General features: G+C 39.4%; 3 protein-coding genes across 11 annotated transcripts; 2 read left to right on the top strand and 1 right to left on the bottom strand.

The window, feature by feature from the left end:
• Positions 1-21,059: 21,059 nt before the first annotated feature.
• Positions 21,060-39,040, top strand: ESCO2 (establishment of sister chromatid cohesion N-acetyltransferase 2). Of its 3 annotated transcripts, none has more exons than XM_058164724.1 (11): positions 21,060-21,160; positions 23,319-23,378; positions 24,063-25,017; positions 28,866-28,929; positions 29,422-29,467; positions 32,737-32,872; positions 33,022-33,153; positions 33,331-33,420; positions 34,028-34,063; positions 36,425-36,606; positions 37,887-39,040. In XM_058164724.1, exons 2-11 carry the CDS (start codon positions 23,335-23,337, stop codon positions 38,017-38,019), a joined length of 1,818 nt encoding a protein of 605 aa, XP_058020707.1. In that variant the 5' UTR covers positions 21,060-21,160; positions 23,319-23,334; the 3' UTR covers positions 38,020-39,040. The 3 variants fall into 3 exon arrangements, with proteins under 3 accessions (XP_058020707.1, XP_058020705.1, XP_058020706.1); XM_058164722.1 differs by having other exon boundaries at positions 33,920-34,063; positions 37,887-39,035; XM_058164723.1 differs by having other exon boundaries at positions 21,106-21,199; positions 33,920-34,063; positions 37,887-39,036.
• Positions 39,041-39,328: 288 nt separating this feature from the next.
• On the bottom strand, positions 39,329-112,620 carry PBK (PDZ binding kinase). Of its 6 annotated transcripts, none has more exons than XM_058164717.1 (10): positions 112,122-112,620; positions 106,575-106,655; positions 105,490-105,631; positions 48,975-49,049; positions 48,024-48,120; positions 47,229-47,371; positions 46,423-46,592; positions 46,175-46,304; positions 44,522-44,695; positions 39,329-40,871 (listed from the first exon to the last, which is right to left on the bottom strand). In XM_058164717.1, exons 4-10 carry the CDS (start codon positions 49,033-49,035, stop codon positions 40,666-40,668), a joined length of 981 nt encoding a protein of 326 aa, XP_058020700.1. In that variant the 5' UTR covers positions 49,036-49,049; positions 105,490-105,631; positions 106,575-106,655; positions 112,122-112,620; the 3' UTR covers positions 39,329-40,665. The 6 variants fall into 6 exon arrangements, with proteins under 6 accessions (XP_058020700.1, XP_058020701.1, XP_058020698.1 ...); XM_058164718.1 differs by having other exon boundaries at positions 105,490-105,628; XM_058164715.1 differs by lacking the exon at positions 106,575-106,655.
• SELENOI (selenoprotein I) lies at positions 52,568-98,491 on the top strand. Of its 2 annotated transcripts, none has more exons than XM_058164714.1 (10): positions 52,568-52,825; positions 73,536-73,604; positions 73,923-74,031; positions 80,885-80,959; positions 82,609-82,871; positions 85,651-85,759; positions 90,098-90,146; positions 90,405-90,585; positions 92,573-92,755; positions 94,416-94,481. In XM_058164714.1, the coding sequence occupies exons 1-10, from the start codon at positions 52,754-52,756 to the stop codon at positions 94,479-94,481; spliced, it is 1,176 nt and encodes a 391-aa protein (XP_058020697.1). In that variant the 5' UTR covers positions 52,568-52,753. The 2 variants fall into 2 exon arrangements, with proteins under 2 accessions (XP_058020697.1, XP_058020696.1); XM_058164713.1 differs by having other exon boundaries at positions 52,570-52,825; positions 94,416-98,491.
• Positions 112,621-113,843: the final 1,223 nt, after the last annotated feature.

Raw genomic sequence — 113,843 nt, 5'->3', positions numbered from 1 at the left:
GTTACAGTCATAAGTGGAAGGAGATGGGAACGATGAGAAGATTAATGGTAGTGCAGATTTATTTATTTATTTATTTATTTAGTAAATAGTTTCACAGTGTTGAGGGAATTATTTGTTTACCACAGTAAACAATTAATCAGTGGAACAACTTGCCTCCAGAAGTTGTAAATGCTCCAACACTGGAAGTTTTTAAGATGTTGGATAACCACTTGTCTGTTTCCTGCCTGAGTAGGGGGTTGGACTAGAAGACCTCCAAGGTCACTTCCAACTCTGTTATTCTGTTATATAGAAATGGATGACCTCAGGCTAGTTTAAGCGCCACTGAATGGGGCTGGATAGGTAGTTGCCTATGTGACTGTTTTCGTCCTCTCTCTACCCAGCCTTAGTGATAACCCTGCAAATGTGCATTCTTTATTTTAAACATTACAGTAGTCGTCTATGCCAGTAGGGCAGAATTTTCTGCTGGGGAGGCAGAGAGAATTAGCAGCCTTCCAGAGGCTAATGTTCACCCAATTGATTAGGAAAGTTTCTTACGAAAGAAACTTACCTTCACGATTTCAAGGAATGGATCCAGGATATGGATCTGTTTATTAAAAAGTTTCAAGAATGAAAATATAAAGCAACATGCTGGATCAGTTAAGGATTTAATGAATGGTATATCACTATCTACTATATGGATCTTTTCTTTCTGTTAATTACTTAGCTTTTGCTTTTTTAGTCTTGTTTATTTAAATCATATTTTCTAGGGTTTTTTTTACTCATCAATAATACCATTTCTCTATTTTTCTTTCTGTTGGTGCTGGCTGTTTTGTATTTTGCTATTTATTTATTTTTTAAAATCCCATTATCCCCAATAAATATGGCCAGGCTGCTTCTACAAAGCTGGAAAAAGATGATCTACATATCTAATACAATATTTTATTTACCACCTTTATTATTTTTGTAAATAATTCAGGGCAGCAAACATACTTAATACTCATTCTTCCTCCTATTTTCTGGAAAGCCAGAAATGGGACTAGAATTCATAGTCTCCGGGTTTGTGATCTAGTATCTGAACTACTAGACCAAACTGTCTTCTGTTTCTGTATTTCATAGTAATAATTGCACCGGGGAAAACCCTTGTAAATCAAAAAGCTTGCAGTTGTCTTATGAAACTTTATAGGTCTCTAATACAAGTGTCATTTGAAAATGGTTTTTAAAAAGTATTTGCTAGACCTTACTAAATAATTGGCACACATCTGTTTTATTTTCAGCTTTTAATTCTTATTTGAATTGAGTTCATGTTTACAGTGAGATGCATTAGAATTTTATAGCAAAAAAAGTGAGGTCAAAATAATGAATGAATAAACAAGCAAATGACTATAAGCAGCACTAGTGTTTATACCTAATATCTTTGCTGTTTATAAGTTGAGTGGGTTGAATATACTTCATTTTTAATGTTGTCTGTTGATCAGAGAAAAGGCTTCAGCCATGCAAAATGGGCTGCAAAAGACATTTGTGATGCAAGCATGACCTCAGATGGGAAGCCCTAAGAACTTGTAGCCTAGAGGCTGGCATAGCAGCTGCTGGGCCCCAGCACCATGCTGACAATCCTGCAGAATGTCATCTCAGACTGCTGCCACCTGCTGCTGTTTCTGCTAGTTGCCATTATATTTGTGCCTGCTACTATCTGGGCGTTCAAAAAGGTGAAAAAAATACAGGTAAGATCAAATTTTTCATTGGGAGTGGCTTAAATTTCTGATCTTCGTTCTGGTCGTGAAGAAGGGTAGAGGCTGTTACTAAATAATAGATGTGACAAGCTATTGTCATATGCTTTGTATACTTCATTTCACAAAGATCCATAATAACTTTTTAGGCTATAAGCAGACTTTTAAAGGAAAAGTGGTTCTTAAACCTCAGCTATAACTTCCCAGTTCATTTTCTATCTGACAGAAAGCAAAGACTTATTTCATGAGACTATGTACCTGTTTTATGGCTATAGTAGAATCTCTCTTCATCATGTTCATGACTGGTTCTGGAATATATTAACCAATTATTAAAAATTGTGTTATGTAAAGTTGTGGAATTATTTGGGAAGTGGTGGGAAAGAGAGAGCTTGGTTCTATTGTTTTTGTGAGTTTAGCTTTTTTTATAAATTGGGAATAATTTGACTACAATAAAAAAATCAAGAAGTGATATTTATAAAAAATCTTCTATCCCCACATTTTCCTGAGAAAAATATTTCTCTGAGAAAAACAAATCACAGGGGAAATTCATTTCATATTCCTTTGTAGAGGAAAGTACACCTTCATCTTTATTCAGATAAGGTCTTTTGTACCATCCACTCTTTGCTATTGTCCAAATGATTATTGGTATGCTTTATATCCTGCTCTTGTTTCAGCTGGACTGATGATCAGAGAATGCCAGAATGATAACTGATTAAAGCAAACCAATATAAGTTCTATCCTTGCTTCTTCCTTGCATATGAGCACCAGGCAAATCTGAGAAAGCCATTTTTATATAGTTTTCCTCATTTTTAAAAATAGTATAGGAGACTGGTTTTCCTGCAGTCATTAGAACAGTCTTCTGTAAAAAGGGATTATGGAAAATATGACTGTTTTGTCTGTTTGTTAAAATGAGTTACCTGTCTTTCAAGAATGGTGTCCAGAAGCCCAGATTTTGAAAAAGATGCCAGTTTACAACAAAATAAACCTGGGAAACTTTGGCTAAGAAGCAAACTAAGATCATGCACAAGTTTTTTTGTTTTATATTATTTTATTGGCCAGTTGGAAAGAAGGGGAATAAAAACGAATTGGCTCATAGTATTCATAATTTTGAGGTTTGCAGAAATGAATATAATTATAGGTCAAGGTTTAAACTGTTTTGTGAGGGACTTGGGAGGGAAAACGTTGGTGATGCAAAAGTAATCTCAGGTGACATATTTCTTTTTTTACCATATAATCATACAGAAAGAATGGATTCTGTAGACCAGGGGTGTCAAATTCACGTCAACACGGTGGCATCATGTGACATATTGGGATTTTTTTTTCCTTCACCAAAGCAGGTGTGGGCATGACCAGCGCATGACTCATCTGGCCCACAGGCCGGAAGTTTGACAGCCCTGCTGTAGACCATCTAATCTAGTCCCATCCACTGTTAGAACATCCAAAACAGACGGATGTCTAAGATTAATTAATTAATTTATTTTATTTACTTATTTATTTTGTCACAACAGTATATATAAGCATAAGCATGAAAATAACTATATAATATATAAGCATATCTGCTTTAAGAACATCGTGATGGAAAAAATGATTCCTTTAAATAATTGTTTTCACTATTAAAGTTCTCAAAATGGACAAAATATAAGGTTCTTTTGATGTTCAGTCAAAACCTTCTTCTCAAACTTGCTATTATTATATCTAATTGTTCCCTTTGGAACAGAAAAAAACAATTCTTCATAGTTTCCTATAGAACAATTCTTCTTACATGTGTTCCTTTTCTTCTTTTTCTTCTACAGGCTCGCAACAAAAAGCAGAGCAAGTACAGGGTACCACAATGGATAGGTAAGTGATGCACACAATTTCACTTTCTCTTTCTTTTTAGTCCCATAGCACTGGGGTACTTTGGCAATCCCAGCCAACATGCCATTTGTGAATTCTGAGGATTGACGTCTACACATTTACCACATATCAAGGGTGAGAAACATTGCTGTAGTAATTGGGAGGTTGAGTCTTGGAACAGCAACCTTTCTTCTGTATTTCTCCTACTGCAGCATCCTTGGAAAAAATAAGTGTCACAAGCACAGCTCCAGGGAGGACAAAGGGTATAAGCTCAGCCACAGAACAGAAGTAAGTAGCCCCACCTACTCAATATCTTCCTTATGAGCCATTTGTATGTTCCAAAGAATAAGATTATTGCTGCCTAGAAACAGCATCTGTTGCACAACAATTCTGCTAAAGTTGTTTGGAAGGACATCTCAGACTCAGCTCTTATCTTCATAGTATTTATGATTATCTTCATTTTATGAAAGAGAGACAATAGGAGAAGAGTTATCCAAGTTAAGCAGGAATCCCTGTTCTGATATGACAAATGCAGGGCCATTTTTATACTTTTATGGGGAATTTAATAAATTGAAAGAAATCAAAACTAAATTCTCACTTCAGGATTTGTGTACTCATCAAAGTGTCAAATGGAACAGAAACATAGTTTTCTGAATTTACATTCATTGGAGAGGAATGGCTTACAAGACAATAAATAGGTAAATAATGGGGAATACACATTGAAAAGAATGCAATACTGTCGACCGTTTGCTCAATATACTTATGACTCTCAGCCCCAAGAGCATTTGGCAAACAGTCACCATTAAGGCATTCCTTTCTATCTGTATTCCCCACTGTGTACATATTAACTCTCTTGTAATCCCTTCTTTTTCAATCTCTCTACAACACGGATGTCAAACTCTCCGCATCACGTTGATGTCACATGAAGTTTCATCATGTTTTGCCCATTTGCAGAGCTGGGGTGTGCGTGGCCTATGTATGAAGCATCTGGCCCACAGGCTGCCAGTTGACAGCCCTGCTATATAAGATGGAATGAGGGGGAGAGAGAAAAAAACGGGTCCAGCACAGGAGAAAGTATCTAAAAAGACTGCCTATTTAGTGTGCCTGACTCTTTTTTTTTCTTCATTTTTTTCTGTTCATCAGAGAGGAGAGAGATTGGATAGGTTGGGTTATGTACAAAAGGGTAAGCAAGCACACAATGGGGAATATACAGAACAGCAAAAGGAATGAGCTAGTACTGTCTGTTTACCTAGCTAGCATGCTTGCAGCTCCCAGCCCTGAAGACTCTAGGCAAACAGCTGGTACTAGCCTTTGATGTGTATTCTCCATTGAGAACCTGCTTACTCTCTTGTAATCCCTTCCTCTCCAATCTCTCCACTCCAGGGTGGGGGAAAGCAAAAAAATTCAGACACAGGACAATGTATACTGACTATAATGTTAAACACATAACTGAGACGGAAAAGGTCATAAACATGAACCTTAATTGCAAAGTTATTTTTTTCTGTGCCATCATAACTTTGAACGGTCACTGTATGAGGCAGTGAGTAAGGAAGGTCTACCTATAATTAAGAAAAGTGTAAGGTAAAAAGTCATAAAAGATACAAGGATATGCATGATAGAGTTTCATGTCCAATTTAGTTAATTTTTCCTTTGGATATGATTTGATGGTATTGCCAAAGTATGTGGCCTTTTCTTTGCTTACTTAACTGACATACTGTAGATACTTGCCTGGCACACCTCAGGAAATGTTTTATTTATGGCTTGGCCAAACATTGAATCAAAATTGTGGTGCGATATAAGGTAGCTTAAAGGGATGCTATGGCTCAATGGCTAAGCTTCTCGATCGAAAGGTTGGTAGTTCAGCGGTTCGAATCCCTAGTGTCGCATATAAAGAAGTGTTAATACCACTTTATAATGCCTTGGTAAGGCCACACTTGGAATATTGCATTCAGTTTTGGTTGCCATGATATAAAAAAGATGTTGAGACTCTAGAAAGAGTGCAGAGAAGAGTAACAAAGATGATTAGGGGACTGGAGGCTAGAATATATGAAGAACGGTTGCAGGAACTCGGGATGTCTAGTTTAATGAAAAGAAGGACTAGGGGAGACATGATAGCAGAGAAGAGGGCAGATAGCAAAGAAGAGGAATTCAAACTATTCTCCAAAGCACCTGAGGGTAGAACAAGAAGCAATGGGTGGAAACTAATCAAGGAGAGAAGCAACTTAGAACTAAGGAGAAATTTCCTGACAGTTAGAACAATTAGTAAGTGGAACAACTTGCCTGCAGAAGTTGTGAATGCTCCAACACTGGAAATTTTTAAGAAAATGTTGGATAGCCATTTGTCTGAAATGGTGTAGGGTCTCCTGCCTTGGCAGGGGGTTGTACTAGAAGGCCTCCAAGGTCCCTTCCACCTCTGTTATTATTATAATGGGGTAAGCTCCCATTACTTGTCCCAGCTTCTGCCAACCTAGCAGTTCGAAAGCACATAAAAAAATGCAAGTAGAAAAATAGGGACTACCTTTGATGAGAAGGTAACAACGTTCCGTACGCCTTTGGCGTTTAGTCATGCCAACCACATGACCATGAAGTCGTCTTCAGACAGCGCTGGCTCTTAGTCTTTGAAACGGAGATGAGAACTGCCCACTAGAGTTGGGAATAACTAGCACATATGTGCGAGGGGAACTTTTACCTTGCCATAAGGTATCTTAAACAGTGAGACTTCAGGGGAGCACAGAGGAAAGGGAAAGGCCAAGGTGTCAAGAGGAATTATATTTGAGAGATTTTTTTTCACACTGAGGAAACATTGTAATACATTTTTTGATTTTTTTCAGATATGCAGCCTTCCATGTTTTATTAATTCTGGGAAGGAAACAGCAATTACAGAATAACAGGGGGGTAAAGGAAAAGATAGCTGTAAAATAATTGTAATGAAGGGAAGCAAAATGAACTTTCTGAAAAAGATAAAGGCTATTTATAAAAACAAATAAAAAATAAAATATCATAAGGATGCCCTATTGCTATCTTAGCTCGCCTCCCCACCCAAAAAAAAAACAGGGAAAGCCAACAAGAAGGCATTAGTTATAAGCATGTGATAGATTATTCCAGAGGTGAAAACCAGCAGGTTTTGACAGGTTCTGGAGAACTGGCAGCGGAAATTTTGAGTAGTTTGGAGAACTGGTAAATACCACCTCTGGCTGGCCCCAGAGTGGGGTGGGAATGGGGATTTTGCAGTATCCTTCCCCTGCCATGCCCACCACACCCACCAAGCCATGCCCACAAAATCGATAGTAAAAAAAATTGGATTTCACCACTGGATTATTCTCCAATGTACATATGCCTCTCTCCCATTTTTGTCAGGTCCTGCAACAATTTGAGCCTCTATCAAACTCTGTGTGTTTTGGACAAGAAAATTGAGTACCTCACCTGGCAAATGCAACGTATCAGTAAACCGTAAGACCCTGATAGAACTTCTTGAAAGCAAAGACCGATGCAGGGAGGGGGTTAGGGTTACTGTATACACTTTCTACTAAGCAATGGAGTGTTTTTTAAATATAAAAGTAAGCTAAAGCTTTCTAAGTGAGTAAGTAGATGGTGATGGAAAAAGTCGGAACAAGTAGCTGCATATGTATCTCTTTCTGGTTCAAGAAATTTGAAGTTCTGGAGTGCATAACATTAGTAAAAAATCACCTTGCTTGAGGCTCTCTTTTCAGCAGATAATGCTGTAGTCTTTTTAGCAGGCATATTCACGTTCTCTTTCCTTTTCTTCTGCTTTTGATACTTATTAACATTTGGTACTGTGATAAAAAAAAGCAAACACACACTTTTACAGCCAATCATAAAAAAAGGCTTTCAGATATGTTAATTTAATGTAAACCTTAATAAAATATGTTAAGATACTGTAGCTCTTCCTTCAAAGAGTTAATCAAAAATCAGAATAAAACAACATGTCCAATAAAAGTGTCCTATAAAGCTACAAACTTTCCTAAAATATAGTTTACGAGGTAAATTCAAACAATATGAGAAGCCTACTTCAGCTGAAACTAGAGCTATGCCTCATACCAACAATTTGTACAACAGACTTCTACAGTATATCAAGTGGACGCCACTCCTAAATTTACCAATGAACAATACTGTATTCACTCTGTTGGAAGAAATGTCCATCTGGGTTCAGTTCCAAGTGGGGAGAGACACTGGAAATATAGAGGCTGCTTGGAAGGATGGTTTAATGGTGAAGCAGAACCACCAAGCACATGTGATTCTGGGTAGCTGACTACATGGAGTGGAGAGTGAGATATATTTATAGCCTCTCTTGGGCCTTACCATAGAACTTTCTATTCCTGTGCAAGAAATGTATATTATTGGTTATCAGACTCCCAGGGGGCTATGCGGGGGTCCAGCTGAGGTTGTCTTAATTAAGGTTGGTTGAACCTTGCTGGGTGATGTAATGTAGGGGCTTGTGTTCTGAAAGGGTGTTGGGCAATTCCTATTATGGCTTAATGGTTTTGTTTATTTATTTATTTATTTTTGTCACAACATTATATACAAGCACATATAATGAAAGAAAAACAATAGGACAGGAACGGTAGGCACTTTTGTACACTTATGCACGCCCCTTATAGTCCTCTTAGGAATGGGGTGAGGTCAATGGTAGACAGTTTTTGGTTAAAACTTTTGGGAGCTTGGGAAGAGACCACAGAGTCAGGTAGTGTGTTCCAAGCGTTAACAACTCTGTTACAAAAGTCATATTTTCTGCAATCAAGATTGAAGCGGTTAACATTAAGTTTGAATCTATTGTTTGCTCTTGTGTTATTGCGATTGAAGCTGAAGTAGTCTTTAACAGGAAGGACATTGCAATAGATGATTTTGTGTGTTAAACACAGGTCATGTCGGATTCGGCGGAGTTCTAAGTTTTCTAATCCCAGGATTATATGGTGGTATAAGGTATTTTGTTGTTTATAGAGGAGCGGAGAACTCTTCTTGTGAAATATTTCTGGACTCGTTCAATTGTATTAATGTCAGAGATGTGGTATGGGTTCCAGACAGGTGAGCTGTATTCAAGAATGGGTCTTGCAAATGTTTTGTATGCTCTGGTTAGTAGTGTAGTATTTTTGGAAAAGAAGCTACGCAAAATTAGGTTTACAACTCTTAGAGCCTTTTTTGCTATGTAGTTGCAATGGGCTTTGGCACCTAGATCATTTGATATGAAAACTCCAAGGTCTTTTACAGGGTGGGGGTCACCAGTAAGGTAATGTCCATCAAGCTTGTTCTTAGTATTTGGGTTCTTTTTTCCAGTATGTAAGACTGAGCATTTGCTGGTTGAGATTTGGAGTTGCCAAATTTTAGACCAATCGGATACAAAATCAAGGTCTTTTTGAAGGGTAGTAGTATTGTTGGTGATGTTAAATAGTTTGACATCGTCAACAAAGAGAACACAATAACTTGCGATATGGTCACAGAGATCATTTATGTATAGTATGAAGAGTGTTGGTCCAAGAACGCTGCCTTGAGGAACGCCACTATTAACAGGAACAGGATTTGATAGAGCATTGCCAATTTTGACCACTTGTTGTCTGTTTGATAGGAAAGCAGTTATTCAATTGTGAAGAGATCCTGAAATGCCGTAGGATTTTAGTTTTAGGAGGAGTTTATCGTGTACTACTGAGTCAAAAGCTTTGCAGAAGTCTACGTAGATTGCATTTATTGCTTTGCCTTGATCAAGATTAGTAGTCCATATGTTTTTGCAGTGGAGAAGTTGTAAGTTACATGATAATTTTTTCCTGAAACCAAATTGTTTATTAGAGAGTAGGTTGTTTGTTTCAAGGTGGAGGGTAATGGATTGGTTGATGATAGATTCCATTACTTTGCAGGTGATGCAGCACAGAGAGATTGGTCTGTAGTTTTCAACTAGGCTGAGATCTCCTTTTTTGAAGATAGGGATGACTATGGCTAGAGACCAAAGTTTGGGAAGGGAACTAGTCGTGAAAGCTTTATCAAAGATTATGCTTAGGGCTTCTGCTATATTAGTGGAGAGTTTTTTTAAGAAGTATGCACATAGTCCATCAGGCCCAATAGATAAAGATGGTTTCAGTTTGCGAAGAGCTTTTTCAACATTATCTTCTGTGAAGTCTATATGTGTTAAGTCATTGTAATCATTGTTGGTACAATTGGGGAATGTTGGATATGTACCATCACTGTTAACGAAGACTGAGCCAAAGAATGTGTTAAAGAGGTTTGCTTTAACTGTTTCATCGGGGGGGTTTTGTTGTTTTTTTATTTGCATTTATATCCCGCCCTTCTCCGAAGACTCAGGGCGGCTTAAACTATTTCAAGCAATATTCTTCATCCATTTGTGTATTATATACAAAGTCAACTTATTGCCCCCAACAATCTGGGTCCTCATTTTACCTACCTTATAAAGGATGGAAGGCTGAGTCAACCTTGGGCCTGGTGGGACTTGAACCTGCAGTAATTGCAAGCAGCTGCTGTTAATAACAGACTGTCTTAGCAGTCTGAGCCACTCAGACTCATTCTTTGCCGTTAGATTCTTTTAGTGGTAGGATGGATCTTGTATCTTTAAGTTTATTGTTCAGAAAATTATAAAAAGCACGACTGGAATTTGTACGGAGAAGGTCCTCTTCTTGCTTTGTGTGGTAAATGGTGCATTCAGTTTTTATTTGGTTGCAAATATTTCTGTAGCGGTTTTTGAAGTTTGCTACATGGCCTTTTTTGTTTTTTCTCCAGAGGGATTTTTTTTTGGATTGAAGTTTTTTTATTGATATGGGTAATTTGTTTTTTTTTATTTTGGTGGTGATTTGTGGTACGTATAGTTTGATGATTCTATTGATTTCAAGTAGGAAAACTCTGTAGTGGTCTTCGGCAGTGATAGAGGTTGAGAATAGATTTTGCCAGTCAAGAGATGAGTTTTCTCTTTTTTTATTTTTTTATTTTTTTTATTTTTTAGATGTCCTAGTTTGGATCTTGAATGAGAGCTAATCCTATCACCCTGGGGCTGAAGGCATCCAGGGAGGTATAATATTCTGCCTTTTTAATATTTCCTAAAATATTTCATTCTTCTAGGATGGGGGTGGGTGCTAAGTTTCTACAACTCATGTCAGTGACTGCCTCACTTCTTGGATGGTATTGAGCCACTGTTGATGGTGTGCTATTAGGCTTCCTTCCTCCCAATTTTACATATATTTCTCCCTCAAAGCATGGGAAAAAGAGACTATAGCTAAACAAATCTCATTTTTGTGACCATTATACCCTATGTCTACACCAGTATTTCTCTACTTTAAGATCAACTAGCATGCTGGCTCGGTGAATTCTAGGAATTGAAGTCCATTTACTTAAAATTTCTTAGGTTGGGAAATACTGCCCACAGGTTAGAATAGTGATGGTGAACGTTTTCAGCATTGAAAAGGGAGCACTTTGCACATGCGCGCGCTCATCTGGGCCATGACCAGGAAGAGGAATTACCCAGGGGTCATGCGTGTGCTGTAAAATGTGCTTACAATTTCCGGCGTGCACATGCACACCGATCAGCTGGCCAGCATGGATGCTCATGCCAGAAAATGGAAAATCGGCACTGGCACATGCACAAAGGCCAGCTGATTGTCGCATACGCATGTGCACCAGAAACCTGAAAGAGGAACGGGTGACGCCGTGCATGCCAGGCAACTTGGCTCCGCATGTCACTTCGGGCACGTGTGCCATAGGTTCGCTATCACGGGTTAGGTGTAATCTCACATACTGAAAGGAATGTTTAATTGAATGGTTGTCACTTTAGGCCAATTTATCCTCTTTTTATGTGTAAATTTCCATGTCCTGAGGGCTTTTTTTATAGTTTTGATTGAGTTGCTGATATTTACCTATTTTCTAATGAGAGATGCATTTAGCCAGTTCAGCCCAAGTGTCAATATGGGCAGAAAAGGTTCTGGTTCTTTATTTGTGACCTGGGGTTTACTGAGATCAGATATGGCCAAGGCTAGTGTGTGATGTGTATGACATGAATGACAGTCATAGGTCGGAATAAGTCATGAGTGATATGGAAATCACTTTCTTCCCATATTAGATATGAGCAGCAAACATGAGGTCTATTTGTAACTGATTTTAGTACCCATCCATAGTATATTCAAGGACTGGGAATGAAGCAAACAATAATTTTAATTATGGAAGTCCAAAAACTGAAGTACAACAACTGAAAAAAATGCTCCCCTGGGTAGCTTTACCCACCTCTCCCCATTTTCCAGTTTTTAAAGCAATACTGTATCACATAGATTACAGGCAGGGGTTCTGCAGGGAGAATTTAAAATGTCAAAATGGTGGCCACAACCATGTGATCAAAGCTCCACCCCTTTTTTAAAAAAAATATCCCACCTTTTCATATACAACTCAAGGCGGCAAGCATGCTTAATGCTCTTTCCTCTTTGTATTTTCCCCACAAGACCCTTATGAGGGAAATTGGGCTGGGGGAGAGTGACTGGCCCAAAGTCACCCAGCCATTTTTCACGTGTCAGATAGAGCAGGGGTCTCCAACCTTGGCAACTTTAAGACTTGTGGACTTCAACTCCCAGAGTTCCTCAGCCAGCAAAGCTGAGAGTTAAAGTCCACAAGATTTAAAGTTGCCAAGGTTGGAGACCCCTGAGCTAGAGGACCTTCAGCCTGTAATTATTTGTATATTCTGTTAATTGAGGTTCTCTGGACTTAAGATCACTATTGAATGCCTAGCTTTTGTGGTCTGAGGCAACTGCTTTCATCTACATAAGTCAGGGGCTGATCCTGACAGAGGAAGAGAATAGCATTTGGCCTGTAAGTCCTATGCCCTCCCAATGACCCCTCTTCAATGTGCCCTGCCAAAAGTAGGGGATACAGTACACTTTAGCTGGAAGCAATATGTGTCTTTTCAATGTGGGAATGGTACCTATCAGCTTCACACCTCTCCATTCTCCCCAATGCCGGGGATATTGGAAGCTAAGCTGGTTAATTTACAGCTGAATATGTTCACCATCTTGAGTTATTTATAAAAACGTTAAGGCAGGATACAAATAAAATAAATAAATAAATAATAAAATAAATACGTTGCAAGGGATGAGATGCTATATAATTAAGCTTCATGGGAAATGGCTGCTCTGACTATTTTTCTTTGTTTTCCTGCCTCCCATCCCATTTTTAGAATCTCACGCTCTGCATCAAACACCACTTTGAATTCCATCACCTCTCTGTACAGCTGGGCCCATTCATCTACGAGAGATGTCTGCCATAGCCGGTCTAGAACTCCTCCCTTCCCAGTCCCCATTGCTTCACAAGAAATTCCAGTGTGGCAGGGGCATGTCACCAGACCTTACAAGACTGGTTTCCAGAAGTCGCACCAAAGATCGTCTTCTTATCCCCCAATGGACTTCCAGAGGCACCAGAAGCCAAAGCAGCGGAGAAGAAGTACTCCAACATCTGGATCTCTGACCAAACAGACGCCAAGGATTCCTTCAACAGTCAGAAGCAGCCCTGTCCACAGTCAGAGACTTGGAGGCAGGATTTATTTTCTGGACTACAAGGAGCAGGAGCTGCTTGACTGGCACATCCACAAGAAACATCGGCAGAAGGAAGCACCACCATTACCCTGGCAAAAAGAAGCACCACCATTACATTGGGAGAAAGAAGCACCACCATATTATTTGGAGAAAGAAGCACCACCATCATGTTGGCAGAAGGAAGCACCACCATTACACTGGCAGAAGGAAGCACCACCATTCTATTGGCAGAAGGAAGCACCGCCATTACAGTGGCAGAAAGAAGCACCGCCATTATATTGGCAGAAGGAAGCATCGCCATTACAGTGGCAGAAGGAAGCACCACCATTACAGTGGCAGAAGGAAGCACCACCATTTTCTCAGGTACCCAGCAGAGAGACCAATGTGCAGGTTGGCATCACCCCACAAAATGAGATGGTAGAATGGGTAAGTCAGCAGGTCTCCATTGGTCAAAGGTCACGTAGCCACACTCCTCCTTCAACTAGCCCCAAACGTCGTCAAACTCCCCACAAGCCTCCACCTGTCAGGGCAAGAAGCCCCGGACTCCGCACTCAGACTCCTGTAACTTCTTCCAAAGATTTGCTGCCTCCCCCATTCATTATCTGTCAGACTACTAGCCACAGCAATCTCAAGGCACCAACCAATGTGCAGATTGGCATCACCCCACAAAATGAGGTGGTGCATTGGGTAAGTCAGCAGCGCTCCATTGGTCAAAGGTCACGTAGCCGCACACCTCCTTCAACTAGCCCCAAAGGTCGTCAAACTCCACCCAAACCTCCACCTGTCAGGGCAAGAAGCCCCGGACTCCGCACTCAGACTCCTGTATCTTCTTCCAAAGATTTGCTGCCTCCCCCATTCATCATCTGTCAGACTCCTAGCCACAGCAGTCTCAAGGCACCGACAGATGTAAATCTGAGTAGTATGACCCCGGAGGAGGAGTTAACAGAGGTACTTAACCTGTTAGCACAAAACCAGAGCCTTTTGACAAAGCAGCCTGGAAGACCCAGAACTCCCAAGAAAAAGGAAAAAGACGTTCATAGCAAAAAACCAAGTACCTCCAAGGAAAGTGCAGGAAGATCAGGCAGTCCCAAGGGCAAGCCAGCAGAGACTCAGATCAGCCTGATGCTTGACCGAAAGACACACCGATTGAGCTGGGCTGATGACATGACAGAAGCCCCCAAAGAGAGTGGAGACTTTCCTAGCTTTGCTCGGACATCATTCTTAGACCCTACTTTCATGTGCCAGAACCAACTGGAATTGCCTTGCGTTCACAAAGCACAAATAGAACTGCATCAGGAAAGTTTCAAACTTGCAAAGAGCCCCCCCAGGTCTCAGTGTCTGGCCCATGCCATTGTGGAATCATTGGATACAGAGCAAGCTACACGGGATCTACACATGTGCCTGGCTAAAGGTCTGGAGAATGGGCGTAGCCAGCCAAGTGTAGAATATCCTGTTTGCTTATTATGTGGCCGCTGCGCTCCTTATTGCCCACATCCCCATCCACAGCACGGCCCTTGCCTCCTTGTCTATCCACGGCTAAGTGTACAGGACGGGGAGGTTTACATGAACTTGGGCTTCCTCCTTAAGATCAAGAGGCATGAGGCCAGCAAATGGGGTCTGGTGCAAGGAAAGGATGCATCAAAGTTGCAACACCGTAAAGAACATCCCTCCAAGCAAGAGAGGAGTCAAAGCAGGAGCCGGAGCAGGAGCCGGAGCAGGAGCTGGAATGCCCATGAAGCAGCACCTCTATCATGGGCCCCAGAGAAGCCATCTCACCTAGCCAGGCAGCGATCTACAGAGGCAATTGACCTGAGAGCGAGACGGCACAGGGTTGGTTCCAGGCCATCCAGAGCAACAACACCCAGATCCTCTCCACGGTCACCTAAAATGGAATCCCAGCCACGAATTCGAAAGCCAGCCCTAGAGGCAAACCAACCCAAGTCCCCACAGAAGCCTCCCAACATCCTGAAAAGGTTCTTGTTATGCATCAGGAAAGTTTGGGCGAAGGTGCGGAGGAGGAAAGCACCCCCTTCCACAAAGCGGAGCTCTAGGGCATCCCTCCAGAAATCAGCTTCTTCTCAGACTCTTGTGGTTCCTTCAGCTACTTCTGGTTTTCAAGCCAACGGCATTTTGCACCATAAGCAAGACTCTCTTCCTAAAGATGCACACTCAAAACAAGGACACCCCTATGGTCATAGAAAAGTATCCATGAAAGTCTCTGAACATGAAACATTTCACCCCCACAAGAAGGTTGATAGCTACCGTGCAAAATCAGCTTCTTCTGGGGCACCAAAAAAACATTCCAGACATTCTCCCCCAAAGCAGTTACAAAGGAGCTCCCCCAGAGATAACATGTATTGAGGTCTCAATAAAGATGTGGCTTGTTGCCAGTCTCTGGGGTCCCTCTCCAACAAGAATCTTCTTGTCACTCATCTCAACGCTTAACACGGCAGGTCTGTGTAGTTTTTTTCCAGGCTGCAAATAAACTGGCTGGGCTTTTATGTATTTCTCTATTTTGAGATGCCACCTTTGCTCAATTCATGTGGGTTTCTCTGAGAAATTGCAGGGAAACGTAAAAATGCATCTAGCTAATTGTCCATCACCACAGATAGCACTATTCCAGAAAAAAAACTGCTAGTTTTATGGATTTTAATTGTTGGTTTGGGAATCATGTGCTTGCCACAGCCAGGCAGAGAGGAAATTGGGGTCTAGGGAGCACAGAGTGGAAGCATGTGGGACGAGAACATTGGTGGGGCAGATGGCAACATGATCAATGTTGCAGCCTTGGATCAAATTAAAAACTGGATGGACCAGTAAGTCACATTATTGGAGGAAACTATTTTGGCTAATTACTCATGCTTAGTTTGCCTGGAATACTGTATATGCAGAAAATTAAAGGGAGATAATAAATCCACAAAAAGACAAGAGCGCAAGTCAATTTTGAATGCATTTGATATTGGAATCAGAAGAAAAAAATGGCAGTTATTTGTAAGCATCCTTAGAACAAATTGTATCCCAGTAGTTCTCTCTCTATCCCATCATCTTTCTCTTATGTCTTCTACTAGCATTAAACATTATGATTCCCCCATTCTGGCTATGAGGCTTTAGTATTAACTGCTTTGATTCACAATGCTTTGCACCCAATTTATGCCTTTACCCTTGCAGCTTATGGCTGTGTTGGTTACTTATTTAATTATCAAATTTATACAACTGATTCTTGACGTACAACTGATCATGTCCTGGATTCAAAATTCTGATTTCTCCCCCTTCCAACTATATTTTGGGTGCTCAGCAACATGCCTACATTTACAGCCATTTTTAGGGCCCTGCAATCACAACTGCAATTTACAAACCAGCTGCAAACCAGTTTTTACTTCCAATCTCGGGCAAAACTCGGCCCTTGATGAACAATAAGTTTGTTTAATGACTGCAAAAAAGGTTGTAAAATTGGATTGGTCACATAGTGACCTGTGTTATGACCATTACAACCTTTGACAGAAATTTTGGCTTAATTATGGTCATGTTGGAAGAAATTTCCCTGGTTCGGTCCCAGCTGGGACACACCACAGACGCTGAGAAGAAATGGATGCAGAAGCCAGCTGCCAGAAAGTGGAATTCTTTTAATGTAGGAAGGCAAGAAGGAAAAAGTGACAGCTGAAGAGTTCCTGGCTTGCAAGCAGCTTGGAAGTGTGAATCTGAGCCCTTTATGTTTAACTCCCCTTTGAAGCTCCTGCAGCTTGATGAGTTTCTGATTGCCCCGGGGTTTTGTTTTACTGGGTTAATCTTGGTCCCAGATCTTTTGTTTTCCCTGGCCTTGGGGTTTAATCCTGTCAGGGGCAGGAAAAGGGAAATTTAGGTTTACCTTGGAGAGTTTACTTTTAGCCTGATCCCCTTATTTTAATGGCTCTACTTAAGTGGTCAGCCTTTAACAGTCTTCAGCAGGCTGCTCAGTTTTCCTTTCAACTGGTGTTTCTTGGTTTTCTTAAAGGGGGAAAGGCTGGCTTGAGTCTTTTGGCACTATTTTCTGAGGTATCTGGTGCTGTGAGGTTTCTGGCACTGTCCTTTTGGGGTGTACTTCACATAGCCACATATTGAGGACTACCTATATATACTGTAGTGAGTGCCCATCATGAAGAATGACTTTGGGCAGCATACAATAGTCAATAAAAAAGATTACACATGGATTTTACAGAAGACTTACAGAATAACAGTTGGAAGAGACCTTGTAGATCATCTAGTCCAGTGATGGCGAACCTTTTCAGCACCAAGTGCCCAAACCGGAAGGCGCGTGTGCATGTGTGTGTGCCAGAGCACCGGAAACCCAAAGATCAGCTGGCTGGCGCGTGCATGCCTGTTTTTTGGCCATTTTTGGGGCCATTTCAGGGCTGTTTCAGGCCGTTTTTCGGGCCTATTTCAGACCATTTTCTGGCTGGTTTGGGGGACTATTTCAGGCCATTTTCAGGCTGTTTTTCAGGCCTATTTCAGACCATTTTCAGGCATTTTTTGGGCCATGAAACGGCCTGAAAATGCCCCCCAAATGGCCTGAAAATGGCCCCAAACGGCCTGAAAGTGGCCCCAGAAATAGTCTGTTTGACTGTTTTTAGGCCATTTTCCAGGGGCCGCAAAGACCAGCTGGCTGGCGCACGTGCCCACAGAGAGGGCTCTGCGTGCTATAGGTTTGCCATCACAGATCTAGTCCAACCCTCTGCTCAAGGAGACCCTATACCATTTCTCACAAGTGATTGTCCAGTCTCTTCTTGAATGCTTCCAGCGATGAAGCACCAACAACTTTATTTTATTTATTTTGTCAAGCATGTATTTTATGACAGATACAAGTCTAAACATAATTATAAATACATGTAAAGGATACAAATAAAAGAAAACATTAGGACAGGGACGGCAAGCACGCTGGTGCGCTTATGCATGCCCCTTACAGACCTCTTAGGAATGAGGTGAGGTCTACAGTAGACAGTCTAAGGTTAAAGTTTTAGGGATTTGGGGAAGAAACCACAGAGTCAGGTAGTGCATTCCAGGTGTTGACAACTCTGTTACTGAAGTCGTATTTTCTGCAGTATAGTTTGGATCGGTTTACCATGAGTTTGTATCTATTGTGTGCTCTTGTATTGTTTTGGGTGAAGCTGAAATAGTCATTGGCTGGTAGGACATTGTAGCAGATGATTTTATGTACTATGCTTAGGTCAGACCGAAGACAGTGAAGTTCTAAGTTGTCTAAGCCCAAAATTTTGCGTCTGGTGGCATAAGGTATTTTGTTGCGAGCAGAGGAGTGGAGGACTCTTCTTGTGAAATATCTCTGGACTTGTTCAATTGTATTAATGTCTGATATGCAGTGTGGGTTCCAGACAGATGAGCTGTATTTAAGAATTAGTCTACAAACTTTTTTGTATGCCCTAGCTTGCAGTTCAACATTACCGGAGAAGAAGCTATGCAAGATTAGGTTACTTCTGAACTACTTTACTTTTACTTTTACTTTACCTTTACCTTTACCTTTACCTTTCCTTTCTTTTCTTTTCTTTAGGCAAAGCTGTCCCATTGGTTGATTGTTCTCACTATCAGAAAATTTCTCCTTATTTCTATGTTGTATCTTTCCTTGATCAGTTTCCAACCATTGTTCCTTGTCCGGCCTTCCAGTGCTTTGGAAAATAGGTTGACCCTCTTCTGTCTATCTATATACTATTCACATTATTTCATCAGCCAAAGAAATAAGGAATAATTCTTCCCTAGTGAAGTTCTAGTGCTTCTTTTGACTTTCCTCAGGCTCTGCTCACCACTTTTCCTGGAGCGAGGGGTAAATATTAAACACCAATAATTTGATACCTTTCTATATTAAATGAACTTCTATAGAAGAGGCTTGTCCCAAATGTACCCATCCTCATTGCCTAATAAAGAGGTTTATTGCAACCACTTACTGAAGCCGAATATTTTCAACCAGTTTCTTTCCATTAGCTAACACAGGGATAGTCAACCTTTTTATACCTGCCACCCACTTTTGTATCTCTGTTAGTAGTAAAATTCTCTAACTGCCCACCGGTTCCACAGTAATGGTGATTTATAAAGAGTATCGTTGTCTGCGCATGCCTCTCACGCATCGTGGATTGGGTTTGGGGGGGCACCAGCTACCAGCTCTGCTTGTCTGTTACAGCTGGGTGGTGTGGGGGGAGATGCACGAGCTATTCTGGGACGAGGTTCTTTTGTTTGTGGTCCCACTATAGCGCCATTTAGTTTCACTTACGTAACATGAACTAAACTTATCTGCGGGTGATACAAATAGTATATTTTCAGAAATTTAAATTGTCATGGGGAATTTTATGAAAACCTAATGAAAACGTTTTTAAATAATGCTATGAAAATTTTTTAAAAAGTCAATTAAATTTAAAAAAAGGAAAGTGCTTCAGTATCGGACAAAACCCCTACCGCCCAACATGAAAGCTGGAACACCCACTAGTGGGCGGTAGGGACCAGGTTGACTACCACTGAGCTAACAAATACATTTCTTCATGGCCTGACTTTCTATTAGGATTGCAACCTTCTTTACAAAAAGGCGGTCTTATATTCCATCGTGTTTTTCTTATCACTGTATTTTATCCAACACTCTTTTCTAATGACATTTTATTAGCACTACCAATGCAGGTAATACAGGCAGTCCTCGACCTACGACCACAATTGAACCCAAAATTTCTGTTGCTGAGTGGTTAAAGAACTTTTCCCCCTTTTTCTTGTCCCAGTTGTTAAATGAATCACTGCAGCTCTTAAGTTAGTAACACAGTTAAGTAAATCTGACTTTCCCATTGATTTACTTGTCAGAAGAATACAAAAGGTGATCACCTGACCTCGGATCACTGCAACCATCATAAATATGAGTCAGTTGCCAAGCATCTGAATTTTGATCACATGACCACAATATCCTGCAACAGTATCTGTCAAAAATGGTCCTATGTCACTTTTTTTCAGTGCTGTTGTAACTTCAAACAGTCACTAAACAAACTGTTATAAGTCAAGGTTTACCTGTTGCTGGAAGAAAAATCAAGGTCCAGTTCCAAGCCAGGAATAAAATGGAGGCTGATTGGAAAGAAAGATTGTTTATTGATGAACTGAGACAGCTGACCAAATGGAGTTAAGAGTGGGTGGGTTTTTATACCTTCTTGATTCCTATGGGGTTATGTAGGGGTCATGGCTGGCTCTATAGGCAAAGGGGGAAATGCAAATCTTAGGTATTTGAGCTAATCTTGTCAACTTTTGACAAGCATTTCATTGCTTATCTGGAGTCTCTGTCTGACCCAGTCTTTCTTAATGGATTACCAAATCTGCATATCTAAAAGCTGGCCACCTCAGTTTCTGCTTGGGGCAGGGAGACTGGGACTTTTTTTTCTGCATTTCTCCTTTAGGGAAAATATTCTATCCTGCCTTTTTAATATTCCCCCAAAAATATTTCATTCTGTAGGATGGTGGGTGGGTGCTAAGTTAAACACGAGGTAAGTATGAATATTTGGTGAGTCACTATTTAACCAATACACACTGGAAATGGACTTGCTAGGAAGCAAGTAAGTAATAAAAAAGCATTTCTGTTTTCTTAATGTCTGCCAAATCAGCTAAGAGCGCCGACTGCCGCTAAGTGTAATGTGGTAAGCCAATTGACTGGCTTGATCCATATTCAGTTAGTTTGTTGCCATTCACCACAGCTACCACACACTGAAGTAGTACACAAGGCTATAGACAACTGATTTCGGAATTACTTATGCAACTGAATTTGAAGATGGAAAGCTAATATCCAAAATATATTTTACTGTTCTTATTACTATAACTACAGCACAGGGCTCCATTCAGCTTTAATAGGCTGAGGAAGAACGCGCGAAAGCCGAACTGTTCACCTCTCCTCTGGGTGTGTTTGCATAGGCATTGGCTAGCAGTTTAGCCAATTATCATTAAGGAACGGAAGAACCGACCAATAGGAAATAAAAGGAGCTAAGGCGCGCGCGGGAGCAAATTCGAACGGCGTCAGTCAGTGTCTGAAGTCGATCGGAGTCCTTTCACGGTGGGATATTTCTTTTTCCTCGCCGCTCTCTCCTGACTGAGGTAATCTACGGAGGGATGATCAAGAGATCGGCTTTTTAGGTATCGGGGAAAGGGAGACGGGGATTGGAGCACGGGAAACGGGCAGGGGAAGAGAAATGCTGAAAATGACTTCGGAGCATGTACTACTTCCTTGTGTTTCCATGAGGCTTGTAAGGCGATCGGGGCTGCAAAAAAATCCGGATGATCGCTGGGTGGGAACGAAGAACCGCTCTGTCATTTTATGACTCTGTAATGGCCGTCCGGATTTTTGCAGCCCTGAAAAATCTCCTTGGAAAAATGTGAGAAGGTATCTCGGGATTTCTGAACCCCAGTCAGAATCCAGATTGCGGGTTTCGTCAAAAAAATCTTCACGTTCCTTGCTTTTTCCGCCTCGCTTTAATTTTGCTTCCTAGAAAAGGTCAGGAAAGGAAATTTCGGTCTTGTTCAGTAAACCAACCTCCCTCCCTTAAAAAAATGAGGCTGTGAGGTGGAGGTGGGGAAATATAGGCTGGACAGAGGCCTAGGCAGGGTGGTGAAGATACTTTGACATCCTAAATTAGGCCCTAAGCACCTCTCACCTGCAATCTTATTCTTTATTATTGATTTTTTTTGTCACAACAGTATATATAATCATCAACATAAACAATAATTCATCATGAGAGAAAAAGTATATAAAAGTAAAAGTATGCATATAATACTATAATGAAGAGAACAATAGGACAGGAACCGTAGGCACTTTTGTGCTCTTATGCACGCCCCTTGTAGTCCTCTTAGGAATGGGGTGAGGTCAATAGTAGACAGTTTTTGCAGCATGACATGAATATATACTGAACTCTGATTTTGTTTAGTATATATGAATGGGTATATTAAGTGAGTGGGTAGTAGCCTGGAAAAAATATAGGACTTTCCAGGTTTTCATGAGAATTCTGATTTCTTGGTCCTTCTCACCCACCAATGCCTTTAGATGTTTTCAATTCTTGCTGCTCCCACTGTCCTCAGCCACAGCTAGGACAGCTGGGAAATACAGTGTTGTTGTCCAAGGTTCAAAATACTCATGGAATAGTGCTTTCTTACTGATCCTCGAAGCTTACAGACAGATGTCACATTCAAACCTATCTTGAATGTTTAAAGACAGTGCTCTGCCAAAAAGCTACAGTTCAATATATATTGAATGGAAGAATGTCTATAATGTTTCAAGTTGTTTTTTTTAATTGAAAAAGTTTTAAAAAACAAAAACATTTTCCCCCTTTCCCGCCCCTCCCCCTTCACAGCCCCCTTCACACACACACCCTTCCTGGGTCAATCACAAGGTATTGTTATACATATACAAAACACAGAGTAAGATTTTCCCTTCTAATCCAGTTAGCCTCATCGGAGTCTTTTCATTTCCTGACCTCCCCCATTACATTCTAAAATAATACATCCTAATTATTCAAAGGCAATCTGATATCTCTTAATTTGATATCTGTTTTGTAAATAATCAATCCATTTTTTTCCATTCAATTAAATATCTTTCCTGCGTATTGTCTTTCAAAAAGGCTGAGATTTTTGCCATCTCAGCCAAGTTAATAACTTTCAATATCCATTCTTCTATTGTAGGTAATTCTTTTTTCTTTCAATATTGTCCAATCAGCAGCCTTCCTGCTGTTATTAAGTTCAAGATCAATTTAGTCTCAGTCACTGTACAATCCGTTATAATTCCCAAAAGGAAAAATTGCGGCAGGAACTTTATCTTCTTCAAGACATTTTGAATAATCCACCAAATTCTTATCCAAAAGGCCTTAATTTTCTTGCAAGTCCACCAAATATGAAATGTTTCAAGTTTTTTCTTTAGAATCAGATTATTGGTTTATTTAATGATACTGGTTTCTCCCTAGACATTTTTCACCATCTGTAACAATGCCAGAGATTAAAGCTGAATTCTTATACTTGCAGAGCAGGTGCTTTACCATTGAAATTTGTTTTGGCATGCCTATATTTAACCAAGTATGTTGAAACCGCTATTAGAAGTGATGAATACACCAAATTAACAGCTACTCTATAGGTGAAGGTGGTATAAATTGGCATAAGAAAAAGGCAAGCAAGGACAAGTGAGAGATGCAGACTCTTGTGCCAGCTTTGTTAATTTTAAATCTAATGAAAAACTGTTCTTTCTAAAACATACATTTGTAATTTACAGGCTCTTTACTCAGATTATGGCAGCTGTTACTCCAAGAAAAAGAAAACGCTGTTATAATAGGTGAGTTTTAAACGCCAGTTATAAGAATACTGTATTTTACTTATTTTATTTATGTCTACTATAATCAATCCTCATCAATTAACAATATAAATGAAAATAATTTAAAATATCCACAATAGGCATAAAAACTAAATAATAAAATAATCACTCAAAGATAAAACAATTCAAAAATAGAAGTAGACATGATTGAATTTGTTTGAATGCCTTCTGGAACAGTTCTGTTTTCCATCTTCCTGAATGCCTACTTGAACAGGAGACTGTTTCAGAGAAACTCTCGAAGTTCTTGTTACTACTAGGAGTATTTTAAAATAAATTTTATATGTGTGTGTGTTTCAATTTATTTTTAGAAAGCTACAAATCAATTGTAATATATGAAGTCATCTGTTGTTAAGTACATAAAGCACATTAAACTGTGATAGATTCTTCCTCATATTTAATATTTTATTGTCCAATTTAAGAAGACAAAAATTGACCTACATTTACATTTCCTGTTTAAAGGAACAATGTTCCTCAGACCGTGAAGTTTTTAATTCAAATTCAGTTTTAAAAAAGAGTACATTCAATAGAAGTATTATTTTAATGTCATAGATTCTAATTTTTTTAAGTAACAAGTATTTTTAAACTACAGTATGGTTGCTGAATTAGTTCTGAGATGGGTAAAGAATAAATGTGTACTTTTTATAGTTTACAGCTGGTAAATGAGACTCCAGAGAAAAGGTTGAGGATAGAAATTACTGCAGAAGCATCTCCAACCAAAAAACCTTCTAGTTTCCAAGATAAAAAAAACCAGAACTTGCTTGAACAGTCAACCAGCTTGGAGGAACTTAATACTTCACCATTGCAGACAGCAGATGCACCAAATATAAAATCAAATGCATTCCCACAGAGAACATCTCCACTGTCTGGCACTACATATAATTCCATTGTGACAATCAATTCCTTTTACAGTAAAGTAAATACATTTCAGAGTATTCTGGAAAGAAAACAAGCAAAGGAATGTCATATAAATCCCAGAAATGATTATGCAAATTTACCTATTGCTAACAAGACAGAAGTGGTACGAGCCAAGATTCAATGTCTTAAAACTTCCAAACGCTCAGCTGTTTCCAAGCAGGCTAAGACCTTATCAAGAAATACCAAAAAAGCTAAAATAGAAATGGCTATACCTAAGCCTAAGGGGAAAGAGAATAAAAATTATGCTGTAGAAAAGAAAATAGAAGGTCCTTCTAAAGTTCTAACCATGAAGTTCAAACCTATGTTAAAACTCCAGACAGGGGCAGCATTTTTTGCCACTGGGAAGAGGGGGAACTATGACTCTAAGAAGGTGTTTTCACCACGAAGATCTCTCCAATTTATTAACAATACCACAGAAAGCAAGAAGCAGGACAATCTTCTCACAAATACCAAAATGCGCTTATCTTCTGAAAGCAAAGCAGCTAAAACTGGCAGGAAAGAAAACCAAGCAGACGTATCCCCAAAAGAAAATCTTGATATTGAGGATAAGAAGACATGTAATAAAAATCACATTAAGGGCCCTTTGGGTGAAGTGAAATCATTACCAAATTCTAGGCTTCTTCAAATTCCTCACTCTGGTTCTTTGGAATCCCCAGCTCAGAAAGAAACTGATGCTGTGAAAGAGGTATGCATAATTTATGAACATTAGTAATTTATCTAGTAAATTAAATTGAAAAGAGATTAAATTCCTTAATTCAGTGACTTTGATTTATAGTCCTGCATGTTCTGTCAAATTACCATAAAGATAGGGTTTGCCTCTTGAAGACTTTTGAGGGTTGTAATGTGGACAAACAGACTGATTTATTTGGAAAGGTCATATAACTTGTAGTTTAACAAATATCTCAAGTTAAGAATTTCAGAGTGTTTTGAAAGACCCCCCAGTCCTGCCTAAGCTCAACCCTATCTTTATGCTAATTTGACAGAACATGCAGGACTACAAATATTTCATATACTTATTTTTAACACTAAGTGCTTTTATTTTAAGATGCGATGCAGCTAAACTCGATTAACCAAATCAGGAATAATAAAATATACATGATTAACAAAAACTATGTTAAAACTCACTGAAAAACAGATTCATGTATCAGAGCTATAGAAAATTAATCAGAATATCAAAGCTGGATAGATATCAGGTTAAACCTGGTATCATCATATGTAAGGTATGGCAAGTTTAGAAGTCCTCCGTTCTCCATGTACAGAATCTACTTTGAGGACACAGGAAATATTTCTAAGGGCCTTTAAACTGATGATTCACTGTAAAGATATTTTTAAACAGGTGGATAAAAATCATTTTTAAAAAAATTTAAATTGGATTTTTTTTATTTTTATCAAATTTAGTTTAATAAAATACTTTTGGAGTAAAAATCTATCTAAAGATAGTTTTCCATTTAAGATACATTAATATTTTAGTTTATCAGCATGAAATGGAGCTTAGTTATGTAGCATGAGGCTGTATATTCTGCAATATTTGCATTTTTTTATAAACTCATTCAATGAATCCAAGCTCTGCAAGCTGAGATAACATGCACTACGTTGATGCATTTACACAATTTCACAGTAACCCTGAGATAAATCATAAAATGAAGTTCAGGAATATTCCTTTATCCCATTGTTTTGTAAATCTATGTACACTACAATGTATGATTGTTTGAAGAGAAATGCATCTGTACCACCAGGCTCTAAGCATGAGGAGGAAGGGCAAGCAGTAAAAATGAAAGTGAAACCTTCTAAGCAGCTTATAAATACAATATTAAAGAGCACCTGCCATTTCAGATTCATCATGGCAGCACCTGTTAGCAGGCATCCACTCACCTGCCTGCCACGTCCCTCACCTTATGTCGCTGCTTCATCACCAGCCGGCCCATTAAAGTGAATGGGACTGTCAGTTAGTCAACAGCGGGTCAGAGAAGGAGCCGCTGCAGGACCGAGATGAGAGCTGCTGTTTAAAAATTTTGATTTAAATCAAGCCTTTTTACTAGTGATTTAAATTGTGATTTCAATTGGTTTGATTTAAATCAAATCCACTCTGTTTCCAAAAGTAATTATCTCACTAATATAGCAACTTGGATTATTGTTAACAGACTGTTTTGGATTAAAAAACAAATTCTTTCTTTGGTTTCTGGTGACTTTTTTTTGAAAGGCTTGACCTAGGTCAGGGGTCTCCAACCTTGGCAACTTTGAGCCTGGTGGACTTCAACTCCCAGAATCCCCCAGCCAGAAAGCTGGCTGGGGAATTCTGGGAGTTGAAGTCCACCAGGCTCAAAGTTGCCAAGATTGGAGACCCCTGACCTAGACTACAGCAATATCTAAAACAATGGCTTCATTCATGTTCCATTGAGCTCTTACATATTGCATCCATCACTATTAAGAATATCTGAACTTACCCTCTTGTTAAATGAGTTAATTGTTAGTTTTTATTATTAAACAATATTAGCTGGCTTCTCAGAGAAGCTGGAATAAACAGGACTGATTACTCTGTAAAATTAGCAGATAAGAGAATTTTATTCAGCAATGTCCCATTCATGATCAAGCCATGAATTCTTTTCTATTGGAAGCCATGAATACTATTTTAAAAAATGATTTTTTTCAAACACAAATGACTTTACTTCCTTTCAGCCACCCAATTTTTATGGCTGATCTGTTAGATTTTATCAGGATAATAGGAGGTTAGGAAAATACTACTTGCCGTAGGTAGGTTTGGCAAGTCTTTTAAAAAATTAAGTAAGCAAGGAAATAATCTACTTTCTCTGGCAACCTTCTTTGTTCCTCCCTCATAGGAAAAGCCATTAATCAAGCCAGCCACTTTAATCTATTAACTGTAGTCATAACCTTGCATCTCTGTAACTATAATATGAACGTACTTCATGTTTTTCGTTATTAACAATGGTTTTTCAGTATTAGGATATATATTTGCACCTATCAATACTCATGTTTTCTATGGGGCTGCTTTGTTCTGTGGGATAATATATCTTGTACAACAACAAAAATTGTCAGGAAGATCTCACCCAGGTTGAGTGAAAGCACCTTGAACTTGAAAGGAGATGCTGCTTTCCAGTTGTGAAAAAAATACAAGAGATGTGTTTATATTATTAAAACTCAGGCTAAGTATTACCAAGGCATATATCTGAACATATGCAAGTATTTCCTCAGCTCTTATAAACTCTTTGCATCCTCTGATTAACATTTATAAAAAGATACATCACTTGAAAGAAAGAAGTAAGCAAGATTAGATCTTTCTGTTCTCACTACATACATAGATACAGTTTATACTTTTGTGAAGTGAAAGAAATAGACTAAATCTTGAGACAGTGGGAATAATCTGTTATTCAAGTGCTTGTTCCATTACTGAATCCACTTACTTGAGTATTGTCTTTTGTTAGGATAACCACTTACTATATCAGTGATCGCGAATTACTCTTCTCTCCCCTTTCTCCATCCAAGAAAGATCAAAACAAAACATCTTATTTTCCTGATAATTTATTCCTGAAGTGATCATTGGTTTTCAATTATTTTAATTTGCTAAATTCTCCAAGAAGCATATAAAAATGGCTGTTAATTATTCAGCAAGAGGGACAGAACAACAGGTATTCCAATTCAGTTGGGTAATTTTCTCTCTCCCATTTATTTCAAAAGTTGTAAGATATTTTTCATAATTCCAAGCAGCAAAAGCTGCCCAGCTCTGCCCCATAAGGTAATCCCGCCCACCTGCTGTTTCTCTTCAGCAACCAGAAATCCTTTACAGTAGGGGCCTCCAAGCTTGGCAACTTTAAGACTTGTGGACTTCAACTCCCAGAATTCTGGGAGTTGAAGTCCACAAGTCCTAAAAGTTGCCAAGCTTGGAGACCCCTGTTTTACAGTTTTACAAAGTTAAGCTGTACCTTACAGTATGTTTTATTCATTTTATTGTGCACTGCCCAGAGTCACTCTTTGCAGGAGATGGGCAGGTCAAAAATGTGATAAACAACTTGATAAGTAGATAAATAAGTAAAAATAGGTTCAAATGCTAATCCTTTGCACTTGTACAGATGCGTAAAGGGTATATTTTTAGCCATAATCCGGTTTTCCTTTGTTGTGGCAAAACATTTTATTGTTAACATTTGTATTATTTTTCTGATTTCCTTGCCAAATTCTATCGATGCTTCATTAGTGAATCATTTCTTGAACTCCTTGCTTTTCCCACTATTCTTTGAACCTACTTTCTCCCATTGTATTGAATGTGTTATATTTCCAGTAGATTAATTCTTTAAAATTTCTGGTCGGTGATAATTATAATTATAGAATAACATGTGATCATTTAATGGCCTTTTATGACATTTGCCTTATTAATTTAATACATTGTACTGACTGTTTCTTAATTATAGTTTAATTTTCCACTTCCGGAACATATATTTTCATAACCTATAGGACAAGGTCCCAATAGAATTGGCACTGAGGGACACTTCAATTTGTATAAAAAAGCTTTTTGTTTTACAGGTTTTGGAAGAAAACTCAAAGAAACCATCTGACAGTACAAACAAATATAAGGTTACCTCTTCCAGTAAGTTATTTATAGGTGATCCTAATCTCCCATTGTTTACCAGTTGGCTTCCAGGTGCATTTCATGGTGCCAATTGCCACTTATATCAGGTTATTTGAGAGATCATTTTCTCCCAATCTGAACAGAAGTCAGACAGAAGTCTGTCCAGGTTTTGTATATTATCTGGTGTGTCCTTGGGAATGGATATTTTTAGCCATTGCCTTCAGACCTTGATATTCCTTTGGCAGGAAGACCTGGTTTCCTTCACTCTCAATTTCAGGAGTGTAATTGATGTCTAGGTGCTCCATCTACTGCAGGAGAACTTGTTATAAGTGATAGTTGAAACCTAGCAGGCTTATGACTTTTGGTGGTCAAGCTATATTGATCCTCAAAAATAGCTTACGTTCTTCCTGAGACCTGAAGCACAGTGTTATGAATAATGCAAATGGGTGGATATAAATTTTATTTTATAATAAAAGAAATTATGTTTTCTTCCAATATCATTTTTGGCAGACAATGTCCATTCTTTGCTCAGAGCATTTTCCAGCAACAAAGAAAGGTATGTCAGTTCTGTAATATTCTCAGTAATTATATAATGCCAATGAAAAATTTCCTATGGAGGTAAACCCTTGACTTATTGGAATTTCCATCTCTAAGAAATGTCATAAATCGCAATCACACTACTTAGCAGCAACAATCTCTGCAAGCTGCAGTTACCATTGTTAACTAAATCCTACAGTCATTGGGCAAGGCAGCTTCCCTCTTCACACACACAAATCTGTGGGGAAGACAGCAAGAAGTCAGTCCTAGGACAGCAGACAGGTAAGCATCTGAGGCTGGATGGGGGAGGGAGGGAGGCAGTGCAAGGGTGGTTTGGAGAAGGTTGAAAGGGATGCACAAGAGGTTGTGCAGGTTGGGAGTGTTGGAAGAAATGTCCATCTGGGTTCAGTTCCAAGTGGGGAAAAAGACACTGGAAACATGGAGATTGCTTGGAAAGATGGTTTAATAGTGGAAAGGATCACAAGGTTTGAGTTCCTGAACAGAAAAGGGCCGAGATGCTGAGTGCACCTTGGTTTTATGCCCTGAGCTTTGAACTTTCTAGGGCACAGGAAGAGTATCCTGAATGGTTGTCAGAGTCCCAGGGGGTGGGGGTCTTAGCTAGCCTTGCTGGCTGATGTAATCTTCCCAGGTGCCATCTGGTGAGTTTCTGTTGCTAGATGATCCTATTGTGTTACAGATGTTGGTCCATTGACAAAGGTGGGGGGATTGGGTTTCTGCCTCTGGCCTATTGACAAAGGTTGGGGGGGAGGCAGGAAGGTGGAAGCTGCTTTGTCTTTAAAACATGTTTCTCCATTTCTCATCCAGGGAAATAATGCTGCCTTTTTAATATTTCCTAAAATATTTGATTCTTCTAGGAGCAGGGTGGGTGCTAACTTCCTACAGGAGGATATGAAGGCGGTATAGTGAGATTGTGGAGATTGCACAGAAGTGCACAAGTAGTCAGCACAGTGCAGTGCCAACACAAAGAGTAGGGGAAACTTACCACAGTGACTTACAATCTTCCCTGCCAGCCTCTCGATTGACTTTCTGGAGAAGCAGACAAGTGAAGTTGCAAATGACGATGGTGTGATTGCAGGGTGCTGCAGCTGGTTACAAGCGTGAACCAGTTGCCAAGCATCCAAATCACAATCGTGTGATCTCAGGACTTGGATAGCCAAAACTCACATGATCGTCATTCATTCAGCACTTCATAATTTTGAACATCACTGAACCAGGGGTCTCCAACCTTGGCAACTTTAAGCCTGGAGGACTTCAACTCCCAGAATTCCCCAGCCAGCAAAGCTGGCTAGGGAATTCTGGGAGTTGAAGTCCTCCAGGCTTAAGGTTGCCAAGGTTGGAGACCCCTGCACTGAACAAATGATTGCAGGTCGAGGACTACCTATAGTCCTTTTATAAGTCAGAGAATCCAAGTTTTTCCATACTCTTGGCCTCCCCCACCCACCACACAAAACCCTTCAGAGCTAACCTAAGCTCCAGCAGGTGTTATTGAAGTAACAACTTCTAAATTCCTTCTCCAAGATTATTTCTATGGCTCCCTACAATCTTACGAAAAATTTCTGCTATCATAAATTATACTGAACTTGAAATAATAAGTAATGGCATTTTGCTACCTAATTAGCTGTTGTTTGCATCATGATTCAGGTTACCAAAAAGATTCTTTAGCTGACTATTATCGTCTTGAGTAATCCTAATAGGTGAATTGTTACATCTGAAGAACTGTGCTTATATATCAAGGTATGCTTCCATACTGAAGTTTAAGTTCATACAACCAGCAAAGCCTGCTTATTGGGGGCAAAACAAATGAAATTTTGTATTAATTAATGCATCATTTGGTTTTGTTAATTATTCAAAGTAGAGAGAGAAGTACTGTCTGCTAATATTATATAGACATAGCACATCTGGGTTGTAAAATTATGGACAATTATTGGTTGGTTGTAAAGAATTTCTGTTTAAAAGTAATATAAATATTTCAAACTATGTGAGAGAATAAAATATTGTTATTAGACTAAAATGATACTTTGCCCATGTACTGACTATACTACAACCAATCAAAACATGCTAAAAAATACGATTGTAGGGCAGCTTTTAAGAGTTCTCTTCCCTTCATTCTTATATGCCATTATATTAGTGTTAAACTTGAATTGAAGTGCCTATTGGAATTCTAATCAACTTGGTCCCTTGGCCATTGTGCATATCAGCCTAAGCTGGCTCATGGGACACGTAAAAAAATAAAGTAGAAGAAATAGCTACAGGAATATTGTATAGGAGGTCCTCTTAACAACCACTCGTTCAGCAAATGTTTAAAGTTATGACAGCGCTGAACAAGTGGTATTTATGATCAGTCTTTGAAATTTTGGCTGTTGCAGCATCCCCACAATCACATGACTGGCCCATACTTACAATGGTTACAATGTCAACAACATGATCACCGTTTGTGACCTTCCTTGCCAGCTTCCCATAAGCAAAGTCAATGGGAAAGCTGGCAGGGAAGGTTCCAAGTTGTTCCCAGTCTTGCTGTTTTTTTTCTCCAGAGGATCCAGATATGGACTATGAGCATGTTGTCCTGCTCCACTCTATAGTGCACACCTGCTTGATCATGCTTACATCACACTACAGCACTTTCCTGCACTGTGTAACAGTCTCTCCCACTTCACAGCCTGCACACTATAGCAGCCATTTACCTGCCCATCAGCCTGCTTGCAAGCCACTTGGGACTTGCAGCTTCCTGGTGGCTTCCCCATTGACCTTGGGAAGCCAGCAGGAAATGATCCTTGTTAAATGACCGACAAGACTCACTTAACAATGGCGATGGGGATTGGCAGGATTGCCATCACCAAGTGATGCAATCATGTGACATGGCACTTACAAACACATTAACAATGAAAATTACCATTAAGTAAGGGCTACCTGTATTTGAACTGAAGATATAGAAGGATTACCCTAGAATACAGATTTACAGTCATTGTATTGAGCAGGTAAGCAATCTGTTATTTTCCTATTACATTTGGATATTGATTCCTATTACCCTAGTCAGCATTGGCCAATATCAAGGGGTGAGTTGTAGTCTAAAGGAGTGCAAAGTCTAGTGGGACTGATTTCTTAAATGTGAAAGTCCGTGTTGCAATATTCAAAATTAACATGGCTTCTGCTGCGAGAAAATTCGTTGACTTCTTAGCCTTATAGCCCTAATGTTAGTCTTAAGAAATGAAATGTCTATATTTTATGAATCTTTATTGGTAAGGTACAAATACTGTATCTTTGTTTCAGCCTACAGATTCTTCCAGATAAACAACCTTCATCACATGTAGACTTGAGTCCAGTAAGGCAGAAGTCTCCCGCCAAACTAAAAATCAACAAGAAGACAAAAGTACTGGCCAAAGGCTTGAAGGATCAAATGATCATTGTGAGTATACTTCTTGCAGCCATCATTTACAAAACAGACAGACATGCCACATTTTGTTTCTGAATGCGCATATTAAAGCGCTAAATGGTCTCTCCTAATGTCTTAAGAGTGGACAATATGACATGTTAAACCACTCTCTGCCTTTACAGGACGCTGGTCAAAAACATATTGGTGCCACCATCTGCAAATCATGCGGCATGGTTTATTCAGTTGCCAATCCAGAGGATGAAGCACATCATGTCCAGTATCATCAAAGATTTATTGAGGGAATAAAATACACAGTAAGACAGAAGTTAGATACACCATAGAGTCTGTTCTTTTTTTTTTTTTATTATTATTATTATTTATTTATTTATTTATTTATTTATTTATTATTTATTATTATTATTATTATTCATAGCTACATTTATTAATCTAAATCTGTTTTCCATATTTCTTTTGCCCTTTTTTTTTGGTAGAGCTGGAAGAATGAGCATGTAGTTGCAGAATTCTGGGATGGGAAAATTATCTTGATTCTACAGAATGATCCAAAATATGTCATCAAAAAGGTGCCGCACTAGAGTTTTTCTAACCTTGTCCCTATTTATTTATTTTTTTTTGTCTCAAAGTTACTTAGGGTTGTTTCATAATTCTTACATTTTGAGGGGGAAACATATGCATACAGTACTCCCAAATGTTAAATAACTTTCAGCCCAAGTTAAATGAACTTGTGATTTAAGAAATTACAAAAGGAAATATTCCCATTTTCTAATAATTTCTGGAATTATCTTTTATTACTAAATATATTGCATGGTTTCATGAATTTGTAAAAAGTTATAAACAAAATATCTTGTGTTCAGTTTTTAGGAGCAACTTTCCAGTCACCTTTTTTTGGTGTTAACAAAATATCCAGTGCTTACTGCTTTCCAGAAATCTTGGTGGCCAAATAGAATTCCAGCAAAAAAATGCATTTTTTATAATTCTATAACTAATTGTTATTAGAAATGTTGCCTGTTGACACCAATCCGATTATGTAACTAAATTACTGTGGGTTTCTTTTTTATGTAGGCTGATGATATATGCAAACTTGTAGATAATGAACTTGGTTTTAAACATGTGGTACAGATTGATCCATCACAGACTAAAACATACTTGTTTGTATCCAATGAAAAAAAGATAATTGGCTGCTTAATTGCTGAGCCAGTCAGACAGGTAAGCAATTTGTACTGTTGAATGAAAAATCTATGGTTGAAATACATTTGTTCTGAAATGGGTGGATAAGCCCAGAATTGTTCATACAGTGTTGACTAATTTCAGTGGTTTGAATCAAATTCTTTTAAATTGTTTTTATTTAAAACATAACTTCAACCTTATTTAAAATAGAATCTTGCAACATGAAATAATTACAATAAAGTATTAATTATTTCAAATAAGAAACAGTATGCCTTGAATATTTAAGCTTGATTTGTAAAATGTTTATATCTACAATACACACATGCAAAAACAATGGAAAGTTTTTAGGGCCGCGGTGTGGCTCAGGCTATAAGATAGCCTGTTATTAAACACAGCTGCCTGCAATTACTGCAGGCTCGAGTCCCACCAGGCCCAAGCTTGACTCAGCCTTCCATCCTTTATAAGGTAGGTAAAATGAGGACCCAGATTGTTGTGGGGGCAATAAGTTGACTTTGTATATAAATATACGAATAGAATGAGACTATTGCCTTACACAATGTAAGCCGCCCTGAGTCTTCGGAGAAGGGCGGGATATAAATGTAAATAAAAAAAAAAAGTTAAGGTGATGTAACTACAGTAGCTTTTATGATCTTATGAATAGTAATGATGTATTAAAACATTTGATTCTGTTTTCAAGAAATTGATCTACCTAACATCTGGTAGAGGATGTCTTATTGGGCAAAGCTTTACTGCTTTTAATTTTTGGAATCTAACGATTAGTCCAGGAAGAAATAAAAGAAATTAGTCCAGGAAGAAATAAAAGAATAACAGTTAGAAGGGACCTTGGTGGTCTTCTAGTCCAACCCCCTACTCAAGCAGGAAACCCAGTAAAATTTCAAAGAGTTGTCTTCTTAAAAACCTCCAGTGTTGAAGCACCCACAACTTCTGGAAGCAAGTTCATCTACTGATTAATTGTTCTGTCAGAAAATTTCTCCTTAGTTCTAGGTTGGTTCTCTCCTCCATCTGTTGCTACTTGTCCTGACTTCAGGTGCTTTGGAAAATAATCATCACGGAAAATAAGTCCATGTTTCTTCTCTCTTCAAGAGATGACTGCAGCTTTTACATCAATGTTGCAGCTACTTCTGGGTTGCCCTCATTTCTCTGGGAAATCAGGAGACCTGGGCACCTGATAGAAGGGAATTTAAGAAATCTGATCCCTTGCTGTGCTCAACATCTTTGAGTTTTATCTAATAGTATCAGTGAATAATAATGTGGCAAATAAATCTTTGCAATTTTAATTCATCCATATTCAAGAGTTCTTTGGCAAAGAGGTAGGATAATCTTTCTAAGACAAATGCTTCTTATAGTAACTATCTTGTTGGAGGAGAGGTAGTATCTACTGATTTACTCTGTTGAAGTTAGAAAAGGTGTGCATTTTTTTTGCAAGAATACAAGATCTCTTATTTTGGATTCTTGCATTACCCTCTGTTTCATGCGTGATAGGAAGAGAAAGGTGGTTGCTTAGTACCAAATTCACACCTTGGATGGAGATTTGGAGACAGCTTATTCTGGGGTGAGCTGCTGCCTCATTGGCAATCACTTCAGCTTCCCTGCAATTTCTGAAGAGTCCGTTTCCCTCTCCCTTCTTGCAAGGAGCATGAAAATCCTAATACAGATGGTGAGCCTTTTCTCAGTGCATGACTTCCTGTCATTCCTTTAAAACAGGGGTGTCAAACTCGTGTCATCACGTAACATATCACGACTTTTTCTCCCTTCGCTAAAACGGGGATGGGCGTGTCCAGCGTGTGATGCGTCCAGCCCGCGGACCGTGAGTTTGACACCCCTGCTTTTAAAAGTCTGCAAGGCACTGGGACACCTCCAGTGCTAGCAAAATCCTCCACCTGAGCTTCCTTCTCAGGAGCCTTTAACAAAATGATAGAATGACTGTTGCCTCTTCAAGCAGAGTGTTGGACACCATGGATGAAACAATCAAGGAGCAGGGAATTATCAGAGTTCATGAAAGTTCATTCTTACCTAAAATTGTGGCATTCAGCACTGTGTGAAGATGTTATAAAGATAATTTTTTGAAAGTTGTGTGTACTTCTAGGCCAGGGGTCTGCAAACTTGGCTCTTTTAAGACTTGTGGATTTCAACTCCCAGAGTTCCTCAGCCAGCAAAGCTGGCTGAGGAATTCTGGGAGTTGAAGTCCACAAGTCTTAAAAGAGCCAAGTTTGCAGACCCTTGTTCTAGGCCAACTTGTAAAGAGTTAGGATACTTTGGTAGATGCAGCCCAACATGTGCCATATCAAATTTGGCAGGCAAATACATATTTTTAAAGCCCGGTAAACCATCCTTTAATATCAATTAGGTATAGTTTAAGATAATCTTTCTTTTGTGCAGGCTTTCCGAGTGCTTTCAGAGCCCATACCAGTGGAGTCCCCTACTAAAAATAGCCTAGAGCATCAGCGTGCCTGGTGTTGCTCAACAAAGCCAGAAAATGTCTACTGCGGGATTAGCCGAATCTGGGTGTTCAGCCTGATGCGGAGGAAGCGCATTGCCAGCCGTTTGGTGGATGTGATGAGGTAAGGAAATAGTGCTGGGTCCAGTCTGAAGATTTTGTAACACAAAAAATATGATGCAACAGTCTTATTTTCAGGTACAGCTAGTCCTCAAAGTGAGCCCAAAATTTCTATTGTTAAGTGGGACATTTGTTAGGTGAATTTTGTCCCATTTTATGACCTTTCTTGCCCCAGTCGTTAAGTGAATCACTGCAGTTGTTAAGTTAGTGACAACTAATTGTTAAATGAATCTGGAACTAGTTAAATGAATCTGGCTTCCCCATAGATTTTTCTTGTCAGAAGGTTGCCAAAGGTGATCGTGTGACCCCAGGACACTGCAACCGTCAAATATGAACCGGTTGCCAAGCATCCAAATTTTGATCATGTGACCATGAGGATGCTGCAACGGTCATAAATGTGAAAAACGGTCCTAAGTCACTTTTTTCAATGCTGTCATAACTGAATGATCACTAAACTAACTATTATAAGTCAACTACCTGTACTCTCCTATTGGAACATAGGTGTTTTTCAGCTAATTATAGAGGGTATACATACTCCAAGCTTGTCAAACTGGTGGCCCACAGGCCGGATACGTCATGCAGTCCATGCCCACTCCAGCTCCACAAAGGCAAAAAAGTCACAATACGTGACACGGTCACGTTTGACACTCGTATACACTCATGTTCAGTGGAGCAAATGTTAGGGGCATGGTTGCACATACCATACACACACATACACACACACCCTTTAATTACTCAACTTGCCATTTTAATCAACTGAGCACTGGATGATTTCTTTGGACTACAGGTAGTCCTCAACTTACGACCACAGTTGAGCCCAAAGTTTATGTTGCTAAGTGAGAAGTTTGTTAAATGAGTTTTGCTCCATTGTATAACTTTTCTCACCACATTTGTTAAGTGAATCATTGCAGTTCTTAGGTTAGTAACACCGTTGTTAAGTGAATCTGGTTTCCCCATTGACTTTGCTTGTCAGAAGGTTGCAAAAAGAAATCACATCACTCTGGAACACTGCAACCGTCATAAATGAGAGTCAACTGTCAAGCATCCAAATGTAAATCACATGACCATGGTCAAATGGTCATAAGTCATTTTTTCCAGTGCGGTTGTAACTTTGAATGGTCACTAAATGAACTGTTGTAAGATGAGGACTACTTTTATTTTGTGAATGTTGAATGTTGAAACTTTTATTAAATATAGTAAACTTTTATTAAATATAGTTATCTAGAACTACAAAAGGACAATTATATTCTTATTCTGCTTTGATACTTCTAATTTTTCTTCCAGGCAAACTTTTTTATTTGGCTGTTCCCTAAGCATCAATGAAATCGCCTTTTCAGATCCAACACCAGATGGAAAGCTATTTGCAGCAAAATATTGCAAAGTACCCAACTTCCTTGTTTATAATTTCATTAGCTAAGACTAGATTTGTACAACTGCAAAGTAGAGTTAATGAGCCCGTCTCTTTCACCGGGGGCTATTTTATAAAATGTGGTCAGTGCTGTTATTGCATTATTTTCTGCTTTAATGTGTTAATGTAAATTTGACTTAGTAGCATACCAGGTGTGTATTTGGTATGTGAATTGTTTTTAAAAAGTTAATTCTTAAAGTTAAATTCTGAAATTGATTGTAACATTTAAAAGGGGTAAAAATAAGAACTATGACTCTAGATCTTTATTCATACAACCTTCAGCATATTCTAGCAAATATACTCATTTCTTGCAGACTGATGACAGATTTAGTTAAAAAAACCCTTAATGCCGAGACTGAATAAGCAGGAGTAGAAAATGTGTGTTAAGCTACATGTTCCTAAGCTAATTTCTAGCACTTTTTATCAATGATTATGCCAACTATGGCTGTTCAGCAACATCTGAAAGGTTGTAATTTTTATGGAGGAAATGTAGGAGGTAATGTAATGCTGCTATGAACTAATATTTTAAAATTATTTTTGCACCTGTTCATGGAAGCACACTGCTGAAACTAGCTTTGAAAGTGTTGGAGGAGACTGCAGGTTGGGTAGACTGTCTGACAACTGCAATTCTTGCACTAAACAATGTTGAACCAAGCCTGTTCAAATAAATATTTTTCTGTATTAAACATTCTTTGGTATGTATCTGCAATAGCAGGGGTGAAATCCAGCAGGTTCTGACAGGTTCTGGAGAACCAGTAGTGGAAATTTTGAGTAGTTCGGAGAACCGGCAAATACCACCTCTTGCTGGTTCCAGAGTGGGGAGGGAATGGGGATTTTGCAGTATCTTTCCCCCGCCACATTTACCAAGCCACACCATGCCCACAGAACCGGTAGTAAAAAAATTTGGATTTCACCACTGCAATAGTGAATGTCTTTTTACAAAATTTATACACCGTCCCAATCAATCGTCTCTGGTTAAGCATAAAAAGTGGACCTGCTAGTTCCACTTTGGAATCCTTTATGATCAAATGGGTTCTTCATACACATTTGATCATAAAATAAGCTGTCTGCTAGCACACTGTAAAGAAATGAAAGAATTGTGGAATCTATACATCCAAATCTTAACATATAGCCTCTTGTAAAAGTAAAATCCTTCCATAAGTGGCTGTCCCTTATTTTATGGCATAATGTATTTGATTCATATAGCCAGCCTGATTCTATGGGTACCCACAATAATACTCTATATGAGGAACATACACTTGAAACCATCATTTCAATTACACATACAGCTCTTCTTTCAAAGCACTGCACTCAAGAGTTTTTGATCTAACATTGCAATTCTTTATTATGCCCTTTTCTAGAAAACAAGTTAAAACAAACTGTTTATTAACTGATGCTGTCAGTGTAGACAATGCAAATCCCATTACACTAAGGAAACTCGAGTTCCTATATATAGCAACTGTACTTGCAAATTAGGGCATTCGTCGGAACCCTGACAGCTATATTTCAAATATATAAACATCTCTGAATCTGTATGCTATAACTACAAAAGGCAACACCTTCCATTAGTTCAAGAATTTATCTCTACCTTAATTTCTCAGTAATTCCAATAAAGTCTGTTTTTGCCCTTTACACAGAATTTGAATTATATAAGGAATGACTCAACTATGTATTACAGTATCATACGGTTTGCACATGAACAAAAACATGTATTTTGGATGCTTTGGTTCATACATAGGATGAAATGAAACAGTTTTTGTTCTGGATACAGACCAAAACATTGTTCCAGGCATAAGTGGTCTGGTGTGGGAGATAAGAGAAAAATTAAGGTCATTGGTGGCAGCTAGGAAAAGTCAAGAAAAAGGGAATGAAGGGCACTAGGAATATATTGTTAGGAACAGGACACCAGCACTGTCTTACTTGCCCTGTGAAATCACTCCCGATTCTTCTGAATTTTGTTTGAGACCTGGGTTAACAAAAGCATTCCAAGTTTTGTTCTGCTGTGCCAGCGAATCTGAAATGCAATCCAAATAATTGTTGGATCGCAGTCCCTGAAATACCACAAGAAATGTAGAGCTTAGAAAATAACCCCAAGCATATTTCTCATTAGGCACTCAACAGACCAAAACTGCTGCAAATGGTTAGGATAACTTTAAAAAGTTTTCAGTAATCTTGGGCAATAGGTAACATCACTCTAATAGGTAAAAGGTAAAAGCACTAATTTATTGCTGAGCATTTGGGGGAAAAAACATTTGACCTTTACATCATGTATAGCCATTTTCTGAATGAATTGCAAATTCTCATGTTACGAATACTAGGTCTGAGTAACATTCAGTTGATGTAACTTACCTAGAACACAACAGCGGTTGGAGGACTTGATCACTTCCAACCAAATCATTTATATTAATATTGAATTAGTCATCCTTATCTACATTTTCTCACATCAGTTTATCAATAAGAAAATAAAAGGTACTGTTTGACATAATTTATCTGGCAATTTTAAATAGTTTAAAATAGCCACTTAGTCTTAAATACATTTGAACTAGAACCTAAGTATTGAATATTCTCATGTAACATAACTATGTTAGCACCTACAAACATTTCTAGAAGAGAATGGAGAAGTTGCCATATGGTGCCGGAGTCAATTTGGGTTGGCTAATGTATGAACTCTTCCGACTCCAAAACATCCACAATTTGTGCTGCTGCAGGACGGTTTCTTGGATCTTCCATGGTACACAAGGAGAAAAGCTCAACAACTCTTTGATATGAAGGGCCCAACTCTTCCATATTGAGTGGTGGCCGAGTTCCAAGCATTGCATAATAGGCATCATCATCAAAGTCAGCTTCATCAAAAGAAGCATCTAGAATTACATGAGAAATGGGTCAAAAGCCATTTTCAAGAAACCATCACAAATTGCTAAGAGAAAATAATTATATTCAACATTCAAACTGTAACCCAGAAACAGTACTGATTGCTAATTTCCTGGTAACCGGGGTTTGGGTCTCTTGATCAGAGAGCTCTCCTAAATTAAATTTGCTGTATTTTTTTACTATGAGCCTCACTGATGTATAAGACGTACCAAGATTTCAAAGAGTAAAAAACATTTTACCCTCCTCGGCCCCCAGGAACACTCTGCAGGCCTCCTAAACCCTCGGCCCACCCCATTTTTTGCAAAAATGGGATGAGTGGAGCAACGTTTCGGGAGGCCAAAAATGGCTGTAGACGCACTTACATTTATACCCTCTTAGGGGGAGAAAAAGTGCCTCTTATACTCCAAAAAATATGATATATAGTTGCCCATTTCATTAAATGCAACTCTGGGCGGTGCACAATAGATAAAATAAAAATAAAAAACTGAATACAAATATATGAAAATGTAATATTCTTAACAATCCCAAATTCAGTCAAAGTGGAGGGAAAATTTAAAAATGGTCCCCTCAACAATGGAGCCAATCTCGCCAAGTTTTCAGTTCTGTGGAAGCCCCACACCTAGTCACATAACCAAGTCTTGAGGGCCTTACAGAATTTCAAAGGGGATGCAGACAATCTAATTTCAGGGGGAAGGATGTTCTGTAAGGCGAGCATCGCAGCAGAGAAGGCACATCTCCTGGGACCCACCAAATGTGGATCCCTTGGTTGATGGTATCTACGGCATGCCTTCTTTGCAAAATCTGATGGGGCAAGCTGATGTATGTGGGGAAAGGTGGTCCTTCAGATAGCCTGTTCCCATATCATGAAGAGTTTTAAAATTTAAAATTAGCACCATGAATCAGACCTGGATGCAAACTGACAATCAGTGTGGCTTGTAGAGCAGAGGTGAAACATGCACTGTTCTATGAGCATATATCTGTGCCAATGCATTCTGTACCGTTTGAATAGAATAGAATAGAATAGAATTTTTTATTGGCCAAGTGTGATTGGACACACAAGGAATTTGTCTTGGTGCATATGCTCTCAGTGTACATAAAAGAAAAGATACGTTCATCAAGGTACAACATTTACAACACAATTGATGATCAATATATCAATGTAAATCATAAGGATTGCCAGCAACAAGTTATAGTCATACAGTCATAAGTGGAAAGAGATTGGTGATGGGAACTATGAAACGATTAATAGTAGTGCAGATTCAGTAAATAGTCTGACAGTGTTGAGGGAATTATTTGTTTAGCAGAGTGATGGCCTTCGGGAAAAAACTGTTCTTGTGTCTAGTTGTTCTGGTGTGCAGTGCTCTATAGCTCCTTTTTGAGGGTAGGAGTTGAAACAGTTTATGTCCAGGATGTGAGGGCTCTGCAAATATTTTCACGGCCCTCTTCTTGATTCGTGCAGTATACAGGTCCTCAATGGAAGGCAAGTTGGTAGCAATTATTTTTTCTGCAGTTCTAATTATCTTCTGAAGTCTGTGTTTTTCTTGTTGGGTTGCAGAACCGAACCAGACAGTTATAGAGGTGCAAATGACAGACTCAATAATTCCTCTGTAGAATTGGATCAGCAGCTCCTTGGGCAGTTTGAGCTTACTGAGTTGGCGCAGAAAGAACATTCTTTGTTGTCCTTTTTTAATGATGTTTTTGATGTTAGCTGTCCATTTGAGATCTTGCGATATGATAGAACCCAGAAATTTGAAGGTTTCTACTGATGATACTGTGTTGTCAAGTATTGTGAGAGGTGGAAGTATGGAAGGGTTTTTCCTAAAGTCTACCACCATTTCTACGGTTTTGAGTGTGTTCAGTTCCAGATTGTTGAAGCTTCTGGATGCTCTTCAAGAGCAGCCCCATGCAGAGCACATTGTAATAGTCCAGTCTGGAGATAACTGGGGAATAAGTGACTACAGTCACAGGATGTGCTTACTATTCTGCTGATCCAGGAATGAGTGCCAGTTGGCACAAAGACAAAGCAGTGCAAAGGCCCTCCTAGTTGTGATAGCCACCTGCTCTCATTAATCTTACAGGATTATTGTACAAGTAAAATGAAATTCAGATGGATTTTTTATCTTTTATCAAAAAAAGGCAATTAGTGCCAATCTTATTTTAAAAGGAATCGTTCTGGACATTAAGAACAAGGTCCTCTTAAAGATGCTTTCACTTACTAAAGTAGTTGTCATGGACATGGAACTGGGTATTTTCCCATGTCCTTCCAATTACATTCAGTTTCTAAGAGAACTTCCCTTTTTAGTCAAGTCCCAAAGGTGCTTTTCAAACAATTGGAATTTCTTAGGAATTTCTTAGGTTTAGGCAATTGGAATTTCTTAGGTTTTTCCCCCTTGAAAATTTCTCATCCAAGAAATTTCTTTAGTTCTGACTGAATGATGGGGAATAAAAGAATTTACATTCTTTGCAGTCATCTGGTCATTATCACTCTGAAGATGGTTAGCTGGGATTAATTGAGGCCACTTGAGGAGTTATCTATACCCTCAGTGTCATCTGAATCAGTGCAAATGGATGTGGGACTGCTGAAAGGACTCTTGTTGTAGACAAGAGGTAGGCGGTGGAGATAGGTGTCATATTCCTCCTTTCTGTTGAGGCTGTTCAATTTTAACATACAGTAGTTGGCTTATTTGACCCCTTTTTAAGCCAGTAGTCTTCTCTGCCCAGAATGTGGACTTTGCTGTCTTCAAAAATGTGACCTTTGTGCTTTCAAATGCAGATGGAGTGCTGAATCTTGTCCCAATGGGACAAGCAATCTACCTGCATTTGAAAGCACAAGGGTCATTTTTTTTTGAAGACAGCAAAATCCACATTCTGGGCAGAGAAGACCACTGGCTTAAAAGAGGTAAACTGTTGACTCTTGTCCCAATGGGACAAGCAGTCCATCTGCATTTGAAGAGTGATAACAACCTGATTGCAAAGAATATAAATCCTTTTACCCTTTACCATCCAGTCAGAGCTGAAGAAACTTCTCAGATGAGAAGCGAAATGTCTTCAAATAAAAACAAGAAAGTCTAGTTGCCTCTTGGAAAAGGGACAACCATGACCTGGATAATTGAGAATCTCCACAGACATTTAAACGTTTATATTATTTTATTTTATTGCTATTATTCTTGATTGCCGAGTTGACAGAAAAACAGACTATAAATTGTAGTAAATGAAACTTAAAATATTTTGGAAGACCACAGTATCATTCCACATTTCCTTACATTTTTTTTTTTTAAATTCAATGCTAAATTAAATTTCCAACATTTGGCCTAAATCCAATGCCTGAAATCACCCCAAGATATAAGATTTGGTTCAGCAGCTAACTTCAGTAAATTCACTGATTGAGCAATTTGTAAGATGCAGGTAGGTCTGTTGTCCCATTTCGTTTGTCCCTGAAGGTCAAATTGACCTTTTTTATATGGATGTAAAAAGAATGTTCTGCTTAATGTAATAACACATTCTGCATCTCACTCACATCTTATTTTAGCCCACCTATCCAATGATGTCATCACTATGTTAATGCAGACCTGAGACTAAAATAAAAAAATTAAGTTACCCCACCATCCCCGTCTGCCAAATCAAGAATATTTAGACGCACCATCATCATCCTCTCCAAGCAGGTTCAGGTGAGGTATGGAAAGTGTCATCATCTCCCACAAAGTCAGCCCAAATGAAAAGATGTCAGCTTTGTCGGTGATAATACCATCTTTTTCCAGAGCTTCTTTGGGTTTCCAGGGCTCAGTGCCAATGTACTCAGCTTCTGGATCACTCACTAAACAAAAACAAATTATAGTTACAAACCAAGAGCCAACTTCAGAGTTCCGTGAAATTCTCTCAAGAAGCAAAGATAAACAGCTGTAAAACCAAGGAAAAGAAAGTCAAGAGCAGTTAGTGTCATAGTAACCATTATGAAAAGAATCTGAATCCTTTCATTTCTAAAATTCCTTAAAGGCAAGCAATTAGGGCTGCTTGGTAAAATCTTGATAGCCACAACCATGATAAGCAAGAGTTCCAATTTATTTAACTAATTTATAAAACTGCCAATTGCACAAGCAAGTGATTGGAGGAAATTCTGTAGCATGTCAACTCTAATCCCAGTACTGTACAGGTTCTCAGATCCATACAGAATACTTCTAAAGGAATCTTATATAGCCACATCCTATTGCATTCCTTTTCCACATGACAAGTACACTAGACAAGAACACTAGAATGAAAATTTTCTCTTCCTGCTTCCTGTTAAGATCTACGTGCCCCAGCAATTGGAAACAGCCAAGAAGAGAAAAGGGATTTTGGCACTGGGAAACAAGAGAAATATTATAATCCCAGTTCCTCAATTTACATAGAATATTTATCTTATATTCCTGTCCTGAAAGAACTGCATTGTTTTGAGTCCGTTTTGCTTTTCTAGTTTAAGAAGCTGAGAAACCTCAGAGAATCAATATTCAAAATTATTTCTATACTATCTGGATACCTGTGCTTCACTATGAAACTATGTGATCGGGATTGATAAATCGACACTTACAGCTTGAAAATTAATAAGTAGTTATGATTGGCCTCTTCTCTCCCCTTCTCTCCCTCAGGCTTGCCCCCCAGAAATGTCTCCTATCCTATCCCCTTCTCTCCCTCAGGCTTGCCAGAGGCCTCCCTATATCCCTGGTTGCTCTGTGAAAGTAAAAGTGAAAGTGAAACTCCTCTCCTCTGTTTGTGTTTTGCATTTGGAACAGATTTTTTTTCAGGTGGAGAGGGGAAGTAGAACTCCTTAGCATCAGTGTGTGTTAATCATAATATAGGAAATACTAATACTCTGATGGTCATTTCGAAAAAAATTTTCTTAGTGAGCACCTAGAAGCCAAGAGGAACATACATGGCAAATTTCAAATTTGTAGGCTTTATGGTTCTAGAGATTTCGTGATTACGGCATGAGTGGTTTTCACTTTTATATATATAGATTTCACACAGAGATAATCTCAAGTATTTTGCTTTCCCTTCAGATATAAGGAAATATGCATGAAATGGGCAAAGCAGCTCTAGTTTATTTCCAAATGAGGATAGCCAAATTGTTTATTGTCCATTGTAAAATAGGTCACAAAAGCGGCTCTGACTAAACAGAATTCCTTTAAGGATTCAGCAGTGTGGCAGGAAGGTTGACTAATGACCATCATAGCAAATTTCCCAATATAGTACACAGAAATAAGAACTGAAGCTGATTTTCAGTGAAAGAAAATAAAGGAACACTAAATATTCAACATACCCATCATATTTTCATCTAGAGGCAAGGAGACACCCACATCACAAATCTTTATTGATTCAAAGTCACCTTTAATGACAACATTAGAAGATTTTATGTCACCATGAAGCAATTTCTTGTCATTGTGAAGATACTGAAAATCAGAAGAGAAGGGTTTTATTTATAAAAGGTATTGTAAGCTTTACTGTTTTGGTTTTGATCAGCCCTTGAAGGTTCACATTGAAGTGTCATATTCAATTTATTCAGCCTACCTTCAAGCCTCTTGCCATGTGCAGTGCAACTTTGAGAATGGTGGCAGCTGGAAAAGGTTTCTTGTGTTTTTCATTTCTTTCTTCAATTAAGTCATTCAGGGACTTCTCCCCACCATATTCCATAGCAAGACACATACTTCCATCCTTGGCTTCAGCAAATGCACGAAACCCTTCAAAACACATACTTAGCATTTGTCAGTGTCCCCAGGGCCAACCTTCCATTTATTATATTATTCCCAGGGTAATTCAAACTTTAAATTGGGCCAGGGAATTTTTTATAATTCTCCAAATATTTTTCAGTCTAAGTATTTATTCTTAAATAAGGCTGAAACAGCTTTAAGAAAGATCCCATGGTACCTAAAAAAGACTAATAGAATAGTAGGACATTGCATGATCCAATCTGGATTGGTCACCAGGACCAGAGGTTTAGTCTTCCAAGTTTTTGGACTCGTGCTAGGACCCATCCTCAGGGAACTTCTCTCTACTGGAATGTGTGTTTTGGGCTAGTCTATAAGTAGTATTTATGTGGTATTTGTTTGGGTGTGGCTTCCAAAGTCTGAAAGCTCAGAAGACTAAACCTCTAATCCCGGTGACTGGCCCAGATTGATCCTGCAACATTATCCTGGGACATGTATATTTGTCCTACTATTCATTCGTAGTAGGACTTGTCATTTACATCAGTACAGTTTGCTTATGTCTACTTGAGGACATATCTCTATATTTAGCCAGATGGAGCCATGGAAACATCAACTAAAAAGGCTCACAATTATGACTAAGTATCTTCCACTTTCCCCACTTAATCTTACCCACAATATTTGGGTGCTGAAGGTTTTGTAGAATACTAGCTTCTTCATTCAGTCTCTTTTGATAAATAATTTGCTGGCTGGAATTACATTTGGTATTTATTTTTTTCACAGCCCAGGGAGAGCAAGACATCCCTCTGGGAGACCTAGAAAAAATGACTTTAGTTAAAAATGTGGGTCCAGATAAACTAAGCTGCTATGAGTGCTGTATATGAAATACCATTTCCATTATTTTAGCATAGTTCAGACAGCAAATGTAACTATTGCTGAGAATTAGCTCTCAGTCCCTATGTGAAGCACTTTGGGCATTTTTACCTGCCAAATAAATCAGACATTTTAAAATAGCTTTTCTTTGATAGTTCAACTTTCAGAAAGCAAATCATCAGTTCTTTTCTGAGCCTCTAGTACCATTATAAAATTTAAAAATTAAAAAAAGCATACATTTCTCCACCCATCACTACCAAAGCCAATTCTATTACCTGATTCAATAACAATCAAGAATTAATTTATACCTGTCACATAATATCTAAAATTCTCTTAATGAGCTATCCCAGGATAACAAAGTTTATAACAAATAACAAACAGAAAGCAGGAATAACTCAGACTATGATATCAGAGTTGCAGTGCAGGCATAAGACAATCTGACGCTTCAGATAAATCCAGATTTATTATGCTTGTAACAACCAATTAGTAGGCTCTGAATTAAATTGCTCATTTTTTCCAACTTTGCTAAATGACCTATGCAATGATGTTTTAGAAATCTCAATATGTTGGAATACACCTATTAAGATAACATACCGTTTCATAAGATAAACATTGACACCAGTTCCATATCCCAGTTTTCGCATGAAGGGAGAAGCTGGAATAGATATTGTAGATGAAGAAGTACTTTGTCCTATATTGTAAAAAAAACCAAAAAAACATGCTGTTTATGCTATGTGACATAATTTTTATTACAACTGCAAGAATGGTTTGTCTAACTCAGTAACCAAGATCAGACTTTATCAAGTGTTACTTGCACAATCTGATGAAAACTCTTTGAATTTTTTATATGTTGAGATGTCATAGTGCTTTTCTCTCTCTTTGGGGATTTGCTGAAGAATCTGTCCTATAACTTTGTGTTTTTTTAAGAAACCTATTTCAATTTCAACTATATATCAGGCAATTTGGACTCAGCATTATCTCTTCATATTCACTATCATGGAAGCAGAGCGATTCATAAAATGGTGGCTATGGAAACATGATCATAAACATAAAAAAGTTATTCTCTCCCAAATATGATAAAAATAAATTATACTAAAATCTTTTGTCTGCTACATTTTAATAAGAAGCATAAGAGCATTTAGAGAAAGTTTACAAATTTATTCCCTCCCCAAATCCATCACTCTCATGTTTTAGAATAAACATTCATTGCATCCTCTGCCAACAGCAATATATGTTACTGGTGGGAACTAAGTTACCATTTTCTTGTAGACATTTTGCGCCATAGATTGCCCACCCAAGAACAAATCAATTTGAGCACTTCACTTAAGCAAAAGGGAATATGGTGTGCCAAGAGCTACGTTCACCTTTAAGTCATGTACTGGCATATTTTTCCACCACAAAAACCTTGCTCTGAATCTAAAAGATTTTACCTAATTTTTCCTAATACGTTTGATCGCTTATAAATTATAAATCGATCAATTTATAAAGTTACATTAACCAATGGCTCTCAAGTTTCCCCCCTATCTTCACTAAGAACAGCCTCACCGGATCTCCTCCTTGTTCCTTCTAGTTTACTAGGAGTCTTGAAAGCAGCTTCCGCAGCCATAGCTAAGGATGTTTCTGCAGGAAAAAGTGGGAAGAATTTTCAAATGCAGATTAAAGCAGAGGTCAGTCTCTGGCTGAAGTTTGTTTAGGGAACCCAGAGGTAAAATTAGTTCCATATTAATAAGAAACAGTATCAAATAACTTAATAAAATAAATAAATATTTAAATAAATATTTAAATAAAATAAATAAATAAAATAATAACTTAGAAGTTAGGCAAGATGCTCCCCTTCCTTAGACCGTTAAGAGTCAGGGTCTCCCTCTTCCCAAGAGAAGGAGGAGCATCTAATTCAGCGCGTCCCGAAGCACAGGCGTTCACGACCGAGCTAGTAGGGTAAGAGACAGAGATAAAAAAAAAATCTCACGGGAGAAGACGCGCCACCGTTAACGAAAAGACACTCACCAATACAACTCAGCCTCAACCACTGCGGCAGTTTCCGCCACCGTTTGAATCTCTGCTGGCGCTTGCGTAAACAGAACGTTAAGCGGGGGCGGGGCAAAGCGGAACGGACCAATTGGAGGATCGGGACGAATTCGAGGCGTGGCTAGATTCTCTATCTGGTGGACAGCCGGCGCGTTCTCGGAAAAGGGGAGTCAGCGGCGGAACGAGAAGCAGGATTTCAGCAGCAGATGGAGTGGACTGATGGGCCAAAAAGATTACTGTCCTAGATTTTCTATTATCCTAGAACAGTTACGGGTTGCTAACGGAGACGGATCAAGAAAGCAGCAGGAATAGGAAAACAAACCTCATACGATTTCGGACTGAGCTAAATACACTACAACCGTGCTAAATAGAGTGGCTTTATTGGTGAGATGGGCGGCATATAAAATAATAAATGGCAGTACCAATTCGAAAAGGCTAAGGGGAGATTCAATATTTGCATAATACTCCCCCCCCCCCGGAATGCCAAGGTTATTGGCTGGAATGGGAACTTTTTTAAAAAACGGAAGAATGGGGCATCAAACACTTCACGATGTCATCTATGAAATCCTCTGGGATTATGGAGAGTCAATGTCATACATAGCTGTATTGTATGTCCACTATAATAAATGATTTACATTCTTAGTGTGTAGTTTGAATTAGCAAATCATTCAATAGATCCGGTTAAATCTGGCAGTCAAAATGTTTGAAAGCATACTATCATAAGTGTATTAATTCTGACCACCTGAAGCAGTAATAGGTTGAATCTGATGTTGGTGAGGTCAGACTTGCATTTCAATCCCACTGCTTTCAAACAAGTTGTACTAATTTTATCAAAAAGTAGAATATAAAACATAAAATAACAGGGTTGAAAAGGACTCTGGAGGTCTTCTAGTTCAAACCCCTGCTCAAGCAGGAGATCCTGCACCAGGGGTGTCAAACTCATGGCGTCATGTGATATATCATATTTTTCCCCTTTGCTAAACCGGGAGTGACATGGCCAGGGTGTAACGATCCGGCCTGCCAGCCACCAGTTTGACACCCCTGCCCTATACCATTTCCGTCAAACAGCTATCTAACCTCTTCTTGAAAAACTTTAGTGTTGGAGCACCCACAACTTCTGGAAGCAAGTCATTCCACTGATTGTTCTCACTGCCAGAAAATTTCTCCTTAATCCTAGATTGGATCTCTTTAATAATTTTCCGCACATTACTTCTTATCCTGCTCTTAGGTGCTTTGGAGAATAGGTTGACCCACTCTTCTCTGTGACAGCCCTTCAAGTATTGGAAAATTGCTACCATGTCACCCCAGTCCTTTTTGTTAGACATATCTAGTTCCCACAACTATTCATTGTATGGTTTAGCATCCAGATCCCTTATCACTGAGGCTCTTCATTCTTTTTAGAGTTTCCACATCTTTTTTGCACTATGATGACCAGAACTGGACTGGGGGTGGTATTCACAAATGAAAGTGTGCACATGCGCAGAGCATCAAAAATGGGATGTGATGACATCCGGGCGGGTGAGTGGAGCCTCCTGCAGCAGCCATTACCAGTTTGCCCAAACCAGATAGAACCGACTGAATAGCACCACTGAACTGGACACAGTATTCCAAGTGTGGTCTTACCAGTGCAGTATAAAGCAGTGCTATCACTTCACTGATTTTGACACTATTCCTCTATTGATGCAGCCTAGGACGGCATTGGCTTTTTTGGCAGCTGCAGGCTCATATTTAAGTGATTGTCCACTAGGACACCTAGATCCCTCTCAGTCACTATCGTTGAGCCAGGTACTACATATTCTATACCTGTGCATTTTATTTTTCTTGCCTAAATGTAAGACCTTACCTTTCTCATCAGTGAATTTAATTTTGTTCGATAGGGCCGTGTTCAAGTCTAAGTGCTTCTGTATCTTGAGCCTATCTTGTGTTGACTATTCCCGTCAGCTTGGTATTTTCTAAAATCTGATAAATTCCTCTTCTATCCTCCCCCCACCCAAATCATTTATTAAGATGTAGAAGAGTACTGGACCATAGAAGCAGAATTAGATTGTTAGACATTTTCTCTAGCAACACAAAGATGTTCATTTCTACCTCCAATATTTAGCCCCACCATCTATGCAGTTTTGGGCTCAAGTCAGAGGATAATACACTGAGTCACAAGTCAACTGATACAATAGCACATTTTATGAAGCCAACTTGTGCAGTTAACAGTTCATTATAAAATTGTCTTTTCAGTAAAAGAAACATTACAGTTAACTATAGTGTACATTTCCAATGTTCAGTCAGCCTATTAGGATCATGCACACACAAACTCCCACAAACACCATGGAGATACTATAATTATAGGAAATAAAGGATTCCCATTAAACAAAACTGAAGTGGGTTGAATTACTTTACTGTAGAGCAAAATGCAAAAATTGGGTCTCATGATCTTATTAATCTTTCAACAAATCTGTATAGAGTAGTGTTAGTTGGACCAATTAGATGTTTTGAGGAGTCTAGGCAGAACGGGTGAGAAAGAGTGAGCTTATCATTAAGCGTATCATTAAGTGTTAAATTTGTACCCTATGACTATGATTAAGTGTTATAAGTGTTGTACCTTGATGAAGGTATCTTTTCTTTTATGTACGCTGAGAGCATATGCACCAAGACAAATTCATTGTGTGTCCAATCACACTTGGCCAATAAAAAATTCTATTCTATTCTATTCTATTACCAGGAACTGAACGAGGAAACGGGGGAGGGGTAGAAAAAGACTCAGGGATGGATTCAGTTGCAAATATATTCGAGGAATAAAGACAACACTATGAAGGTGCCTTCCAAGCCTATGAGATTCTATGATATAAACCGCCCCAAAAATACAATTTTCAAATCCCAGCGGTACACCGAAAGCAGGCTACTTTTCAAAAAGAAGCGCAGAAGGCTGGAAGGGGAATGACCCCCGCCTGAAACCGAGGCAGCGCCACAACCAATCCCAGCTCCTCAGCTTCTTCCAAGATGGCGGCGCGCCAAAGAGTGGGGGGGAAGAGGAGGGGGGAAAAAGAGGCATTCGGTGACGTCACGGATGGGCTGATCTGGAGCTGCCACGCGGGAGGAGGAGCAGCGAAGTACGGAAACCGGCGAGGGGTTGGAGCGGGGTGGGGGGGAGTTCCTCCTCTTCCCCTGTTATTCTCGAAGCCGGGCGGGACAAGCGTACAGTGTGTCTCTATGCGGTCGGCGCTCCTGCTCCCTGTGTAGCCTCGCGTGGGAAAGGTAGGCGAGACGGACTGGGCCCCTTTCCTGCATAGAGGATCCATCTGATGTCGCTGCTCACCATGGCTGGTTATGACTACGTGAGCGCCGAGCAGCTCGCCGGCTTCGATAAGTACAAGGTGAGACGATGGGCTTCCTCGGGCTTTTCCGAAGGAGAGAAAGAGCTGCTGGGGTTGCGGGGAAAGGAGACGCCCTGAGCGGCTGGAAGGCGACGGGAGGTATCCCTCAAGGGAGACACGCGGTGCTTGGATAGCTCAGCCGCGGCGCAGCAGCTTCTTTTACATGCGGGAAGCTGCCGTGCCCAGTCGGTACTTCTCTTTCCTCGACTAGCCGGATGAATTAGCCTACAATTCCCATTGCCGCTAACTCGAATGGTGAGATGAGTGAGGCTGATGGGAATTGTAGTCCACCTTGTCGCTGTTTGGAATAAAGAAGGCCTCTTTCTGGCTGAAAATTTGGGGGTATTATGGCACACGGCGGTATTTGGGGTGTCTCCACCTGCCTATCCCCGTGGATCATTTCAGAGCCGTGACTCAAGAGTTAGTAAAGATACATCTGTGGCATTCATTTTTTTTTTAATTCTATGTTTTGCCCATTATGCTTGCCAAGAAGCTGCTTTTGAGGCTTTAAGCTTGTGAATAATCCTTTTGCACACAGATGTGCTTTCACTGTATGGCTATGTAATATTTTCTCTACTGTCTTTTAGAAACCATAAGAATGGAATATGGGCATGAAAAAGAATTCTGTAATTTGGACTCTATGATAACCATGAATTATAAACTAACTGAGTCTTCTTCCTAGGATATAGAGACAAGGGAGTTAGGATTCAGTAGCTGCCAAGTAATCTCTACTTCTTGCAACTTCCCAAGATAAACTATGACAGTGGGAATACTTTAACTCTACTGGTGACTTTGCTGATTGTTTTTTAGCCATGCCCTGTAGAGTTCAATCACAAAGCTAAGTCTTTTCAATAGATTGTCTTTGACTACTGTCACATAGAAACACAGAAAGCAGGAAAAGACCTAGTGATCCATTGAGTTTGTTTTTGGTTTTTTTAATTTTTTTATTTCTATTTTTTTATCAGATGATGGATAAAAGATGTGTATTTATCACATTTGAGACTTTTAGTGTTGCCTTGCCCTCACTTCTGCAATTTTTATGCTCCTTTAAGGCACAGAAAAGGAAATTTATGAACATGTATACTTTCTTTATACAAATCAATCAAGCTACACAACAATCAGGCTGTTTCAAACACTGCCAGTTAACAATTAAAGTTGGATGTAAATTATTGGATTAGGAGTGAGAACATTCAGATTCGAGTCTGTGCTCAATCATGGAAAGTCATTAAGTGATTTGGCCAGTTGTTCTCTCAGGCCAACTATTTCACAGTATTTGTTGGGATAAAAGAAAACAGTTCTCTCCCTCCCCAAGCTCCTGATGGATGACAAATATAAATTTTATAAATGAAATGGAAGCAAAGAAATGCCCATGGGTGAGTGACCTGAACTGAGCAACACAAAGCATTATAAGAGTAAGAAAATCATCTGAACATTTATTGCTCTTGAGGATATTGTGGAGTTAATAGTGAAATGAATGAAAGTCACAAGGACATTCTTTCATGTACCTGCTGACTCCTTCATTCTTCCTCAAACACAGAGGGTAATTGGTTTCAGCCACTATAATGTGTACAAGAAAATTGTATACAGCAATTGTCCCCTTTGTTTCTTTGCAGATGAGTCTTTTTTCTTTGGTTGTTCATTTTCTTTGTGTGTATGGATGAAGAGCTGCACTTCTTTTTACTTTTGCAAATTTTGAGGTTTCATCAACATATATAATCCTTTCTTTCCCTTTTCTGCCTACAAAATTAATGGCCCATCTTCTTCAAGTTGTATTGAAGGGAAAGATTTGGGAAATTACTGCTGCTTGTGCTTCATCATCATTCTGTAACTTGCTAGGTTTTCTACTTGGATGGCTAGCCCTCTTAACTATCATGTTTACAGATTTTGTTGTTGTTGTTAGTTGCGAAGTCACGTCCGACCCATCCCGACCCCATGGACAACGTTCCTCCAGGGCTTCCTGTTCTCTACCATCCTCTGGAGTCCATTTAAGCCCACACCTACTGCTTCAGTAACTCCATCCAGCCACCTCATTCTCTGTCGTCCCATTCTTCTTCTGCCCTCAATCTTTCCCAACATTTGACTCTTCTCCAGTGAGTCCTTCCTTCTCATTAGGTGGCCAAAGTATTTGAGTTTCATCTTCAGGATCTGGCCTTCTAAAGAACAGTCAGGGTTGATCTCCTCTAGGACTGACTGGTTTGATCTCTTTGCAGTCCAAGGGACTTGCAGGAGTCTTCTCCAGCACCATAGTTTAAAGGCCTCAATTCTTTGGCGCTCAGTGTTTCTTATGGTCCAACTTTCACACCCATTCATTGCAACTGGGAAAAGTATAGCTTTGACTATACCCACTTTTGTTGGCAGGGTGATGTCTCTGCTTTTTAGTATGGCTGTTTACAGAATATAGAATAACAAGAGTTAGAAAGGACCTGTAAGGTCATCTAGTGCAACCCTCTGCTCAAGCAGGAGACCCTATACCATTGCTGACAAATGGCTGTCCAGTCTGTTCTTGAAAGCTGCTAGTGATGAAGCACCCACAACTTCTGAAGGCAAGCTGTTCCACTGGTTGATTGTTCTCACTGTCAGAAAATTTCTCCTTATTTCCAAGTTGAATCTCTCCTTGATCAGTTTCCATCCATTGTTCCTTGTCTGGCCTTTGGTTGCTTTGGAAAATAGATGTTTAATAAACATTAAGTGTATAAATTTATTAACCGTAAATTTAACCATTAAAGTTATGACAGCACCAGAAAAGTTGCTTAAAATTTAGCTTCAAAGTTATGACTACACACAAACACTCCATGATCATGTGATTGCATTTTGGGGACGTGACAGCTGGCTTCCATTTATGACTGGTTGTAGCATCCCACAGTCACATGAGCACAATTTGTGACTTTTGCAGGTTTGTGGCAAAAAAAGGGCCATTCAAGAGAATGGATTTGCTTAACAAGAAATTCTGTTAATGAGCATATGATTTGTTTAATGACCATGGTGGCTCATTTTATGACCATCCTAAAAATGGTTGTGAAATCAAGTCAAGTTACATGGTGACTCATTTAATGATTGCAATGATTTCCGATAGAAATCACAGGCTCAATTGCAGTCATTAAATAAGGACTACTTGTACTGCTCTCTAAAATTCCTGTGGAATATTAGATTTTTTTCATTTTAATCTTGGCTATAATCCTGAAGGAATATGTGGAACAACCCTTTTGCATTAGAATTCTTCTCTTTGGGCCGTATTTATCCTTTTCTTTATTTTGAATCAGGCATCTTGCTGCATATGAAGTTTAATGACTTTATAAGTACATTGTACTGAACTTTCATTTGTTTAATCTAGGTTTATTAAATAAGTCTTATTGGCAGAGCCAGCACAGCATGATAATTATAAACTGTAATTGGATGACAGTGTCTGGGTTCATATTCAATATATACTGCTAAAACCAACTAAATGCATTAATTAGAACAATGTATGAATTCAGCCAGTAGCTCACATTTCCTTTCTTTAATAAAAGTTGATCCGCTAAGACTCAGCAGGTGTCTCAGCAGGTGGCAGCATTTTCTGACTATCTGAATTGAGAAGCAAAGTGGAGTCAGCTTTGATTAGTACTTGTGTGAAAATCTGGTGGAAATACTGGGCGTATAAACTATATTGAACAATTTTAAAAATATCCTAGGAGATCAATTATGTACCATCTAGTCAGTGTCTACACTCATCTATCACATAGATTTTTTTTCCATGACAATTTTAGAAGAAGCCAATGGCAATCCCCTCTCTAAAGTACTTGAAAAAAATACGGGTGTGCTTTTGAAATCACCAATACTTGACTTGAAGAAGATATTAATTCTTACTCTTCTGAATCTTCCTTTCAAGAATTGCCAAGAGATAGTCGTGTTCCAACCACATGATTGTGTATGTGGCACAATTATCATTTTGCAGAAAACTGTAGATTTGTGATATCAATTTTATAGCTTAATGAGGGACATGAATTACTTGAGTTACTCATGAGCGTGAGGGAATAAAGCTCAGGAAATCATGTGAGAAAATTATCTCTGCCTAATAGTGGAGCTATGCTTGCAAAAATGGTGTAAGTGATTTATTCAGAATCAGATTCAAAATTCCCTCTTAGCAGTGGGAATGCTGAGGCCACAAATCAATTAAGGTCCCCTTTTCTCCACGGTGAAGACAGAGCTTTTACTTCTGATTTTCAGGAAGTTAGTCCTGACAAATTCAATTTCATAATGCTGTTACATTAAAAAAAAGTTATACTTCCTTGAAGCCTCTTGTTGGGGCACAACACTTTCTTTGGACATACAGTACTGTTATCTGAGAGAAGCTTGTTGTAGTGGTAATTGTAACTACTACATCATTTTAAAGTTTTTAAAATCTGTTTATTTTGTTTTCTGTGCGTGCTTTCTGTCTGTTTCCCCAGGACTGTTATATATACTGTTTTTGGCTTTTCCCCTGATGGACCTTTTTTGAACATACAACATTTTGCAAATCCTTTTTCCACATGTAATTAAATGTATAGAAGCATTATAAGAGAATATTTTTGTATTCTATTAGTTTGTAAAACATTGTAATTGATTATTGGAAGGAGTAGAGCTATGTGTAATTTTTTTTTAAAAAAAACCTCCCTTAAAGATTTAATACCATGTTTCCCCGAAAATACAAGCTACCCCAAAAACAAGCCCTACCCCAATTTTCATGTCTGTGTTTAATATAAGCCCTACCCCCAAAATAAGCCCGAGTTAAGCCTCGCCCACTGTCTGGTTCTACAAGGTGGGGCGATGCGCAGGTGTAAAAATCAAGCTAGAGCGGGGTTTTGGGGTTGGAGGTGCACCACGCGCCCATTTACCTTAGGACTGCAGCAGGCAGGCCTCCCATGCCTTGATATCTGTCACGCCAGTGCCTGACTTCTGCAGCTGCTTGTGATACTGCGAGGCACATTGCACCAGTGCAGCTGCTCACACATGCAAACAGCACAACACCATGCAGCGTCATGCCATGAGCAGCTGCACCGGCACAAGAAGCTTCACGGCATCCTGCTGCAAGCAGCTCACTGGGGCAAAGAGCCACACAGTGTCCTTCCGAGAGCGGCTCCACCAGCGTGACAAGATCTGAGCTCCAGTGTCCCAGCAGCAGCAGGGCAAGCAGGCAGGAAGGACGGAGGCTGGAGCATACCAAGAGCTTAGCCTGTTGCAGCCGCAGGGACACGGGAGCTCAGGTCTTGTCACACCGGTTGGACAGAGGGCAAGGCCGGCGGTAACAACGCTCCCACTCCGGTCGGCCCCTGTGCTCGCCATCTCCTGCAAGTAAAAAAAAAAGATAACTCCCCAAAAATAAGCCATAGTGCTTATTTCAGCCCCCCTCCCCCCCAAAAAAAAATAAGATCAGGTCTTATTTCAGGGAAACAGTACTTCAAGGAGAAATTCAAAAATATACCCCAAATTTTTAGGGCAGGGGTCCCCAACAAGTGAGCCGTGAGCTGATTGCAGCCGGGCTGTGGAAATGGCTTCTCCATGCTTATGGTTCCCATGGTAGAGTTGAGGGAACTTAAAAGGATTAAGAGTTGCCTAAACCACCACTGGCAAAAGACTATTAAACAGAAGCTACAGAAGACACTATTGGAGTCTACTTTATGGCAGTAAGAGCAGTGAAACATAACTATTTCTACACCCTTATTGCATCTGTGGGTCTGTGGACAATCGCCCAGTAGCCCTCTTTCAGAGGATCTGCTCCTTCCTCAGAGGTTAGGGTTGCTATGAGGAATATTCTGCACACCCAGCAGACAATCCAGTCCAGCAGGTTGGATATGCTTCAGGGTCTGTCAGCCAAGGAATGTCAGCTGGCAGGGACCAGACAATTTCCTTTCTCTCCTGCTCTTTTGAACATCCTTCCTTTGGAGATGAGAGTGGCCCTTTCAAAAAATTTAAAAACCTGGCTATCTGCCATGGCGTCCGTTTTTGGTTTTACTCACAATTATTATGGCAGTTTTCTCAGCTGCTGCGTCCGCGCACACACACACACACACACACACACATAGTATTATTTTAATTGCTTTTAGATAAAACACAAGCACCTCTTCATTCAGTTTAGCAAGTTGTGTGATTCAAGTGGTGGGGGGAGAAGAGAGTTGTTTCTGGTTTCTTTCACTGAATAAGCCAGAGGACCTGATTTGCTGAATAAACATAGAACAGTGTGCTTAGCTGTGAATAAGCATTATTGTAATCTTCCACACAACTATAGTATGGCTTACAGTGTTGCATACCTGCAGTCGAAAAGCCTGCTGAAATATGTTTGAAACCTTTAATTTTAAATGTTATATATAAAGAATTTAATCATACCAACTTAATTTTGTTTTGCTGTTAAGTTAGATTTCTTTCCTTATTTTTATGTTTTGTTAAATAGCCAAAGAAATAAAAGTATATGAGTAATATGTTACAGTAAATAGAAATGAGAAGGCTTACTTGAGTAAAAATAAGTTGTCAATAAAAGAGGCGTTCCTTTCCAGTTTTACTGAATTTGGAAGGAAGCCTTCTAATAATTTAACTATGCTTATTTTATAGTACTGGATCGCAATAAAAATGCCATGTTTTTATTTTAAATCACAGAAATGTTAATATGAGTGCTTAGATGTACTAATGTACTGCATGGGGCAAAACTTTGATCTACATGATAAAACTGAGTAGATGATTGAGTAAATTGTGAAATTGCTAATATATCCAGTGATTTTGAAATGAGTACCTCACGAGCCAAATGCTAAAAAAACTATGGTCAAATTTTTGAATTGTTTACAATATGTCATAAAAATAAGTGCCACACACACTGTATACTCACTATTCTCAAGAACCAGCACGAAGTGGTTTATCTACGTAAATCATTCTCCAGGAGTGTGTTTCCAGGAATGGCAATAACAGTGCTTAGCCTTACCACATTTCCTACCACATATTTTAAAAAAAAAACCACAGCAATCTATCTCTAAAAAATCCTGTGCCCCCCCCTCCGCCGCCCCCCAGGACTAACAGTTCATGATTTCTGTGCTTATTAAAGTAGATTCTTGAAATCAGCCACAGGTTTGAAAATCTTTAAAGGACTTTCTGCCCATTTCCAGGAATAATTGAAAATGCCTGGAAAGATTGGATAGTTCATTCAGGAGGAAAAAAAGGATATGCCGAAACTGGATCTTTTGGTACAGAAAGCTTGCATACTTGTACCTCCCAACAACCTTCTTAGTTCACTGTATCTTCCTTACTCTGCATAATTGTCTGTATATTCACATATATTCAAATTTTAAGTTATGACTCTGTAATTGATTGAACAGTAGTCAAGAAAAGATAGATTGCCAACAAATGGTTGTAATTTAAGGACTACCTGTAAAGGAAACTGCTTTGAAGTAACTGTCTTTCTTGGGAGATGGAACCTAATATTCTTGAGTTTTCTCCTAGTCTTGCAATAACCTCTTAAGTCTGTGATGGCAAACCTATGGCATGTGTGTGCCACAGATGGTATGTGTGTACCACAGATGGTATGTGTAGCCATATTGGTGAGCATGCAAACTCAGCTCTGGCGCATATGCGTGCACTGGCCAGCTGATTTTTGGGCCTTCTGGACCCACTGGCTGTAGGGAAACAAACTGTTTCCTACCTCCAGAGGCCCTGGGTGGTGGGGAACCCCATTTTTTTGCTCTCCCTAGGCTCCAGAGCCTTTCTAGGAGCCGGGGGGGGGGAGGGCAAAAATGGCCTACCTCCCCCCCCCCCCCCCCGAGGCCGGAAATGGCCCATTTGCCAACTTCCAGTCCCACCTCTAGGGAGAGCAAAAAAACGGGCCTTCCAGTCCCACCGGAAGCCTGCAAACGGGCTGTTTTCGGCCTCTGGAAGGCCTCCGCCCCCTCCGCCCCCCCTGCTTTTGGCATGCAGTGGCAAAAAGGTTCACCATCACTGCTCAAATTCAAACTATTAGGCCTTCTGCTTCAGTGGTCTCTGCACTAGCAATTTCAAACAGGAGTCTTTTGTAGTCTTATAATGCTAAGGAATGAAGTTGAGCCCTTTCTTTAAGCTGATTTCCTTTACAGCCTGAATCAGACAAATAGCTAAAATCTACTTTGGAATTATTTTTTGAAAAATATGTGAAGTTTAAAAATAAGTACTGTAAAATGTATGGCAGGAGGATGTTAAGAAAATTAATGTACAGAATCAAAGCAGTTGAAACAACAAAATCAATCATCCAACCAACCATACAACTGTCAGCTCTGTATTTTTGATCTAGGAAGTTGGCGTTTACCATGCATATTTCAGTTGGATAAAGTGATAGGTTATAGGTAAGGTCTTCCCCTCTCAACTATTGTCCTGAAGCAGTATACTGTATATATAATCAAATGTAGGTAGGTAGGTAGGTAGGTAGGTAGGTAAAATGAGGACCCAGATTGTTGGGGGCAATAAGTTGACTTTGTATATAAATATACAAATAGGATGAAGACTATTGCTAACATAGTGTAAGCCGCCCTGAGTCTTCGGAGAAGGGCGGGATATAAATGCAAATAAAAAAATAAAATAAAAAAAATCTCTGGACTGCTTGTCTTTGTCTTTATTCTTATACTAGCCTCAACTCTATGCATAATCATGAAAACAAAACAACATTCAGTATCCAATTTCCAGGTGTCTACATTCATTCAATTCAGTGGCTGAATTTGTCAGTTTTGCTTTTAGTAGAAACAAATATGGAAAATGGTTATTTGAGGAGGTGGCTCAATAGCATGTTATCTTGGAAATTCTAAGAATGTGGACTGTAGATTAGAGAATATCTGCCAGTTGTTTACATCTTTAAGTAAGAAGTCCTAAAATGCCAGTAATTGTATGAGATTTTCTTAGGTCACTCAAAGTTTATACATATTGAATTTATTTCTGGCTTCTAAAAAATACTAATTTGTTTAGCCTTGTGATTGTTTTTTGAGATGGTTAATATTGAAGTTATATTGTATTTAGGTAGCACCATCAATGTATATTGCGGTCTGCATTAGTTTGCCATGAGACAATATTTGCAATATTGCTGTGTTTAAAGTTAATCAATGTAATTTTTTTAGTTTGATTGGATGATAGCTACAAATCTCCATTACTTCATGATCAATTCACTATTAGGTTGAGGTTAATTTGTTTTGATTTTAAATATTCTCTGATTAAGATGCACCCTAATAGCATCTTAAATAGCATGTGAGGAGGACAGAGATTAATGAAAAATGGACAGAGTTGAGGCCTTCTTAAACTTATGTAATATTTTCATTTTTGGCCCATGGCAAACTCCTAAATAAATAAGTAAATAAAATCACAGCCTTTTGCACAGGTTGAGCCATAATCAGGCTTCCCAGGAAAATTAAAAGAAGGAGAATATACTTCTGAGAATATACATCATATATATCAATTCATGTGTTTTTTACTATCCATGCACCGTGTTGAATATTAGCTATAAGTATGGAGAACGATGCAGGCACTGTGAGGGATTGGACATTTGATTTGGTATTTGAGAAGGTGCATTGAATAGCTTCAATCTCACTGAATTCAGTTGTTAGCTGGTCTGCAGAGATTCCTCTGTAAAGATTGCATTTATTCAATGCACAGATGGCTCTTTGCAGAGTGCAGACAAGTGCAGAGCTGTGAATGGCAGTTTCTGGATTTTGCCATTTGGCAGCAAGCTTTTTTTTTTGTCTTGCTGACATGTTAGTAGGTTAAATTGATATACCGCAGATTAAAGAAAAATGCAGGGCTTTGCTCAACCTGTTCTACTTGCATGCACTGGCTCCTCCTCATCTTTTTTCCTTTGGAAAGAAGTCATCAAATTTGTGCTGGGAGGATCTCTACATTTCTGAGTGCAGCTCTCATAGCTTCTAATCCTAGTTTCAAACCATACTATTTGTTCCGGAATTTATGAATAAACTGAAGTCATATGGGAGCCAAATTTATTAAGATCAGCCAGATAAAAGGACAAATGTTGCTATGCTGTTCTATGCCATTCAGAGTTCCTTCTAATGTTACAAGTCTGATGTGACAACACTTTTCTCAGTGATGGTCATAGTTATTCTGTGATTTTAGTAGGCTTGCTCAGAAATATATAATAGACACAAGACATACAGTATGTATAATGTATTGGCAAAAAGATCAGGTCTCAGAGTTTCAGATCTAGCACAGGCAAACATGAAAAAAGAACAAGAGCTTGCTCAAGGAATGGATCAACGTATCTCCTCCAAATAGGCAGGGGATATAATACAATTATATCCCCTGCCTATTTGGATACAATTAATATAATAAAAATATGATTTTTATTATTAATATTTATTTATTAATATAATAAAAATACAATTAATATAATAGGCAGGGGATATAATACAATTGGGATGCAGTGGCTCAGGGGCTAGGACGTTGAGCTTGTCGATCGAAAGGTCAGCAGCTCAGCGGTTCGAATCCCTAGGGCTGCCGTATAACGGGGTGAGCTCCGGTTACTTGTCCCAGCTTCTGCCAACCGAGCAGTTTCGAAAGCACGTAAAAATGCAAGTAGAAAAAATAGGGACCACCCTTGGTGGGAAGGTAACAGTGTTCCGTGCACCTTTGGCGTTGAGTCATGCTGGCCACATGACTACGGACAGCGCTGGCTCTTCGGCCTTGAAACGGAGATGAGCACCGCCCCTTAGAGTCGACAACTAGCACGTATGTGCGAGGGGAACCTTTACCTTTTTATAATACAATTATTGCTTACAGGGGGGGTTGCTTTCATTTTCTAATTAATTAAAATATCTATTAATGGTTTTCCTCTATTGTTGCTTTAAGAATAGATCATTGATCACGGTGACATATATGCTATTGTTTGAAGTGAAAATAGGATACAAAAGCAGATTTTTATTTTTGTATCATTTTAAGGAAGTATTAGTTTTTATATTCTATATTTGTCTACCTGATTGGTCAAATAAATTGATATTGCTTGCAGTAATTTTACTTATTGTTCATTATTATTATTGTTCATAAGAATATGTCTACCCCCATTCCAGTAAAAATTCTGAGTGGAATTGATTAGTATTTGTGTGTATTTACACACACACACACACACACACACACAAGAGCACACACATGTATGTATGTATATGCATGTGTGTGTGTATGCATATGTATATATATACATTGCTCCTAGAAGCACGAAGCTGTAAACACCAGCCTGAAGATGACGAATGAGACTTCGTCGAAGTCGCCAAGACGCTTCCAATTTTACGGGGGAGAAAACCCAAATAACCAAAGACCTACATACAAACACCCGTGAAAACCTCAGAAAAAGAGAGAGAGAGAGAGAGCGCATGTAAGTTTGTTTTAGTAGGTAAGGCATGAAGTTAGAAACGGGGAGACCATGAATTTTAGTCCTGCCTTAAGCACAAAGCTAGCTGTGTGACTTTGGGCCAGTCACTTCCTCTCAGCCCTAGGAAAGAGACAATGGCAAGCCACAAGCCACTTCTAAAAAAAAATCTTGCTAAGGAAATTGCAGGGACTCCCAAGCAATCACCAGGAGTCAAACTGCCCAGGATATTAGAAAATACCTATAATCTCCATGGAAAATTAAACTATGTAGTTATTAAAATGAACACATAAATAAATATTATGCATAATAAAAGCATTGATTATTGGGGAAATAACACTTGTTTTGATTTATCATATCTTGACTTGTCATACCTATATCTAGATAATTTGTTCCCGATTAAAGAGATGACACTGCATTTCAGAGAAGTAGGTTTGTGTATTGCTCCTCCTCTCTGGACTGGAATTGCAAACGTTGCTGCTGTAGAGATTTAAAAACAGAGCCAGCATTTTGAAATAGGGCAAACACTATTGAAATCATATATTAAAGATTACACTACTAACTTCATTTACCGCCCTGAGTCCTTCGGGAGAAGGGCGGTATACAAATTAAATATTATTATTATTATTATAAATTACCTCCTGCTAAGTGAATCTTGAACTGTGCCAGCTGACTGTCTTCTTCCTTTTCCTTGTTGGAACAGGACTTGGGGGGTCATTATTCTCTAGTCTGAATGGTTAAGCAGTGTTTGATCAATTTGCCTGATATGTCTCTTGCTAAAAAAAAAATTCTGTGCAATTAATGTGTCTGCCTTAATGCCCAAGATATATACTCCCAAGATATACTCCCTATGTTTGCATTCCCATGTATAATATTTATATCGGTATGATGTAAGCCATTGCCCATATTACAGATGAAAGAGGTTGAATTGCCCAAGGGAATTTTGGAAGAGGCAGATCTGAGTCCAGGGTTTCCCAGCTTATGCATTAGCTAAAGTGTTTAGTAAGCTACTTTTCTTTCTTTTCTTAATTTATTAATTCTACAGAGATAAAGCAACCTGTTAAACAGGAATGCAAAGCAAATAACTGTCAACATATATTATAAAAGAAATATGTAAACTAATTTTTACAAGTAAATCTTTCAAGAAGAAGCAAACAACTGTCAACGTATATTATAAAAGTAATATTTAAACTAATTTTCAAGATGACTTCACAAATCAAAACTGTGCTACTTTTAAGACTTTGAATTCATCCAACTTTAGTTTGCTGACCTTGGGGGGGAAAAACTAATCAGGTTACTACTTGAAAGGAAAATTATCAGAGAATCCTAACGTTTAAGTTAGACAATGCAGTCAAAAAAACATCCTTGTCCAAGGCAGTGGCAGATCACTTCTCTCTTGTTACTAAGAAAACTACATAAAGACCTAGGCATGAGGGAATCTTCATCTTTACACTCCTGAAATATGAAATAAATAAGTTCTTTTTTACAACATTTTTTTCTGAATTAATATATATGCAGTTAGTTCTCAATTTAAGACCACAGTTGGTACCAGAATTTCTGTTGCCAATGTAGGAAGCCCCCCCACCCCACCCAAACACTAAGCAAGGCTGTTATGTGAGTCGTGGCCAATTTTATGATCTTTTACCACATTAAGTGAATCATGCAATCATTAAGTAAATCCGGCTTCCTTCATTGACTTTGCTTGTTGGAAGCCAGCTGGGAAGGTTGCAAATCAAATAGAATAGCAATAGCACTTAGACTTAATATACCACTTCATAGTGCTTTACAGCCCTCTCTAAGCGGTTTAAGAGTCAGCATATTACCCCCAACAATCTGGGTCCTCATTTTATCAACCTTGGATGGATGGAAGTCTGAGTCAACCTTGAACAGGTCAGGATCAAACTGCCTGCAGTCAGCAGAATTAGCCTGCAATACTGTATTCTAACCACTATGCCACCACAGCTGTTAATGACTGTGGGATGTTGCAACTATAATAAATATTATGCATAATAAAAGCATTGATTATTGGGGAAATAACACTTGTTTTGATTTATCATATCTTGACTTGTCATACCTATATCTAGATAATTTGTTCCCGATTAAAGAGATGACACTGCATTTCAGAGAAGTAGGTTTGTGTATTGCTCCTCCTCTCTGGACTGGAATTGCAAACGTTGCTGCTGTAGAGATTTAAAAACAGAGCCAGCATTTTGAAATAGGGCAAACACTATTGAAATCATATATTAAAGATTACACTACTAACTTCATTTACCGCCCTGAGTCCTTCGGGAGAAGGGCGGTATACAAATTAAATATTATTATTATTATTATAAATTACCTCCTGCTAAGTGAATCTTGAACTGTGCCAGCTGACTGTCTTCTTCCTTTTCCTTGTTGGAACAGGACTTGGGGGGTCATTATTCTCTAGTCTGAATGGTTAAGCAGTGTTTGATCAATTTGCCTGATATGTCTCTTGCTAAAAAAAAAATTCTGTGCAATTAATGTGTCTGCCTTAATGCCCAAGATATATACTCCCAAGATATACTCCCTATGTTTGCATTCCCATGTATAATATTTATATCGGTATGATGTAAGCCATTGCCCATATTACAGATGAAAGAGGTTGAATTGCCCAAGGGAATTTTGGAAGAGGCAGATCTGAGTCCAGGGTTTCCCAGCTTATGCATTAGCTAAAGTGTTTAGTAAGCTACTTTTCTTTCTTTTCTTAATTTATTAATTCTACAGAGATAAAGCAACCTGTTAAACAGGAATGCAAAGCAAATAACTGTCAACATATATTATAAAAGAAATATGTAAACTAATTTTTACAAGTAAATCTTTCAAGAAGAAGCAAACAACTGTCAACGTATATTATAAAAGTAATATTTAAACTAATTTTCAAGATGACTTCACAAATCAAACTGTGCTACTTTTAAGACTTTGAATTCATCCAACTTTAGTTTGCTGACCTTGGGGGGGAAAAACTAATCAGGTTACTACTTGAAAGGAAAATTATCAGAGAATCCTAACGTTTAAGTTAGACAATGCAGTCAAAAAAACATCCTTGTCCAAGGCAGTGGCAGATCACTTCTCTCTTGTTACTAAGAAAACTACATAAAGACCTAGGCATGAGGGAATCTTCATCTTTACACTCCTGAAATATGAAATAAATAAGTTCTTTTTTACAACATTTTTTTCTGAATTAATATATATGCAGTTAGTTCTCAATTTAAGACCACAGTTGGTACCAGAATTTCTGTTGCCAATGTAGGAAGCCCCCCCACCCCACCCAAACACTAAGCAAGGCTGTTATGTGAGTCGTGGCCAATTTTATGATCTTTTACCACATTAAGTGAATCATGCAATCATTAAGTAAATCCGGCTTCCTTCATTGACTTTGCTTGTTGGAAGCCAGCTGGGAAGGTTGCAAATCAAATAGAATAGCAATAGCACTTAGACTTAATATACCACTTCATAGTGCTTTACAGTCCCCTCTAAGCGGTTTACAGAGTCAGCATATTGCCCCCAACAATCTGGGTCCTCATTTTACTGACCTCGAAAGGATGGAAGACTGAGTCAACCTTGAGCCGGTCAGAATCAAACTGCTTGCAGTCAGCAGAATTAGCCTGCAATACTGTATTCTAACCACTATGCCACCACAGCTGTTAATGACTGTGGGATGTTGCAACTGTCGTAAATACATGCCGGATGCCAAGTGCCTGAATTTTGATCACATGACCAAGGGGATGCTGTAAGTGCGAGGGACCCAGCACCATTTTAACTTTGAACAATTATTAAACAAATGGTTGCAAGTCAAGGACTACCTGTATTCCATATACATATACATTCAATATATGTAATATACAATTACCTTGAAAAAAAATCATGCTATTATTAGATAAGATCCAAAGAGTTTTTTATTATTGGAGTCATAACAGTGGTATCCAAAATACATTTATATGAAAATAATTTATTAGCCACAATACCTGGTGTGAGGTTTTTGTTTGTTTGTTTGTTTTTGGCTCGGTGACCTTTGAGATAGCTTTAATAATGATGTCAAATTTCCAGGATTTTATGGTCATTTAGTTTTATTTGTGTTCTGAAAATTTGAAAGATCATATAAAAAGCTAATGATCTATCTTAAAGATATCTATCCCATCTTTTTTGTACAACAGGTCCACAGTGTTTGCTTTGTAATTTGTACTTAGGTAACCTGAGCCCTCCAGTGACACAGAACTGGTGTATTGTTCAATAAGCAGGATGAACTTAAGCCCCATCCTCTGCTGTCAGCCTTACCAGATAGACCACAGAGAAACAAGGCCAGATAAGTTACTTTAGTGTAAATATATAGTAGCAATACCTTGGAAGTCTGAAAGTAGATTCTCCTGTCCTCTCCTTTACAGCCTAAGAAGCTAGGGGGGTGTCTTCTGACCCTCTTGTTCCACCCTCTGTCCAGCTGCAGTCGATAATAGGCTGATTCTTATATCAGGGTCTCCAACCTTGGCAACTTTAAGACTTGTGGACTTCAACTCCCAGATTTCCTCAGTCAGCAAAGCTGTCTTATATGACCATTCCCTAGACAGCATCGATTCACTCATCTCCCAAGGGCTTTCCTCACATTCCATTACACTTGCTATATATTTGGGGGAGGGAAAGAGTTGTTACACAAGACTATTTTTCAAGTATTTCTACCATGGGATTAAATTAGCATTTAATCTTCATTATATTATGAAGATTATAGTCCCTGTGAATAGTTTTGAATATCTATATTCTAGGTTCAATTTGCTTTTCTTCCTCTCTTTTTGCAGTAGAATTTCCTTGAGTAATTTGATTCCCCCTTGTGGTTTAGAACTAAACAATTGACGAATAGTGCCGCTTGAAGTGGGGCTGCCAGGATACCTCAGGAAACTAACCCAATCAATTTATTTGAATTGGTAACTTTTCATTTAAGTAGCCTTTACATGCTGACAGCATACGGACATGGGAACCGTACAGGTTTTAAGGTGAACCAGAACATTTGTAGTTGTGCATTTTTTAGACATCAAAACCAAGAGTTCTGTGAGCCATATACATTTGAAATTAAAATCTCTTGAATAGTGCTGATCATTGAACTACAGGAAGAATCCCTTCCATCTGGTTGGGGTGGTGGCTGCTAATTTTATTTTCCAGAGCAGATTGCAGTAGTAGTCTTGGTTACATACTTCCTTACCTAGGTTGAATATCTGGATGTGATTACTTTTACAGGATTTAATCACGATTATATATTCAGCATGACAAAATTCTTTCTGCCTAGCCTGAATAATTAGCTGCGCTCTCATGCATTTAAAGGGAGGAATAATGAGATCTAAACAATCTGTTAAATATTCCATACCATTAACTGGAATCCTTGTGCCTGAATGTCTTAGATGTTCTGTTTTGAAAGTAATGTGAAGCTGCAATTGAATAGGCCAAGTGAATGGAATGGCAATAAGTCTCAAAACGTTTCTGGAGATGATGCTAATGGCATAGTAAAAAACTGTCCATTTAAAAGATGTTATTTTTAGATGGCCAAAATTACTTTCTGGCCAACAATAGGCATCTCTTGCTTGGCTCTAGATTGCAAAACAACAGTGTCTGAAAGCCAGAAAAGTGGAATCCCATTCAAAAGAGAGTAATCATTTGTGGTGTTGGAGAGAATGATATTGAATAAATGATGTGTAGTTAGGAGAAAGAACACAATGATTACAACTTTTGTTACTCTTTAATAATCCTTTTTTTCCAAGTGGTTACCACCAAGTGGTTTCATCAGTAAGACTACTAGAAAGTTGGAGACTACTTAGACAAAATAAGCATCAGACCTGGAGGTTTCCATTGGGCAAAAATGGTGTTAGACCAGATAGTGTAGTTCTAATAAAACCATTGTTAATATTCTAAAAATATAATCTGAAAACTGAAGCTAATATTTGAACACTGCTACAGAATGTATTCTGTAAGATTACTATTTTGACAGATCTCAACTTTCTTCCATAGAAGGGTTTTTGCACTATTATGGAAATATAGTACAGGTAGTCCTTGACTTATAGCTGGTTGGTTAACAACGGTTCTGTTATATCAAGAGCCCCCCCCCCCCAAAGGTACTCATGACCCAGATTTGAAGTTCTGATGGCTGCTCCCCCCCACCCCATAATCGCATGGGTACTTGACAACTGGCTGATATTTGCAGCATCCTGCGGTCACATGACTGCAGTTTACCTTTGTTGTTGTTATAAATTGGCATTTTTGGTTTTGCTTAATGATGCCAGGTTTACTTTATGACTTCTTCATTTGCTTAATGGCTACTGTAAAAAAAACCTGGGTCAGTCACGTGGCTGCTTCAACTTAAGATCATCATGACATATGATGGAAATTCTGCGCTGTATTATGGATATAACTTTAGGATTACTTTTATATATGAAGGATCAGGTTTAGAAAAAACTCTGGCTGCTAAGAGTTGACACCAATGTGATGGCATATATAATCAGTCCATCAAGAGAACATAAGGGACAATTTGCTGTGCTTTATTTCTTACCTGCCTTTCCTTAGATTGCAGAGCCCAGAGGGTTCCTTTAGTGCCTTTTAATGTCAAATCAAAATGTGATCAACAAAATACTGGGACTTCTTTGTCATTAGCACCTATGTAACAAAGGAAGTGTACTGGTAGTTCTCCACTTATGACAATTGAGCCCAAAATTTATGTTGTTATAGTAAGAGAGTCATTTGTTAAGTGAGTTTTGCCTCATTTTGTGACCTTTCATGCCACAGTTGTTAAGTGAATCACTGCAGTTGATGACTTAGTAACTTGGTTGTTAAATGAATCTGGTTTCCCCATTGATTTTGCTAGTCAGAAGGTCGCAAAAGATGATCACATGACCTTGGGACACAGCAGTGTTCATAAGTATAAGCCCGTTGCCAAGCATCTGAATTTTGATCACATGATCATGGGGATGCTACAAAGGTCACAACTGTGAAAAATGGTCAGAAATTACTTTTTTTAGTGATGTAACTTTGAACAGTCACTAAGTGAACTGTTGTAAGTCAAGGACTATTTGTAGTTAATCACTCTGCCTTATCCTTAAGGCAATAATAGGATTTTGTTTACCATTGATGGATTAGGACTTTTTTCCTTTTCCAGTTTGGACCAGTCTGTCTTAAGTTAATTTTTGCAAATATTTCATGAAAACATTGTTTATAATCATAGGTTCCAAAATTTCTAAATTTGTGTTTTTCTCTCTGGTGTATATCAAGTTTGAAAATAAGGATTCAGACATCTGTGGAACTTTGTGGTTTTTTTTAAAAAATACCTCTGATACCTCATTCTGTTTGATATCAGTTTTTGTATTAAGACCTGAAGCTCAGTTTTAGAGACCAAATATAGTTCTATTTCAGAAAGCCTGGATATTTATAGGATGGCATATCCTGAAGTTCAGCCATCTTTTTTACAGAGATGGTGTATACCATCTCTGACAATACTGCTTCACAATTCTTAATGTCAATTATTCTTGTCCAGCTGAAAATAACAAGAGATATCTGAGCCAACCAAGTTTCTATGATATTGCTTTCTCAGTATCAGTCCACTGTAGTGGAATCAGGCATAGAGAGAGCTATAATGATGGAATACTCCATAGTTTTCTCTGACAAGTCAGCTGCATAATAAACTATATTTAATAATAGCTTGACAAAATATGCTGCTCCTTTTTGAAGTTCTCTGGGAAATAAAACAAAGATGGTAACATTATGTTATTTCACCATCCTGGCATGATAGCACATGAAGAATTTAACCTGCATCTCTATGTAACTTGCATTCTGTGAGTACAGAATGTTACTGATGTTAGATACCTGATGCCAATAAAAGTATATGTAGCTAAGGGTGGAACTGGTGTGTGGGTGTGTGTGCGCACTTCCTGAGCCTGGTTGTTTGCTTGCAGATTTTTCACTATCCAACTACACAATTTGATGATGTTTTCTAGTTGGGTAATGAGATATCTGCAAGCAAACAACCAAGCTCAGAGAGCACCAAGAATCCCATGGATATCTGATTATAATGTGTCTACTATAATAGTTAAGTTGTTGGATGTTGGAGTAAGAAATAGAATCCCCTTTCCTTTAGTCAGTTAAGATTCTTGATGTGGTGAGAATCTTCCCATTAATAAGGATGGATAATAAGACTGATAACTCTCTGGATAAGGTTCAATAGTGAGCAAATGGAGCTTATAAATATCATAAACATCAGAATTCTAAAAGATCCCCAGCTTTTCCTCAATAATATGTAGAGTGCCATTCAAATTCAAGGGCTCATAACTGCCACTACAGTATATTATCCTTTATCTTACCTATTAGAATTGGAATGCTAAAAGACAGTAATTATTTACTATTGCCTTCCTGAGCAGAGTTTGCAAATGTGTCTTTATTGTTGTCTCTATTGTGATCATGTGCCGTCAGCATCTTCTTATACTGATTCTGTCTAATGTGGGTGCCCACTTTTTTTAGTTGGGTGACTCCAGTAGGAATATACAGTCTTGGCATAAACTGCCAGATTGCTTCATTCATCCCTTCCAGGAACATACCACCACCCACTATCACTCTGACATAACATAGCAGAATTGTGTGTGTGTGTGTTAAGCTCCATTGTCTACCATCCAGAAAGTGCTTTATGCAAACTCATAACCCAAATGTATTGAACTCATAGATAGTCCCTTGAACCTAGGCCTCCTTATTTGTCTGGAAGCAAATCCTTATTCATCAGACAGAAAAGCAAATCAAACAGAATGGTAATTTGGAAGCTTGATTGACAATTTGGAGTGGCTTTAATGTGGGTTAATTATATGGATGCTTAGCCAGATTTTAAATTTTGCTATAGGACAAGCAGTTACATGAACATTAGCAGGTGTTCCATTGAGTTGTAAAATATACAATATTCAATACTGAGAAAGACCAACTTAATAACAATCTATAACATGGCCTTTCTCGCTATTAATCAATCAGAATAGATTACTGTCGGTACTCTATCTTCCTGGTCGTTGATCTTGTGGAATTGACACAGCCATCATATTACTAGAGGTGTCCTTTATCCCTCACCCTGAGGTTGTGAAATGAAAAGGTTTTTATAAACAGTTGTGTTCTGAGCTGTACAATACTATCAAGTTTTGTGAAAACTGGCCCTGAAGTGTAGTTGTCAGGTACAAAGAGCATTAATGAATGCCTCTCCAGAAATGATTGCCAGAGAGAATATGTAGAGGCTTCCCACTTCCATGTGGAACAACCTGTTGTTTGATTCTGGAGAAGTGTGAGATGATACTACTTGTAAGCTTCCTGGAAGAACTTTCTAAGGCTTTCAGCTGATCCTCTTTATTCTCTTGGCTTCCTTTATAGTACAGTGCTGTGGACAACAACCCTCTTTCCCTGTATGTCATGCATCCATTTTGGAACACTGTAGTTAAGGTGAGTAAACCTCTTGTCCACCCTTTTTAAGTGTGCTTTCTATGCTACACTTGGGCTACGTTTAACTCTCTGCAAGTAGAAAAAAATTATGACCCATTGATACGACCTCTTCCTTTTCTCTGTGGCTAACCCAGGAGATTCCCTTCTCAGAAAACTTCATCTTTTGTACGTGCAAGTCACCTTGTGGGCTGGATTTTATTTTCTGCTGTTTATGTCAAATGAATAGTTATTTTCTTCTTGTTTATGTATTCTTGATGAAAATTACTGTGTCTATTAATATGAACTTTGTGTGTGTGTGTTTTACTTGCTTTCTCCTAGATTTTCCCTAAGTGGCTGGCTCCAAATTTGATAACATTTTGTGGTTTCTTGCTAGTTGTCTTCAACTTCTTTCTCATGGCATACTTTGACCCTGATTTTTATGCTTCCGGTAAGACTTTGATGTTTCATTCCATTCATTTTTAAATTGTGTGTGCCTTTATAATCACAAGAATAATGAGAATGATGAAAAATATATTCTTGATATTAATATCAGTTTGATTTTGGCCTTGCTTGATATTCAGACTCATAAAATGCACAATACATACAATTAAAATACTAATAAAAAACTAATAAAAAAACAAACCATGAGTAAAATAATCTGATTTAACTTTATGTATGAATTGAGCCTTTGTGTTGGTAGAATATTGTCCATTTAGTCTTGTTATGGTGTTCTTAGGCTTTCCAATTTCTTGATTTATTTTTTACAGGTTTTTAAAAATATGTATACTCTCCTTTAAAACCAATATATATCCAGGCTTGCAGGACATTAAAATCACAATAGTGTGTAGAGATTTTAAATGAAAACTGAAATATGATAAGTCACAATTAAAATGCATTATAAATATAAATACCTGAGAGAATAAAAATATAAATACAGGTAGTACTTGACTTATGAATGGTTGCTTAGCAACAGTTCAAAGTTTTGGGGGGCTTACAACCCAGATTCAGTAGTCTGACAGTCTCAGTCTCTCTCCCTCCCTCTCTCCCTCTCTCTCTCGCTCGCTCTCTCGCTCTCTCTCTCACACACACACACACACACACACACACACACCGAGGTCACATGATTGCACTTCGGCCATTTGGCAGTTGGGCTGCATTTACAGCCATTTGCATTGTCCTGCAGACAATATTTTACAACAGCTTTGTTGAACACCAGAATATTGCCAGTTTTTGACAAAACCACACTGACTGCAAATCATTGATTCACTTGACAACTGTGGCTGGTTACTAGCCATTATTGCCCTGGGAGAAAATCCTCTTTGAAGGGGATCTTAGACTACAATTGGAAATTACAGGAAGAAATATTCCTTCACATATTATGATGTCAAACCATGAAGGACTTTACAGGTAGTTCTTGGTCCTCACTTAATGACTACAATAGGGATTGGTTATTGAGCGAAGTAGTTGTTAAGCAAGATGTCATGTGACTGCCCCTATGACTGCTTTCCTCAGTAATCGCAATCCTGGCACTCCTGGTTGTGGTTGTTAAGTGACAGAGTTCCAAGTAAGGAATTTTACCGAACCTGGGAGCCTCCATTCAGAAGCTGAAAATCTCCTCTGCCAAAATTCAAGCAGGATTTACAGCCCCTGAATGAAGAACCACTTGCATGCTGATGCACCAGACCTCCCAGGGCCTTCTCCACCCACCTGAGGCATCTAACACACCTTATCTTAATATCTTCTTAGCTATCTATCTGCTAAAGAGCTGAAAATCTTGCTTGCATTTTGGCTCCCTCTCATCTCTAGGGACTGGCTGAAAGAGCTGCTTGCCGAAGGATGTCAGCTCTTTTCCATTCATGCAAGGGAACTCCTTCCCCAGAGTCAGGAAGCAGAGCTTAAATCATCAGGATATGAGTTTTATTTCTCTACCCCTCTGAAAGATTTAAGCTCCCCTCCACATGGGAAAGGGAACGCTTTTGACAGGATGCAGGAATAGCTCAGATTTTCAGAATCTGAGGTCCATCCCTTCACTCCACCAAAGGAGTTCAGCTCCCCTTGGCAGGCAGCTCTTTCAACCAGCTTCCAGAGATGAGAGGGAAATCCAGCAGAGAAGATTGCAAATGACGATCACAGGGTGCTTGGCAACCAGTTGTAAGTGCAGGCAGATTGCCAGTCACCCAGATCACAATTACATGACTGCAGGGGATAGCACAGTGTTTTACAACAGCTGGAAGTCCAAGGCCATCATAATAGTGTACATTTGTTAAACGGTTGGTAAGCCAACTACCTGTTTAGAACCTGATAATGCAGGTGCTTTAACCTAGGTCCACAAATTATTTTATTTTATTTATATACTGCCCCTCTCACTGTTTGGGGTGACACTGGGCAGCTGGGAATTGGTTGAGGTTGCATAAATCTGGATAGTAATATCCATTTATTTATTGAATCTGGAGGCTAATAACAGTTATCATCATACAAAAACAAACTAACAGTACAACAAACAATCATAATAAAAAAGAAAATATATGGAGCACAATTTACTCATGGCTTGACACTCAGTGTAATGTCCATAAACCCCAAACTGCTTTAGAAGAATTCTATTGTAACAACCTTCCAAAATATGAGGCTAATCTAATCTCCATGGGAAGGCTTGTTCCAAAATTTTGGAACTCTGTCCAAGAGTTAGTATTTCCTGCATCTGGCCTCCATCATCTCACCAAAATGAGGGACTACCCACAGCTTTTCTTGAGAGGAATGATTTGGACAGATTGAATCTGATGGGGAAGGCAGTTGTTGCTGAGGGTAGACTTGAACGTGGGTTTCCCTCATTCTAGATCAATCTTAACAGCTACACCAGGGGTGTCAAACTCATGTCATCACAGCAGCGTCACGTGACATATCGGGACCTTTTTCCCCTTTGCTAAACCGGGAGTGGGCATGGCCAATGTGTGATGCATCTGGCCCGCAGGCTGGGAATTTGACAGCCCTGAACTACACACTCTTTCATAGCAACCCAAATTGTACCTTGTTAAGAAATCACCCTGCCAACAAAAGTGCGTATAGTCAAGGCTATGGTTTTCCCAGTTGCAATGAATGGGTGTGAAAGTTGGACCATAAGAAAGACTGAGTGCAAAAGAATTGAGGCCTTTGAACTCTGGTGCTGGAGAAGTCTCCTGCAAGTCCCTTGGACTGCAAGGCGATCAAACCAGTCAGTCCTAGAGGAGATCAACCCTGACTGTTCTTTAGAAGGCCAGATCCTGAAGATGAAACTCAAATACTTTGGCCACCTAATGAGAAGGAAGGACTCACTGGAGAAGAGTCTAATGCTGGGAAAGATTGAGGGCAAAAGAAGAAAGGGACGACAGAGAAGGAGGTGGCTGGATGGAGTCACTGAAACAGTAGGCGTGAGCTTAAATGGACTCCAGAGGATGGAAGAGGCCTGGAAGACCTGGAGGAACGTTGTCCATAGGATCACGATGGGTCAGACACGACTTTGCAACTAACTACAACAAGAAATCTTAAGTTTTTTGTTTCATCAATCCACAGATTTAGGACAATTTACAATAGAACAGCTGTAAGAGAAAAATACATTAAGAAGTAATAGTCAAAACCATATTAAGAAAACACCGTTTGTGCCATAAAAACCAATAAACTCAAATTGAGATCTCAGTAGTGAAGGATTGTTTTAACTGTGTTACAGAACACTGGATTGTATTAGATTGTAGCAATGAATTTCCTTTTTTTTTTCTGATAATTTTGTTAGAAATAATTTCAGATGTTGCACTGGATCAGAACTATTCTATAATGAAAAATGGAAAGAGGATGGAAATAATGGGATGCAGAAAGTTAAGTCTAATTGTCCTCCATTATCCTAGGAGTCCAAAGAAACTAAATGGTTAGAGCAAGGGTGTCGCAACCTATGGGCCGGATGCATCATCTGCTGGCTCTGCCCTGGCCCGATTAAGTGATGGAGGAAAAGTTCCGCTATGTCACGTGATGATGTTGTAACGACGGGAGTCTTGACAGCCCTAGGGTAGAGGTTCAAAAAATACTCCTTTATGTAAGATGTGGGATTCTTCATCACCAGCTGTAGGGTTAATACCTACCAATTAAAAATTTGCAAAGCAGTTTAGGAAAATTGAATGAAGTTCTAATTAGCTACCAAATAGATACAGTAGCTGTCTTTTGCTTCCCGCAAGCCCTTAAATACCAGTTTCTAATTAATCATCAGGTTTATTTGATAGGCTGCTCAGAAAGTTGGCTGTCAAGGAGAACAGGATACTGATTTAAATAAACTTTTACTTCCATGGTGCAATCTTGCTTTTGATAAAGAAATTAGAATAAACCAAAATTGTATGGTTACAGACTACTCAGTGTTGAGCAGAGGGACTGAAAATCAGATTGAAGAGGTTTGACTCGTAGAATAGAGCATGAATTGGAAACAGATTAGGAGCAGTCCATGTTGCAACTTCTTGCTGGAGCTCTTTTTTTGTCTTATTTAATTGTAATGCTTAATTGGATTCAATACTCGTAGGCTTAGCCACATGCCATTTACTGTCCAAGAGTAACATTTAAGTTTTAAGTAGAGTCAATCGGCAACATCCCCTAAGTCTGATTCAGTGGAGTATGTTGTTTGATCTCTTTTCCTCTACAAGGAGGATTATCCTTAATGAAATTCTGCAAAGATGCCTCAGTGGCTCTTGTTGTTTTGAAAATGAGAATTTTGGTTTTCCCTCACTGTATGTGGGTGGGATATGAAGAAAGACGTTTTAAGATGTCCATCTCAGCAAATAGTACATAGCAGCTGCCCTCTGTGTATTTGTTTGCAAAAATGATCATGAAGGCAGACAAATCTCTTATTTATTTCTTCCACTGCTGTTTGTTGCCCAGGTAATATATTAACAGTTTTTATAATGGTGCTGCTTCCTGAGTCTATTTTTTCTAACCGGAAAGACAAATTCCATTCAGATTGACAGCGGAATATGTATTTTTCCCTCCCTAAAGGCATTTTTCTTTTTAAAAAAATATGATCCCACAGAATTTTGACCCAAATGGAATTTAAAATTTGTACAGAGCTAGTTAATAAAAGTTTTAATATTATACATAAGCCTGAATGAAATTTGGCAGAAATATAGGTAATGGAAATCAGCTATGTGAAAGTACATAGTAAGGATTTAAATTCTTGCCAAGAGTATATGAGGCTTCATTAATACAGAAACTGTTTTATTTTGCATTTCACTGGTCATGTTTCCCTCAAGGTTGTGAGATGGGTAGCAAATAAATTGAATAAATAAAACAAGTCAAGCTAAATGTCCAATGACTACATGAACATATTGGTGGTGTTTGTTGGCAATAAGAGGGGGAAAGGTTGGCATTGCCTTCTTCCTATGTTTATATTTTTGGACTTTACAATCTATAAGCCCAAAATTACCTGGTAAAAAGTATCATCCAACTAACTTTTTCAACATCAGCTGGATGTTTTGCTCTTCATTGATATACAATCTATTACCTTAAATTAACACAAAGTTGTGTTATAACAGATAATTATACTAGTTACAGTAGAAGTAGCTGTGGTGGTTAGAATGCAGTATTGCAGGCTAATTCTGCCCACTGCCATGAATTCAATCCTGACCAGCTCAAGGTTGACTCAGCCTTCCATCTTTCCGAGGTCAGTAAAATGAGGATCCAGATTGTTGGGAGCAATATGCTGACATTTGTAAACCGCTTAGAGAGGGCTGTGAAGCACTATGGAGTAATATGTGTATATATAATGCACATATATATGCATACATACATACATACACATACATACATATGTGCTAAGTACTATTATCTTCGGTCCTTTGTGTTCAGTTTTTCCCCCAAGAATCAGCACTTTCTGAATAAGCATGTCTCACTTAACAGTGATATCATTTGATGGAAAGACAGGCTTTGTATTTGTTAGTACTGAAATTCACACCTGTGAGAAAAAGAAAAATTAAAACCATGCCACGTTACAGTAGCCGAAATGCTATTTCGTTTCCTTAAGTATTGAGAAGGGTTTATAACTTTTAGAGCAATAGTAGACAACTTGAGTTCCCTGGATTGAATGCGGCCTCCCTCCCTCAAGATTTGCATGCAGAAATTCATGGAATGTACATACACCCAAAGATTAATAACTACATTTAATTAAATGGAAATGAAATCTCATTCTTCTTCTGTCCACACCCACACCTTTTTGAAAGGGAGCATTGCATGTCCTTCACAGGGCAAGGGCTGCCTTATTTATTAATATAAAATGCAATATAGGATTTTCCAGATGATTTTGATTCCATTTCTGATGGATTTCCATTTGGCACAGGGTGATGAATTGTCAGGTTTGCAGTCCAAGCATCAGGAGAGTCCCAGGAAGGATACATTGTCTCAAGTTTTGATTTGGCAGGGGCAGGGGGCATAATTCATTAAGAAGCATATCTAATTGAAGTGTTTAATTTTCCAATTCAGTCTTAGTGCTTTGGAGCCTCACCCACCAGGAAATTTTTATGTCCCATTTTAATACAGTCGTTTTATCTGCATAAATTGTAGCACTAGCAATAGCACTTAGACTTATATACCACCTCACAGTGCTTTACAGCCCTCTCTGAGCGGTTTACAGAGTCAGCATATTGCCCGCAACAATTTGGGTCCTCATTTTACCCACCTCAGAAGGATGGAAGGCTGAGTCAACCTTGAGCCTGGTGAGATTTGTACTGCCAAATTGCAGGCAGCCTGCAGGCAGCAGAAATAGCCTGCAGTACTGCTCTCTAACCACTGCGCCACTGTGGCTCATTGTAGTTTGAAATTATTGTAAGCCACCCAGAGTCACAAGTAGTGGGTGGTGTAGAAATGTGCTGAATGAATAAATAAATCACTATTTTACACTACAATTATGGCAATAAGAGTGGCATTTCACAATTGGGTGGTAGCTGCTATGAATTCAATGGTAAGTAAAGGTTTGCTGATACAAGCAGGTAACAGTGTTAAAATAGATTTTCTGCATCATTTTTGCCTTTGCCACCTTCTAAAAATTTTTAAACTTCTTTCTAATTTAGAATCCTAGTATTTCCTAGTAGTTTCTCATCCAAGCTTTTTTGAGGTCAGGGAAGACCAATCAGCTGCTAAGCAGCTGCTGTGACTTCTTATTGTCCCGAAACATTAGAAGAGTTCTAGGCTGGATAAGCCTGCAATAGGCTGAGCCTGATCTTAATTGCTAAAATGTACTCTTGTTTGAAAAATGTTTTCCTACAGAAAATAATGACTCAGAATTACTGTCTTTCCTGCAGCACCAGACCAAAAGCACGTTCCAAACAAAGTGTGGGTCATAGTGGGTCTCCTCAATTTTGCGGCTTATACTCTAGGTAAGATCTGTTGATTTCCTGCACACTGTATTTATACAATCAGCAACATATTAATGAGCATTAATATTATTGAGACCAAATTCCCTGAATAACACAGCTACCTCTTATTACACTTACAAGTCTAGTGCAAAATACATATGCAACTGTTTGTACCTTATGCCTCTTACCACCAATGCTTGTGGCTGAAATAGGAGAAGATGTTTTTCTGAAAGAGAGAAGGGATAGAGAAGCTGTTCTGTTCTCTGTTGCACATTCATATTTCTGAAATAGCAGTTGCTTCTCCATTTCAGTTTTATCAGGGGCAAGAAAGGAAGGTCTGGAAGATGCAAGTGCAAATTCACAAGCAATTTGTTTTAGTTTTCTTAAGGAAGCAACCTATTCTGATCAGCTTTTACAAAAGGAAATAAGATTATCTACTACTAGTAAAGTAAAATGCGAGTAGTATGTGCATAGGAAAAAATTGTAGCAAGAATACTTAAAGATGAATGCAGTGATACAAGGCTTAAGAGTCCTGCAAAAGAACAGTTATGGATCTGTAGCAATTTTAGGAAAACAGTATGATTTACAGCAGAGAAGGGTGGATGGTTTAGGGATTCAATTAACCACAATCTGAAACTAAATCTTTTTTTCTGCCTCATAAAACCTCCTGCGCTTTCAGCTGTTTTTAACAACAATGGCACAAGTAAATGGGCTTTGGTTTATGAATTGTCAAAGCCTTACCAAGCTCAGTTCTTAAATCTTTTTGCTTTGATTTCTTTTCTTAATGTATTTTTTTTCTAATTTTAATCCCAGCCACAATGGAGTGAAAGCAATCAGTTAACCTTCTCTTTCTGTGACATCTCTCTCCTTAGCGCTCCATGGCTTAAAGCGCTCCATGGCTTAGGACCGGGCTATTTTATTTTATTTATTTTTATTTTATTTTATTTTATTTGCATTTATATCCCGCCCTTCTCCGAAGACTCAGGGCGGCTTACACTATGTCAGGCAATAGTCTTCATCCATTTGTATACTATATACAAAGTCAACTTATTGCCCCCCAACAATCTGGGTCCTCATTTTACCTACCTTATAAAGGATGGAAGGCTGAGTCAACCTTGGGCCTGGTGGGACTTGAACCTGCAATATTGCAGGCAGTTGCTGTTAATAACAGGCTGCATTAGCCTGTTGAGCCACCAGAGGCCCTATCTACGGGACCGTCTACTGCCGGTCTCTATCTCCCATCGTCCGGTGCGTTCCCACAGAGAGGGACTCCTCAGGGTGCCGTCAGCCAAACAGTGTCGACTGGCGGCCCCCAGGGGGAGGGCCTTCTCTGTGAGGGCTCCGACCCTGTTGAACGAACTTCCCCTCGGGCTTCGACAACTACCTGACCTTAGGACCTTTCGCCGCGAACTTAAAACCTATTTATTTCGGATGGCTGGACTAGCTTGATTTTTATCTGTAATTTTAATTGAATGTGATGGGTTTTTAAATTTTTGAAATTTTATGGGGGTGTTTATTATTTTAATTTTTGGGCTAATTTAAATCAGTTTTTTAAGGGTTGTTTTAATTATTGTGTATGTCTGTATTTTATCTGCCTGTTCACCGCCCTGAGTCCTTCGGGAGAAGGGCGGTATACAAATTAAAATATTATTATTATTATTATTATTCAGATGGTGTGGATGGAAAACAGGCACGTCGCACCCAATCCAGCTCCCCACTTGGGGAACTCTTTGACCATGGCCTGGACAGCTGGGCTTGCATGTTCTTTGTGGTTACCGTGTACTCCACTTTTGGCCGAGGATCCAATGGTGTCAGCGTTTTTATCCTCTACCTGCTCCTCTGGGTGGTTTTGTTCTCATTCATCCTTTCCCATTGGGAGAAATATAATACAGGGATTCTCTTCCTGCCTTGGGGCTACGATATCAGCCAGGTGGTAAGTCAACCAGCCTTTTGCCACACTCATTTCCAAAGGTTGCCTTAACAATGGGCAGAGATTTGGCTTACTTTGATTCTCTGGGGTTTAGATTTGTTTCCTTGGCGTACTATTACCACTTTCAAGTTAAAGCCCCATTTATTTTATGTGAGATTTCTTTAGAAGGCTTGAAATAGGATGTACAAATAATTTAACCCTGGAATTTTCAAAGCTTTTGGTGCCGTGACCCTCTGAAACAATGCATGAAATTACGTGACACCACAACCCCCATCCCCATTCTAATGATTTCACTCAGATTAGAGTTGGGTGAGAAATAAGTGCACCACTGTGCGTAACGAATATTAATTTTAATTAAATTAATTGTGTTTGTATGTGCATAGAATCGTGAATGTCATAGACCTTGGCCAAAGTAGCTTTGTTTGAGAAACAGTTACCGACTAGCATTGTTTTGGTTGGTGTTAGTTGTCCACTCTTCCCCGAATGCTGGTGGGCAGGCACTTTCCTTCCGCTCTTCTGGGATGCCCCACTGAACACTTTTCTGAATAATCACTCACCACGTTGGAACCTTAAAAGAGCCCTTTGCCCTCTTACGTTTGCTGCCTGCAGGTATTATTGACTTGGACTTAAATACTTGCATGGCTGAGCAGAGGGACCTTGATTTTTTTTTCCACAGTAAAGTCTGATTCCTTATTTTCCATATGTCATCTCATTCATAAATTTAGGAAGAGAAATTCCATCTGAAACCCATTAACAAAAATCCAAAATCTCATAACTGTAAATGGAGAATATCTGATGAAATGTTTCTTCCTGTCTTCCTTTCTTTTTGTGCTTTCAGGACACAACTAAATTGGTCAATGTGCACCCTGTTTCCCCCAAAATAAGACATCCCCTGATAATAAGCCCAGTCGGACTTTTGAGCGCCTGGCAATAAGGTCAAGCACTTATTTCAGGGTTCAAAAAATATAAGACAGGGTCTTATTTTCAGGGAAACACAGTATATGTCTTTCATGATATTAAACTTTATATACTCACACTGTTAGCCTATAGAATTTGTTCCCAGATTTATTTATTTTTTAAAAAAAAGACTATTGGGGCAGTCCAACTTCCCTTCCCTTTCCGTAAAATTTACTGGTCTCTGGATAGCCGCAATAAACCATCCTCCTGTAAAATGCAAATTATGAGAAATGACTACAAGGATCATCTTGTCCAACTGTCTGCAGTCTACAGCAAAACCATCCTTGATAGATGGCTCTCCTGTGTCTTCTTAAAAACTCGTAGCCTTTATAGGTAGACTACTGACTCATAGAGATCTTACTGTCGGGACGATTTTCTCCTATTCAAATGAAGTCTCGGTAGCTATAATTTGAATTCTTTATTTCTGCTTTAAATTTCTATGGGAAAGGAAAATCTTACCTGATCCTCTTCCCTATGGTATTCTTTTACATATCCAAACACTGATACTATGTCGCCCCCAATTGTCTTTTCTCCAGATTGAGTACTCCAAATTCCTTCAGCATGTCCTCAGAGCTTTCTGATATTTTGATCCTCACTGATTGTTCATATCTCCCATGCAAATAGCAATAGCACTTAGACTTATATACTGCTTCACAGTACTTTACAACCCTCTCTAAGTGTTGTGTCTTGCCCGCCCTCAGAGCAGCCGGGGCCTTCTTACCTGCTGCCGAACACTGAGGAATGTATGCCTCCCGGTCCCAGTCCTGGCTCCATGCCCACACAAACTGCAGAAGAAGGAGAATCTCCCTGCCCCAGCCCTGACTCCATGCCCAGGCAAACGGAGCAGCTAGACCCCTCCCCCTCCTCCACAGCATGTGAGCCTGAGGAGGGTTTATTACCAACAGCTGATTGGTGTGACCCTCGCATCAGAAGATTGGATAGGCGGAGGCAACAGAGGAAGGAGGGCAGGCCTTAATGAGTGCTGAGTCATGGAGCCACACCCCATGGCCTATATAAAGGATCTACTTTCTGGCAGTCTCTGAGTCAGGCAAAAGTCGAACTTATCTTGCTGAAGTCACTTACTGGTCTCCTGCCTGCTCTGAGGACTTTGCTAGGACTTTGGGCAGAGCTGCAGAGGCAAGCCTGATTCGGATTTCCCTGACCCAGCTGTCAGCGGAGGAGTGGGACACGACACTAAGTGGTTTAGAGTCATCTTATTGCCCCCAAACAATCTGGGTTTTCATTTTACCGACCTTGGAAGGATGGACGGCTGAGTAAACTTTGAGTCTGTGAGACTCGAACTGCCAAACTACAGACAGCCAGCAGTCCATAGAAGTAGCCTGCAGTACTGCATTCTAACCACTGCGCCACCACGACGCGCCACCATTCACAATCATTTTGTGAATGGCCAAGTTCGTGGGGACTATTTCATAAGAGTGCCTTGATCATACCCTCAAGATACAATTTGCATTCAGCAGCTTAAGAACATTGGGGTATTTTCTGGGCCAGTTTCCCATTTTGGAGACCTTCCATATGTCAGCTTCCAGCATTCTCAGTAAAATAGGTATGGAAATGCAAATACTTGTAGGATGCTTAGTTTGGGAGAGGTTTATAGCTCCTTCCCTTTTAGCAATGGTAAGAAAAGTTAGCTCTGCTCTTTGCACTAATTACTAACACTTGGACATGCAGTTGCAGCAGGCATAGAGTAAAAAGAAAAGATTCTTTGGGGATATTTCCACCAACAACATTTATGTTCAATTTTGTCAATTGGAAATGCTGGAATGATGATTATTATAAAGATCTGTAATTCTGCCTTCTTTTCCAGACCATTTCAGTAGTATATATCGTGACATCCATCATAGGAGTGGAGGCCTGGTACAAACCTTTCCTGTTTCATTTTTTATATAAAGACCTGTTCGTTACAATGATTATTGGTAAGAAGGTGCTTGTAGAAACCTGTATCTTTTGAGCTGCTTTGTACCAAACCCTAGCATGTCTTTATCAAAAAAATGTTTGTTGTTTATGGTGAATTTTCTTACAGGACGGGGATGGGAGGAGGTCACAGTGAGAAGTTATTTCTTCCAGAATATCTCATACCAGATGACATTTCTGTTGAAAATCTAAAACTGTCACCAGGTTTCAGTCTGTCTGTAGCAAATGAGTTGTATATAAAAAGATAATTAAGTGGGTGTAAAAGTAAAGCATTAGAATTGATCATGAAATATCAAAAGGGAAGATAGTTTCTCCCTTTTAGGATCAATCATCAAAAGTGAAGGAATGAGCACTCAAGAAATGTGCTGCAAACTAGCACTTGGTACAGCAGCCATGAAGGCCTTGCAAAAGATTATATACCTACAAAAGATAAGAATTGTGTAAACAATGGTATTTCCTATGATACTCCATGAAAGTGAAAGTTGGACTCTGAAAAAGTAGGATAAGAAGGTATTGAGACTTTTGAACTTAGTGTTGGAGAAGACTCCTGAGAATATTTCGAAAAAATAAACCAGGGAATCATCGAACAAATTAACCCAGAGTTCTTCACTCAGGGTACACCCAGCCTTAAATTATCTAGCTTCAAACACCTAAATGCAGAGACCCAAGTTCTCTGGAGAAGGTTCTAACGCTAGGCAGGGTGAAAAGAAAGAGAAGTCAGATAATACTGACTTCGGTTTAGCTCACACTGGTAAAGCCTGTTATTAAGAACACAGTAGCCTGCAATTACTGCAGGTTCGAGCCCGGCCCAAGGTTGACTCAGCCTTCCATCCTTTATAAGGTAGGTAAAATGAGGACCCAGATTGTTGGGGGGGCAATAAGTTGACTTTGTAAAAATATACAAATAGAATGAGACTATTGCCTTATACACTGTAAGCCGCCCTGAGTCTTCGGAGAAGGGCGGGGTATAAATGTAAACAAAAAAAAAAAATACTATTGTAGTCGGATACATGTCTATATGGTTTTATTGCTTTTATTGTTGTAAGCTGGCCTGAGTTGCCTCACGGTGAAATGGGCAGCAAATAAATAAATAAATAAATAAAAATAAATAAATAAGAGGATGATTAGCAGTAAGATGAATATACTCAGTCACAGCGGCTATGAATGCACTTTTGGAAGACCAAATTAGAAACAGATTGTCATGGAGAAAACCTGTCCATATTGGTCACTAGTAATCAACACTGACTTGTTGGAACATAACCCCCCAAAAAATTGTCTAAACACTGACTTTAGGGGCAGTATTTGGAGAACGAATGTGACTAAATTGGAATAAGTCTGGCATATTCACCACATGAGGGACGCGATGGCTCAGGGGCTAGGACGTTGAGCTTGTCGATCGAAAGGTCGGCAGCTCAGTGGTTCGAATCCCTAGTGCTGCCGTGTAACGGGGTGAGCTCCCGTTACTTGTCCCAGCTTCTGCCAACCTAGCAGTTTCGAAAGCACGTAAAAATGCAAGTAGAAAAAATAGGGACCACCTTTAGTGGGAAGGTAACAGCGTTCCGTGCACCTTTGGTGTTGAGTCATGCCGGCCACATGACCACGGAGACGTCTTCGGACAGCGCTGGCTCTTCGGCTTTGAAACGGAGATGAGCACCGCCCCCTAGAGTCGGCAACGAATAGCACGTATGTGCGAGGGGAACCTTTACCTTTTTATTCACCACATTCTTAAGAATATATTCTCAAACAACATACATCAAAACCAAGGAATTTCCTATTGACAACTCAATAATTCAGGAAAGTCTGAGGCAAGAGAGGAATACCGTTTTTCTTTCAAGTTTGGGTCTCTGCTATTTTTTTTTCCCTATTTCCTTCTGGGCAGTAGGAAACATACATTAAAGCTTGCACAAATCTGTAACCTAATCCAGCATATTCCTAGTACAACCTTGGAGCCCTCTTCTGGCAGACATAGCCAAATCATATCATATATTGTAGAGCACAAAGTACAAAGAACTTTAGTTAATTATTCCAGTTGTTTCTGAAATGGTTACTTTCTAACTAGGAGCTGCTTGGTGATTCACCTTTATCTCAAAGGTAGTTGTGCTTTTCTAAAAACTTTCAAAATACCCCCTGCCTTGGATTTTAAATTACAGAATTGCAGTTGAAATGTTGCCTCTCATTTCCATCCCAATCTCCCTAGTCCATCATGGTAAATTACCATGTTATCCTTAAGGTGCTTTAATTCCTTCATCATAAGTAGAAATAGAGACCGGTTTCAACATATTTCACATACTTCAAAACAATGTGATCTACATGTCTATGCAGATACATTGCATATCAGTGTGATCTACATGCCCTTTGGAAAAGTATCTATGGGACAATAATTTGCATTAACCACAGTATCTAGTTTAATTCTAAAATAAATTAAATGACAAATATCAAAACTGTAGAGATTAGTTTTCTTGGCAACAATACAGAAGTGGTTTCTACTTCCTTGTTCTAGAATCCAAATCTATAGATTTGATACCATCATTTTCTCCCATTTAAGTATTAACCATGCATAACTTCAGGTGAGCTTCTTAAAGGGAGACAAGTAACCCTAGATACTGCTGCCTGCTAAAGATATGAAAATAAATGAAAACATACGAAAAATAGTAAAAATATTAAGCCAGGTGTATGAAAACCATTTTCTTGATCCTCAGCAATTTACAATCAGATACAGATTTCTCCTTATAAATGTACCGTATTTTTTGCACTATGAGACGCTCCAGACCATAAAACGCACCTAGCTTTTGGGGAGGAAAACAAGGGGGGGAAATCTGCCTCTGCCTCCGAGGAATTTGCCTCATTACAACAAATAGCCTGGTCATCTTCAGCACAGTCTGATTTAGCACAAGCAGCTGATTGGCGGTTGGATTGGCTTCCAGGAATACCACTGATCAGCTGTTCCAGGCTGCAGGGATCGCCACCGATCACTGCCAATTGCCACCTCCATGCACCCCATTTTCAGCTTCTGCATGCCCCATTTTCAGCCTTCACGCGTCGCATTTTCAGCCCGTTCCAGGTGGTGGCGATTGCTACCAATCACCACTGCCTGGAACGGGCCGAAAATGGGATGCACACACAGAGGCCAAAAATGGGGCGCATGGAGACCGAAAATGGGGCACATGGAGGTAGCAGTGGGCGGCAGCGATCTCTGCAGCCTCAAACAGCTGATCGGCGGTATTCCAGGAGGCCAATCAGTTGCTTTGTGCTAAATCAGGCTGTGCTGAAGCTGACCAGGCTGTTTGCTGCAAGGAGACAAATTGCTGGGAGGCAAAGGCCGAAGGATGGGGGTCAGCAGGTGGGTGGGGCTTCAGCAACATTCACTCTATAAGACGCATAGACTTTTCCATCCACTTTTGGGGGGGGGAAGTGTGTCTTATAGTGCGAAAAATATGCTACTCCTAATAGCTGCTCCTTCTTGCATCAAGTATTTATAATTCTTTTCAACATTACATGAGCTAATATAAAGCAAATATGAGGGTGAGCAGATACATATATTATTTATGCATCAGAGACTGCCTTTAAAAAAAAATTGTAGTCATGAGGTAGCCAGTGGATGGAGTTTTGTTGTGATGTCTCCATAGGGGAGCAGGTTTGGCCTTCCCCTTTTTGAGATCGGGGAAGGTAAGCATTAAGACTATTGGATATTTATTACATCTATTTTATTGCTGTTGCCATTCAAAATCTAAAAATTATATACCATTGTTGATCAGTATGAATTGAATTTCTTTGATGCAGTTTTGGAGGTCTTGGGGAGGGGATGATACAAGCTCCGAGTTGCTAATTCCTTGCCTGGAATGATAGCTGCTTTTGAAAACTAGCAAATAATCATGTTAATGACATTGTAAATATTAGGCCTGAGTATATTAATTGTTGATGCAAATCTAAATTATGACTCAATGTTCCAGTTTTTTAATTTTCTCAAATCTTGATGAATATTTCTTTTATGTAAACTGAGAGCATATGCACCAAGACAAATTCCCTGTATGTCCAATCACACTTGGCCTATTCTATTCTATTCTATTCTATTCTATTCTATTCTATTCTATTGACAGGAAACATATAAAATTATTTGTGATATCTACTGATATATTTTTTTGCCCCTTCAAACATTACATGGAGTATAAGATTTGCTTGACTATGATTTAACAGTGTAAATGCTGCTTTATAACAGTATGCATGCTCCCAAAATAGAAAGAAAATAATCAGGATAGATTTGGTTGGGTCTCCTGCTTTTATCTGAAGGAAAAAGACAGATTCATTGGAAAAGTAAATTGGTTCTTTCTTTTCCTTTTTAGGTTGTGCAGTTACTGTGACCATTCCCATGAGCTTGAACAATTACTACAAGTAAGTGTTTTGCATTGTCATGGGTAGCATCTGCACATTGCAGAGATAGTGCTGAAAAAGCAAGTATATTGGGCAAACATCTGCTCTCTTTTGGCTTTTCAAGTTCAGATGAGGGCATGGAGATATCAGCCACTCCATTTCTGACTGCAGTGCCAGGTTCCCAACTCCCATTCAAATGTTGACTCTCCCTTCTGCCAAATGACCTTACTTTGGCCCACTCATTCACCAAGCCCTTGTTTGCTACCTTCTGTCCTTCAGAGCCTATGCCAAAGGCACCCTCAAGCACCACTCCTTCTATGAAGCAATGCTGCCTTTCCTCTCGCCAGTCCTCCTTTTCATTTTGTGCACCATTTGGATCTTCCAGTCACCAACAGATATCCTGGAGACCAATCCGCGGCTCTTCTATTTCATGGTTGGGACGGCCTTCGCAAATATCTCTGTAAGTTTCATCCTTTCTGCTTCAAAGTCAGGCTTCCAAAAGGCTCAGAGGTCAGGAAGAAGAAAGTTGCTTTGATTGTTAATCCATTTGTCTGAGCCAAACCAGGCATCCTTTTAGTCTCAGTCTTCCCCTCTCATGCGCGGACACACACACACACACACACACACCTTCCACAATTTCTACAGCAGCTGACATGACTGCCTGCACTGCTGCTGGTTACAGTCCAACACCACTTAACAAGAGAAACCTAAAGAGGAAGCAGGGGGCTGAATAAGCAATAGGAATAGCACTTAGACTTACATACCACTTCACAGTGCTTTACTGCCCTCTCTAAGGGGTTTACAGAGTCAGCATATTGCCCCCAACAGTCTGGGTCATCATTTTACAGACCTCGGAAGGATGGACAGCTGAGTCCACTTTGAGCCTGGTGAGATTCAAAATGCCAAATTGCTGGCAGTCAGCAGAAGTAGCCTGCAGTACTGCATTCTAACCACTGCGCCACCACAGCTCTAGGTAGAAATAACCATAATCGGTGGGCAGTTTCCATTCCATTGAGCCCATATATGGTTTACTACAAGACATTGAGGTTGTTCTCCAGAATTAAATCCAAAAGCCAAAAACCAGGTTTTTGGATAGGAATTAAAATGGATGCCTTAAAAATACCTAAATATTTGGCCCCTCCCAGTCTGGAGGCTTCTAAAGGAATGCTGAGAGGCCACATCTAAGCCTTGGGATGTATTTCTTGCATACTGATCTAAAATGATAATGCCAGTGGTGAAATTAAGCCAGTTCTATCCGGCTCGGGTAAACCAGTAGCGCCAACGGCAGAAGGCTCCGCCCACCTGCCTGGATGTCATCATGTCCTGTTTTTGACTCTGCATATAAACAGAAGGTCCTGCACATGCGCAGAGGTGTCACGTGCACAGTAGTGAAGGTAAGTAAATTTCACCCCTTGATAATGCCCAAAAGGCCTCAACAGGTTCTGTATTTTATCAGGATAGGGATTATAAAGATCAATGAATGTACAATGCAGGAAAGCAGATTCTGGTCAAATACTATTAAAAACTGCTTTTAACAGTTAATTACTTTTATCAGCAAGAGTGATGGAATCCATTATTTAGAAAGCCAATGGAAAATGCTGAAGCCCAATCTAGCTCAGAGTTTTTCAAACCTGGCAACTTTAACTTGTATGGACTTCAACTCCCCAATTTCTCCTAGAATAGCAATCAGTGGAGGTAGGACATGAGTTTGGATGTGAGAGTCTTAAAAGTGGCCTGTTTTTATTTTATTTATTTATTTATTTATTAAATTTTTATACCACCCTTCTCCCAAAGGACTCAGGGCAGTGTACAGCCAAAAATAAAACACAAGATATATACAATTAAAAAACAACATTTAAAACATAGCTGTTCCAGTTGCCTGGTTCTTTTACGTTCCGGAGCAGTGTTTTGTTTTCAACTACAGCAACTATAAGATACGTGGACTTCAGCTGCTAGAATTTCTCTAGCCAGCATGGTGGGAAAGATAAAGGGCATGTAAGGAAACCAAAACCAAACACTACAGAACCCAGTGTAATTGGAAGTCTCTTTAGCAAGTCACAGATTGTGTTGTTGTGTACAAAGAGAGCACATGTCATGTTAGAAGGAGTCAGGGTATTCCTGATTCCTTATATTTACTCCTTATATTTAGACAGTCATCAAAATGGTGGACAATGCTAAATTGAAGTAGCCCAAATATTCAATCAAGACTGTGTATTCTCAAATATTCTCAGCATCCTTTACATTCGCCAAATGATTTACTCCTGGAGCAATGGATTACTTTAAGAGGGGCACAGGTGTTGGGTCAACTGAAACAGCCAGCCCCGTTTCAGGGACATTTAGACTATAATTCTCAGAATTCTCAACTAGCCTAAATTGGGGGGGAAACCAAACTCAAATTTCCTTCTTCTCCCCCTAACTTCCTTTTGATGTTTTGCCCTTTCTTCCAGTGTCAATTGATCGTCAGTCAGATGAGCAGCACTCGATGTCAGCCAATGAACTGGCTGCTTCTTCCACTTGCACTTGTTATCCTTGTAGTGATGTCAAACTTGGTACCAGAACAGGAAACGAATCTCCTCTATTTAATCACCATTGTCATCACGTTGGCACACATTCATTATGGAGTCAATGTGGTAAGCCATTCCACAAGGTTTGGGGCTCCCTGAATTGTCCATTTCAGCATTGCCCTACTTTCCATGTATGGCAACAGGTGATAGAGATAACTTTGGAAAACATACCAATTGTTGACTTATTGTTGACCCACTGAGATCCCTTCAGTTGTCTTCTTGGTTGATTTATAGACAAACCTGTACAGGTAGTCCTCAACTTATGATGACAATTGAACCCAAAGTTTCTATAGCTAGGCAAGACAGTTGAGTGAATTTTGATCCATTTTTTAAATCTTTCTTGCCACAGTTGTTAAGTGAATCACTGCAGTTGTCAAGTTAGTAACGCGGTTGTTAAGTGGCTTCCCGGTAGACTTTGCTTGTCAGAAGGTCACAGAAGGTGATCACATGACCTTGGGACACTGCAACTGTCATAAACACATAATGGTTGCCAATCATCCAAATTTTGACTGTTTGAAGAAGGGGATGCCTGTGTGAAAAATGGTCATAAATCACTTTTTTCAGTGCTGCTGTAACTTCAAGCGGTCACTAAACAAATAGTTGTAAGTCAAGGACTACCTGTATTTTTCACAACTTTGAAATGTTGTTTATCCACCACTTGGACTGTTTTTTGCCATAGAGAATGGGGTCGGTGTAAGCCAGTATTGGTAACTGACTAAATAAATTAAAGTTGCCTAAAATGTAAGATCAAAATCTGTTTTTAAAGTAACAGATCTGTGACCAGAGCTTGAATAGGAGTTCCCATTGAGCAATACAAGTTGAATAAAGACAAGATTTTCATTCATTCCTGAAAGGAAAAGCCACCCTTTCACCTATTTTCTATGCAATAGTGATGAACTTCCAGGCTAATAGGCTGCAGTTTAGCTGATCGGCCAGAAGTTTATTACCATTGGACTGATGCTGGCTGTGAAAACCTGCATGGATATATTTTTTATAGCATTTCTCTTGTTGTAATACAATAATAGAACCAAAGCAATCTCAAACTGTTGGGTGATTCTGAGAGTTTTGAATTTGTACTGAGAGACTTTTAAGTCTAGGGAACTAACCATGTGGGTCCACATGCTAAGGTTTGGGCCCTTTCTTAGATACCAAAGGGTATGAAAGATGTGGTGCTTCAGGGAATCCAAAACTTTCAATTAGTAGTTTTAAAAAACCCGACAGGAGCTTGATAGGTCGTCCTTGCTTAAAGATCAAAGCTTTAGCCACATCCTTCAGACCTGTTAAAGTAGGATCACCTGTTTACCTAGAATATTCTTCCCAGTTCTAGTTTGCCTTGAAATAATGTCAGTGGAAAATGGATTACCTGGAGGATTGCTAGACTGACATAAAGCCATGTACATGTATACATCCGAACTAGCCTTTGTTGTTTCTCTGTGTCATCTAATATATGTGGGTATATGCCTAATTTTGTATTTATTTATTTCATTATGTTTATGTAGTGTATATTTGAGGTGGTGACCCTTTGAGAGCTGTATGCAACAAAATTTCATTTTAATGTATGCCGCTTAGTGTACATTCAAAGTGACAATAAACTTATTCTAAGTCTTAAGTTATGCTCCAGACAAAGAACGTGAATGCACAGACGGGGGTGGGGTTGGGGAAGCTTCTGCATATCCAGCCTTGTTTTCAGGTTTATCTTCATTTGCTCTCTTCTCTTTCCATTTAGGTGAGGCAGCTTAGTAAACACTTCAACATCCAAACCTTTTCTTTACAAAAGCCCAACTCTGATTGACTAGGCTTGGAAAAGGTATCATCAGAGGAAAACGTCAGCCTGCAGTCTTCAGAGGCACTGTAAATTTGGTAGCCTGTGTAAATATACTTCAACCATCACCATGGAACTAGATTTAACCTGCTTTGGATGGTTTGGGGGGGGCAAAGAACATGTAGGACCCAGAAACCAGAGAGGGTGGTTGTTCATGTCTCCTCCCCTGCTGCTTCATGCCACCTTCCAGAAACGTGCACAGTAAAACTACATGATCAGGAGAGGACCTCATGGAATCCTCAAAGAAAGATCATCAGGCACAAAGGCATGGACGGTGGCTTTAGAACTGTAAGATTGCCACAGAACTGTCATCATGGCTATGCTGCGAACGAGGGGCCCAGAAAACTACCTTTGGGAACTGAAGTACATCATTGCAAACTGTTCCACATCCTAAAATCAGAGATCCAGTTATATAAGAGGGTGTTTTGTTTTGTTTTTAAAAAAAGAAACAATTGATTCTTCTAAAGAGCTCAGAGGTCACAACTTCATTAAGCCATGACTAGCCAGTTATGTTTTCCCAAATGCCTTTTTTTAAAATCCTCTCCCTCCAAATTGTGGCCCGTGCCTTGTGAAGAGAGAGAAGGGCCACAGCAAATGGTGTAATTTCAAGCATCGGGGAGGATTGAGAGGCAGACATTTTTCCTTCATGTTTATCATAGGATTAAGTTGAGATTGTGATAAACAACATTACCATCTTATGGCTTAAGGTTGGCTTGCATTAGAATTTTTTATTAGGTGTGGTGCATACTATTTCTGAGTGACACTGCTTTTCTTGGGTACAATTAATTGAAAACAAGAAAGGCAAGTGATTTTGATCCCCATGTTCGGTTGTAGTAATGGTTTGTTTCTGTTTATTATCTGGTTGGGAATCTGTTGAACAATTGAGTGATGGTGAAGACCCAGCACTGATTTTTCTCTTCTGTTTGTACTTTATTTGAGGAAGATTCTTTTTTTTTTGGTGTGTGTGTGTGTGTGTGTGCTTAAATGAAGAGTGCAGCCTAAACCCATTTTTCTTGGAAAGGTTGCACCCGGAAGAAAGTGAGCACAGAATTTTTTTTTCCATATGTAATTATTGGCAGAGGCAACTTTTATGAATGGTTTGATAAGGAGGTTTACTTGTTTCATTTTCTTTTTGTGGGTGACGCATTCCATTCTGTCGAAAACATTGAGTTGTGAAATTATTATTTATCTTTTCTTTTGTAAAAACGAAGCATTATGTCAAAAAACAAAATGTACGCAGTGTAAAAATCCTAGAACTAATTCTTGCCTTCATTCCTACCCCTTCTTTTTTGTAAATAGTTTTATTTTTCTGATTCTCAAGTCTTACCCCAAATGCTGTGTCTGGTATGGCAAGAAACAAGGAAAGCCCCGATTCTCATTATTAGCAGGAAAAAGGAATTTCTAGGCACGGATGGCAAACCATTCTGATTTTTGTTTTGTTTATGTAATATTCCATTGCTGTGAAACAAAACTTGAAATGGGGGAAGGGAGATTTTTATTCGTATCAAAGCACTGCACATGGAGTAAAATTTGGGTGTAAAGAAGAATTGAGCTTGCTTGAATATTTGATGTTGCAATAGTTAAAATAAAATAAACCAGTTGTCAATCATAAGCAACAGTAAGAAACAGGACATGTAGTTATAATCTCTTGGAACCATTTTCTATTTTTAAGAAGGTGGTCAGTTCAGAGGAGGGTCTGCCTTTACGGTTAAGTAATGAATCATTGTTGGAACATTTGGTCTTCGGTCTCTTTCTTTGGGATAATAGTGTTTATCTTGGAAACAAAAGATCAATGGTATAGTTTTGCACAGGCTATTGTGGCATAAGAATCCTTTAGACAGAAAGTGATGGCTATCCACAGAAGCCAATATTCTTGGGAAGCAGGGTTCCTTATATGTATGCAGGCTTAATGTGAGCTAGTAAATGATCCATTAGATTCTGCCTAGAAGCATGCATATTATATGGGAACATCTACACTTGTGATGATCAAGAATGGTGCCACTGCAGCTTCCGGCTAACATTTGCTTTTGCATGAGCTTGCTGGCATGTTATATGAGGCAGGTTTGCCTGTCTGTCTTCACTGGAAAAATGTGATTCTTCTTTCCTACCTATCAGGGCTTCTCAAGAAGGAATTTGGTGCCTTAAATGACTCTCCTCAAGTTGAGGGAAAAGTCAGCTGTCTTAAAAAAACCATTCTTTAAGTGTTGTCCAAGTTAAAGGAGTAGCATCTTTAAACAGGAAAATAGGTTTGTGGATTTTTTCTTTATTTTATTATTGATTTAAAACTGATTGCAAGTTCGGTGAGAGTCAAATGCACCATTGGTGGGGTTTAAAGCACCCTATTTGGGTTCATCTCTACTGTTCTGAAAATAAAGGTACTGAGTATTGAAGTGATGGACATTTTGTCACTTCAAGAGGTGGGTGTAACCACTGGCTTCAAGTTCTTGCTTTCTAGATTACCTCAGTGAATGGAAGATGGCATAGAATGGGATGAGGGCAGTTGTAACCAGTTCTTCAGCAGCGTGCCATTCCCTTGCATCCTTTTTTTTTGCCATTTTAAATAACTATTCCATTTTATGTTCCGAAAACAGATGTTTGTTCTGCCTTGATTGACTGTTGTCTACGTATCTGTGCTTTGGCCCTTGAAGCAAACCTGAGGGATACAGAGGATGATTTCTGGCCAAAGCAACTCTAGGGGTCTGATGCCACATAGCTCTTTTCAAGTCCCTCCACAGTCCAGCAAGATTCAGCTTCTGCTAGCAAAAGCTGAATCCCAAAAGTGGGTTGCATAGAGAAGCAGATATTGTAAGGGCTGGGCCCAGAAACCATTTGTATAGTCCTCATATATTAAAATACAACAGTTCAGTAGGTATGAACAGCAAGAAAACCTGTGGAATGCTAACTAGCTAGAACCCTGATGACTCATGGTTGTAAGTCCAATAAAAATTATGCATTGGGGCTATGTTCATTTCGACTTACAGTAGTAAATTATTCAGGGGTTTAAATCTTACATAGATTGTTGACTGTTCTCTGTGATTTCAGGAAAGAGTATGTTGAGTAAAAATATTTCATGAAGACTGGCATCTACCCACAGATTCACTGAAGAATAAGACCAGTGTCCCCCATCCCACCCTTCCCAGTGCCATTTTTGCTTGAAGTGTAATCCTAAAATGTAAAGCTTAATACTAATGGTATTCCAAATCTCCCCAATCAATACCCATTGAACTTGTTTTTCAGTTTAAAAGAGAGAGAGAGAGTAGATAGGAATCCATTCTCCACATTTAAGTTGACTCTGGAATACAGGCAAAATAAGTGCCCTTTTCGGAGTAGGTTCTGTCTGAAAGCAAGAATAAACATAAATATTGGACCAATTAATTTTCCTTGCTTTTTGATTAACTCTGTGACCTTGGTGTTTTCAGAAAGCCATTGGCCAAGTCAAGTAAAATATGAAATCATTAGTTCTTTGTAAGATACCATACCTGGGGAGAGGGGCAGAACTTGGAAGAGGTAGCTTTACTTTCTCCTGCTTTTTTCTCCAGAAGGGGAAAATAATAACTGGGTCTCTTTGGGGAAGAGGGTGTGTGCCTTGGTCTTCATAGGTGCTGACTGCCAGGAACAGTTTCCTACCCTTCGCGGGCAAGGGAAATTCTGGCTTGTATTCTTTGAAGCAGATTCTGGGCAGTACAAGCTGTGTCAAAGCAAAACTGACTGTACAGATTACTATTGGTGTTAGTGGGGAAAAAATACTTTCGATAAGAAACTATATAATGTCATTGTGGGTTGCTCCACAGTCTGTCACCCTTCATCAAGATTCATGTCTGTCTTAATGTATTGTGGGAGGTTGACAGTTTGGCAATGGATTTTAATTCTGATCCATTGAATGCTATTATTACTGATAAATATTTATTGTATTTAAAAACTTCAAAAGCCTATAATGACATAAAACTTCAATAAATTTTTCCAAGCTTTTTAATATCTCATCTCTTGGGTGCTTGTTTCATTCTGGAAAGGAAAGTATTGGAGGGCTGTCATTTATCAAACCCTGAGTTGTGTCTGTTAAAAACAAGTGCGAGACACAAGAGGGTCATAACAGAGTCTTCCTGGACCAGGACAGATGTAACTTACAGATCTAAGAAGTACGATTCTCAATGCTATCTCTTTTGTGTTGGCATTAAATGTGCATAATTTTATTTGCAAAACGTTGATCTTAAAAACAAAAATCTATCTGCCAATCAGTATTTGTCTATCAGAGTATTCTAAAAATAAAATAACACATGTCAATCAGGGGTGGTATTCACTTACCTTCGCTACCCGTGCGCACGCACTTCACTTGCACACGCCACCTCCGTACATGCACAGGGCCTTCCGCGCATGCACAGAGCATGTCCGGGCGGGTGGGCGGAGCCTCCCATAGCTGCCGCTACTGGTTCGTCCGATCTGGATAGAACTGGCTGAATACCACCACTGATGTCAATATAACAAATAGCAAAAGTATTAAAATGTGTGGAAGTTCAAAAAATGCTGATACAATATTTTTTGCTCCTAGTTGGGAAGCTACAGGTTCTTTCCAAAGGTTGCAAGGAAGAGGTGGAAGAAAGGGATTTGGCTTTCAGGAGGCAAGTAACAGAAAGGAATTTCACAGAATCATAGAACCATGTGACTGAAAAGACCTTGGAGGTCTTCTAGTCCAGCCCTCTATTCAAGGCAGGAGTTCTTATGCCATCCCAAAAAGATGGTTGTCCAATTTATTTGGAGCAGAGAAAAACAATGCCTATCCTGGCAATAATATAAATACTTGTCTAAAAAAAGAGACAAGGATTAAATATGACACAAAGTACAACTGCTGTGGTTGCCTGAATCCAGAGTATTACCGTGATTTAATAAATAGGAAGCCTGATTCTCTGCAGATGTTTTGGATCAGTTTCCATCAGGCCTAGACATGGAACAATCAAAGCATTGGGGAGTTGCAAAATATCTAGCAGGCACCAGGTTGTTTATCTTTGATATTAGATGATGTGAATAGGTTTGTTCTTAAGAAGACCTGGAGACCTTGAATGCTCTCCAAGGATTTAATTCCCCAATTCATTGCCGCAGAATAGCCCAGTGTGGAAGTTCATTTTCAACAGCTCTCGGCAGGTCTTTCCATTTGGGGTAATAACAACAGAAATGCCTCCTTTTCCAAGTCCATACTTTTCTGCAAAAGAACTTGCACTGGACATGAAGAATTGAGTCCCAGTCTCAAATGGCTGGTTTTTGTTCTCCAATTCAATGACCCACAAACCAACAGGAGGCACAGCTGACATCAAAAACCAATTCAAGAGGATGCTTCAAGATGGTTGCTTTCCAGAGAGTTGTGATTTTAACCTGTTAGATCTCCTGGGTTATTCTGTGTGAGAGAAGTAGTGGCAGAAATGAACAATTAAGGAGACCAATGCCAGACAGTGGCAACAACTGAAAACCATCTCATAACTGTGTATCTCAGGGGTGTCAAACTCAAGGCCCACGGGGCCGTCCTGAAACAGCGAAAGACCGTCCCGTGGTGCTTCTGCTAGCGAAAACGGAGCTTGGAAAGATCCCACGCAGCTCTCCCAAGTTCCGTTTTTGCTGGTAGAGGGTTGCAGGAGGTTGTCACAGTGAAAACAGCTCAGGAGCCCATTTTTGCTGGCAGAGCGCTCGGGCTGCCACAGGCACTCTGACATGAGTGACATTGAGCTGGCCATGCCAGCTCCGGCTCCCCAAGGTCAAACACAACCCTGAGGCGGCCCTCAGTGAAATCAAGTTTGACACCTCTGATATATCTGAACACATGCTGTTGCATCCTTTGATGTAATAAAGCAGCCAAGATGCTGAAATGGGAATTGGGTTATCCTTGGTTTGACTCTTAACATAGACTCATGCAATGCAATTAAGCCTAAATTTTAGTTAACAAAATGCCTCTGTTGCCTCCAAACCATGTGATGGCCTGGCTCACACAACATATTAACACAATAGAGCATTTCTGTAGTAGTTGAATTAAGTAATGCAAATTTTGTTTTGTAGCTGATGAACAAGTTGCTGGTCAACAGCCTGAAAAAAAAAATGAGTTCTAAACGTTGACTACATGGGCCTCATCCTCACTGCAAAACACTTTTCTCCAATTCTATGGCTACTCTTGGTAGATTATTTATAGTGTTTTCAAGATGACGATAAAGATATAATTCAGTTGTAGAATCTCTGTTTTGGAGGAAGAAAGTCCCCGATTTTATCTTTAATTTTTCCAGGTAGAGCAGGGAAAGACTTTAGTTGGAAACCTGCTGCCAGTTAATATAGACGATACAGGTAGTCCTCAGTTTATGACCACAACTGAGCCCAAAATTTCTGGTGTCAAGTGAGAATTTGTTAAGTGAGTTTTGCCCCATTTTATGACATTTCTATGCCACAGTTGTTTAGTGAACCACTGTAGTAGATAAATTAGTAATCTGGTTGTTAAATGAATCTGGCTTCCCCATTGACTTTGCTTGTCAGAAGGTTGCAAAAAATTGATCACATGACCCAAGGACGCTGCAACGGTCATAAGTATGAACCAGTTGCCAAGCAGCTGAATTTTGATCACATGATCATGGGGATGTTGCAAAGGTAACTGAAAAACGGTCATAAATCACTTTTTTCAGTAGCCATTGTAACTTTGAACAGTCACTAAACGAACTGATGTAAGTCTAGAACTACCTGTACTGTGCTAGGTGGCAAGATGAGCAACTTCGCAGAACAGTTGAGACCGCCAAAAATGTTAAGTGTATTCTTGGAGTTGTTGATTGTGTTCCTGACACAGACATTTAAGAATGAAGCACCCATGCAAGAAGAATGGGCAGGTGTGTCATGCATGCTCTACAGCAGGAGTGTCAAACTCAAGACCCACGGGCTGGATCTGGCCAATGAGGCGCTTAGATCTGGCCCGCGGGGCCACCTTGGAAACCGCAAAGGACCAGCCCGCGGTGCCTCTGCCTGCGAAAACAGGGCTCGCAAGGGTTGTGCACAGCCCTCCTGGGCTCCGTTTTTGCTGGCAGAGAGCTGCAGGACAATGAGCTGGCTATGCCCATCCTGGCCATGCCCACTTAGCCGCCTGAGGTAAAATACAATCCTGTTGCAGCCCTCAATGAAATCGAGTTCAACACCCCTGCTCTATAGAGATTACAATCATATCCTGCCTTCCACCTCCTTTTCTCCCCAAATTCTGAGTCCACCCGGTGGCACTATAGCAGGGGTCTCCAACCCTGGCAACTTTAAGCCTGGAGGACTTCAACTCCCCAGCTTTGCTGGCTGGGGAATTCTGGGAGTTGAAGTCTTCCAGGCTTAAAGTTGCCAAGGTTGGAGACCCCTGCACTACAGCATATTCTGTAGATAGCTTTAAGCAGATACCTTCACTCACCATCTGAAATGTCCAGCAGATCTTCCATTTCTTGCTGAATGCGCAGGAGGAGAATCTCCTGCAATAGCTCCTCCCGCAGGCTCTTTGGCGCTATGCCCATGCGCTCCAGGGTTTCCTCGGAGAGGCGCAAGAGAGCCTTGCCAGAGATGGCATGGCTATTGGCTGCCTCCAGCAGCGGGCTGCCTGGAGTTCCCAAGGTTTTTCCTCTTAGCCAGGCACACACTTCGGTTGCTGTCCACTGTGCCACCGGCCGCTTTGCTTCCTCCTCCTTTGAACCCTGTAAGGAGCCAAGCTGATCTTTTAATTGTCTTTCACCTTTAGCGCACCACGTCAACTCTCAACAGTTTACTCTGAGTGCTCACCATTCCTTTCACAACCACTCGAAGTTACAATGGCACTGAAAATAGTGATTTACAACTAGTCCTTGCACTCAGGACCGTGGCAGCATCCTTATGGTCATGCAATCAAAAGCCAGACACTAACCAACATTTATTTATGGCAGTTCCAATCCTGGGGTCATGTGAAGGCCGTTTGCAACTTCAACTGGCTTCTGACAAGCAAAATCGGCAGGGAAATCCTGATTTGATATGACCATGTGTTCCTCTTAACAACAGCAATGATCCACTTAGCAGCCACGGCCAAAAAAAAAAAAAAGTCATAAAATTGAGAGTGACTCACTTAACACCTGATTTGCTCAGCAACAGAAATTCTGGTGCCAATTGTCCTAAACTGAGGACTGCTTGTAACGAAAGGAAGTTTTGCTTTTTGAATCTCTCAATCCTTTCTTAATTCTGTGCCAATAACAGAAGTACATGGAAAAAGCCACGTTGGTTAAACAAACAGGATATATTTTTTCTATTTATTCAGCACATTTGCAAATTGGACTTCAGTGGAAGGTTCTCAGGGCAATATAAGCTTAAGAACAAAAGCAAATACAGCAAAAGTAAATGAAGTGCACCCCACCCTCCCACACAATAAGCAGGCAATATTCAACACTGGAACCACAATGTTCCTCCAAAGGAGGAGTTTTACTGTACATCCCATGTCAAGTTCTATAGACCACCAGAAGACAGATAAAACATTATTATTACTGGAATAGTAAGCAGCAAGATGTTATTCAATGGCACAGGTGTCAAACTTGCGGCATCATGTTGCTGTCACGTGACATATCATGACATTTCCCCCCTTGGCAGAGTTGGAGTGGGCGTGGCCTGCATGTGACGCATCTGGCCCATAGGCCGCCAGTTTGACACCGTTGTTCTAAATGCTTACAGGAAGATAGACTCTATGCAGGTATGACCAGTGGTGGATTGCCCCCGGTTCGGACCGGCTCTATAGAACCAATAGTAAAACCAGCAGGAAGCTCCACCCACTGACCCAAATGTCATCAAAACTCTTCTGTGCATGCACAGAAGAGCACGCGCCCATGCGAGTGGAGCAAGCGCGAGCACACGGGCACGATGCGAACCGGTAGTAAAGGTAAGTAGAACCCACCCCTGGGTATGACCGTTCATTTAACAACAATTCAAAGTTGCAATGGCCTCGAAAAAAATGACTTAAAACTTGTCCTAAGTTTAGCTAATTTGATTATGTTGAAGGAACACAGTGTAAGAGTTAAATTAATTCAGTAAAATGAGAGGTTATGCAAAAAAATGCTTTGACTTGGCACTAGTTGTATAAAGGTATCATCAACTAAGAACCCCAGGAATTTTTTTTCCTGCCAAATTGTACACTAACTGAAGCTTCCAGTTAGTTCTGGACAAGGGTGAAATCCAGCAGGTTCTGACAGGTTCTGGAGAACCAGTAGCAGAAATTTTGAGTACTTTGGAGAACCGGCAAATGCCACCTCTGGCTGGCCCCAGAGTGGGGTGGGAATGGAGATTTTGCAATATCCTTCCCCCAGAAGTGGGGAGGGAATGGAGATTTTGCAGTATCCTTCCCCTGCCACGCCCACCAAGCCATGTCCACAGAAATGGTAGTAAAAAAAAATTGAATTTCAACACTGGTTCTGGAGAATGATATCAGTAATCTGTCCTGGAAGTTACCAAAACATAGTAACTGTGACTAGGTTACTTTTGCCCCAAACTTTTGGCTAATGCCACCCAGAATCACTTTTTGTGAGATGGGAAGCCTTAAAAATATAATAAATGAATGAATGAATGAATGAATGAATGAATGAATGAATGAATGAATGAACGAATGGATGACTGACTGATATCATTAAGATATCTGAAAATGTTGGTTTGGCAAACATGCTCAAACTGAATACTCTCCTTTGGAGAGAATAGCAATCCAAAACTGGTTGAACAATTGTATCTTGAACCAAGTAACTGGAGCACTCAACGTATTGGAGCTTAGAGGTAATAGAGAGAGAAGGAGCAGGAAGAAGATGGCACTCCAAGCTCAGATTTCCCATCCCTATTGTTACTTTCTAAAATGCATTCTCCAGGTTAAGAGAAGAAAACCTTATTGCTCTGGACTCCAATTTCCTAAACGAGTTTGGCTACTTACCAAGGTTGATAGCATCAAAGCTGCTACTGGGAGATCAAAGGAATTCTTGCTATCTTTAAACCAAAGTCCTCTATCAGGTTGATCAAGGTTGTTCTCATGCCATAACCGGTTGCAAAACAAAGCTTGCGATCAATCTAAACTTATTTAGATTGCCTAGTGTTCAACCACTATTGCCTTCCACCAGTTTTGCTCAAAAAAGAACAAATTTGTGACCAAGCCATTGTTAAGAAATCTTCTAGATTCAGCAGATTTTACAGTAGTATATAATCAATCAAAACCTGGACAATAAAGAATACAATCAATATAATGTAAAGTCTAAACTCTCTGGCCAACACCAGCATGTTCCATTCAGTTGTGATATTTCCACAGGTTTTCTTTCTGCCCCTTAAGGGAGAATGGAGTTACAAAAATTATTATTCATTATTAACTAGTAGAAATGATGGAAGAGCTTAGAAGGAATTAGAAGGTTTAGTAACACAGCATCTGTTCTGTGTATAGAGTGGACCAGATTCAATAAGTGTCATTTTCAGTCAGAGATATTTAATTGATAAAGAAGGTGGAGAATATCCTTTTCCATCAGAGGCCCTGCAATACAGTGCCAGGTGGTTTAGTTTTGCCTGATATGAACCGGCCTCTTTTCCATTATTGATCTGAGGGCACCTCCATTACAGCTTATTCTGATTAAGGGCTTCTGTGGTGCTTTGGATTCATTCTCCAAATGGTGCCTCGGAACATCCAGGAGCAGTTGGTTTGTTCCAAGATGTGCTACGTTCACACTCCTGCATGCTTAAAAGCATTTTTTTTTTGAGACAAAGCACTCTACAACACTGTACTATACACAATTTAAGATGGTCTTAGAACTGGATTAATGGATAAGCGCATTTTGGCAAGAATAAATCCAATGTAAATGGTTTGCCATTGTTTTGCTCTAGAACATAAAAGTTACAGAATCTGCACTCTGCATAAGGATGAAACATTTATTTGCAGATTGCTGGAGCCAGAGGAAGGAAAGGAAACAGAGTCCAAAGTGCTTAGTTAATCTCCAGGAAGGGGACAGCTCACCTTCTCTAAGCCTGCAGGTTCTGCTTGTGATTCCTCCATGCCGTTCAAGCCTCCCGATCCCCTCTTAGCGTTGCTCTCCATTGGGATCATGAGCTGAAGGAGCCAAGCACACAAGGCCATGAAGCAGGTGGACAATATACTGCTGACAAAGCAGAAAAATCATTTTAAGGAAAGGATCCTGGAATCCTCTGATATACATTACAAATAGTTTGGGGTTTGGATCATTGTGCAAAAGGCTGCCAGCTGGTGAGTTAATATAAAGGCTTTTCATCAACAGCACTCAAAAGTCACTCTTCTTTCCAAAAACCGGAATCCCATAACCCAGGAATCACCAACCTTTTGGCCCTCAGGGACCACTAAATTCATAATTTTAAATCCCGTGGACCACTGATATGATCTGCCTAATGACCGGCTGGGTGGGCGTGGCTAGGGGGTCATGTGACTGGGTGGGCATGGCCAACTCCTCGCCTCCCTGCTTGGGCTCCTTAGGGCCTCAACAGGAAGCAGTTGTTGGAGCTAAGCAGCACCTACGAGAAAGAGTTGGCAAAACAGCTCAGTTCAAATTAGATCTGACCGAGAAAGAGGCTTAGCAGAAGCACTCCACTGAGGACTACGAACATAGTCTTTCCAAGCAGAGGGAAGACCTGCAGGAGTGCAAGCCCAGGTACCGGTGCCTGGAGGCTCAGCGGGCTGAGATGGTCAGCCAGTTCCAGGCCATGATGCAGTCCCACTGGAACAAGGTCCTTTGGCTCTTCACCACCAGCGGCATTTTCCTCCAGCCTTCACCCAAAGCCCCGCACCAGGAGGCTGAAGCAGACCCCAAGTTGGAATTTCTGCTCCCTTGACCCAGTGATGGCTCATATCCGACATCCAACCCATACAAAAAGACCCCGAAGGGGGAGACGCTCTGCAGCAACACAAACGTTTATTGCATGTATCTGGCCCAGGGGCCAGTTGGGACAATGCTATGATTGGGCCATGTGATGGACTTGAGGGTGCTGGGCAGGGACTTGGACTTTCTGTTGGGTGGGGAAAACTTGGGAGCTTTCAGATTCAGGTTTTTCCTACATAGGAACCCTACCTACCTACGTAGATTCCTACGACATCTCCGGACCCCTCCACAATTGGATAACAATTGGATAATCAACAATTGGATAACAGCTTTCCTGTCAAACAGACAACAAGTGGTCAAAATGTATTTTGAATGTATTGATGAAACAGTTAAAGCAAACCTCTTTAACACATTCTTTGGCTCAGTCTTTGTTAACAGTGATGGCTCATATCCGACATTCCCCAATCATACTAACAATGAGTACAACGACTTAACACATATAGACTTCACAGAAGATAATGTTGAAAAAGCTCTTCGCAACCTGAAACCATCTTTATCTATTGGGCCTGATGGACTATGTGCATACTTCTTAAAAAAACTTTCAATTAATATAGCAGAACCCCTAAGCATAATCTTTGATAAAGCTTTCACGACTAGTTCCCTTCCCAAACTTTGATCTCTAGCCACAGTCATCCCTATCTTCAAAAAAGGAGATCCCAGCCTAGTTGAAAATTACAGACCAATCTCTCTATGCTGCGTCACCTGCAAAGTAACGGAATCTATCATCAACCAATCCATTACCCTCCACCTAGAAACAAACAACCTACTCTCCAACAATTTGGTTTCAGAAAAAAATTATAATGTAACTTACAACTTCTCCACTGCAAAAACATATGGACTACTAATCTTGATCAAGGCAAAGCAATAGATGCAATCTACATAGACTTCTGCAAAGCTTTTGACTCAGTAGTACATGATAAACTTCTCCTAAAACTAAAATCCTACGGCATTTGAGGACCTCTTCACAATTGGATAAATGCCTTCCTGTCAAACAGACAACAAGTGGTCAAAATTGGCAAAGCTCTATCAAATCAACAAAGCAACAGAGCAACAAAGATGATTAGGGGACTGGAGGCTAAAACATATGAAGAATGGTTGCAGGAACTGGGTATGTCTAGTTTAATAAAAAGAAGGACTAGGGGAGACATGATAGCAGTGTTCCAATATCTCAGGGTTGCCACAAAGAAGAGGGAGTCGGGCTGTTCTCCAAAGCACCTGAGGGTAGAACAAGAAGCAATGGGTGGAAACTGATCAAGGAAAGAAGCAACTTAGAACTAAGGAGAAATTTCCTGACAGTTAGAACAATTAATAAATGGAACGACTTGCCTGCAGAAGTTGTGAATGCTCCAACACTGGAAATTTTTAAGAAAATGTTGGATAACCATCTGACTGAGATGGTGTAGGGTTTCCTGCCTGGGCAGGGGGTTGGACTAGAAGGCCTCCAAGGTCCCTTCCAACTCTGTTGTTATATATTATAAATCCTGTTCCTATCAAAAGTGGTGTCCCCCAAGGCAGCGTTCTTGGACCAACGCTCTTCATACTATACATAAATGATCTCTGTGACCTTATCTCAAGTTATTGTGTTCTCTTTGCTGATGATGTCAAACTATTTAACACCACCAACAATACTTCTACCCTTCAAAAAGACCTTGATTTTGTGTCAGAATGGTCAAAAACTTGGCAACTCCAAATCTCAACCAGCAAATGCTCAGTCTTACATATTGGGAAAAAGAACCCTAACACTAAGAACAAGCTTGATGGACATAACCTTACAGATGACCCCCACCCTGTCAAAGACCTTGGAGTTTTCATATCAAATGATCTAAGTGCCAAAGCCCACTGCAACTACATAGCAAAAAAAGCTCTAAGAGTTGTAAACCTAATTTTACGCAGCTTCTTTTCCAAAAACTCTACACTACTAACCAGAGCATACAAAACATTTGCTAGACCTATTCTTGAATACAGCTCACCTGTCTGGAACCCATACCACATCTCTGACATTAATACAATTGAACACGTTCAGAAATATTTTACAAGAAGAGTTCTCCGCTTCTCTGAAAACAACAAAATACCTTATACCACCAGACTTGAAATCCTGGGTTTAGAAAACTTAGAACTCCGCCAACTCCGACAAGACCTGTGTTTAACACAGAGAATCATCTATTGCAATGTCCTTCCTGTTAAAGACTACTTCAGCTTCAGTCGCAAAAATACAAGAGCAAACAATAGATTCAAACTTAATGTTAACTGCTTCAATCTTGATTGCAGAAAATATGACTTCTGAAACAGAGTTGTTAATGCTTTAACGCACTACCTGTCTACAATTGACCTCACCCCATTCCTAAAAGGACTATAAGGGGTGTGCATAAGAGCACAAAAGTGCCTACTGTTCCTGTCCTATTGTTCCCTTTCATTATATCAAATTAATATAGTTGTTGCATACTTTTTTTATTTTATTTGCATTTATATCCCGCCCTTCTCTGAAGACTCAGGGCGGCTTACACTGTGTTAAGCAATAGTCTTCATCCATTTGTATATTATATACAAAGTCAACTTATTGCCCCCAACAATCTGGGTCCTCATTTTACCTACCTTATAAAGGATGGAAGGCTGAGTCAACCTTGGGCCTGGTGGGGCTTGAACCTGCAGTAATTGCAAGCAGTTGTGTTAATAACAGACTGTCTTAGCAGTCTTTTGCTTATATATATATGTTTATATGATGTGTTGTTGTTTTATGTTGATGTTTGTGTATACTGTTGTGACAAAATAAAAATAAAAAATAGGCAGTGCCCTATCAAATCCTGTTCCTGTCAATAGCGGCGTTCCCCAAGGCAGCGTTCTTGGACCAACACTCTTCATATTATACATTAATTATCTCTGTGACCATATTATAAGTAATTGTGTTCTCTTCGCTGACGACGTCAAACTATTTAACACTACCAACAATACAGCTACCCTTCAAAAAGACCTTGATTTAGTGTCAGAATGGTCAAAAACTTGGCAACTCCAAATCTCAACCAGCAAATGCTCTGTCTTACACATTGGAAAAAAGAATCTGAACACTAAATACAAGCTCGATGGACATTACCTTGCAGATGACCCCCACCCCGTTAAAGATCTTGGAGTTTTCATATCAAATGATCTAAGTGCCAAAGTCCACTGCAACTACCTCGCAAAAAAGGCTTTAAGAGTTGTAAACTTAATCTTGCGTAGCTTCTTCTCCAGAAACACTACACGACTAACCAGAGCATATAAAACATTTGCTAGACCAATTCTTGAATACAGCTCGACTATCTGGAGCCCATACCTCATTTCGGACATTAATACAATTGAGCGTGTCCAGAAATATTTTACAACAAGAGTTCTCCACTCCTCTAATTACAATAAAATACCTTATGCCACCAGACTTGAAATCCTGGGTTTAGAAAATTTAGAACTCCGCCGCCTTCGACATGACCTGAGTCTAACTCATAGAATCATCTGTTACAATGTCCTTCCTGTTGAAGACTACTTCAGCTTCAATCACAACAATACATGATTTTACAATAGATTTAAGCTTAATGTGAACCGCTCCAATCTTGATTGCAGAAAATATGACTTAAGTAACAGAGTTGTTAATGCCTGGAATGCCCTACCAGACTCTGTGGTCTCTTCCCAAAATCCCCAAAGCTTTAACCAAAGACTATTGACCTCACCCCATTCCTAAGAGGTCTGTAAGGGGTGTGCATAAGAGCACCAACATGCCTACCGTTCCTGTCCTAATGTTCCCTTTGATTGTATCCAAATTTCATATAGTTATTACATACTTATGCTTATATATATGCTTATATATCTTATAGTTATTTCATGCTTATGCTTATATATATACTGTTGTGACAAAATAAATAAATACATAAATAAATAAAATAAATAAATGTGCCAATATGACATCTCTAATAAAATGGAACTTTGAGGAACTTCAAGCCTTGGAGTCTTCTTTTGTTTGGGGTGTTACTTGGAACCCTGACACCATTTTTTATTTGTTTTTGCTGTTCATTAGATAGTTTTAGTTTGGGCTGTCTCTGAAATTCAACATTTTTAGTTGTATTTATGTTTCCCCTAGTTTTGTATACTGCCCAGAGTTCACTGGACTTGGGTGGACAATAAATTGAAATAAATAACATAACATAACATAACACAACACAACACAACACAACACAACACAACACAACACAACACAACACAACATAACATAACATAACATAACATAACATAACATAACATAACATAACATAACATAACATAACATAACATAACAACATAATTCACACTTGATTTCTGTCTGGTACTAAAAGAAATCTTAGCCATTTTGATCAACATGCACTAACTTCTGAGATTTTTTTGACTAGGAAGACATTGTGTAGCTTAGGGGAAAAGGCTTCACAATGAAAAGTATGGCCACTGGACTCAAACGAAACCAAATCCTCACCTTCCAAATGGCACCTTTTTATATAACATTCACCTTTCTGGAGCATCTTGCCTAATTGCTTTGGCAACATCTTGCAAAAGCTTACCTAAGCACTCTTTCAAACAACCTACCCTATAAGAAATGTGCACTGAAGGCATAGGGACTGATATAATCATGAGAATCTGTGGTTACTTGCACACAGGCTGGACTGACTGGCTGTTAAATTGCATTAAAAGTGTGAGATTTAGAGAGATGGAAGCAAAATGACTCAACAGAAAACTTTAGGAATCTCACCATCTGTCAGACGTTCTGTACAAAGTCTTTCTCCCTCATACACACACACGAAAGAAAAGATGGGGTGGCCACAGGAGTGAAATCCAGCAGGATTTCTGACAGGTTCTGGAGAACCGGTAGTGGAAATTTTGAGTAGTTTGGAGAACCGGCAAATACCACCTCTTGCTGGCCCCAGAGTGGGGTGGGAATGGAGATTTTGCAATATCCTTCCTCCAGGAGTGGGGAGGGAATGGAGATTTTGCAGTATCCTTCCCCTGCCATGCCCACCAAGCCACGGCCACCAAGCCATACCACGGCCACAGAACTGGTAGTAAAAAAATTTGGATTTCACCACTGGGTGGCCATGATGTTGATATGTAGCCTATTCCCCCAATCTAGTCCTTTCTGATAAATGGGCAACAAGCAGGGGTAAAATCCAGCAGGTTATGACAGGTTCTGGAGAACCAGTAGCGGAAATTTTGAGTATTTTGCAATATTTACTTCAGTCCAGAGAAAGAAGTAAATTCTGGCTAAATATTGCACTTCTGAAATGTCACTGCTGATTTTGTTTTAGTTTTGTTCTCTTTTGTTTTGATAGCTGGCCATGCTTATTTACCTTTTAGCAATAAAAATATTGCATTGGGAGATCTTCTACTGCTAAAACATCTCACTTAGAGAATGCCAACCCTCATGAGATGAAACAATCATGCCCAAAGTTATTGTGGAGGATAAATATTCATGAGAATCGTCTGTACCGGAAGTAGCTGCCACTCCAAATTGATGCCTGGATCCCTTCAAGGCCCTCCACGCATCAACATCCAATATACAGCAAATTGCACTGCTGACCCTATTTCCAAAATTAAGTTTCCCAGCAGAAAGCAAACAGCTTAAACGTGACAGCTACAAATTCACTTCCAGACTGTGGACAAACGGTGAGAATACAATTTCGAGCCCTCCCTTTTGTTCAGAATTGATAAGGAGCATAAATGCCTGCAAGTTCAAGGAGAGAGATGCACTTACCAATGTTGCCGAAGTGGAATTAAATATTCCTAGGATCACCGATGTCGTGGACCCATGCCAGGTATTGAATCTTGTCCGCTGGGAAGATCTAGAACGGCCTTTAAGACACTCAAGAGTTTGTGTCCCTCAGCTTCAGCCTGGCTCAGTGGTAGAGTTGTTCCTCGCCTTTGTGCTAATCTCCAAACATACCTGGGGATTTTTCTCAGCTCCTTCCCCTCCCCTTCCCCAGTCTCCTCCTTTTCTGATTGCAAATCCAGGCAGGAGAGTCCTTGTCTTTCCTGACTTGCAGCCACACAATCAAACAGGCACGTTCATGTTCAGGTGTCTTGCAGGAGCCATCTGGGAAAATTCCCTCCTCTTTGCCTTATGGCTCTAATCTGAAGCACCTTCTTTTCACTCATGCGCAACCTGGCATGCATACACCCATCCGTGTTTGCTTTAACTTCAAGGCAATTTATGACTTGATTGATCCTGCTTCCTGTTTCACGCCAAGAAGGATTCATATCTGTGTGGATCTTATTTGCAAAACACACTAAACCAGGGGTCTCCAACCTTGACAACTTTAAGCCTGGTGGACTTCAACTCCCAGAATTCCCCAGCCAGCAAAGCTGGCTGGGGAATTCTGGGAGTTGAAGTCCACCAGGCTTAAAGTTGCCAAGGTTGGAGACCCTGCACTAAACCATAAGTAGTTATGCCTTGGAGACACCCAAACTCAGACCATAGATTAAGTTTCTATATATGGGTATATGTATATGTGAATGTTCCAACACTGGAAATTTTTAAGAAAATGTTGGATAACCATCTGACTGAGATGGTGTAGGGTTTCCTGCCTGGGCAGGGGGTTGGACTAGAAGGCCTCCAAGGTCCCTTCCAATTCTGTTCTTATATTATATTAATTATATTATATTAATTATATTATATTATATTATATTATATTATATTATATTATATTATATTATATTATATTATATTATATTATATTATATTATATTATATTATATTATATTAATTATATTATATTATATTATTATATTATATTATATTATATTATATTATATTATATTATATTATATTATATTATATTATATTATATTATATTATATTATATTATATTATATTATATTATATTATATTCTATTATATTATATTATATTATATTATATTATATTATATTATATTATATTATATTATATTATATTATATCATATCATATTATATTATATTATATTATATTATATTATATTATATTATATTATATATCCAAACCATAATGCTGGGTGATGTCTCAACCTGCCCTGGGGTGAATCAATGGTTCACATTCTGCTTTGGGATTGGTAGATCTGTCATTGTGAAACAAGATCTGAAGGGAAAGAATGAATCCCAATCTTCTTTCCTTCCCGCTCCATCCCCTGGGGGAATAGGGAGGGAGGTGCAGCTGAACCTCTTGTACGCAACCTAAGCACATTAACACCATCTGTCCTACTCAGCAGATTTTCAGGGAAAGAAAGAGAATAAGCAAACCACATTAAGCCTTATTTATCCCTTTCTGCAGGAGGACTTGCTTTTCAGATTTACTCCCATGACTGGGCTTTGTAGGTTGCTTGGTACGAAACCAGCCAACTCCACTGGCACAAACATTCTAGGGGAAATCACATTTGGCTGAACAGCAGTTTATGATGTGAACTAGACGTGGTCCTCGACTTACAATGATTTGTTTAGTGA

This window comes from Ahaetulla prasina, chromosome 1 (genome assembly GCF_028640845.1).
Source record: "Ahaetulla prasina isolate Xishuangbanna chromosome 1, ASM2864084v1, whole genome shotgun sequence".
Taxonomy (NCBI): domain Eukaryota; kingdom Metazoa; phylum Chordata; class Lepidosauria; order Squamata; family Colubridae; genus Ahaetulla; species Ahaetulla prasina.
The sequence above is the reverse complement of the archived record's forward strand: the minus strand, read 5'-3'. Positions and strand labels throughout refer to the sequence as shown.

Bases quoted from the DNA above. Each gene is read 5' to 3' on its own strand.
- ESCO2 (XM_058164723.1), top strand. From the start codon at position 23,335: ATGGCAGCTGTTACTCCAAGAAAAAGAAAACGCTGTTATAATAG. The intron at 32,873-33,021 runs GTGAGTATACTT...CTGCCTTTACAG, and splicing joins TGAAGGATCAAATGATCATT to GACGCTGGTCAAAAACATAT. The intron at 33,154-33,330 runs GTAAGACAGAAG...TTTTTTTGGTAG, and splicing joins TTGAGGGAATAAAATACACA to AGCTGGAAGAATGAGCATGT.
- PBK (XM_058164717.1), bottom strand. From the start codon at position 49,035: ATGGCTGCGGAAGCTGCTTTCAAGACTCCTAGTAAACTAGAAGGAACA. The intron at 46,305-46,422 runs GTAGGCTGAATA...TCTGATTTTCAG, and splicing joins ACATGGCAAGAGGCTTGAAG to TATCTTCACAATGACAAGAA. The intron at 44,696-46,174 runs GTATGTTGAATA...GTTTTTGTTTAG, and splicing joins TCTAGATGAAAATATGATGG to TGAGTGATCCAGAAGCTGAG.
- SELENOI (XM_058164714.1), top strand. From the start codon at position 52,754: ATGTCGCTGCTCACCATGGCTGGTTATGACTACGTGAGCGCCGAGCAG. The intron at 80,960-82,608 runs GTAAGATCTGTT...ATTATTATTCAG, and splicing joins TTTTGCGGCTTATACTCTAG to ATGGTGTGGATGGAAAACAG. The intron at 85,760-90,097 runs GTAAGAAGGTGC...TTTCCTTTTTAG, and splicing joins GTTCGTTACAATGATTATTG to GTTGTGCAGTTACTGTGACC.